This window comes from Aythya ferina (assembly GCF_964211825.1).
Source record: "Aythya ferina genome assembly, chromosome: 2".
NCBI lineage: Eukaryota > Metazoa > Chordata > Aves > Anseriformes > Anatidae > Aythya > Aythya ferina.
In genome coordinates, this window is record NC_140297.1 from 69,154,548 (window position 1) to 69,294,661 (window position 140,114).

Here is a 140,114-nt window from a genome sequence, read left to right on the forward strand (position 1 = left end):
GACTTGGCAACTACAAGAGGCTTTTAACTAACACTCTGTTCCTGGAAAATTATTTCAAACGAACAAGAAGTGGGAGCCTGGCCCAGATCAGCCTCTGAATTCCAGTTAGGGCAATAAAAGGAAACATATTATCCTCATTTTATGTGAAAATGCTAGAATTTTATCCTCATAAAACTATTACTTCTTTTTCCCCCTTCAGGTTTGAGAAAGTATTTATGTATTTCTGAAAGATGCATTTTATTTCTCCTTGGAGCAGATTCAATAAAACCATAGGAGCAGGATGAAAGAAAGTCTAAGGTCTCAGCTGGTGCTGATGGTGGCAAAGAGGATCCAGCCTAAAACCTGCTCCTACCAACATACAGGCTGAGGAGGTCTTCAGGCAGTTACATGTTCATGCAGTGCTTCAAGCTATATTCAGAGAAAGCAGGCTTTTTGCATTTGATCTCTTTGCAGCCCTTACATAGATCTTTTTCTCCGCCCATGCACAGACTTTCTTGTGCTACGTTTACATGCAATTTCCAAACCACACTTTACCAGCTGAAGATGAAGCTTGCTGGGCATGCTCACACAGTAGTGTGTTTGGACCACCACAAGGGAATGGCAGAGGAGGAGCACTTCATACAGCCCAACAGGCAAGCCACACACCTGTTCAGTCCGGAAAAGAGGAGGCTAGTGGCTTACCACTCTCTACAGGTACCTTAAAGGAGGTTGTAGTGAGGTGGGGATTGGTCTATTCTCTCATGTGCCTGGTGACAGCCAAGGGGAAATGGGCTAAAGTTGCGCCATGGGAGGTTTAGGTTGGATATTAGGAAGAACTTCTTTACTGAAAGGGTTGTTAGGCATTGGAATGGGCTGCCCAGGGAAATGGTTGAGTCACCATCCCTGGAGGTCTTTAAAAGACATTTAGATGTAGAGCTTAGTGATATGGTTCAGTGGAGGACTTGTTAGTGTTAGGTCAGAGGTTGGACTAGGTGGTCTTGGAGGTCTCTTCCAACCTAGATGATTCTGTGATTCTGTAACAGAAACAAATGAACAAAAGCATTGTTTTACCATGGTCATCTTCTAGCAATACCCCAAATGCAAGGGCCATTCCAATCACCTTTTCTAACGTCCTTCCAGTGCATTACCTTTCCTCTGGGTAGATAGTGCAAGAACTTCATGCTGCTGGCAGCTCCTCTCCTATAACCAGGAAAGGCCTAAAGACTTGGATACACGAGTCACTTGGTTAGGCATCAGCATTAGCCACACAAACATCAAGGACTGGCATGGAAGACCAGATATTGTACACCAAGGTTCCCTGCAGCACTTCTTACAAGTTGCTGGTGATCTCCATAGCAGGTTGCTGCTAGTATTTTCCTAAAGGTCATTGATGCTCAAGTGAAGGCTGAAGCAGCCAAATAACTTAAAAGCATTTTTCAAGTTTATTTATTATGAGGTAAAAATATTAAAAAATAAATATTTCTGCCACTGAAGTTAGCCACACGTTATGATTGCTACTTCAGGCCAGGCAGGCAGCTAGCAGTTTTGTAGGGACTACAATATCAGAAACCAAGGCAGAAGGATGACTGCCCCACAGTGGAGTAGACTCCTCTGCAAGGAGTTATGCTGATTACAAAGCAGGACTGTTCTCCAAAAAGCCACCACACTTTTGGGGACTTACATTCATCTAGCTACCCTCCTTCTGGCCAACATACACTTTCATACTGAGATTCAATGCCCATGGAAATGCCACACACATTGTCTCTTCTGATGTAATTTTAAACAGACCTATTGAGCCAGTTAGCACATTTTTCTAACCCAGATGGTACTGTAGCTGGGAGCCTCCTAGATCTCCATAGACAGCTCTCTAGTGCCCGCAGAAACTTATCTTTTAAAGAAAGCTAATATTTGAATAAGTTGTTTGTTCAAAGCTCATACTTGTTCACTAGGTCATCCTTTGATTCTCAAAGTTGTTCCTTCATTGCCTCTTATCTCAGTTTTCCTCCATTAGGTCCCAGATGAACTCAGTTACAAAAAATATCATTTATTTCAGATGAAAAGAACAGACAAGAGATAGACCAACACTTGGCCTGCTGTTTCAGGCTCGCTACAGGGTACATGCAGAAGGAAAGGAAAGCAAAGTAGAGGAAAGAAAGCTATCGAGTTTGATTTGCTGCTTTGGGACAGTAGTAGCCTCCCAGGAAGCACAGAGGAAGGAATGAGCTTTAAGAAGGTCCTTCCAGGAACTGGAATTACAGGACAAAAATCAGGCTGCTGATGTATGCCAAGGCTCAGCTTTGTTGGGCTTTTCTCACCATCTGGCTCTAAGTAGCGCTTTCTTCTCAGCAATTGCTCATTACAAACAAAAACCACCCTATAAATATATGTATAATATATGACCAAGAAAGGCTCTATCGCTTCATTCAGTTTCAGTATACACTAACTCTCAGCTGTTCCTGGAAGCACATTCATTTTCCAGCACACCACTCCCATAGAAACAGTCATGCCACTTCCAGGAGCAGGACATGTCCCAGCACACAGCTAGCCCCAGCAGCACACTTTGCTGAGGGCAGGGCAGGCTGACCCTGGGCCAGGACAAGCAAAAATACACAGGTCCCTGGTCACTCGGCCTTCTTCCAGCCCCAGAGGGCACCTCCTTTGCTGGTGTCTTGTGGCTTTCATGCAGGCTTGCCACTGGGTGACAGGAGACCTTGGACAGATCACTGCATTGATACAGAACATGCAGGTAAACAAGTTCTTGGCAGAGCACCGTACCCCAAAAGAGATATGGTATAGAGATACCAGGGCCTATAACAGGGTTTATTATTAAACTGGTTAATTGAAGTGGTTAAGAGATAACTGCTTCATGCTTTTTTTTTTTTATCCTCTACACACACTTCCTATTTCCCACTTCTTTTTCTGGGTACCGATGCCTTCATGTGTCTTCACAGCACCCACATCATGTTTGTTGGTGATGCTCAGACAACAAGATGAAAACTGAGCTCTATCTACTTACACAAAAACAAAAAAGAAATTAAAAGAAGCAACTGGCTAAGGAATACTTAAAAGAAAGTCAGTTAGATGATGAAAAGCATCAGATGATGAAAAGCATCAGGGAGCAAGGAGACCTGCTCAGGAAAAAAGACAAGGTGAGCAAACTGACCTCCAAAAGGAAACATTAGGATAACTCACACAAGGCCATTTTGCCAACACAGTATCTGCAGAAACTGAGTGGACTTAAGACTTCAGGGGATTTCACCTCAAACCTGCCAAACAGCATGGGAAACTGTATGAGATGGGCTGTCCAAGGATAGAAAAACTAAGTCCTGCTCCAGAGGTTGTCTCTACATGCATCTGTTGCTCACTACAGACAAAGACCATTAGGAAAAGACATAACTTCCAGCATGTCCTCCCACCTGGGACAGTTTACAGGTTGCTGAGCTTCTCAACTGGTAAAACATTTTATACACAGGAATACAAAAAAAACGCAGGGCAAACAGACATCTGAGCCGTGCAGCAGCTCTTCCCCTTCCCCTAACAATAAAAGGGTTTTTTAGTGTTGAGACTTATCCAATAAATCTGTTAAAAACAAGTGTGAATGCATACAACAATAGTAACTTCTAATAAGGGAGAGATCCTGATTTTCCAAGCCCTCTGAAGTGTTCAACGCATCTTCCAAGCTTCTTACTAACAGATTAGACAAGGATTCAATAATGAGACACTATGCTTGTTTTGTTCCTCTAAATGCCCTAGTAAAAATACTTACACATGAAAAACATCTCTATGTATTCCTTCAAGTCATGGTAGAATGCTCTTTTTGCATCTCCTATCACACACAGTGGGGAAACATAGCAAAACAGGACTCACAGCAGAAAGAGCTATCATGTTTCACACTGTTCCTGTTCCAAAACTTCCTTTGGGCAATAACCCTGTTGTAGATGCAGGCAAGCAAGCCTAAACCAGCCCAGCCAAGGCAACGTCTGTCCTAAAGGAGATGACACATGCCCCAAGGACGCAGGTTACAAGTGGAGATTCAGTGAACTTGCACAATTCAGATCCTGACTCACACCAATCCCAGCCAGGAATACTTAAGCTAAAGGCACGAGCACAATCTCCAGCAAACAATGCCGTGACAGCAGCTACGGATGCTCAGTGTTCTCCACTCAGGCACTATCCTGCACAATCTTCGGAAGACAATAGGTTCAGCTCCCCAGAAGGTATTTAGCAGTGAAACGAACCCTGACAAAGCCGGGCTTCTGCTGTGAAAGTATGCTGTGTGCAGGGACGATTCCTTCAACTCTGACCCACCCAGTAATCTGAAGTCTGTTCTACAAGATAAGTAGGGAGACAGAGCTTGGAAACATGCCGCATTCCCACACATTCATTATGATGCACAAGCACATGTGAAGTTTGCCACAGCATTAAAAGCAACCGTAATTTATCAAATTCAGTTGAAATAGAGGATGTTAAATAGCACAGCTTAGCTCCTGCTTGTTGTCGAGACTTTTGATGCTACTTATCTATCCTAACATTGTACTCTGTACTTTGCACTCTCCTAGAAGCCAATAGTCCCTGGTTTTAAAAAAAATTCTTCAGCTTCTCATGTTTTTTTCTCTGCAATGCTCCAGGTTTCTTACCCTCCACAGTCCCCAGTGTGCCATCAGGCATCCGGCCAACATCTAGTGATCCCTCTGGGCTTTCATCTCTGCAAACAAGAATCAAGTGGCTCTGGTTTCAAGCCAGTAGTTCCCACAGTGCTGCATGCAGGTGAGAAAGGCTACCCTTCAAACACTCCACAAAGGTTACACAGGACTCTAGAAAGTGCCTTTCAACAGGCATGCATAGCGCATCGATTCAGGAATGAGAAGTTGGTTCTCTTATGCAAAGAATGTTTTACTTAGAATCAAAGTACTTTTACATTTGATAAGGGTATTAACAGAATACTCAGAGATAGCCAATACATATCAGGCTGTTGGATAAACCATGATATTATTTAGTTCTTTTTCTATTTCTTTGGTATTTAGTGGACCTGTCTTGCATTTTTCAGAAAATCTTGATGTTACTGACACAGGAGTCAAAGCCGGAACCTTCAAGCAGTCTACATTAATACTGAGATTTGTGTGTGTGAAAAAAATGTTGTTTGCCATTCCCTCCCCCCGCCATTTTTCTTTCCACTTAAAGTAGATTAACATATCCTTCACATGACCATCTTTTCTGTGTGGTTTTCTGTGTGGCATAAGATGCTTAAACATGAAGAGCTCTTGTGAATCCAGAGGTTGCTAGTCAGAAGGAACAATGAACATGTTTTCTGCCGCCTTCTTCATTGGGTGTTCATACTGTAAAGAAAAAATAGGCAATGAAGTTTGAATAAGCTTTTATGTTGCATTAGACAATAAAATGCAGAGAGGTGAAGAGAATGTTTAACTTCAGCTTTTAACTCCCAAATACCTAGCCTGGAACAAGGCACTGCAGGATGAGCATCTCCCATGATGTGACTGCTCCTTTCTCAGCCCTGCTGCTCTGTGAGGGACCCTTCACCAGGAGCAGTTGTAGTAAGGAAATGCCTGCACCCTGAGCAGCTTAGGGCTTGTAATAGAAACTTATCCTTAAAGAGCTACACAGGCCACTGATTACACTAAAGCCAACCCACAGATAATGGAATCCCTCAGATAAGAACCCAGGAGAAGTATTACTACATGATGGTTCCTGTCACAGTCACACGCCTAGAATGGTTTGGGCACAGCACCTACTGTGGTGTTCTGGATCCTGGATTGTACTGGCAAAGCTCCAGGTTTCCTCACCCAGGGCTGAGTCAGCAGACTGAATTCTGGAAGAAAAAGTAAGCTTGTATAGTTAATCTGTGATGAAACTTAGTGATATTTACCAATAAGAGTGAACCTTGGGATTCCCCTTTTGCAGCTTCTTGCTGAGCACTTGTACCAACAGCATTTTATTTTCTTTTTTAAATACAGAAAAGGATCACCTCCTCTGACCCCTATTATACACAGACATGACCTGAGGGTTCATCCCTTTCCAGAGCCTGGTACAAGTCTCTTGAGGTATGAGCCCACCCTACACAGCTTCCCATGCAGGGAGTCCCCTACTGAGCCCTAGTCCCAGTTCACAGACCTCACAAGACTGCAAAGGCTCCATCAGCAAACAGAGCAGAGGTGCCATACCAGCTTCAGGCTACTCCTTTTAAGTAGCTACTTCTTTAACTTGAAGCCATCACAGGACTTGTGAGCAGGCACAACTGACAGCAGATGCGTACCTTTGATTCCGCTGGTTGAAGAGAGAATTCATTTTGAGTAACTGGGTGTTCCAGAAGTCCTAAGAAGAGCCCCAAAGAAACCCCAAATTACTTTGGAAGGGGCACCCCTGCAGGCTGGCACAAGAGGAGTCATACACACCATAGCATCCTTCTCCATGTTTGACAAGATTTGTGTTTCCTTCTCAAGGCTGGCAAGCTCCTCAACAACAGTCTTCTGGAAGGTGTCCAGCTTATTCAGTCTGACAAATCAGAGACAAGTTTTCAGGGATCAGCAGCACAAGGTGACTGAAATCCCCACTCTCTGCTTTGGACATCAGACCTGCCTTTAGGCAGAGGCACGTGTCCTTGCTGGGCTTGACAGGGAAGTCTTGTTCTCAGGGCACACAAATAGCTTTACCACGCCAAATCAAAGGTGTAGGTTGGCCAAACAACCTTCCTCAGGTAGCAGCACAGAGGCTGTATGCTCTGAGGCTCAGTACACAGCATACAATAAGTTTCCTCACGCAATTATTAAATAAAGACTATGATTATATAAAGACTATTATTTAATAAAGACTATTTTGTACCCTACTTCATCTAAATCCTGCAAACAACATGTACAGAGGCCAGATAGATTTGCATATGTCAAGTTATGCCTGTATTTTGCCAATGACAAATCCATAATGGTTGCACCTGATTTTGAATACATCTCCAATCTGATAAATCTGACAAGCCAGAAAGCAAAAGGACCTGTTGAAAGCCCCATCAGGTGAATACACATGAAGTCCACTGGCTGACATTTGTTTCATGCACAGAGACAATCTACTGAAATGGGTCTATAACAAAGCTGGAATAAGTAACCCCTTACTTTTATTCTCACCCAGTTCACTAACAAAGTTAGCCGGGCTTGTTTGTTCACTCTCTTAAAAACACAGCAACAAAAGCTATTAAGTGTAACAAGAGGATTTTTAACAGATTTGCAAACAATGATGACAGCAAACAGCACTCTCTGGCTGTCTACATCAGCCACTCCTAAGTCAAGCTTTCTTTGTATTGACTAATCCATCCTCTCTGCCCTGAGAAGCAGGACAAACCACCAGAACTATACATCTGAAACTCCACTTACAGAACAGTTAGAGGCACACAACCTTTTCTGCCTTAAAAGCTGTGAAGATCAGGCTCTGCTACAAAGAGGCATTTCAATTTCATACCAATCAGAATTCACGTGGGGCCAAAGCTGTTTTCAGCCAGCAGCAGACAGCTCACCTGCGCTCGTGTATCTGGTTCAGCAGGACAGACATGGTCTCCTCAGAAGTCTTCAGTGCGTTCTGGGCACGCATCTCCATCCTTTTGTACCTGGACTAACCACAGGATGCACCATCAGGGATGGGCAACAGCCCAACCCCAAACCTAAAAATCCGGTTTGCAAAGCACTTCCCTGGAGCACACGCTGCCCCATGGGGCGTGCTCAGCTGAAACCATCCTAAGTCAGATTTAAACTAGAGGGAGATAGCAAGCAGCACTTTAAACTAAAGGGAGATAGCAACACAGGCAAAATGGTGTGAGCATGAACTGGATTTGTTCAGCCACACTACTCACACCAACAGATCTGTGTAACCCATGTGATTTCAGGTCAGGATCCTGCTATCCAGCCAGCAAAAAAGTGAAGTTCACTAAACTCTGACACACTTAGCAGCTGCACAAAGCCAGGTCTTTGTTAGCACCACTTCAGATCAGCATGAATACAAACCATGTGTATTTTCATCATAACCGACTTTTAAGCGCAGCCACATTCAGCCTCAACTCAGCAGCTAGTGCCAGAAATTAGGTGTTAGAACCTAATGCCAACTCAAAAAAAAAAAATCACTGTTACAGAGTGTCAACCCACTATAAGGCTGCTCTGACACATCTGGTTTGTTTAAGGCTTTTAAAATACACAAGATTCATGATGGGCCAGACATTGTCCTCTCATGTTAAGCTTGGTTTAATGCTGACATGTTACAGCTCAATCAACAGTAACGATTAGTTACACACACTGCATGTCAGGTACGTCTAGACTGTGGAGCAAACCAACAAGAATCACCAATACATCTGACTGTGAAACCACCACCACCAAACCACTGCACTGGAGGGAACCAGCATGTCCTTATGGATCCACACGTTGTACTCAATCAGTGCATCCTGCATTGCTTTCTGTTTTCCATTATGAAAAACCTCTGTAGGTTATTCTGAGCTAATGAACTCTGTGATCCAAAATTAAGTTTTCCTATGCCTGATATTTGCCCCTTGAGAACAAATACCAATGGCTACAATTTAAGTGTGCTGCCACTCTGCTGGGTTGGTCTTCAGAAAAATCCATTCTTTCTGATGAAATAATTTTAAACACCTAAACAAGTATTACATTCCAACACAAAAATTAGAAAAAAGGAAGAACCTAATTAAAACCTCCCTTACGAGTCACTCCTTGCCCTTCCTCTAGGGCTTCTGAGAGCACAGGGGCTGTGCAAAACACTTAGAATAGCTCCAGGCTAACAGCTACTGCAGCCAAAACTCTTGGACATGAAATATAGATTGAATATTTGCACCAATTGTTGAAAGGCAGTTGTGTTTACTATGAGAACATTTCACCCATGTTGTACATGTTAAGAGAGCACACATTACCCAGAACAGTTTCTTTCGTTGGCTGATGAAGCTTTCAAATGCAGTAATCATCCCTGAAGCAACAGTATCTTCATGATTTATCTCAGAATAAAATACATCATCCTCATCTTCCATTTCCTGACCTACAAGAAAGTGTATGCTTGGTAAGTACTTTGCTGGGGGTCTTAGTGGAAAACACACACACACGCTACCACAGGGAGATATAAAAATTAATATTCATTAGAGTGGAGACTTGAGGATTGCTCCTCTGGAGCTCACAAACAGGAAGGAAAACAGCTTAAAACACAGTTGGAAAGTGGGAAAGACTTGTTAGCAAGCAGTGTTGAATAAGAGGTGTGATACTAACCTACTACAGAGAGCAGCACATTTACAAGTAACTATGCAAGATGATGCCAATAGAGGTCAGTTATCCAATAATCAAAGTTAGTTTGTCCATTATCTCTGTGCTTTCTATGTTTTTAAATAGCTCTGGTCAAACAATAGTCAAAAATACTAGAAAGCACTACCACTACCAGGCAGCTTCCTGAGTGCATGGTGGTTAGGAACACCAAATTTCAGTATTCACTCCTCTAAATGTGTGGCATCCAGTAAGTGCATCACAAGATGTGCCTTCTGCTACATTTTGCCTTTTGGAGAGGATACCCTCCCTCCGTATACCTCTCTGCAAGCTTCTGCACAACTGATTTCTACCACCAAAAAAGAACAGCTGGAAACACTTAAACACTTCACCTTAGAAAACAACCTTGCTTTACCTAATTGGATCTCTTCTTTCTTCTCATCTGAATCAAAAAGTTTCTTTGGTGTACAGGGAGCATCAGAGAACAAGTGTTTTGTTTCCTGACTGTAAAGCTTGGGCTTCTTCCCAACAGTGCCACTTAATACATCTAAAGAGAGAAGAGGTTTCAGTACAGACCGGTTCTTTTGCAGAAGACATGTAGCAGTATCTACCAGGTACATAAGCAAAAACCACCACTAGAATTACCAATGCTGAACAAGCAATTTTGTTTTAGGGTCTAGCATCAAACTTACACATGACAGAACACAAGACTTCACCAGCAAGTCTTTTCCCCTTGCAAAAGCAGTCAGCCAGACCATCTAGTGCCATGCAGGCAACCGGAAAACTAACATGTCCATCTCAAAGATGATTTAGTTTCCCACTTGTCCCACTACTCTAGCCAGAAAAAACAAAACAAAACAAAAAAAAAAAAACTCTTACCCATCTTCTACCCCTTCTCTCTTCCAGCCCAAGCCCACAATCTGTTTATACTCATTTGTTCTTAACCTAGTTTTAGCTGTTGCTTTAAAAGAAAAACATAAGTATGGAGAGAGATAAACTAATTGCACCCATTATAACTGAATTCCAGATCTTCAAAGCCTTACCACATGATTGCTTGTAGCCCAGGAACAACCTTGTTAACACAGAGCTGGATATGGCAGCATGTATTTTAAGTAAAACATAAAACAACAGAATATCCCTCCTTAGTCTGACTGTCCATTTCTCTGAGCTCATTTATGTGTCTATGGTTAAACAATCACCTCTCTGGATTCTCCACTGGGCAGAAAACAGGAAAGTGGTCAAGCCCAGGACAAGGGGTCAGTGAGGCCATGAGGAGCATGCTGCTGCAGCAGCAGATAAAGTTAGTACATGGAGTAAGTGTTCATGTGCAATCACAGATCACACCTGACATTTCTGAACATATCCCTACTTCTTGCCTTTGCATAGCATCCATTTTTCTCCAACTATAAGACTGCAGTAAATGGTGGTTAAAAAAAAAATCGCCAGCACTTATTTTCCCCCAAATTAAGCAGAGGTATTGATGGGGTGAGGGTATATTCTGCAAGTGCTGAACAAGTTGTGCACATATTGGGGAAGCCAGCCTATGAGAAAGAATGCCTTTTTCCAAAATGGAGGTTTCAGTGACTCAGTTTGTTGTCCCAATGTTAACTGTGAAGTCTACAGTCTCTCAGAGCTACATCAGCCTCATAAGAAATAGGATGACAAGTCTGTTGTTGCTTAACTTCCATGAAGTTCAGTAGTTCCAAACACAAAGACACTCTGCTGCAGTTTTGAGCAAGGCTGTGCAAGTTCAGTCTCAATAAAAGAATTAGTAAATACCAACATTACCTAAAAACCTTACAGCTGTCATAAGCATCAGTACAAATCACCATTTACCAAGAGCTTCATACCTAAGAATACAGACATATACCACTATTGTAAAGAAAGTCTATAACCTCCTGGGATTTTTATTTTATTTTTTTTTATCATTATTCTTCAAATTGAGGTTGTACTGCATCTCCAAGTCATTAAAAGTAAATTTGGGATTTATTCTTCCACTTATTTCACATATTTACTCTCAGGCAACTAGTTTGTAAATCCCCATGCTCTTACCAGCTGTGCTAGTAGGTCTCCTGTGAGCAAAGGCAGGATTTAAGAGTTAGCAATCAGTTCAGGAATTTACACAAAACATCCCACCATAGTCCATATCACAATATGGACAACAGAAATGGAAGGTGTTTCTTGTGCACAAAGCATCCCTCAGATACATAAAACCTCAGTGCCTTCACGTCTTTGAAAGAAAAGAACCATCAGCACCCCTTCTACTTTTTAACCAGTTCTTCTATATTACTGAGACTAACGTACCTGAGTCCTTCCGCTTAAAGTTTTCTTCTTCTTTTATATTATTGTCAGATGCATTTTGAAACTTCTAAGAAGAAGAAGATAATCAGAAGGTGCCCAGTGCTGCAGGCAAGCAGTCGGGTTTGCAAAGCAAAGAAGCAAAATGAACCGATACACTGCCTACAGGCCAGAAGTAGGCCAAGAGCAGATCAGGAAGAGCTCAAGCACTGCATACAGCACCTGTGTTGCCTTCTCCTCCACATCAGAGAGGCCCTCAGCAGATGTATCCAGGGACAGTGGTGCCACTTCAGGCTCCTCTGAGAGCACGTCACCTGTGAAAGAGTGCAGCCAAGCAACAGAGGCAGGAGAGGTTGAGTCCTGTGTTGTCTAGACACCTGAATTTAACAACAAATATAGAAAAAAATACAGCCATCCTTCTCCTCTGCCTATCCACACATGCACAGGGAGCAACATCTCAAACTCGGTCCAAAGTTCGCCTTGTTTCTGGCTGCCATCACATTCCCTTCCTTCACCTCATGTTGCTGCTGGGTTGTTCAGGTTTACAGAGCAACACCTAATGCTGTTGCCCGGTCCAGCAAGAGCACTGGTGTTATGGTTTAACCAGGCTGGCAGCTCAGCACCACATGGCAGTTCGCTCACCCTTCACCCTTCCCCCTCTAGGGTGGGGGAAGAGAATTAAAAAGAAATGAAAGCCTGTGGGTTGAAATAAAGACAGCTTAATAGGACAGGAAAAAAATGAAAATAATAATGGTAAAGTAACTACTACTACTACTGTGTCCAAAAAAGTGATGCACAATGCAATTGCTCACCACCTGCCCCGATGCCCCCTCTGTCCTTGAGCAGATGGTCCGCCAACCCTGGCTAGCCACCCCTATATATTGTTCAGCATAATGCCATTGGGTATGGAACACCCCTTTGGCCTGTTTGGGTCAGCTGTCCTGGCTCTGTCCCCTCCCAGCTCCTTCTGCATCCCCAGCCTACCCACTAGCAGGATAGGGCAAGAAGCTGAAAAGTCCTTGGCTTCATGTAAGCACTGCTCTGCAGCAACTAGAACTGTTACCGATGTTACTCTCATCATAAATCCTAAACACAGCACCATACCAGCTACTAGTGGAAAAATCAACTCTATCCTAGCCAAAACCAGGACAGCTGGCAGGAGGAAGAAACTGAGGCAGGGAAAGTGGGATAGTGTAATGTCAGTAGTATGATATCCAGGAAGTCCAAAGCAAAAATTAAAACAAATAAAAAAAAGCAAAACCCCACAGAATCAAAACCCCCACATTGCAGCATGAAGATAGGCTGCTTAACTTTTCAGTAGAAAAAGTTTCGGGCATCACTAGTTTTCCATAACCACTTTATGGAGCAGTCTAAATTCAACCCAGTGGCTGATGTACCATCAGGTGCAGAGACACACTGCACTGGGTAACACCACCTAAAGGGTTTTTGTAGCTCCAGACTGTCCACAGAAATGAATAGTAGTGTAAACACTGTACGTGTCTTTACTCCCAATGAAGCCTCAGACCTACCATAGAAAAAGTGACCATCAGCACTGCAGAACAGAGAGGAGAGATCTTCCAACCAAGTTTGTGCAGAGCTGACATATAAGCCATGGTCTGTATCTGCACTCAGTAGTTGCTTTACGACATAAATGAAAAAAATACCAGTTCATAGGCACACTATATATTAGTATCTACAGATTATTTATTTCAGACCTTAGAAGATAATGCTTGAGCAGAACATTTTTTGTTTGCTTCTGGGAAACAAAACCTGGACATTTAAGTAGAGGTAACAGATTAGCCTGGACAGGGTAAAGTAGAACAAATGCAGTGCATTCTTCCTCCAGAAACAACACAATTTAGGTGCCAGGTAACACAGCCCTTGTGCCCTACTTTCATAATATGTTGAACAACACTAGAAAAAGAAATACCAGCAAGATCCACTGTAGGTAAGTCATCTCCTTTGGAGGTGGACATGCTTTTTTTCTTTAGCATTTCCTTTTGATCTCTTCGGCTTTCTTTTAGCTGGGAGCAGAAAGACAAGTCTTAACATATATTTCCTTTAAACAATACAAGTAATTTAAATTTATTTTGGTGTGGTTTGATTTTTTTTTTGTCATGGAGTTTTGTTTGTTTCTACACTAGGAGTGGAAACTTTAAGTTAGATATAACACATAATGACACCTCTCTCCAACTCTGAAGGAGATCTGTATCTTGAAGTCAGCTGCATGCCAAAGTTTTGCATTTAGCCAGTAGAGCCTAATTTGCTTAGGGATCATGCACAGCTGTTTTTATGAAGTTTCCCATGTTTTCCTACAACCTCCTTGTTTCCCCAGTCTCTGGTGACCAACACAATACCAGCAACATTTAGGCAGCAAATTGGTCCATTAGAACACTTGAGAAGATGGCACCAGCTTATTTGATTCCCACTGTTTGTGTGTTTTGCATACATACTGTTTTTAAATATGAGACACATGAGCATGACAGCTCCTCACCTCCTGGGTCTGGTAGTCACTGCCACTACTTGCGGAAGACACTGGAAGCACTGCAAGGAGAAAGGTTTACCTGGGTACCAACAACATAACAGGGAGCTAGAACTTGTTCCCAGAAGGGCACCCAAAAGGGGAGGATTCCTCCTTCACAAGCCATCACTAGCCACTTCCTCACCTGCAGTTTTATGCATTCACTGTGCATGACACAGACCAAGCTTACCTTTTAATTTTCTCCTCACCCTACGCCTTTTTCGGGTATAGTCAAGAGATTTTGGCAATGGCTGTTTCTGAGAGTCAAGGATCCAGCTCTTTTCACTCTGACTGTTACTTGTTTTTTCATGGTTGCTTCCAGAAAAAAGATGCTTCCTGTAACTAAAGACACTACCAGGAGTCAGTCCTGCTCAGCCAGCTCCCTCTGCCCACCCAGGAAGCTCCATAGCCATTCCCCTTCCTCTCCACCAGCAAATTGTCCCATTTCTTGCTCCCCACAGTAAAACACCCAATGCATTTTAAGCTGCATAAAAACACTGAGAAGCAAACACTTGCCCTTTTCCAGTACCGTTTAGAGCATCGTCATGCTTCATCACCCCCCTTCCCCTCCTGTGTCTAGAGGGGAGCACAGCTCTTGGCAGAGGAAAACCCCCAAATTAGAAAGCATGGATGACCAACTGGCCTTCTCTCAAGCTTGCTCACATCCCCATTTCATCACTCCTGCCAAGTAACCCACACAGACACAAGTCAGACAATTAGGTGCTGTGACAGTGTAACACAGGGGTGCAGAAGGGCACAACCAAACAGTGCTACTGAACAGGCCAGCAGGACGGCCAGATTATTCATGCTCAGCACTATTAGTTAGTTTATCAAATTAAATTACAAAAATCATAAGTTAAATATATTAATAATTAGACTTTGGCATTATTATTGACAAAGAAGTTTCCCTTCTTTGGCTGGCTTCTGAAGCTAACAATTTTGGAATACCAGAACTTTAGCACCTTTCAACAAAATTAGGCTATGTGCTTCAAGGCATCTAACCCCTGGCTGCTTGCTGTAACTAGAATTGGCCAATAAAAAGCAGAGTGCTTAAATATTTTTCAGGAGGTAAACCAGTTGTTTAGGTGCATGACTAGGGAAGGGGACTGCTTAAGAGCTCAATTCATAATATTGTTAAATTAGGCAGAAGTCATTCTTCCCTCTAGTAACTCTGATATTCTCAGATCCTGTTTAAACGTTAGTACCAGTAACATCCATAGAAGCTGTGACAGCCAGGCAAGGAACTATTTCATTGGGACCATCACACAGCTTTCCTGATCCTAACTTAAACTGCTTTAACTGAGGTAGCAAACTTTTCCACTGAGCAAGAAATTGATGGATTGTGCATGTATGATCCTGTACCTCAAATTCTGTGAAGAAGTTTTCTGGCCAAGAAGTTTTCCTTTGGCTTCAGCAACCTAGAAAGAGAGGGGGGATGAAAAAAGTAAAAGTCACGTGTCTTGAAGTTCAGTTACCATGTGAAATAATCTGAAATTAAACTGTATCTACCCAGGCAGATTTTGGAGGGAGTTGTTGGGACACTGGGCAGTATACCACAAAGCACTGTTTCATGCTGACACCCAGTGGCAGTAGTGAGAAGCAGACGGTGTCCAGTTTTATCAGACATTTGGTGTGTCTCATTCAGCATCCCTGAATTAACAGGAAGCTGCAACAGCACATGTGAAGAGGCTGAGAGCCAAAGGGCTTGTGTATGGGAGAGCCACCTCGATGGAAACTATTAGGAGCAAGTTTTTTTTTTTTTTTTTTTTTGCTTCCTGGGAAGACCTGCTCTGGTCAGATGCAAAGCAGGCAGAGTGACTCATTTTTGCTGGATTTTCTAACAGCCTGCAGATGTAAACCAAGCAGAATGTCCAACCAAAGCTTCACAAGGACTAAGTTTAAGCTGGGATTCCCAATGTGCAAAGCATGCCTCAATAAAACAAGAACAGAGGCCAGCCTTTGATCACAAAGATATCCCCCAGCCTCATTCAAGCACCAGCTCAAATTCCTATCGCAAACAGTTGTAACATCACAGTTTCCACCCCAGAACTCATGAAGGTACTGAAGCATTCTCCCCACCTAAATACATATATTATGTATGACACCACAAAGAAGTGCAAGAACCTCAGATTCCCAGTTGCCTCTAACAGCATGTCCACCCTTGCTGCATGCCTGAACCCAAAGTCACTGCTCCCTGGTAGCTGCTGAGCAAAGCTCAGCCCCTAACAACTTCTTCCCTATAGCATTACCTTTTCATGGCTTGCAGAGTCTGAGCTTTCAAAGCCATAGGAGTCCTTCCTGGAAGACAAAGCAACGTATGCATGGCAGCGATACACAACCATGAACAGTCACCCAACTGCACTGCGGGAGGGGGAAATAACATTTAATTTTGGGCTCTATTAATAGCAAACAATTAAATAGTTCATATGCCTAAAAATACTATTTCCTCAGCTTTTAAAAGTAGCTTGTTCCTTTCCTACCTAGTCTCTATTATTGTTTTAATTAATTCTCACACTATTTCTTTCAATTGTAAGTTTTTAATTTTAAAAGAAACATTTATAAAAACAAGTCTGTACATGTTTATGTAATCAATATCTTGTTCCCAGAAGTTACTAATACTAGCACATAGTAGGACAGTCATGAATGACATGAAAGAATTTCAGAAATATTTAAGAGGAAAAAAGCGTAATTCCCTTTTGAAGGTTGTAACTTAACATTTGTTTCCTAATCACTTCTCTGCATGCATCTAAATTTTGTTCTCATACCCTTAATTATCTGAAGTACATTTTTCTTTCTCTAAATGGCAGCTATTTAAGAAATCCTACAATTAGTTCTCAGCATACAGTACACCCTTCCTTTCTCATGAACATAAGAATAGGGAACTGCGCCCTTCTTGGTAAAGCTTTCTAGCAGAAAGAAGCAATGTTCATTTCCAGATGAGGCACTACAGGGAGCAGAATGACCAAACCAAGACTTCTCTATCCCTACCTTCTATTATGTTACTCCTGCATCAGATTTTTCATTCTTACCTACAATCAATCAAAAAATTCATTTATGCATGTCTTCAGGCTAAGAATCCCTAGGCTAAACAAGGATACAAGAAAACACTGGAGCCAAACACTTGGACAGCCAAACCCACAGCAGGGAGAAAGAGCCCATCCTAAAACTCCAGAGCATGTGATACCAAAGACCTAGGGCAATATCAGGAAGGTTTGGGTACTTGTGAAAAAGGTTGCCACTCATAACACAACCCACCAGAGGGTAAGAGGATTATGGCTAGGTAAAGAAAAATGGAAATGCCAACTCGGCATTGTGTCATAGAGGGAAGGGCACTTTTGGCAGACTGGAGTTAGCTTCAGGAACTCTGTTCACTTCAGGAACACACAGGTTCCCAGTGGGACAAGTAAGGTCCTTTTGTCATCTCCTGCTTGTTTTGGTGCCTCCTTTGTTCAGAAAGCCCACCCCATCAGTGCTCCCTCTGCCCCACCCCATTACTGCTAGAAGGGGTCTAAAATCACCTGGGACACCAAACCCCACATGCACTTCTGTGCCATACCTGTCTTCAATCATCTGTTTGGCCAAGCCTTTTTTTCCATTTCTCCTTTCCCTGGTATTGTCCTTCTAAAAAGGAAAAAAGAGTTGCAGGATCTCGAACCACAATATGCAGCCACCTACTAATCCTACAGCCTGCTAGAAACAGGGATAAGGAATGTCAGGAAACATCAACATTTGCACCACTGCAAGCCTATTGTAACAGTCCAGATATAAACCATTTCCTGTAGTTAGTTCACACGAGAAAGTGTGGGAGCCCTGGAGCTGAGGCCAGGGAGACAGTGAGTTGAGGATAAAGAAATAGTTTAAAAGCTCTGAATTCTTATGCAGAGGGAAAGCATTACAAAAACCTTTGAGTAGTGAAGTACAAATGTGTGTATTTTATAGAAACGTAAACCCCAGGACAAATCTAAAATCTGATTTCTCACATAAGCTCAGTACCAACTTCAAAGCAAAATTAGTCTTTTGGGAATTTCATTTCTTTCCTGTATGGCATGGATTTGTTTTATTATTATTTAATACCTCAGCAGAAGTTCTCAAGTGCTCAAGTTGCCTAAAGACATGCAGCCACAGATAGCTCTTATTTACCTGTTTTTCTCTAGCTTGCAAGCTCCCATACCAAGAATATGGAGACAGATCTGTCCTGGGATCATCATTAGAGCTCAAATACAAAGCGTCTTTGTAAACTTCCAGACGCATCTTCCCTTCAGGAAGCAAATCTTTGCTCTTGTAGACCATGTGTAAGGCTTGCAACACGTGAATTTCTCCCATGGAGGACCAGGCTAGCTGCCTATACACCCTGCTCCTGGGCCTGCACACAGCATACCACTGCCATGGTATATACTAAGTAAGCTCAGCTGAGCCCAAATTGCTTGCTTGGGCCACACCATAGTAAGGTTGACAGGCATTGCCTTCTCAGCTCACTCCTGGTGCTAAAAGGCACATTACATCTAGTGTGACATTACATGGGCTCAGGACTGGCTCAGCCAACCCTAGGTGGCTTTAGCTGTGCCACTAGAGCATTTCCTCCCTTACCCCACGTCTTCACTGAGGTGTTCCCCAAGGCAAACATACCTTCGGTGTTGACTCCTCCATGGGTGGTTCTTCTAGGGCCTTCTCACTGGGGAGAAAAGGACATGTGAGGAAACATGGTGCTGGGGGACTACCCATTTAAAGCTCAGATCATCAGTTTATGAAGTACTAAGAAAAAGAACTGGCATCAGTAAGTCTACCAGCCTCAAAGCAGTGCTTTAAAAGCGAAGAAAGCTAACCAGTAGCTCTACAGAGTCTGCCTACTTAACTATAAGAAATGCTGTCCTTCATGGCTCTGAGAAAAGGTATCACTAATGCCAAGGTGGCCTCAAATTCACATGATCTTTCACAAAGATCATGGTCTTTATTATGAATTGCTATGTATCTGATGAGCTGAATATACAGCAGAAGAACTGTAATACAGATGTATGCATACTACATTTGGATTAGATTAATGATGAAACTAAGATGCATCCAAGCCAGGACCTAAATGCTACCCTTTAACCAGTAACTATTCTGAAGTGTTGTAACTATTGGCAAGCCACCTTGATAGCCAAGGTGGCTAAGATTTGATTTTTTTCATTTAGTAACTGACATAGATCTCAAAAATCTCATGCGTTAAAGCCCCAGAGGAAGGAAAACACACCAAAGAAGAGTCCTAGACAGATAAGAAAGAAAAAATAAACACCTTGCAACTTCTGGTCTGCAAGGCGCTTACCTGGTCTTAACTTTTGTCCTTGGAGATAGAGTTTTGGATTTTTTTGCTGAAGGAGGCAAGGAAACTACAGCTTCACCCTCAGGAGCTAAAAGTAAACAATTTACCTGCTTTTGCTGGGAGGCCCACAAAAGCAGAGTCTTACCAGGTCACCCGGGTGATATTTTACTGGGTCAGACTTAAGGAACTGAAGGGAGCCATGCCTGACCTGAGCCTTGGTGAGCATTGTCCATGTCAGTCTGCTGGCCCACTGAAACCATGGTGATACCAGAGTTAACTATTTTCTGTTTAGAGACCTGAAACCATGAAGAGAGCATGCACAGAATAAGAAAAACAGGTGGTCCCTTGTTTGTTCATGTGTGTGGCTTGGTGGTTGGCAACTTTTTTTAGGAAAAGATTTTCAGTGCTAGCCTGTGGCAGCAGCTGGGTGACATGATCCTTGTTAACCACAAAAGTATTTTTGGTTATAGTTCAGTAATACTATGAGCAACTCACTAAGAGCATCCCACCATCTCCTTACAAGGCAGAAAAACTTTTTTTCCCCCCTTTTTAAAACAGTTTTTACCAACACTGCAGCTCTGCAGGCAAGTGTTTAGGCTGACTTCCCACTGATGTGAAAAAGAGGAAGTTTGAAAACATATCAGGTACCAGCAGGTTTTCTTTGAAAGAACATTTTAACCACACCTATGAAAAAGCAGAATTGAAGAGGTGATAAAGGGGGGCACAAGGACTGTTTCATCATACACCAAACACTTACTGCTACACTGCCTACTAACGGCTGGTTGTGTTGAGAAAATAAGTCTTCTGAGGGGGAGCCTGCATTTTCAGAGACTGAAAGATCTTCCCTCTTCTGTGGATCACTAGATTGAGGTGTCACTGCAGAACAACAATCAGGATGAGATTATCTTCTTAGTACTTTAAACACAGATGTATGTGCATACATATACCCCTCACTTTTACACACATGCATAAAGGCATAACAGTACCAAATTATTAGGCACAAACCTCTCAAGATCATGTTTAGTAAAACAAAACCAAACACCTCCAAATCGCCCCCTGTGGAACCAAAATGCTAAAGATCCTCTTGAGCCTACCCCACAGAGCACATGAAGATGAATAAGTTTATCATCCTATTGCTACCTCGACTCTTAGCTCTGCAAGACATGGCACAACACTTTTTGTCTGACTGAAGCACCAGACCAAATCTCCCACCATCCATTTCCCTGTGCTGAACCTCCACCAAGTGCTGCAAACTTGACTGCAGATAAACCACGTGCTACCCTTTGCATTCCTAGATTGCTCCAAGTAGCACTGCCCACCATATACCTCTGTGTCCTCACAATGTACATTGATGAAAGACCTTCACCCCTCTGATATGCCTCCCAGATCTGGAGGACTTCCATTAGAGTTCATTTTGGGCTGTAACCAGAGAGGAAGGACTACTAAAGAAGTTACTGTGAAGGCTGCTTTTTTTTTTCCCCCTCCAATATGCCTAATTGGAAGCTGTGGATTGTGAGAGAAGGTACTCGCTTTAAAATTGAGCAACTTAAATCCCATAAACTGAAAATAAAAAGTCACCTGCTTCAGTCTGACCAGCTTTATTCCCGCTATGGATAGTGTCCTCTTCAGCCACATCTGTCTGTGAGGGTGAATGAATCTTTTGTCAAATGACCTTAAAGAAGCAGACTCCTTTATCTAAGGAAGCTGGCTACTTAATAAGACAATAACCACCAAGAAGTCATTGCATGCTAGCTGAATTAACCATCTGGAAGCTTCTCCTCTTCTACAAGGAGGAATGACAGCCACTGTATGACTATTTACTCTCATGTAGCTTTTTTCCTGCTAATTTTGTGGTCTGTGGCTGAATCACAAGGATTAAAAATGTTTATTGCATGTATGTATATTTAAATTAACAAGAAAAATCACTCCCATGTTCTCCCATTACAAAAAACTTGAGGACTTTTGCTTTTTGGAAGTACTCTGCTTTTACTCTAAGAAGTAGTATGTACACAGGCAGTTTAAGACTTCTCTTGTAGTACTCCTTTTCTTTTCTCCAGGTTCTAATACCACAATTAACTTAACCTGTGCAATGAAATAGTTTGAGTTAATGCAAGAGTGTTTACATTTCAAGCTAGGCAATTAAATACAATAAGCTTTATTATATACTTCAAGAATTCCACAAAAAGTCATCACATCACATTGACTGAATTAATTAACAAAACAGTTTAACACTTCCAGCTTCTAAACCACAAATGAGTCCTTTGAAACCTTCCCCCCCCCCCCCCCCGAAGTGTCTAACACCTCTTGTGGTGGTTTTATCATGCTAGGCAGCTAAACCCCACAACCGCTCTCTCACTCCCCCTCCTTAGATGAGGGGGGTAAGAAGTAAAGTAAAGAACAACTCACAGGTTGAGATAAGGATAATTTAATTTAAAAAGTTATTATTAAGGAAAGATTATTATTAACTAAACAATTTAACTAAAGGAAAAAAAAAGGGGAAAAGGGAGGGTGGGAGGGAAAAAATCAAAACAACACAAATAAAGGCTATATGGAAGTGCAGAGGAAAGAAATTACTCTCTACTTTCCACAAATGAGCAATGCTTGACCACATCCTTGAAGCAGGGCCTCAACACACATAGCCAGTGTTCAGGAGGAGGACCAATGTTTTCACAGCGAGAGCCCACCCCTCCCCTCTTCTTCATTTTTCCACCTTTTTATTGTTGAGTGTGACACCATATGGTATGGAATATCCCTTTGGTTGGTTTAGATCAACTGCCCTGGTGATGTTACTTTTCTCACTTTTTTGTCCACCCTCTAGGAGGGTTAAAGAGAGTCCTGATGCTGTGCCAGCACGGCTCAGCAGCAGACACAACGCTGGCGTGATACCACTACTGTTCTAGCTACAAGTGCAGAGCACAGCACTGTGTGGTCTGCTGCAGGGAAAGTTAACATCCCAGCCAGACCCAGTACACCTCTTTCAGGCCAACAATAAGTGTCCACATGGAGGGTCACAAACCCTCAAGAGGAAGAAAAATATATAATGAACAGACAGGGGAAAAACAGAAGCACAATGTTTTTGCCAAGTGTATATCAATAAAAAAAATTTAGGGCAGAAAAAAGGCAAACCATAATAAGAGCTTACCATCATTTTTTCTTCTCCAAGGACTTTTTTAAGTATATTTAAAATTTCATACTCAGCACTGAAACATATTTTGATTTTTGTTGCTTCTGTCTTGTTAAGAGTAGCAGGAATCTTCATGTGAATTATAACAATCTTTTCTCCACCACCCTCTGTGTAAAAAAAAAAAAAAGAGAACAACTACATCTGTTTTAGAGCAATGCATTCACTCTGTTACTCCAAAAACATTTGAATAAGTGTTTTTGTTCTTCAGTTTTAAGGCAGTTTCTTTCACACCTTCCCCATGCATTTCCAGTTACACCATTGACACATTTATTTCTCATTGGATCTAGATGATTATGCATACAGTACTCTCATACCTCTACCACCACCCTAAGCACCCCCCCCCCAACATGTCTGACTGGGAGAAGAGGCCTTAGGACTGCAACCTCCTACCCCACCACCTTGGCAGGTTACAGAGCCACCAGTACAGCTATGCTGCTGTCTGTGCCAAGCAGATCCTTTGTCCTTTCCACAAGGCATAAATACCTTTCCTCTTCACGTTTCTACCTACTGCCGTTACAGGACACACAATGAAGAGTCATTTACATGCACAGCATCCTGGTGACACCTGGAGTAGCTCTTATTGTTTCCCCAGCCCTGGGTACATTCAATCACTGTTTCAGTCCAGCTCTTAATGGCAGCATAGCCATTTCCCAGGCACCATCCAGAAAATGAGCTTCTGTAGGGCCTGAAGCAGCTAGCATAGATCTTCCCTTACACTAATCTCACAGGCTGAGCCAGCCTAGCCAAGGGGCTCTTCCCTCCTCCCCTTCTCCTTCCACTTCCCTCCTCTGCTCCCAGGGGCATAAGTCCCTCTCCTGCCTTCCTCTTCCACTGTAGTTGCTGCCAGACCTGACTGAGATGCTCCAACTCTTTTTTGGGGTGGGCCAGAGGGGGCAGGCAAGATCAGGTTATTGTGCTAAATGGGCCCACAGATGGTCCAACGAGCAGAGCTGGTGCAAGGTGACAGAGTACATGGCATGGAGAAGGGAAGGCATGGGAACTCTTTGGTGATGCTGAGATTTTACATTGGCTCCCTATGTCTTATGAGCCCACAGCCAAGCAAGGGCTAATGCCGGTTGCAAAAATCTTACCCTTCAGACTGTAACTGCTGACTGCATCTTTCAACAGCCTCACGGAGTCCCAGAGAGCACCCTTTAAAACCAAAACCGCCACATCAGCAAGGCTGAAGGAGCATCCACCTGGTATATTAGGCTAACCCAAGGCCACCTGGGCTTTACTATTACCTCAGTACTGTCTATGTAAAAAGTCACACTCTGGCTGCCAGTGTTGAAGTCAATCCAGAACTCCTCCAGCTTCTCATCTGATGGCTTTTTCACCTGGGAAAGCATGAGAGCTGTGTTGCTGTTTCTTCTAATACATTATTCTCAGTTTTATTTACTGCAATGAAACTGGAGAAAGTTGCTCCACATATACACACCTTCCAGAAATTAAAGTCGTGATCAACATGTAAGGTGCTGGCCAGTTCACAATAGCTAGTTAACCCAGCCCCCAGCCATGCCCACCAAGTCAAAATGAGGCTGTACATCAGCTAAATGAAAGGAAATACCTCAGGCAAACGCCTGCATGTTTGCACCAGGGAACACTGAAGCTTTCTGTATATCTGAGCACTTGAGATAAGCTGACGCAGTGGGACCAGCTTCAAACAAACCTCTTCATTGACTTGGTTTTGATTTGGTACAACTGTCAAGAACACTTGTCAACGCTTGAACAAATGTCAGGAACATTTACTTAAAGACCTGGAAAGCAATCTGCACAATTTATAACCATGACTATGACCTCTTCTATACATGGGCATCATTCTGATCTTGTTTTCTGGCAGTCTAGGAGCAGCTCTGCCAGAGGAATCAGAGTCCTCCTGTTCTCCTGCTTCTTTTCAGAAGGTCTCTCTTCAGTCATCACCATGAAGAGAAGTGCTGGCTCTGCCATTTGGCTGACACACAAGCAGAGTCAGCAGCAGTAGATTAGGAGCTGGGTGACAAACAAGCAAACTTTTGAACTAGAATGGAAAGTTACACTAAGTTCTGGAAAATTAAGTTATTTAATGAAAAACAGAAGGGGGGTGGAAAGACAACATATACTGCACCAACTACCTATTTTAACTGTGGCAGCACTGTAGATAATGTGATCCAGTATTAAGATCTTTTACCTGGTTCATGTCAGCAAAAGCAGATATGCAAGGAAACGAATAGACTCTGGAAGAAAAGCAGACTTCATATGAACATCAATCAGAACCTGACTTTCTGAAAGCTAAAGATTGGCTGCCAATCTTCATGACTCATTGTTCAAAATGACTTGTAACTTCCAAGAAGTTAGAAAAAACACATTGTCTTCAGTAGTTTTAACTTTCAAAAGGACCACTATTAGAATAAAATCTTTTTCTTAGTAACTTCATTAACCATGGATGTGATGTACATTTTTTACAGAACACAAGTTAGTGTACAATCCTACTTTTTCCCCCCCTCTGATTTTAAATGAATTGAAGGAACATCAGTTTAGTTTCTCAGTTCACAGATTACCTTCTGTCATCCCCAAGTCTTTCATTTAGCTGGTTAAGAAATTTCCTGCAGTCCTTCAAGACAAATAATATCTTATTAAAAAAATAGTCCAGCTATGTCTTCTTTACAAAGCATTACATTATTGGAGATTTATAACCTTTACTCCAGTTATAAGTTGTTTGTTTGTTTTTTTTTAAACTCAGTGAGACACCAAAGGCCAAGAATAAACACCCAAGTTGCTACAAATGGTTGAACTCAACTTATAACCAGCAAGCCTTCAAACATAAACCATACAAGCGAACATATTTGTAAAGAACAACTCAGAGATAAGGGCTTTTCTAATGATACATGATTTTGTATCTGCCAGGTTAAAAAGAAGCACATTCACAAATAAATAACTTAGTGTATCTACAAAAATCAGTTCTGTAAGAACTTATTGCAAGGACATCCTGAATGAACTAGAACAAAACCAGCCCCTGTACAGACTTGCCAAACACATTGTTTTCAAAATAAGGACCCTCACCGTCTCAAATTCTCTATCCTTGATCTCTTTGAAAGCTTCAGCAAGATAGTTATCTTCAAACCAGTGGTGAACAAGGTCATCTCTCCATTTTTTTGTCATTAGCCTACAAAGTGCTTCTGAAAGTGCAACCTGAAGGTCATAATCTACATGGCAAACATAAGCACAGGATAAATACCCCCCTGGCAAAAAAGGGTTAGCATCACTGCTCTTAACACTAATATATTTTGCAGCCTTGTTCCTCAGGGTGAACCCAAAGGGTGCCAGGGAACAGCACTCCCAGGCAGCAGAGGACAGCAGCCAAATGCCAGCTGTCGGCATCACCTGCTGCCTGTGCTCAGGGTGTGCAGGGCACTGCACACAGCCCTGTCAGGAGAGGCCCTTGGGCATCAGGGAGGGGATGAGAGGGAAGCCTCCTCGCTAAAGCACTACAATTAAGTGACATTGCATGCTCCACACTAACTCCCCAGAAAAACATTTTGGCTAGGAAAAAAAAAAAAAAAAAAAATCACACTAGGCTAGGAATGGCTAGGAAGATCACACTCAAGATGTAGTAAAACCTTGCTAGATGCAGTTTGCCCACATTACAGCTCAGTGTTATTTTAAGAGTAAATGTGCAAACATACTTTGTAATACAAACAAATTACCTTCTTAGGTACATAAGTTTAGCTTTTTTATTAGTTAATAAGAGTTATGAACTAGAAAGATCTAATACACATTGCATTGAACGACTTTTGATAAAGATTTTCTGAAAGTACCATCCGATTGTTCACCCCCCAAGAATCAACTACCTATAAGGAAGTAAATTGAATTAATTCATCTGTATTAAATAAGCAGATGAAGTAAAGCCAAACAAACCCTAGCTTCATAAGAATATCCACTCAGTATTTCTTACCACCAACCTCCAGTATCGTTTTTGCCAGGTCATTCCTGAAACGACATAATTCAATATGTTAAAGTGGAAATAAAACCCTAATGTAAGCCTAACGTAACACTTCTTAATACACTATCAACTGATGCCAACAATCACATGTAAAGTACAAGGGAGAGCCCTGTAACTCTGTGCCCAAACAAACAGCAAACGCTGCTCAACTGAGCAAGTACTACAGCCCCAGAGCTGGGAAGCCAGTTGCCCCCAGCAAATAAGCACTTCTTTCCCTGAGACAGGGATTGCTGGAGAAAACACTTACGTAAGGGAGCAAATCTCTTCAGACAAGGGGAACTTCTTCCTCTCCTCACGCGGGACACTGTCTAGTATAGAGTTGAGAGTCCTCAAAGCCTTTCCCCCCAAGAAAAGGAGGATGGCAGAACAGGGAGGAAAGAAGCCAACTTAATATACTTCACCTTATTTACTCACACACCCTTGTGTGTGGGCACATCTACATTTTCTTCCCTGAGCATGAGCCTTACCTCCAGCCGCAGAGCGCAGCAAATGCTTCCTTCTGTCACAAGATGTCCTAGCTCAGGCAGAAATAAATTCACCAGTTGTTTCTTCCCTATGAAATGAGCTTGCAAGGTTACTACTAGCAATGAGCAGATCTCTGGATAAAAGATAAGTGAAACAACTAGACTTCGTAGTGTTGAAGGAGTAAAAACATCCCAGCTGTGCACTCAGCTGTAAACAAGACTTGCAATCACCTAGTCACAGAAGGGTCCTGGTGACTTCTCTGCAAAAATAACTCCAGGTATTTTAACTGCAGACCTGGGTAGCTATTTAAATAGATATAGAAGGGAGAAGCTACTTACTAACCACAACAAATAAAACAAGCAATACTCAGATTTTTAAAGAAGCCAACAGTGCAAACTGCAATTGTGTTAGCCAGAACACTCCAGTGCCCGTTCTACTTCCACTCAAACATGGGACAAGGATGAATAAGCTCAAGCTACCTGGTGCACAGTGCACAGCTTCTTTCTCATCTGACTTGTGAAGCCAGGTCCCTGGGCACACAGATCTTGCTCTCTGGCAGTACCTGCTCCCTTAGCATAAGGGAAAAGCAGCTGTGGCCGTAACATCTTGGCTCCAAAATGAAGGCAGGAGAGGCATCCCCTCTAACAAAGGGGCTATCATCTCAGCCACAAAGAGCACACAGGACTGTAGCAGCACTTAGCCTATTTCTCAGCTACAAGGCAGCAGCACCCTGAACAATGGCAGCAGCAGCTTGCTTCAGCACATGCCTGCAGACCCCATGCTGCACACCTCTAGGGAAGCAATGGGCTGAAGTCCTCTGCTCTTGGGTGGACTTCAGGGTGTCCAGCTATCATGCTGGCCTGTGGAGGTGGGCACCTTCAGAAAAGAAATGGCACCTGAAGGCACTACAAGGAGACATGCAGGAGCTGCTTGACCAGGCTGACATCCTTTCAGTAGCTCTGCTTATTCTGACCAATTGTAATACTTGATGCTAACAAGTATATTTGAACAAGATACCACAGCTAGCTTTTTTTTTTTTAAGCATATGAAAAATAAAGATAAATAGTAAGGTGTTTTGTTCTATAATGCAAATGTTAAGGAAAATGAACTGGAGGGGAAACTTATCAGGAGGCTTTAAAGAAAATATTGCAGGGAGGAGAGAAGAGAGGGGATAGAGTTCAGGCAGAATTAAGAAGTGTACTCCCAAGACTGAAATTCAGGAGGCTTAGGAACAGAAAAACAAAATAATAATACTGACCTTCATTACTGCACTTGCATATCACCTAATGGAAAAAGGATGTCTTTGTTAACATACAACAACCCAAGAACAGCAACAAAGTGCTTAGGTGTTTATGGCCCTACTGCCACAGCATTCAGGGGCTAAAATAACCTAAAACATTACAGCACCCACATCCAGAAAAGCAGCGCCACCTGAGACAGGTATCATACACTGTCATCGTGCAACATACATGCTGACACTACACAGGCAGCACAAAGGAGAGGCACCCGTTTCCCACAGGTATTTCAGCAGCACCCTCAGATTTCCTGCAAAGCCCACACCCAGGCACCTGCCTGCTGCTTTTGGTGCATACAGGGGCCTGTGCAAACAGTTTGTGTTCACATGCTACTGTAAAAGTGTTGTAACAGGAGAGATTTGGAGAGCAGTCAAGTCCCTTGAGAATAATACAACAATCACCTCATCATCCACAGTGAAAGCTTACAGAAGTTGTTAGTAGGACAAAAGAATCAAACTCTGACAAATAAATAATTTATGGAGTCTTTCTGATAATTTCAATGCAGTTAGAGGAGCAAGAAAACCTGATCTTGCTCAAAATCTTTTATAGTGTCCTAAAAAGTAGACTGCAATCATGAACTGTCAATGTGTCATAAGCATTCTAACACTCAAAGTACACACAGTTCAAGTAAGAGCACACACATCCAGTTGGACATGTAATTGCACTCACCCCCAGAAAACTTTATAGCACTATAGGCAACAAAAACAGGGGAACAGCTTGTGGAAAGGTGCTAAAAGCATTCTTCCAATCACAGCATTCACATTCCTAGGCCTCTGATAACTTTCTAGTTAAAAACATTGACAATAAATAGATAAGTGATAACAGCAAGTAGCTCTGATTAGCCTTTAAAATTAAGTCAGTCATTTCAAAGACTGCAGGCACAAATAGCCAGGGCCATCTTGTAAAAGCATTTGCACCTGAGGTACAGCTCAGTGCCAGTAACTCATGCTTTCAAAGAAGGGCTTCAATTCAAGTTTTGAGAAATGCATCTGAATTTCTTCCCACTTTTCCTGCAAAAAGAAGCAGTTAGCTGAATCCTAGAATGCAAGGCCCATATAATTATTTTTTGAATAGAAAATTATTTGTGAATGATGGCTAGCTTATGTAACAACAGCAGTCCTTCTACCCCCCCACCCCATTCATGTACATACCAATGCAGAATCAAAGAAGTCTTCAAGAAGTGCCATCAAAAAATGATTTTCATTTGGATCAATGATGATCACAAACCCTCTTGTTCTTTCAAACCAAGATACCAAGTAAAAGAAAAAAAAAAAAAAGTTAAAATCTCACAAGAGGTAATAAGACTTAAATAAGATGCATCTGCAGCAAGCCTCACACACATGGGAATGTTTTCAATCGCTGCACTTCACAGGCCCCATACTGTGTTAAAAGCCACATGGCACGAAGGAGTTTGAATTTTGCTAGCAGGCCATGCCAGCTGCTGCCCTTGCAGCATTCATTCTCCCCCCTTCCCTCCCCAGTCCCATTTTTTTTTTTCCCCCTTTCTGGTCTCAAGGCACCCATCCTTGGTGCCCAGGACCTCCTTGTCATGACACATTGTAGCTACCATGAACTGACCTCCTCCTGAAGTTTCCAAAGTGAAATAATGCTTAAAATATTTCCCAAACTTTTGCAGTGTTACTATATGAATGCACACTATTCAACATACTACATAGCACCACACACCTATGGCTACCTACAGATCTATACCTGGGGTGCAGAGCTTAGATAGGCAAGACTTCATTAATAATGTTTCCAGAAAGGAATTTTGATCACCCATATCCCTGTAAAGCATCATTACAACACATTGGGCTGAGGACTCCTTGACACACAAGAGAGCAAGTGCAAACTCTTCTCTCCAAACCACATCAGATGCAGGCATTATTCAGCTTAGACACAAGTGCATTACTACAACTAATGCCAGCTGAAATCAGTATTGTGCTGATTAGAAGACAAAATACAATTGCAGATTAAATGCACCTGTTGCACTATATCTGAAAGGGGACCTACTTAAAGTGTATGTTAGCTTTTATGATTTTAAAAGCTGAAATTGCTCAACAATTCTACTACTACAAACATTTTGCTACTTAAAATGAATTTATACTGTATTTATGTTGTTTGACAAAAAACACTCATCTAAACTCCTCATCCTCTGCCTCCCTCATCAGCTTAAAAACATAGGTGCAGCAATGATGTTAGCTTCTGTACTGAAAGCAGTGCAAAGAAAGCAACTCACCCTCCCACACCTGCTCAGCTCAAGAAATATATTTAAAAAGAGTAAAATTTACTTTTACAAGCCATACTCTAGTACTCACTTCCTTCAGGGTCTTTCCCTGATGCAAGCAACCCTAAGTCACATTAGTAATTTATATAGGCATTATACTCATCTTGTCCACCAGTCCTTGCTCGATGAGCAAACTCATCCCCTGCTGAAGATCGCTTTTCAAGTAGAGCTGCACACACTTCAACAGCAGGGAGACATTGTGGAATTCGTTCTTGTCCAACTCCTGAAGAAAGACATAGTGCCACACTTGGCTGGCCTGATGCCATGGGTGACAAAGGCAGGCACCAGGACATTTAAGATCAGTTAGGGTACTCACCTTTCGCAGTGCTTTGTCCAGCTGGACAAAGAGAGACTCGCTGTATTTCTGGAGAGGCTCCATTCCTCTCCCTTGAAGCAGATCACTTATTTTCTGAAATCCCTTCCCCTTGAAAGCATCAGTGAGAAGCGATTCAAGCTGCAGAGGGAGGGGAAGCAAACACCACAGAGGCTAAAATAGGCATGCGTTTGAATCATCACGGTGCTGATTACAAGAAAACACTCACCATGCTACTCTAAAAGCTTGGGGGGTTAATAGCTTCATCTATACTTACTTGACTGTTTCCCTACTTCCATTTCACTCTTACACCTCAAGGTGAAACAGTTATCTCAATCTCCAAAAGAGACAGAGGATTGCAGGAGCTTCGCTACTGAGTTATTTTAAAGGATTCCGAGGAAGGGAGCGAGCAACTCCTTTGGCACAGGCAGCAGTAAGCTGCTCTTATCCCATCCCACTGCTCCCACAGTAATTTTTACATGTTTGCTAAGAAAAAGGCAGTGGTCTTGGCTTCACTTGCAAAGTTACATTAAACGACTAGAAATCCTAGGTCCTGCTACATGCATTTAAGAACGCACCTTTAAATAAATAAATATATATATTATAGGCATATATATTTGGGTCCCTTCCAACTTGGATGTTCTCTGGAATTTGTAAAACAGAGGTAGGGATGTATTTAAAAGGTATTTACATAGTCTTCTGCTCTAGCTGCCATATTGTCATCCATTTCTTTACTCCATTTTTGGCTTTCTTCTTCCTTTAAAAGAGAAAATGTAATATAAGAAAATCACTTTTTCTGCTCAAAATTTGAGGATGTTCTACTTACCCTCCCTCTCCCAAGTTTTCTTCTGTCATCTCCCAAACAAAGTTTCACAATCACCCCATGCTTCCAAAGCAGTCCCCCAGCCCCGGTGCAAGGGGCTCCATGGTGCCCCCCACCTACCCACCCAGGGGCTGCCTGGCATCAGTAGGATGAAAAGGAAGGAGAAAAACCCTTGAGGCCAAAGGATTGCAGGTACACACAGCATTCTAAGTCTCTAGCATCACATCACGAACTCTTTTCTATTCCTGGGAGCTGAAAACAAACTTTTTGGGAAAATCCCCAAAACCAGAAGGCACGTCAACTACTACCCCCCCCCCCCCCCCCCCCCCCCGAAAAAACACCTTCAGCAGGTGCAGCACAGCCTGAACTGGTCTAAGCATACCGGGGGGTGCAGAGCAGGCAGCCCTCACCTGGTGCAGCAGCTGGGAGCCCCCCTCCCTACGGTAGTCCCCTCCAGGGCCAGCCCCCTGCCGCTCAAGCGGGGCCAGGCAGGGACGCCCCGGGGGCATAAAAACGGGAGCTGCCGCCTCCCGCTGCCCCCTCTTCCAGCATGAAGCTTACCTGGGACATCAACGACCCCAAACTGCCGCAGGTACCTGGTAGAGGGAGAGGGGGATATGGGGGGAAGGGGGCACTGGCACTAGCACGAGAAATCAGCAGGAAACTGGGGAACCTCCCTGTGACGGGGTCAGAATGCTGTTGGGGTTTTCCCCCAGGGCCTGAAGCCCTCCGGGATGACTTTGTCCTCCCAAGGAGCTGTGCTTTACAGCCTATTTAATTTCCCCACATCAGGAGCCTCAACATTGCTTCCTACCAAGCTCACCTCTTACCTTGCAAAATCTTTCCCAGTGCAGTTACAGGGTTCTTAAGGGACTCTGCTGATGGCCGGAAATAAAGGCAGGGATTTAATGCAAAACCTCGGGCAGCTGTGTACAAACTCTTAAAGCAGTCCTTACTGTTAGACCAGCTTCCTTCTCCCTCATTCCCCCATTTGCATGCTAAAGGAAGCTCGGTTTGGCCTTTTTCCATTATAATTTAAATCATTTAAATATTGCATCTGTCTGCTGATGTGTCTGATTAAGCAGATTTGTCAATGAACATTCACTTTTTTTTCTCGGTTTGTGAGCTCCAAATGCATTTTTAACCCAAGCAGTTTTCATCTCACAATATATTGCACATCTCATGCAATTACAGAAATGATTAACTCTGTAAATTCTGGATGCAAATGCTCTGTAAATCCCTGAATTCCCTGGGATTGCTCACATGTGGTGTATATGTATGTTAAATGGGCATTGTGGGAATTCTATTTGCATTGTAAAATAATTGGAGTTTAAAATCTCAGTCGTTCTTTCATTGCTCTGTTAATCGCATTTTGATAAGGAATGCTGGAAAGCCAGTGACATCCCTAATGGAAATGGTCTTTCTCTGGACCACCACGCATCTACTGCAATGTACAGAGTTGCACGTTTTTGCAATGTTTTCTTTTTCTGTTTGTTTTGCAAGAGCCTTGTTCATCTTGTGTTAGATGCACTGCAAGCAACAGTTGCTTAGCTAAAACTTCTAGTTTCCAGCCTGCAGGTGCATAGCCCTGTGGTGAGAAGAACTTAATAGTAAGCAGAAACAGGGCAGCCCCCGTCCTGCCTGGGCACAAGTGTGGTGGGGCAGCCCATAGGTGCTCGTGGTGAGGCTGATTTCCTACAGCTGGGCCACCTTACAGGAAAGAGGCATTGGTGACAACAGACCTTCTTATTACCAATGGTGATCCCAAAGGGGAAGGAGACCTGATTTTCTTTCGTGACATGGAAGCCCAGGTTGCCTTTCTCCTTTCACAGGCTGTTTCTGAATAAGCTGTTCTTCCAAAAACATTTTCTGCTGCTTCTGGCTTTTGCTGCATGAGAGGTCACAGAAGGAGCCCTCCCTCTCCTATTGTATGTTTTGCAATGGGATGACAACCTTGTGTTGCGATACCCCATCCTTATGCTCTCCCTGCTGTAGGAGCCCAAGCACTTCGATGCCTTCCAGGAGTGGCCGGATGGCTACGTGCGCCTCATCTACTCCAGTGAGGAGAAGAATGCGCAGAGGCACCTCAGCGGCTGGGCCATGCGCAACACCAACAACCACAACTGCCAGATCCTCAAGAAGTCCTGCCTGGGGGTGGTGGTGTGTGCCAGGAGCTGTGCCCTGCCCAGCGGTGCCAGGCTGCAGCTGCGCCCCGCCATATGTGACAAGGCTCGACAGAAGCAGCAAAGTGAGGGGGGCTTGGGGTGGGACAGGGCACCTGGGGACCGTCAGCTGGGGCCGGCTGACTTCTAAGCAGAGGCCAGGTTGTTTTCTGGCATGCAGACTAAGGTGGTGTTGCAAGCAGTGTGAGCAAGTTAGTCCCAAATTCTGTCAACATCTGCTTGCAAATAGCTACAGGCAAATGGACCCACCGTCCTTTCATTCATTAGCTTATATCACCCGTGCAGCTCTAGTCTGCACTATTCAATTCTGCTCGGTAGACTGCATCCCATTTACTGGAATATCATATCTCAATCTGAATTTCAGTGAAGGACTTGTCCTATTGCTCTTGTGCTCCATTCACTCTCTGATTGCACCCTCGCCTTGAACAAGTGTTTTTCAAAAGTTTTTCAATCTGTTTTTGCAGGGAAAGCCTGTCCAAACTGCAACGCGGCCCTTGAGCTCATTCCTTGCCGAGGGCACAGTGGCTATCCGGTCACTAACTTCTGGAGGCTGGATGGCAAAGCAATATTTTTCCAGGTAAAAGCATGTATATGCATGTGCACAGACATGCACATACATGATATCCATATCCAGAAAGATCTCCTTTTTTCTTTTTTTTTTTTTTTTTTTTTCCTCTTTTTGTGTGTGTGTGTGTGTACCACCGAGCATGGTGAGTACAGTAGAGTTTGGACTCATGCCTGGATTCATCTGTATTATGAACCTGGCCATAACACATAAAGCAGTAACACTTGCCTGTCTTTTAAAAAAGCAGTACTTGAGGGCTAACTTTTTTCCATCTTAGCTATAACATCATTATAGAGGTCTAAAGTTCTCTTGTTTATAGTAAACAGATATGAACAAAGCTTGTCCTGCACCTTAGCACGTCTGCTGACTGAATCTCACCAAGGACCAAAGATTTATTTCCTACTAAGATAAGTAAATGGGGAAATGAAAGCATCATTTAAACTGCATAATTTCAAACAAAAATTCTGCTACATATGGAAAAAAAAAAACAAAACAAAAACAACTTTGAATTCTAAAAGGTTTTAAAAGTTCACCAGAAAAAGGGTATTTAGAAGGTGATTTTGAAACTTTATGATGTTTCTGTGTGTTTGTTGTTGTTGTTGTTTTTTAGCAGTACTAGGACAAAAATTTCACCAAACCCTTCTGTTTTGAGCTTACATTCTCTGCTGGATTTGGGGCTTTTTTTCTTCCCCAGACTCCAGTGAACTCCATTTTTTCCTATCAGTAAATGGAATCAAATGGGCCACATTCCCTAATTCTCACCTGTTATTTATAATTGTTATTATTCAGACATTGCATCATAAAAATGCAAAAACTGAAAAGATTTTGATAAAAATTGTTGATAAATTCTCACTTGGAATTTGCATTTGATAGAGGACATTTTTAAAATAGTTTTAAGTTTTCTAGTTTGTATTAGGGACTACCTGAAAGTCCGTGTTGGAAAGTGTAATGGGTAAGTACATGTAGCATACGTTGTTTTGTCATATGTGAATACAGTTTTGTATACATAAGTCTGTGTATCCACAGCAGCTTCAATAGCAGACCATCTCTGGATGGCTTTCCTGGGTATAGATTTCCAAAATGTGGTTATCATTTTCAAAGTAAGTAATACTTGTCATCCATTAGCATGAAACCTCTTTCAAGCATGTTGTTGCCATTTTAGTGGTGGATGTTATAATGCAGAACTAGGATCCTGGAGTCAACCAATTAAACTAAATTTATAATGCATCCCCCCACTCCCCTGGTTCTGATCAGCTGTTCCTGAATGTCGTAGACATGGGTAGCAGCTTTGCTTTTTCATCACCCAGTCTTGCAGGTCTGCAGTCATCTCTGATTTCTCCTCCCTCACTTCTTACTTCTGTCTACCTGCAAGGCACAGCTGGCACAGCTGGGCTTTATTCATTTTTAAAATGTAATCCCCCCTTGTTCTTTAGATTCTTCTCTGTGCTCTCTTGTGCCAGGCCACAGGTTATGCACGCTCTCTCACTCTCTCTCTCGTTCTACTACTGCATTTTCTTTTCTCTTACCTCCTTCCAGTTTGCATCTAGTTCTTTGATTATCCTTATTTAGGCTAAAGGAGTTCACGACCACCCTAGGCCAGAGAGTAAATTGGAGGCAGAGGCAAGGCGAAGTGCAATTAAGAAGCAAATATCCTCTTCTCACCATTCCCAGAAAAAGAGACCTCTAAACTCAGAGGTAAGTCAAGATTTTCAGTCAATTAGAGAGGTGTCAGAGATGCATACTGGGAAGCCCAAGGCAAAACAAAGCTTTATACCATGCTACAGCTGTTTGCTTGGGACTGAAATGAGCAATAGTGCAACTGTCAGGATGTGTATGTGGGTGGTATCCATTCCCAAATCTCAAAGATCTCATCCTTTCCAGGTGGGAAAATACCATGATAGCAGTGGTTACGTCAATAACATGCAGAATCTGCCCTGCATGGATGGCCCAGAAAGAGTCAGCATCATCACAGACACCAGTTTTTCAATTCCAACTCAGTCTTACCCCTGGCCACAAAACGCTGACCTCTACAAAGCGCCTTATGACTCAGCCAGCTTCCAAGAGGATCAGCTATCACCATACCAGAAGTGCCCCAATCCAAGGATCTATGTGCCTAGAGCGTGCAGCTATGAGTTTGGAGTTCCTACTTTTATAAGCTCCACTGCTTACCCATCATTATACAAAGATCTAACAAATCCTCCCACTGATGCTGACCCCATCAATTTGAATGGATCTCACTATAGTTCTTTGGCCAGCAATGACAAGAGCTTTGATAATACTGGTAGGCATTACGGATTGAAACCAGTCTGGGGGAAAACTGCCAGCAGAGAAAGGAGCGACTATGGTCAGATGCAAACAAGGGCTAACCACCCTTATTACGGTGGTGAGTACCCCAGCAGGTATGGTACCAGCCCCTCTCCCATAGCCCCACCGTTACAAACTGTCATCACGACTACCACAAAAGTGTCCTACCGGGCCTACAAGCCATCTGCGCTGAAATGCAGCAACAACCTCTGCGATATGAACAACCTTCAGAGCTATACCCACGTGGCTGAAAACGTCTCAGGCGCTATCTATTCAGGGATGAAGAATCAGGAAGATTTTGGGATGATCAAGTCAGCGTTGCTCTACCAGCATGATGCAATCCCTGCAAAGGCCGAACCAGCCGAGAACGTGGAGACCTATCGGTATGGGCTACCACTGGGGAACAGCTACGCTGAGCATGAAGGACAGGACTTAAGGTTTGAAAGTGCTGAATATTGGCTAAACACTGCATAAATGACAGCAGAATGATTAACTCAAACTGGGAAATAAATGCGTGACTGCACTGACCGTATACATGACTTGGGAATTGAGGAGAAGTGAGGAAGCAGTGTGTTACAACAACTTATCCCCCAGATAAGTTGTTTCTTGCCTTTCTGGCACTGAGCGAAGCATATTGCCCACAAAATTTCAATATTAGTAAATAGTATGAGATGTCCAGCCCCAAGCAGGAGAAGGTTGTGCAGGGGCACAGCACCTGTGGAAGCAAATGGCCTCTGCTGGAGGCTGCGATCTGCTTACAGCCACCAGCCCTGCCAAAGGCTGCGGGCTTGGAGGGGGACGGCAGTAAAGAAAATGGTTCCCAGGGAATGGGAAAAGATGAGGAAGGAGGTGTAGACTGCGGTCAATGGAAAGAAGAGACAGTAAGGCAACTTGCAGGATAATCCACCTGAGTGATCCATTCACCTGCCACAATCCTGATGAATAGAAGAACTAATTGTCTTTTTCTGAAAAAAGAAATGATAAACCTTCATGGAAACTGCTATTTTGTTTGACGGCAGCAGGCCAGTGTGAATGCACCTTCCTGGTTACTGTTCTTCTCTCTGCTTCACCATTAAGTCTTTCTTTCCTCCAAGGGATTTCTCCTAGCACTTTTTTTTCCTCTCTGCAATCAACCTCCCATGACAGCGGTGGTCTACTGGGAATGAAGCAACTGACAAAATGAGAGGCCAAAAAACAATTTCCAGAGACCCTGAGCTAAACAGAAAAGGTTGCATCCCCAGGTTCTCAGATAATTGAATTAATTCTCCAATGGGCACAAAATAAATACTGCTGGTTTAAATGTTATGTATTTTGGAAGCTGTATAGTGCTGTGTAACAAAAACCATACCTAAACAGTGTATGCCTAGCAAGAAAGCTATGTAGGCTGGGGTTTGGTCAGGGTGACAGCATTTATTATTAATATTAGTTACCAAGTATTTTAACTTTTTGGATGCTCAAATATTTTGGAAAAATCTGTTTTTATTACGTGTTGGCTATGTTTTATGTAACAGCCTGCTACTGTGTGCTTTTAATAAATATGCGTTTAAAAACAAGATAACATAAACTAACATGAGCAGCTGGTTAGTTGGCTTCGACACGCAGAACCTTGTAGTGCTGTCATAAATCAGTAACTAAATCTTATTTGTAAAACATGGTGTACAAACTCTTGGGTTTTTAAAAAAGTCATACATCTTTCGAGGTCCCTTCCAACCCCTTCAATTCTGTGATTATGAGTATTTCTTTCTTTAAGTTTGTACTTTTATGAAAAAAATATATGCACAGCATCCTGTTCCAGTAGTGGGTGGTTGTTCAGCATTTTGAAAACTCAGGCCTCTTGCAACTGGAATTTATCAAAAGACTAAATTATCGTATCTGTCAAACTTGCATTGACTTGTAATATATTTGCTGTCTACCTCACTGGGCTCATTTAAAATTTTATGTCCATTCTTCCAGGGGCTTTAGATTACAGAAAAGAACCGATTCAGGTGAGCAATGTCAGTTTGGTAATTAGCCCACATACTAAGCTAAGAAAATAACAAGTAACCACCCAGAAAGGCTGAGCCAAAATTTGAGCTTGTAAGTATATAATGCTATCCCTGTACACAGAACTGAGATTTTTCTTCTGTACTCCAAAATATATTGAGTCATTTGGGCTGTAGAATAAAAAATAAGATATAAAGCCTTCTAAACTTAAAAGGAGAAAAAAAAATAAAGTGAGGCAAATTGACTAAAAAAGCTGAGATAAGATTCACAGCAGATCCCAAACTTCATGAAAATCTTAAACAAAGATGTAAACTGCTCCATTTTGTATTGATTTTAGAGAAATTAGACCGCTGCAACTTACACTTTGAATGTGTTAAAATGCTAGGATAGGCTGTGGGGATTTTGTGCTGTTAATATGCTGGTATCAAGTTTGTTGCTGTACCCATATGCTTAAATTGTTACGCTATGCTCTTGAAATGCTTCCTTTTAAGCAGAACTTGGCTGCATTTTCTCAACTGATGTACCACCTGTGTTAGGATGCTACTTTTTAGGTGTGGACTCCTGTCTAATAAATGCAACAGCTGTTTAACACGGTACAAAGATATGGTAGCAATTACCTCACCACATCCACTCGAGCAAATAAAAAATCCCTGAAGGTTATTGCAGCCTTTCTCTACACTGACACCAGTGCCTTTTGTGCACAAGCATCTGCAACAACCTGTCTGTTCAATAACCTTTGTGGTTAAAATATCAGATGGATACAATCTAGTGCAGCACATAGTTTTCTCTCCAAAATATAGCAATTTAAAAGCAATGTTAGCTTCTGTGCTCACACAAAAAAAGCTGAAATCAAATGTCTCTGCTGTTTTATATAGCTGCAGAATTATCTTTAAAAGCGTGCTTCCCAGGCAAAGCAGCATCCTTGAAGAAAGATGTGCTCCTTTCAGTCCTTGAGTAGCTGTTTTTCCATTCATCGTACCATTCAGATGTGGTTTCTGGCCCTTCCTCGAGCACATGAGAGGAGTGCAGGGGCCACCCGCATCCTGTGCCATGGCAGGCATCCTCACCTAGCAAATTCCAGTTGTCACAGCAAAGCTGAGGAGTGGAAAAAATGTGCTTTCAGAGCTCAGCCACCTGTGGCTCCGGCTTCGTATGGACAACAAGGGCCCTACTGAGGCGGAGCACCAGCTGTCCCCAGGCTGAGGATGCCCTTTATACTCAAAAAAGCAGCCTTTCAATGGCAAGGTTTAAAAGCAGAAGTGTGTTGAATGGATCCCTTCCAGAGACAAGAGGCTTCTCGATGATGTTTCTCAACATGTGTACCTGCCAGGTGTGGCCATGTGTCACAGACCCGATGTGGGCACCTGTATGTGGGCAATGCCACCTGGTCCCCTCTGCTGCTACCCCCTGCCCTCAGTAGCAGGTCCTGCTAAGGGGACAGACCCTGGGAGCCCAGCATTTTGGGTCTGCTGAGCTCACTGGTGTCTCTACTCCTCTGGGGAGGTCTTCATGATCTTTGTGGACAGAGGCAAGTGTTCCTCTGAGCTCTATGGATGGGAAACAGTCTGGAGACAGTGATGATACAGCAGAGCAGAATATGATTTCTAAGCCTACTTTTTACTTTTTTTTTTTTTTTTTTTTGGGGGGGGGGGAGGGAGGTGGAGGGAGGTGTCTGGATTTTTTTTTTTTTTCATGTTATTTGTTTGTTTTGCTCTGTTTTTTAGTCTTTTTGAGTTATCTAATCCACCTGAGCTACTCCTATTCACAAAGATGGATAACACCTCTTAAGACAGACTATTTAGCAGGAGACACGGTGCACTTCTGGAGGTGCAGGAGGCCTTCTAAAAAGATGAATCACGGGTTTTGTGCCACTCCTACTGTGCTCAGTGTCAGTCACATGCAGAAAAAGCGGAGAACTGTGACCTTCAGCGTTGTGTAGTTCCTCCTAAGACACAGGGTGAAAAGTCAGTCCAGGTGTGTTAAAACCCATCTGCCTGAGAACTGACAAGAGCAGAGAATGGTGTTGTCCCGTGTCTGGACAACTGCCTGAGGTCTTCTAGACACATAAAGTAAGTATCTGCCCATCGCTCTCGAACAAAGGAAGGGCAGATCAGTTGCTGTTTATGTAGTGCTATGGTTAGGATTGTGCAAAATAGAGAGCACATTTCAACATGACACCTCCACAAGCTTGCAGGAGCCCGCATGCAAGACAGAGATCAGGGGGATGATACAGGTGTGAAAAAACATCACAAAGAAATGTTGCTCATTTGGATCAAACTCATTCAAAGCAACAGCAACCAAATAAAGTTCACACAACCCCTATTAACTTCTACATACCTGCTGTCACTTGTTGTACTGCCAGTTGTGAGGAGCTGGTTTCAGGTGCTTATGCTGGCATTTTAGCAAAGCACTGATACCTTTATGGGCCGCAGCCAAAGAGGGTTCTTTCAACAGAAAATTAGTAGAGGGTCTGCTAATCTTGTTGTGTAAAATGAGCAGGCAAGCAGGTGCACCAGGATCTTCTCAGAGGTCCTTCTGCAGGACTCGCAAACACCCCTGCCGTTCCAGCCTGATGGCTTTCCTTCGTTTTCGTGCTTCACAGAAAGAGCAAAGCCCAGCACTTCTCTTAATGCCTTTGTGACAAAATGAGGGGTTAAGTGACTGGGCTGCAGTGCTTGCCATATAGCTCTGAAGCATGTTGCAGTTTGTCATAACTACAGTGCAGTCTTCCCACCTCCATGCATCAGGGAGCATTACAGAAACCACTGGCAATCAGCAGGTGCAGGACAGCACTAACAGAATTTAGACTCAATTGCTGCACCTCTGCAAAACTAGTATTGAAATTATTTATATATCAGTCTTGACTTTTGGTTGCTTCCCAGCACTCACCACTCCCATCCTCTGTGTCCCACTATTTGGAGTTTATTTCAAGCAGAGGAAAAAACACACTCATGTTTCTTATTTTGAGAGGCTTTTTTTTTTTTTTTTTTTCCCCATAATGCAGAAGCAAACGGAAGAGCAGCTTTCTGAAACAGCAGGTAATTCCTGGTATGAGATCAAACTCAGAAAATTAGCTATGCCCATGCGCTTATGTCCCCGCAGAGAAGTGACAACACTTTGCAAAACACAGCTGATGTCACTGAACCATGGCCCAAGTTTTGCCTGTGGGGTGACGCTGCTTTCACACTCCTCATGTCCAGGTCTCATCTTTGCACTTCATTGTACTCAGGAGGCACCTCTGATGTTTTTACTTCAGTAAAGGAAAGGGACATATTCTGTTTCTGGAAAAAAGAAAAAAAAAAAATATATATATATATATATATTAATCCTTGTGCTGTCATTTCAACAAACTGTTCGAGTTGCTGAGTCCTCTAGGCTCCAAAGTGCTGCTTCCCACAGCCTCCTGTTCTGCACAGCTGACTAAAGGCAGAAGCAATTCATCTGTCAGCAGTGCTTGACCTCATCACCACCCTGGCCATTGACAAACAGGAGAAAAAAAGTGTAACTGGGACAGCTTCCCCTTTTTGCTGACAGCCTGGTGAAGCTGAGCAAATCTGAACTTCTACACCATTTCTCTGCCTCTCCCTCCAAAGTATCTCTTGTAGTTACCATGTTGTCTCTTCTTCTTGGCCCTTGACCTCAAAAAGCATTTAAAGAATAGGAAGCTTTGAGCTTTAAAGCTTCAGGCGAGACCTCACTCTCAAAACTACCCATTGGCTCAGACACTAAATACACATATTTTTTTAATCGTGTCTTCTGTACACGGAAAATTATGGAAATTTATGGAAATTTATGTTATAAAGGACTACTAAGAAACGGCATGGAGAAACACTCTTTACTTAGGTAAATGATAGGACAAGGTGGAATAGTCTTAAACTAAAAGAGGATAGATTTAGATTAGACATTAGGAGGAAATTCTTCCCTGTAAGGTTAGCAAGGCACTGAAACACGTCGCTCAGAGAAGCTGTGGATCACAGAATCACAGAATCATCTAGGTTGGAAGAGATCTCCAAGACCACCTAGTCCAACCTCTGACCTAACACTAACAAATCCTCCACTAAACCATATCACTAAGCTCTACATCTAAACGTCTTTTAAAGACCTCCAGGGATGGTGACTCAACCACTTCCCCAGGCAGCCCATTCCAATGCCTCACAACCCTTTCAGTAAAGAAGTTCTTCCTAATATCCAACCTAAACCTCCCATGGTACAACTTTAGCCCATTTCCCCTCGTCCTGTCACCAGGCACATGGGAGAATAGACCAATCCCCACCTCACTAAAACCTCCTGTAAGGTACCTGTAGAGAGCGATAAGGTCACCCCTGAGCCTCTGCTTCACCAGGCTGAACAACCCCAGCTCCCTCAGATGCTCCTTGTAAGACTTGTTCTCCAGACCCCTCACCAGCTTCGCTGCCATTCTCTGGTGTCGTGGTTTAACCCGGCCAGCAGCTAAACACCACGCAGCCGTTCGCTCACCCTCCCCCTCCCTCTCTGGGACGGGGGAGAGAAATGGAAAGTGAAGCCTGTGAGTTGAGATAAAGACAGTTTAATAAGACAGGAAAATAATAATAACAATAATAATAATAATAATAATAATAATACAATGGTGATAATAGTACTACTACTAATAATATGTACAAACAAGTGATGCACAATGCAATTGCTCACCACCTGCTGACCGATGCCCAGCCTAACCCCGAGCAGTCCGGCCCCCTCCCCCGGCTAGCCACCCCTATATATTGTTTAGCATGACATCAGATGGTATGGAATACCCCTTTGGCTAGTTTGGGTCACCTGTCCTGGGTCTGTCCCCTCCCAGCTCTTACTGCACCCCCAGCCTGCCTGTTGGCAGGACAGAGCAAAAGGCTGAGATGTCCTTGGCTTGGTATAAGCACTGCTCTGCAACAATTAAAACATCGGGGTGTTATCAGCACTCTTCTCATCCCAAGCCAAAACACAGCATTCCACCAGCTACTAGGAAGAAAATTCTGTTCTAACTGAAACCAGGACATCTGGACATGGTCGAGCACCTCGATGCCCTTCTTGTAGTGAGGGGCCCAAACCTGAACACAGTACTCTTGGTGCAGCCTCACCAGAGCCGAGTACAGGGGGACAAGGGGACAATCACTTCCCTAGACCTGCTGGCCACACTGTTTCTTATACAAGCCAGGATGCTGTTGGCCTTCTTGGCCACCTGAGCACACTGCTGGCTCATATTCAGCCGACTATCAACCAATACTCCCAGGTCCTTCTCTGCCAGGCAGCTTTCCAACCACTCCTCTCCCAGCCTGTAGCTCTGCTTGGGGTTGTTGTGCCCCAGCACAGGACCCGTCACTTGGCCTTGTTGAACTTCATGCAGTTGGCCTCAGCCCATTGGTCCAGCCTATCCAGATCCTCCTGAGGAGCCTTCCTTCCCTCGTGCAGATCGACACACATGCTTAACTTGGGGTTGTCTGCAAACTTACTGAGGATGCACTCGATCGTGCAATGAGGAAGGCCAAGGCCTGGTTAGAATGAAATTTAGCAACAGACATCAAGGACAACAGGAAGGGCTTCTTCAAATACATCAGCAGCAAAAGGAAATCTTAAGAAAATATGGGTGCACTGCTAAATGAGGTGAGTGCCTTGGTTATAGCAGATACAGAGAAGGCAGAGTTACTGAATGCCTTCTTACGTTCATTCTTCACTGCTAAGGCTAGCCCTCATGCAGTACTGAGCCCAGAAACAAGAGAGAAAATGTGGAGAGAGGAAGACTTTCCCCTGGTTGAAGAGGACTGGGGTAGAGGTTATTTAGGGAAGCTAGACACCCACAGGTCTATGGGCCCAGATGGGATGCACCCAAGTGTGCTGAGGGAGCTGGTGAATGTGATTGCTGGGCCACTTTCCATCATCTATCAGCAGAACGGTCCTGGATGACTGGAGACTTGCTAATATGATGCCCATCTCTAAGAAGGGTCATAAGAAGGAACTGGGCAACTACAAGCCTAATCTCGGTGCCAGGAAAAGGGATGGAACAGGTCGTCTTGAATGCAATCACGCAATGTATACAGGAGCACTGGGGGATCAGGCCCAGCCAGCATGGGTTCATGAAAGGCAAGTTCTGCCTGACCAACCTCATCTCCTTTTATGACTGGGTGACCCGCCTGGTGGATGAGGGAAAGGCTGTTGATGTAGTCTACTTAGACTTCAACAAAGCCTTTGATACAGTCACAGTCTCTCACAGTGTTCTGGAGAAGCTGGAGACCCATGGCTTGGACAGGTACACTCTGCTGGCTTAAAAGCTGGCTGGACAGCTGGGCCCAGAGAGTGGTGGTGAATGGAGTGAAATCCACAGCGTCCTGGCTTGTATCAGGAATAGTGTAGCCAGCAGGACCAGAGAGGTGATCGTCCCCTTGTATTCTGCTCTGGTGAGGCCGCACCTCGAGCATTGTGTAAAGTTTTGGGCCCCTCACTACATGAAGGACATCGTGGCCCTGAAGCATGTCAAGTGAAGGACTAGGAATATGGTGAAGGGCCTGGAGCTCAAGTCATGTGAGGAGCAGCTGAGGGAACTGGGGTTGTTCAGTCTGGAGAAGTGGAAGCTCAGGGGAGACCTTGTTGCTCTCTACAACTACCTGAAAGGAAGGTGCAGGGAGCTGGTGGTCGGCCTCTTCTCACAGGTAACTAGTGATAGGACTAGAGGGAACGGCCTCAAATTGCACCGGGGGAGGTTCAGGTTGGTAATGAGGAGACATTTCTGCTCAGAAAGAGCAGTCAGGCATTGGGACGGGTTGCCCAGGGAGGTGGTGGGGTCACCGTCCCTGGGGGTGTTCAAGGAAAGGCTGGACCTGGTCATTAGGGACATGATTTAGTGGGTGATAGTGTCGGCAGGGCGATACTTGGGCCAGATGACCTCGGAGAACTCTCCCACCACTAACAACCCTTCCCCTCCATGCCCCTGCAGCCACGCAGGCGCGCTGCCCGCTCTCCCTCCTGTCCCCTCCCCGGAGCGGGCAGGTCCCGCCCAGCGCCGCGGCGTCGCCCCGGCGACGCGTTAGCGCGGCCCGGCGGCTGCTGGCTGCTGCGGCTCCCGGGCGCAGGTGGGTGGCACTGCCCCTGGCGCACTCGCCCCGCCGCCGCGGTGGGCCGCGTCCCGTGCGCTGCTTTTGTTGCGGGTTTGGCCTTTCTGAGTTTCTTCGTTAGTTTTTGTAGCCGGCTGTGCGCGCAGCTCAGAGGTGCTCGCTAACGCGTAATTCAGGTACAGCAGAAGCCCTGGAAACGCAGAGAGCGGTGCAACTTTCCAGGACTCGTTTTGGAGAATTAGGAAGCGGGTGTTCCTTATTAACAGCGCTGGGTAAGCGGGGGATGATTCCGCCCAGCGCGTACACCTGATCGAGACAACGAGGACGTATCTGTGGTACGGTGATAGACATACCCACGCGTTTTGCCGAGACAGGGCAGGATTTATGTTACTGGTTTCTGAGGCCAGCTATCGTAGCGTCCCTCCTCCTTTCGCCTGCGCACTGCCCTCTGGCGGTGGCACTTTGGGGCCTTTCCGATGAAGGTTTGTAGCCTCCTTCCCCTGGGACTTCGCTCCTTTCCCCGTTGCGCGTGCTCTGTGGTTGTTTAGCACTTCGGCAGCTTTGCTTTTTTCCAGCTCAGCCAACTCAGTTGTCTGAGTTCTACTTTGGGGCACCGTGTGCCTTCTTCAGGCTTGATTTTGTGGCTAGAGCTGAGCCTTGTTGCGTAAGGCTGATAACAACAGTTGAACAGTTTGAGCAATCCCTTCGGCTTGCTGTGTTAAATATTTTGCATTTTATACTTGTTGTTTCACCCTGATACTTTGCCATTATTAATTACCTTTGAAAATGGAATATCTACATTCATTTAAGGTTAGTGCTGTTGCATAAAGTAATAAAACACCAGAAATACAGGAAAAGTAAAAATGAGCTTAGAATATTGAGTAGTTCTACATTTACACAAATGACCAGATTCTGTGGCTCTGCTGCATCTGTCCTCTGTTTGTCCCCTGCTTTCATCCCTCTTTAATCCCATGTGAGGAGCTTATGGACAGTGTGTCAGTAAGGGTGTAAAACAATAGGATTTCTGTTGTCAGTTTGGTAGAAGAGACCATTATAACAATTTTACATTTTAGAGCTTCAGGCGAGTGAGGAAATGATACCACATAAGTGTTGAAATACCAAAGGACATGTCAGAGGCCTGCAGTACCAAGTAAAGATAGATTGGGTCTTCCCCGGGCTGGTACAAAAGAGAAGAGCCTGGAGTCAAGTGTGATACACTTGGCTGGCTTTTTTCCACTGCGTTTGGTTAGTTTTCAGTTGGTGATGTCTCACTGTGAGTTGCCTCCTTTCCATCTTTTTGTTGACTGAAAGTACTCGAGGAAACTTGTTCACAAGAGTCATTTGTGAGGTGGCCTGGTCTGCATCTGTGGTGTTGAGTGTGTGTGGCATGTATGACAGTACATACATTCATACAAGATACATAAGGAAAGGAATAAGGCAATAAAGTATTTGCCAGATCAGACAAAATGCATGCTTATTATGCCTGAGATGTGTTACATTACGTAGGAATTTTGGAGGGAAGAAGTGATTTATGTGCTGCTGTTCCCAGTGCACATGCTGAAACAATAGGAAGAATTGGCCGAACAGAGTAATTGTAAAAGCAAGTGATTAATTTATAAACCTAAATAGTTTTGGAACGCAGGCAGGATTTAGGCACCAAAATCAGAGGACTTAAAGGTCAAAACCTGAGGTGTGTATCTAGATCTGGGTCTTTGTTTTTTACAAATGCAGAGTTTTCTTTCTTAGTATTTAGTTCACTTTGTTAGAGAGCAGAAAGTTGGGCATGAAATGTAGATACATATGTGAGTTCTAATGTATACAGCTCCAGGCTAGGGCCATCTTTGACAGATACTGTGGAATTCCCCCTGAAAACCATGTCCTAAGGAGCCACAGTTAGGTTTGTTTTAACAGAGAAGTGCAGTTACATTTAACTCCTACATTTAACTTCACTACAATACATGGTTGCTTTAGAGGCTGATACTGTTTTAAAATGTGTATTAGAATATCTTAAGGAAGTTTGTGTGTGTGTGTGTATACAACCTTACAATCAGAAAATAGCAAGAGATGACGAGCTAGTATGTGTCAGCTTGATCATCTGCTTTTTACTGCAGCCAACAAATGGTCTCCTTGAAGAAATAGCACTCAAGGTATTAGAGTGCATGTAGGAACTTTGGGGAATAAGACAAAAAGCTGAATTGTGAGAAACACAGTAGGCAGAAAATATATGTCTGCATTTTAAGTTGGATTAATATGAAGACGTAATTTTAATTGTCTATGATTGTAAGTTTCTGTTTGTGTATGTGTGTTTTTTGTTTTTTGTTTGTTTGTGTTTTGTTGTTGTTGTTTTGTTTGTTTTTGTTTTACTTTGCTATAGAATATACTCTTAACCAGTGACCTCACTTTATGGTAGAAATGGCTTTTTTTCTGGGATGGATACAAATTTTTTTTATATTTCTTACTGCCAAACTGGTTGTTGTCTGGTGCAAAGATTATAAACTGAGGTTGTCCACAGGGCCATTCATTACTGGCATCACAACAGCTAGTGCAAGATTCCTTCCCAGTAACAGAAGCACCAGCAAGTAACGAGGTGCATGTTACGACTTCTCTGGTTAAGCAGCATTTCAGGTAACAACAGCTCAGAAACATCAGTGCACAGTCCACACAGATGCTTCTTTTATGCAGCAGACTTCTGCTCTAGCATGCTGTGTTCACACTCCTAAGGGACCAGTTTCATTGTTGCATTTTGCCAGACCTGTAAATCTCAAGCCTGAGATTTGTTACTGGCTGAATTTGAGCTCCTTAATCTGTTTGGACAGCCTTACCAGCCTGTAGCTAATTCTGGCATAAGCATAAGGACTACAAAGCTGCATGCTGAATTCTGCATCTCCTACAGAGGTAGGTTGTCAGTGAATGTCAGCTGATTCGAGTGTTTTTTCGAATTTTCAGACAGCAGAGGCAAAAGATAGAGCTAATGCTGGAATTTGTTTAGCAGCAGGTGGTTTGTTTGCATTTAAGCATTTGTGTTACAGAGAATGAAAGCTGCAGTGAGCAGTTGTTAGATTTTCCTAGGACTATGTAAATAAATTAATGATTGCTGGGCGTTTGTCTAAATGCCTCAGTATTGGCTTTAAGGATTATGTCTTGGAGGCAGCCAGAGCTGAGGTTAGAGTTAGGATTTGTGAATAGGACCCACGGGAACATTCCTAACTCTTAAACACTGGTGACATAGTATTGTGTATCACGAAAGCTAGAGTTATGATTCAAGTTTGGACTGGGGTTCAAATTAAGATTTACATAAATTTGAAGAATCAGCATTGTTTGATGTGCTTTCTTTTCCAAATGAAAATTCAGATCAAGTCTTACATACCAATGCATGTGAGCTCTATACTTACTTATGCAGGCCTTGTGAAATTGAAGAATAAATTTAGATCTTCAACCATTACTGTGCCGAACCCTAGCTGTGGGTCCAAGAATTCTGTGAATTTAAGAGTGAGATATTCGAGTAAATTTAGAAGAACTCAATTTACCTTGGCAACAAATGCTGTGTTTATCTTGCTTTCTCATGTCCTTTCCTCACTAACTTTAAGCGAGCCTGCTTGCACTTCCCATCCATAATGCGGCATTCAGACCAGCAAGCACCAGTCCTGGATTTACCGTAGCACCCTGTGCAAGATTTGGGTTCTGTTGCCTGTGTTCCCAAACGTCAGTCCTGCCGTTGCTGCAGATTAGGAACCTACCTCTGCTTGCAAATTAGGGAGATCCATCAGAGGACGCCAGCCTTAAACATGCTTCTGTGGTTCTAGGGGATTATGGCAGTAATCTCCACTCTTCACTGCTTACTCTAACCCTAATCCTAGACTAGGCACCTCCTGTGGCTTGAAGGATTGAAAAGAACTACTTATATTGAAGCGTTCTATTTAAGGAACGCATAAAGGTATGGAGTTATTATTCTTAGATACAAATTGTACAATGACTTTGCCTAAAATACTGTGAAATTATATATTTATCTATTCTCTCTCTCTTTTTTTTTTTTTTTTTTTTTTTTTTTTTGAAGTATCAGTTGAGAATGGCCATGCTCTTCTCTCTCTCAAACTTTATATCTGCATCTCAAAATTTGGAGGAGACTAGTGACTATCCTGCACAGTTATGAGAAGACATCCAGCAACCTAAAGCAGCCTGGAAGAGGAGTTCTCTAAGAAAACCAAAAAGCACAAAATCCTTTAAGACATCCTTTAAAACATTTAGAATTTTATAAGCTTTTGGCTACCCTGGTCTTCAAAAAATAATTAAAAAATATGAACCGTTACACAATCATGAAGCAACTAGGTGATGGCACCTATGGCAGTGTGTTGATGGGAAAGAGCAACGAGTCAGGAGAACTTGTGGCTATCAAACGGTATGTAACATCTAAATTCAGTAGATACTTGCACAAGCTGAACATTTTCACTCCTGCTGACTTTGCTGTCTGCTGTGTACAATAAAAAAGAACGTCTCTTTTTATGGAAATGAACATAAAATCTATTTTATTTATGTAATTCAGATGCCTAATTGAGAGTGGGTCAGGCTCCTAAGCTGGTGTGTCAACAGTGAGACACATCAGTTTGTATAACTTGGCATATTGGCATATGAAATTACATGCTGCCTTTATTCAGTTAGTATGTGCTTCCTTGTAAAGTGTTGCTAGGTTTTTGTTTTGTTTTTACACCAAGGGAAAAAACAAACAATGTGCAGGGGGTTGTTTAGGGAGTTCTTATATTTATATGAATTGTAAAAATTGGCAACAACCTTCTTAATGGGTAGATGTGAAATACCTCTCCACTCCCCAAATCTTTTTACATACTACATAAGTGTCAGATACTACTACAGCGATAAATAGCAGGTAATAGTCTGGTCAGATAAATATAAGGTATCTCCTTGGAGCTAACAAAGTTGTGTTATGCGTATCCATCAGCATTGCTATACTTCTTTAAAAAGATTATCGCAAAACAACAAAAATCACATTAGAGGAGTGAGAATGCTCCCTACAGAATTACAAGCAAGATCCAAGACATACGTACTAAAAACTGTAGATTGCTGAGATTTTTTTTCCTCCTTTTATGGATTTATCTTATGTCCTTTTATGGAGATATCTTTCTGAAAAGATAATTTTAAAGAGTTATCTGCAAAGTAAAAGCTGCAGAAGGGTAATTGGAATGTAATTGATTCTTTTTTGTTGTTTGTTTTGAGAATTTCTGAGAGTGTTAGCTTTCTCCATATTCTGCTAGTACTGTTGCCTGTTTGTAATATGAATCTATACCCAAAGGAAAATCTCTGATTTGATTATTTTTGTGATTTTATTATTATTATTATTGTTGTTGTTGTTGTTGTTGTTATTGTTGTTATTATTGTTTAGAAACAAAACCAACCATTTTCACTATTTCGAGACTTGGAATTTTTTTGTGTGACTGTCAAGTTTGGGATTTGGGGAAGGAACAGTTTTGGTTGAAAATTCATTTATTTTAAATGAAATCTTAGTTTTATATAGTTTCACTCTAGGAGCTGGAACTTTACAAAAACACAATAAACAATATGACATTAACAACTCAGTGCCAAAATCTGAGCAACACTTAATTATCCTTATTTGTATCTAAGACTTCTGAATAAATGTATTATACAACTATATGTAGTGGTTAGTTTAGAGATTATTGTATTTATGTATGGGTATTGCTTGGAAAAAATGAAACAATTTCTATTCACTATTTAGTATTTTTGAACAGGCTTGTAAAAAAGACTGATCAAGTCAGATGGCTAATTATAATTTTAGGCAGTTAAGATACTTCACAGATTTCAAAAGTATCATTTACTTATTTTCCTAGAATGTGCAAGGTAGGCACGAGGAAGTGATTTTTCTTGTTTTAAAATCCATGCTTTATGTGCTGTGTCTCTGTTGCTTTCCTCTTTATTAAGGGCACAATTCAAATGATACAACAGGAATCTGTGTCCCTGATGCTTTTAGAAATACCTTTGTAGTATCGTGGTCTCTGGTTATCTACTCTGCTAGACATGTTTGCAGTGATTAATCATCAAGCACGTTAATTTCTAGTACATGTAAGACTTGAGTTTACTTTGATGTTGCTGAAGAGTAGTATAAAATGTTTTAAATTTGGTTCAAAATACAGCTAGTGCTATATTCAGGAAAAAAAGAAAAAAACAACATCCTGGTTTGCTCTAAAAGTATTCTGTGCTACTCACTGAAGATACTTTTTCTCTGACCTTATTTCAGAATGAAAAGAAAGTTCTACTCATGGGATGAATGCATGAATTTGAGAGAAGTCAAGGTAAAATGGCAGACATACCACATTTAAAAATGTTTGGTTAGGTTTTCCTGAAAGAGAAGGGCATCTACCATGTCCTAATAAGGCCAAACTTAGTGAACTCTTTAAATGGGGTGACAGGTTCCACAAAGCCACGAACTGATGGCACTCCGAGAGCTGCTTCTGCTTTGCAGAATATCCTGCCATTCTCAAGCTGTAGCCATGTCTTGTAGCCAAGCCTCTTGTCTTTGAGAAAAGATGATGGATTTGATTTGCTTTTGTGGGTGTGTTTTAGCAGTCTGCTCTTGCACTTTATTGATGGATTTCCAGTCCATCCAGTATATCTAGTCCTCATATCTTTTCTTTGGGGCATCTGTAGAAAGCACCAGGAGTTTTGGCTAGCCAAGTGATAGAATAAAGCCTGGCACATGAAAACCTGGGCTAAAATTTCAAGTCACCCCATGTTTCAAGCATCTAATTTTTTGTAAATATGAAACTCCCTAACAGAGGAATTAGGTATCTATAAATTAGGTTTCACTAGATTTATAATTTAGGTACTGGAAATTGCATATATCTCCAAAAAGAAAACCTATAAGGGAGTATACTTGTTCATGAAATTTTCATTAAAAAATGCTGGGTTGTCTTACTGAGTTCTGTAAGCAAAAGCTGTTACATGTTCAGAACTATCTTTCAGCGTAGGCATTTAGGTTTTTTTATTCTTCATCTCAGTTATGATATCCCTAGAAATGGAAGTTTTAAACTGCTACTAATATGCTGTTTTTGTTTTGAAATTACTGTAAAATGCTGTTTCCTTGTTCTTAGACACAAAGAGAGTTTACAAGATAAATACAGGCTTCCAGACAGACTTGTTTTGTAAATTCCTTCCAATAAACTTTTACATATTACAGGCTTAGCTCAGATAAGGAATCAAAGCCACTGTCAAGTTATCTGAAACCGTTTTGGCTCTTTTACAGTCTCTGAAGAAGCTAAATCATGCCAATGTAATAAAACTGAAAGAAGTCATACGAGAAAATGACCACCTTTACTTTGTGTTTGAATACATGAAGGAAAATCTTTATCAGTTAATGAAGGACAGGTATGTGCCTTTTAGGGAACAACTACTTTGCTATCATGCTTTCTGTAATGATTTTTATGCTATCGTGTAGAACGTGCTGCAATTCCCTCTTGCAGCCCCACTGATGTGAATAGGAGCTGCTGCACCTACTTGTGCAAGGGTAGAATTCTGCATTGCTCAGCATTGCACATTTCAATGCCTCTGGGAGAAAGTCTTTGCTCAGTTGTTAATGAGATAACTTGCATGTCTTCAGTATGTATTGAGCCAATGGAGAAATTCAAAATCCTTTCTTTTTTCTTAGTTAGCCTTCTTTAATGTATGAAGGATTGTACAAACATCATTAATTCTGCATTAATTACAGATTTGGCTTGGGGTGGTGGGGGTAGTCATCTGTGCATACACACATGCATGTTTATGAGAAAACCTTGATATGGATTGTGTGATGTTACAATCTTGGACAAACAGTATGTAGCACTATTTGTCATCACTTTCAAGGTGAACTTTAGAGTAGGACCTGCCATTTCAGTAACCGTTTTCTTTGCTGAATTCTTCCAAGTTTAATGTTTCCTTCATGCACATTTATCTCCTTATGCACAAAGCCCTTAGTTAGCTGTTAGCAAAGTTAGCACGCTGTTACCCTACAGCTGAGAAGCACTGTCCTTGGTCAGGGTTCCCTTAACGGTGCCACTGGGTAGCACACCTACTACATTGCTACATAGGGCAGTCTCTTGTTCATTCCTATACTGTGTGTGCCACATCATCTATATGGTCAGTCATGCTACAGGCCAGCCAGATTCATCTACAGGTCTGTTTTCATCTGTTCAGGACATATTGTGCAAAATGAGGAAGCATGTATATTTTGTCTTACAAAAAATACAGTGTTGTTTGTTTTTTTAATTATACAAAGTTTTTAATCTTTCTTCACAGAAACAAGTTGTTCCCTGAGTCAGTCATCAGAAACATGATGTATCAGATATTACAAGGGCTAGCTTTTATCCACAAACACGGTAGGTTTGATACTGGAGTTTAAGTATATAGTACTCTTCTAAGAAAAGAAGATAGTGCACAGTAATAGCATAAATAAAAAATATATAGCAAAGGCTATCAATTATCTCTAATAAAATTATTCCTATATGCTTCAAGTATGGTGCATTTTTAAAACAATATCTGAAGTTACGTTTTATTTTTCTATAAGCAGATGTTCTTCCTTTTTGAAAGCACTAGGTATTGTTCATACACTGTTTAGTATCAGTAGATGCCAGATGAATAAATAAGCTAAAGAAGCCTGTATGCTGTGCGTTTCTGTTTCCTCGGAGAGATCTATCCAAGAAACAATAATACCTTATAGATGGCAGTTTCTCTCATCTTCAGGCATCATAACTAATATGGTGCCCTAAGCCATAATAAATAAATAAATAACTTGCTCACTATAGAAATCCAGTCTCCTCATCAAATACAATTTGGATGTAAATATTTTGAGCTGAGACTCTTCTAGCAATTACAAGCACATTCTAAAAATGAGGTGCTGTGTGCTAGCAACAAAAACAAAAAGCTTCACAACACTTACAGATTATCATGTTTAATGTGTCTGCAACCTGCATTCTGAACTACTGGCATTAAGCTCCTTTGCATTTCAAAGGATAGTATCTTTTGCTTAACTTGCTTAACTCTCTTTAGTACTTGTCCATCACATCATATTCCTATCCCTAAAACTTTCCAAAGAGAGTAAAAAGCTCATTTAGAGTGAATTAAGCAGCAATGTTCCCAGTGATCTATGATTAGCTTTCATGTACCCTGATAAGGCCTGTTGATGGGTTGGAGAATTTTTAATTTTTTTTTAATTTACTCCATTTAGTATTATAAAATACACAAAAGTTGCTGGTTTTGTATCTTTCTGATCAAGGTCATGTATTGTTTTCTGATTTTTAGCATCCTCTTTCCCTTCCTCCTTTCTACATGTAATAAATGAGAACATTAAAATATATTAAAAACTGACACTTCTAAGTTACAGTATTAATATTTTGTTTTGAACATAAATATTTGGGAATAACAGGTATGATAAATATGAACATTTACATTTCACTGTAATAATTTCAGCCAATTATTTACAGTGGTTGCCAGTTTCTGCAGGCAGAAATTGAATGCTTTACTGTAGTAAGTGAATTTCAATCAAATTGATTTATAACATATTGTGAGCTTCAGTTAACCAGCAGAACTGATTTGCTCAGCTGCTTAGCTCCTCTGCAGGTATATAGCTGCTTAAACCACCACTAACCATTAAAGAAACTTTATGTGCCTGCTTTACTAATATTAACATTTCTGAGCAGAATTTGGATACATTTTAAATATCTATGCCTGCAAATTGTTGTCACAATGATAAATAAAATAATGAAAAATTGTTTAATTAATTCCATAAATGAAGCAAGTATCAGATGGTCAATTTGACAAAACAGTTCTGTTCTTGTTTTTCAAAAGATTTAATTCTAAATTGGTTGTTATTTGATACTGCTGCAATAGCCAATTCATATTCTACAGCATGTTAATGAATGTTTACATTTGTTAATTTAAGAATCCTTCATGTAATAATCACTGGAGGGAAAATATGTGTGTTGGGGGTGGGGTTGCTGTTAATTTATTTTTAATTTTTAAAGGGATTTTTTTTTCCAAAATAATCTTAAAGTAAAATTTGGATGTCTGTTTAAGAAATGGCTCTTGCTGTTTAAGAAATGATGACACAATTCTTCACCATTTTTTTTCTGTCTGTTTTTGTATAGGATTTTTTCATAGAGACATGAAGCCTGAAAACCTCCTTTGTATTGGTCCAGAACTTGTAAAAATAGCTGATTTTGGTTTGGCTAGAGAGCTAAGATCTCAGCCACCATATACAGATTATGTTTCTACCAGGTGGTAAGTATATCATGAAGTTAATCATTGTCTTAATTACCTTTCTCTGCTTACCATTTTAATTTATCTATTGCTTCTTTCCATCCTCATAGGTACCGTGCTCCTGAAGTTTTGCTGAGATCATCTGTTTATAGCTCACCTATTGATATGTGGGCAGTAGGCAGCATCATGGCTGAACTATACACACTAAGACCTCTTTTCCCAGGCACAAGTGAAGTAGATGAAATCTTCAAAATTTGCCAAGTATTAGGGACTCCAAAGAAGGTAAGACTTTTAGAAGAACTCATGCAATAGTATTAAAAAAAAAAAAAAAAAACACAAAAGTGAAATAAAATTATTATAAAACGTTATGTTACCTCACGTCCAGAACATACATATCAGTAGCTGTTTTAGTAAATTTCCCATGGAGTTAAGACTTTCTCAACTGTATGTCTTTCTAGACATCCATTAAGACATAGAATGCTGGACTTTTGTTGCATATTAGCATCTGTTTTATATCCTACTATTATGTGTAATCCTGCTCTACTCTATGATGAAAGCTAAATAAAATTGTTTTGTTTGGTTATTTAAAGCCATGCATGTCAAGAGAATTTAAAAATATATATATTAATTCAGTCTCTTAAGGCTTCATTTAGTTTTGCTTCAGCTGATTTGTTTTCCTTTCCTGAAACCTTAATTGTTATAGGCTGGTGCCCAGATTTTGGAGCTTGTGGAATTTATCCTGAATAAGATGAATTATGCTTTTTGTGTTTTTGAAGCATAAAAGAAACACGATCTCAAACACAAACCTGTCATATAGTATTCTTAGCAATAAGAAGTTATGGAGGGAAATGTTTTTCAATTATTTTCTGAGAGGGCTAAACAGTTTAAAATCTACAATTAGGTAATGCATGTACAAATTTATGCAATTATACTTACTTCAGTTAAAAAGTTTTTATGAAGTGGATATGTGAATGTAAAAGAACATGTCTTAAATAACCAATACTTCCGACAAGTAAGCATCAAGGTGTGTTGTTGTTCTCTATAATGACTAATATGCTTGATCCTTTGAATTACAAGTGTTATGAGTTCTTAATTTAATTGAATTAAGATGTTAGAGACATACAGAAACACAGATTAAAATGCTTCATGAAAAGGAGAGTTTGAAAGAGAAGGTAACGGATGTTTAAAAGAAAATGAATTCCTAGGAAGTGGCTCAAAACAAGTGCAAAACTAGAACATGAGAAAAACAGCACCACAGCATGGAAAAAAAGTCAAGCAAGGACTAGAAAGGAAGCCTTGAAACTAAGGTGTCTGATGAAGCTGTGAAGAGATGTCAGAATTGAATGGAGTAAAAGAGGGGAAAGAAGTTTTCCGTTAGAATATTGAGTAAGCTGGAAAAAAAAAAAAAAGAAGACAAAATAATAGAGATATATTTTGGGGAAGCAAATTGTGATAGCTAATGTAAGAGATGACAGAAGTATATCAGCACTTTGCCCATGGGAGTAAGCAGATCTTTGTGAAATAACTGACTGAACAGTCTCTAGAACTGGAGAATCATTGGTGTTTTACCAATAAAATATAAAGCATAACATTTCCTCTCCTCTACAAGGACTATCAGTGGAGAAGTGAGGAACAACAACAACAAAAAAAATAGAGTAGGTGTAGCTAGGGACATACAGAGCTTGAAGTGGTGGGAAAACATCAAAGAGAACATACTGAGAGACAGGTGCGAGTTCATGACAGAGCAGAGTGTGAAAGACCAAAGGTGGAGAGTTATATACAACATTTTGCGGAAGTTAAAATTGAGTCTAGAGGATTAAGTGCAAATTGTTAGGTGTAAAACAGTGCTCACTATGACAATTGTGCATCAGAAATAATGTGTGATAGGTAGGAGTACTTTAAGACTTGAGTTTTCAATCCAAGATACTAACTTAATTTTCTTAAGCATCTCACAAGTCTAGGATAGTAAGAATAAAGTTTTGATGTGTAGCCAGTGTAACTGCGCAAGAGAACAACACGCTAGCTTCTGGAACGTTTTCAGTGTTTTCAGCACAAACAAGTTCTTGGCATGCACAGGAGGTTTCCACGATGTGCAGCAGAGCAGCGTTGGGGTCACTGGTGTGGTTCTGTAACTTTACCAGTAGCTGAACAGAAGCATATCATGGCTGGTTGCTTGGGGAAGCAGGGAGCATTACCAGCTGAGTATTTCAGAGGAAACTGTAGCCTCTTTTAAAGACCCTAAGGGTTAGAGATGCTGTAAATCAGCCCTCTAGAATCAGGAGGCTGTAATTTAAAGCTTTGTGCCCCTCTCATCTGTTGGGCAGACTTGGGAATTTTATCTTCTTATGACAACGTTACGGTATTCTTCAGGGACATCACTGTGTAAGACGAGCATTTAAATATTATGAATTATCACAAGAAACAATGTTTTGTTAATGCTGAAGTGTTTTTCCGCATTCTGAAAAACACAAGGAGTTACTTTTATAGTATGTTTTTATAGATAAAGTTTCATAAACAGTTGTGTTTTTTTTCCAGGTATACGTTTTAATTTCTTCCATTAACCTGCAATAAGGAATTACAGGAATTATGCCCAGAAATGGTCTAATTTCAAATTGCCTTCCTTTTATTGGTTTAAATCCATAATACAATGCTTATGACTTCTGTTGGTTGGTTGGTTTGCTTGTTTTAATACTGACAGGTAACTACTTTGCTCTGTTCTATAACCCTTGGATAACATTACTACAGATACAGTTCTGTTACCTAATTCACGTATTGGTTGTGATGGTGCTCTAAGAATATCCTCTTCTAATGCAAATGTAATGACAACCTGAAAAGAAGATGAATGAAATGCATTTTCATAAGTTGAAGGTGGCAATGGCACTTTAATTCCAAATTCATTTTTTTTGAGAAATTGAAATGTTTTCTTCATTTTTCCATTGTACCATTTTCACTCTTGGTACTTCACCAGTTCAACATTTAGCCCTTGCTACTCAGTTGTAAATTGTTCCTTTTTCAGTGGGATGTCACCAGCTACAATAAAGCAGAGGTGCAGAGGAGGAGGAAATAGTTTACCTTTGTTCATTTAAATCAGCAGATAATTTTGTGACGGAATAGAATGTCACTTGAAGTCTTGAGACTTATTTTAACCAGATTTGGCTTATAATTACATTTGAGTTCTTTGATTACTGTAGACTGATAAAAGAACTAAAAAAATGTTGTTGGTCTGTGCTACAAGATTAGCAATAGCTAACAAGGTATCTTAAGACCAAACTGTCAAATCAATCTAATTTACGGTTTTAGCAGTGTAGCAAGCTTTGTGGATAGAAGAGAAGCAATAATATCATACATTGTCATCAGTAAGGCTTTTGATGCTGTTCCTTATAACATTATTAGCGGCATATTTAGACAAACAGCTATACCTATATACTGTATAGTATATGCCTATATTCTGTATATACTATATATTACATATATACCTATATACTGTAGGTATATTTGTAGGCATATACTGTAGATATATATGTACCTATATACCTGAATACCTATTTGGAAGACCTTACTCAGAGAGTAACTTTTAATGGTTCACACTCAAAATGATAGGTAGATTAAATAGGACTCTGAGTGGTTCTGCGTATAATTAAAAAAAAAATCTACTAAGTGCCTTCTGATAGAATAGGTTTTCCTTATTAAGCTGGCAGGTAGCAGGCTAGGAAGTCTGTTAGATTAGAATTCAGAATTCCTTATAAAATTAGAGATGCAGCTTAGAAAATATTCTTTAACTATGTTTAGAGTGGTATACTTGGTCAAGCATAATCACAGCTGCATAAATATCTGTGGATAACTATCCAGCTAACAATTCTGCAGAAGAGGATGTAGGAGATGTATACTGCATTATACATCAACAGCTTTTTGTTGCAGCAAAGACAAATACCATACCATGTACAAAGAAAGGAGTACAGTCCATGGATATATGAACTATTCTTTTCATTTCACTTGCAGTGTGGTGCCCAGTTGTAAGTTTTGCCTTTCAAGGAAGAAAATCAGAGTCCGGATAAGAGGAAAAACTTCAGAAGTCAAGACCAGAAGTTCAATTGTTTGGGCTTCTTCAGCCTACACAAAGGAAGACTGGAAAAAAAGGACAAGAAATACAGCTCCTGATATATAAAAAGGCTGTTCTAGATAGACAAACAGGATTCTTTCTTGGTATCTCTGAATACCAAGAGCATGTTCAGTTATGGTCTTGTATTGCTTCCAGAGAAACGTACATTCTTCTAATCATGAGGAGATCCAACTACGAGAGACACTGTCTAGAACAGCTGTTTTTTTACCAGGAACTGGAAGCTTTTTTTGAGGCTAAACTGCCAGAAAGGGACAAGGGCATGATGATTTGATGATCTCTTTTGAGATCTTTGATGATCTCTTGAGATCTTTGATAATCCTACAATTCTGTATTCAAATAATGCAATTTTCATGCAACTAAGGACTTCAGGTTTTAATTTTTGAAAGCACAACACTTAAAAAGAAAACTTTTTTTTTTAATCTAGTGGTCATGATTTTTCCTTTTGCAATACTGTCTAGCTGTAATTTAATCAACTGTTTTAATGGTGGAAGCAGGTACGTTGCATAGGCTGCATTGTGGCTGCACAGCCATGGTCTGCTGGTGCAAGGGTTTCACCTCTAGTATGAAGAGAAATGCATTGAAATCAGCTGTTAGAGCTTATTTCTGTAATAGTTGGGATGTGCATTACTGCTCCTGTTAGTGCTGCAATCTCTTCTCCTTCCAAGAGAGTATGTCCAAGTGAGACCATACTGCAGAAAAGTTGATTTGATCGAACACCTCAAGTATGCATAGTCTTCATCCTTTTATTTATTTATTTATACTGTTTTTCTTTCCTTTTAAACAGAGTGACTGGCCAGAAGGATACCACCTTGCTTCTACTATGAATTTCCGTTTCCCACAGTGTGTCCCTATAAGCCTAAAAACTCTTATCCCAAATGCAAGCAATGAAGCCATACAGCTTATGACTGATATGCTGAACTGGAATCCAAAGAAGAGACCTACAGCAAGTCAGGTCTGAGCTTCCTGAATTGTAATTATAAGTCAATTCCCCCACTTGATTTTCATCACTTGTCTGTATGGAGGGGAATAGTAAAAGTAAAGCTTTGATTTTGTAAGGCTGCAGATGGAATGCAATATGGAAGAGCTAGGGATTGCTTTTCACTAGGAGATGGGACATAAACTGTATGAAGTGATAAAGAAAGAACTTTGAAAAGAACATACCAGTAGGTCACAGAGGTCACAGGTTTTCTTTAAGTTAACTAAAAAAAAAAAAAGTATACAATTTTCAAAGATGTGTACATTCTACTGATTTTTGAGTATTTATACCTAATGCAATACTATTTAGAAGGTACAAAAGGGCAATGTGGAGAATTTTGTCGGGAAACAAACATAATGCAAGGTATAGGTGGATGTAATGTAAGTGATTCAGAAGTGGTTAAGCAGATGGTGCAAAGCAGAGCAACCATATCTGTCCACTTTATGTAGCATTTCTATTGTTACAGTCACTGAGATCTAACTGTAGTCTGATGCTATACATCTGTACTCAGAATTCTTGCATGGCACTTTATGAAAGCAAATAACCAGGTTTTACCCAAGTGAGTTGTCAAGGAAGCAGCTGCAGTAGTTGTGTAATCCACAGGCAAAAGGGAGAGTTTAATGCACATTCGCAAAAATGTGTACAAACACAGCAATTCTCAAGTGTAGCTGAGGCAAAACATCGCTGAGAACTAACAATCCAAAGCAGGCAATGAGAGCATATTGAGAGCTGGTGTGTTAATAAGGTATGAAAGATAGTTAGCAGGGAAGCATGCAATAAAGCAGTGAGGGTTTTGTACTGTGGTGGAAACTACCTGTTTTTAAAATTGAAATTTGTTGCTGCGCGAATGTAGAATGGAGTTGAATGTAAAATGCACCTCAAAACTCAGACTCCAAAAAATCTAGAAATAAAAGAATTTAGAAAAGGACATGACTGCTATAACATGTCCAAGTGGATCCATCTTGTTAAGTTAAACGGTGGGAAGCGCTTAAAATGCTGAACTGAGAGCTAGCTATACATAAGATCTAATTACACATCCATCTTGCCTTGGTGCTGAAGAGATTGCTTGAATGCTTCAGAAACATAATTAGATTCTTGATGAAATTACCAAAGTCAATTTTATTAAGTATAATTAGTAAGTTATATCTTCTTCTCCAGGCTCTGAAGTATCCTTACTTTCAAGTTGGCCAAATGTTAGGACCTCCTCCACAATACCTGGAGAAGCAGACTCCTATTAAGCCAGTGCAGCCAACAGAACCAAAGCCAACTTTACCCAAACTGGAAGCAGTATCCAAGCCAGAACCTCTGTCTTCACCTGATGTACCTGACCAAATGCAGCCACAGCCCCTCTCAAAGGTTAACCACCAGCCACTTCAGCAAATTCAGTTACCTCAGAATACAGCTAACCAGCAAGTACCAAAACAGCAGCAGCCACAGGCACAACCATTTTTTCCGACTATCAGTAAAAACTCATCACCAGTAAGTTGCCTTCAGTAAATACCTAACTTAGACAGGTGATTTTATTGCAGGATTTTACTGTATTCAACCTGGTCATTCTCTGAAAGTAGCTGTACTTTTTATTACAGAAAATACAAGTTGATAATTCAGGACTAACTAGGGATATAGCTAATTACTTATTAAAATTTTACAGCAAATTGGGAAAATACATTAATTACAACAACAATGTAAGTTCTCTTACAATAGCCTTTCCTGACATGCTTCTGCAGTAATGTAGTTACAACAGCTATCATTATTGACCTTTGAGAAACAACTCACAAAAATATTGTTGGTATACGAAAAAGAAATAGGAAATGAGAACTGTGGTTGTCTCAAGCAGGAAAGTACCTGAGCGAGTATGCTAAAAATTACAAGTATTCCAGAAAATAGTGGACGGCAAACTACAGTCGCATGAAAAGATAGCTTTATAAAGTAGTAATTCTTTGGTAGATAATGTTAAGGGAAAACCTGACTCTAATTTCTGAAAATTGCATTTGCTCTGGCGTTATGGAAATCGGTACTCCGAACCCTGAGCATGATTGCTGTGAATGATTTGCACCCCTGTGCCCTGCTTCTGACAGTTGTTCTACTGCCAGCGAGAGACTTCAGCAAGATGCCAGCAACAGAGGCTAAGCGCTGAACTGGCCTGCATACAGAACATTAACCTAACTACTTCAACTAGACTTAAGCCATTGAAAGGTGACAGTCTAAAAGAGCTACGCACAAAATACCTGCCAACTTTGTTACATGTTTTGTGCTTAAAATCTTTCTTAACATTGTGACCAAAACAGGCACAACACAATGGGGAAAAATTCTTCAATGTTCTTAAGTAGTAGTCTGAAGTAAACTAGATGTAAAAATATTAAGTTTTAGAATTTATTTAAAGCTTTTTTTTTTTTTTTTTTTTTTTTTTTTTTTTTCAAAACAGAAACAAGCAGCTAGTGGCCCTCAGAATGGCACAGTAGGTCCTAAAAGCTGCAGGAGGCGATGGGGTCAGACTTTGGTAAAGGCTATGGATAGTTTGGATGACTTGGACAATGCTGAATTTGGAATGTCGTGTTCAAAAAAACCTAGCATTGCACTGTTAAAAGAAAATAAAAACAAGGAATGCCTTTTTAGGTAAGTCCTTTAATTATATAATCACTTTTTTTTTTTTTTTTTATGTACACAATAACCAGTAGATTTATAGGTTGGTTAAAACAGATCTGCTAAAATTTAAGTCACTCAAGCTCTGCAAGAATGCAAAGAGCTGTATGAACAGGCCAGCTTTGGGTGTGGTATCTATGTGACACCAGTAATATCCATATTTATGTTTAAGCACTGTACATTTCATATGTTCATCCTGTTTCTATGAAACTGCATTTTACTGTAATCATATAAACTAGATTTACTTCATTTCCTTTATCAGTTGAGCTAGGGAAAGTTCTGCAAGTTACCCACAGTTGCTTTTTATTCTGTAGTATTGGATACACTTTTTTTTTTCCTCCATATTCTCATCTAAAACTCTCATGAGGTTTGAGACTTGACTGTTACTTTCTGTAGGACCAAAGTCTAATGATGAAATCAGGCTAAGAGAAGAGCAGTGTATTCTTCAAGCTAGCATCAGCTTGTGCTGTTCTGAGGTGGAGTCGCTGGCCACATAGTTTGAATGTTTTGATTTTTCAGCATTCCAGAACCAAATGCTGCATGCTGCATCCAGCCAGGAGGGGAAAATAAGGTTTTGATGAGAAACGATTCTGGAAGATCAAATACATCAGCAAAACAGTACTATCTAAGACAATCAAGATATCTACCTGGTAAGGGGAAAAGCCAACACAATATGGAAAACATAAGCAGTGAACAACATTTTTACAGTACATTTAAACTTTAGATTTTGCACTGGATAATTTTGCTTTTCATACCCAGGCTAAATTTTCAAATTTTGGGCTGAATGCCTTTCCAAGAACATATCTCACCACAACTGATGCAGAAGGTCCTGGCTATGTAAAAGTGGAAGGGAGCTCAACCAACTCTGCTTGTACATCATAAACATTCACAGGCCCTCTTATAGTCAGTAGCATAGGAAACCCTCAGTAATATGAATTCAATATCTCTTGGATGCCTAGGAATACATCCTGATTGACCATAAGCAAGTGTACCCAAGGAGTGAAGAAACTATCCATCTGTAGTGCATATGCACCTTCCTCAGTTTTGCAATACAAGGAGGTTTTGTTTCTTTTGAACTTCCAATTCTGTTAAGTGCAGTTACCCTTGATAGGAGGTACTAAAAAATACCAGCCACTTGCATGGGTAGGAATTCACACCTGGTGACTTCCCTTCCTAAGGCACTTATTCTCCGTAAGATAACATTGATAATTAATAGACAATTCCAGTAAGTGTATCATGACATCTACGGTAATCCACAGTGAGCATTTAGTTGGCTCCTGATTGCCAGGCAAGTTGTTTTATTATAGTGTATCCCCAGTTTCTCAGGAATTCATTAGTCCAGCTAATGTATGTCCAGTCCTTCTAAATATGAAATCACTTCTTTAATGCTAAATAGGATTCCCTAGGACTCAAGAGTTTGTTCAAATGGAGGGGGAAAAAAAGCTTCCTTGTCTAGAGGTAACAAATGGAAAATGAATCTATATTCCTTATATTTTTAAGTATGCTTCCAATACATCTGTTTTTATTAGTTTTCAATTAGAAAGGCATTGTTTAAAAAAAAAAATAATATATGTATGTAGTAATTCCAGCACTTAAGAGAATAATAACTCCAAGGAGCATATTTGGTATTTATCCGTATTACTTTAGTTCTATCACCACTAGCTCTGGGAGCTGCTTTCCTACTGCGTAATCCCATTAACTCCCGTAAAGCTCATAACATGGTGAAGTAGCAAGAACCTCTTTGTCCTACTTTTAAACTTATTCTTTGAAGATATAGTTTTTCAGCCTTGAGAACTCAAATTTTCAATAATTTACTTAATTTCTGTTAATTGTTTGAGAGTCAAAAATATCAATAACGAGCTTATGATTTTATAGGAACCAAATAACTGTAGTAAAACATCTCTGAAAGCATGAAAAGAATTATTTGATCGGCACCTCCAATTTTCATAGTAGAGGAATATAAACTAATCAATGGACATTGTTCTTTGACTTACATTTATGGTGTTTACATTATGCTACAAATAATTTAGTGTTGTTTCATGGTTCTAGAAATGACTGTTTTTCATTGGTTGAATTATGTTTTAAATTAATAAAATTTGCCGTGATTTGTTTTCTAAGGTGTAAACCCTAAGAACATCTCTTTAGTAACAGTCAATAAAGAAGGATCTCATGGAACCTGGAACAACCAGTTATTTTCTAAACCACTGGCACATTTTGGAGAAGGAATGTCTTTCAACAGAAATAATACAGGTAATGTGTAATAAAAATGGTCGTGTTGTATTTCATCATACTTCATTTAATTAATTTACTTAAGACCTTCTAGTTTAACTTCTGTTGTCAGGCTTAGGTTTTAGGCTTTTTTCTTTTTTCTTATTTAAACACAGACTCTTAAAAACTTTTTCATACATAAGTGATTTATTTTGATTTCATAGCACAAAGGGAGTATAGACTAGCTCCTAGAATAAAGTTCTGTCAAGACAAATTTTTTTCTGTAATCCTCTTAGACCAATTATTGTACTGTGCTAACTCAAGCAAGTAGTTTGACCTCATTACTGCCTGGTCAGTGTCATGTGGAACACTATAAAACAGCAGTCTCGTATATAAAAAGAAACTAGGTGATGAATGGTAAGCTCGTATAATAAAAATGATGTCTAATATTCTAACCAAGTTATTCAGTAATCTACCAGCTTTGTAGCTGCATGAAAAGTCTCTTCTTTCAGGAAGGCACTTGTAGAAAGGTGCCTTTTGTGCTACATTTTTTAAAAATCACTGCTATCAGTGTTTTAAAGTGTGAAGACTAACACTTACAAGTTAAATGACTTACCTAAGATTTCATTGACTTGAGACTAAAACCTATCTTCTGACCACCAAGCCATACACACCATCTATGTACTCCCACCACCCTGTGATTGGAGGTAACTTTTAACAGCTTTGAAGCCACTGTCACTCCCAACTTCACTGATGCCAATAAACCACCTAACCTAACGTGCTTATACAAGAACTTCAGAAAGCTTCTTTACATGCAGATGCTACACCCCAGCTCTTTTTTAACAGAACTTTAGTAGCCATCTTGCAGTGTCATCAGAACTGATCCTCCCTCTGGAAGTCAGGTGAGGTATAAATCATTCATCTGAAATTATGTGAAAGACAGGAAATGGAAAAATAACAGCATCCCCTGGATTAGAAGAGACTTTTTTTTTTTTCCAAGCAATTATGATATGTACCTTTTTATTTTCAGAAACATTGTGTCAGGGTGCCTTAGAATTAATTAGTTTATTCATAAAATGCTCTTGCATTTGAAAGAGGCACAAAAAGGTCAAGAGCTGTTTCTGAAACAATGTATCAGAAAGCTAGACAGCTACCTACTGAATTAGAACATAGCATTCATCTAAGTTAATTTAATGGTAAAAATCCCCCTGTTGTCTTACTGGGTTACTTTGAGTATCTACCAAAAATAATAATAATTAAAAAAAATTTAAAAAAAAAATCTAAAACTGATAATTTCATGTGTTTGAAAATTCTTAGTATTATTTCCATCAACATCTTAAATAATAGTATATTTCGTATACCCAGGAAGCAACGTTAAAGATAGACACACAGAAAACAAGAATAGTTGGAGCACAGATCAGGGTAATATAGCACTTCAATCATGTTTGTTTGTTTTATAATGACAGGATTGAATACTGACACTGCTGTGTAGTATGCTAGTAACTAAATTTAGTTTATTTAAGTGTTTTATTTTTCTTACCCATGACATTTCCCTAGGGTGAAATAAGATGAAAGCAAATGGTTACAAATGCTTTGTGAAGAATGGTAAAGTTATGATCAGTCAGCTTTGCAAATATGCCTGAATGCTTAAACTAGGAATTTATGTATTTATGTGATTGGCATATGACTGCATTGTTGGTAAACTACATTTTCATTCCATTATTAGAATGGCCCTTATAAAATAACTAGACAGAGTAACATTTCCTGCTTGTAAAAACATAGAAGTGAAATGAGAAAAATGTCAGATGTTTATTTTCTTGCTTTGCTCTTCCTCATTTCTTTGATATCATCTAGCCAGATTCTTTCTATACTTTTTCTAAAGTTCTGTCTTTCCATCTTTTTCTTCCTTTTCATTTTCTTCTCTACAGAAGAGAACTTAATTATACCAATTGAAAAACTATCATGCAAAGAAAGGTTGAATGAAAAGTTAGAGGATCCAAAAGGTAATTTATAGCAACTATAGCCTGGTTCTTTGCACATTTCATATTTGTTTTATGTTTTCTTCTAAAAATTGCACTTGCAGTGCAGATTCCAAATAATCACATACTTCATTTTCAGTTGTAATCTATTTTGTCAAACTTTGCCCTGTTCATTATGTCTGCTTTAGACCAAGCCTCTCTAGGCTGAGGGAGTTAAGGCAGAGGCTATACTTACCAATGAGCTATGTTTTAACAACTCTTGCTGTGACACACAGAAGCAGGTAAACAGCAGAGGTCAATCTCATTTACCATAATGTAACATAGCGTGGAAAATCGCTGCTACTGTGAATTTTACTCTTTGGAGTAGTCAGATGAACTCAAGTAAAACACATACATGTATTTAAGATCCCTCTGTTCTTGGGTGTTTTTGTTTTGTTTTTGTTTTTAATACTGACAGAATTGTTTCACCTTTTGTATTTGCTTTGAAACCAAATTAAGTGCGTGCTGTTATACCTGAGTAGGATAAGTGATTTCCCCCTACGTGCAGCCCAACCTGAATTGCATCAGCACACTCTTTGAAATGTGAAAGAATAAACTGACTGTATATACTTACTGAAGTCTTTTATATAACATCTGAATGTTCCAGTAAGTGACTTCCTAACTTTTCTTCTGGATTCTCAGCACTTTAAAAGATAAAGTAAATTTTATTACCATAATTGTAATGCATAGCATGCAACTGCACTGTTGCTGGATAATGGCAAAGAACCAATCCCACTAACTGCATTCCAATTTTCTATCTATTACACTGATTTTACAGTACTGTGATTGCATAGATTTTGTTGGAGTTAACCTCAGTGTAAGAGAGTAGAAACAGGTTTCCAAACAGCCTAGTTTGTGCCTAAACACACTCTCCACTGCAAGCAGTGTTAAGCTGGAATGTTTCACCTCTCCCTCAGTTTCTGGCACCTCAGGTGTGTACCTTTGTGGTACATCTCATTGCAATGATTCATAGCTCTTCTTTTTCCTTCAACTCACTACCCAGCTCAGATGATTCGGTGGCTTTATTCTTTGTGAAGAACCAGGTATGTGTTGAGGTAGGGTATACTGCCCAGGCCACGCTTGCACTTGTCATCATGGCCTCCTGCATGTCTGAAGGATGAATAGCAAGAACTCCTTTTGTACAGCAGTGGTCAGAGGTAAGGAACAATTTAGTATGTGCTTTTAAGATTTTTTTAAAAATATTTGTAGTTACTCCTCTGTATTGAACTTCTACTTTTCTTCCTTTGTTCTCATCCAAAAAGATCGTACCTCCAGACCTCTCAGTTTCACTGAGACTCTTCTTCTGGGCTGCCCTCTACTATTTTCTGAAGAAGGGCTCATAAAGTACATCAGGCATTAAGAGGTAAGGGGAAGTGAAAAAATGGTTCAGCAGTTTGTTTGTTTTTTAGTTTACAGATATGCAACTTTGCTGAGCTGTAGATAAGAAACAGGCAGGAATAGTCTTTTTGAGGTCTGAGCCCTGCCATGATCTTACTTTTAGATTTCAGAATTTTAAGAAGTGCTTAGACAGGTGAATGTAATCCTAAAACTGCATTGCTTTGTTTTTCAGGCAAATTCCTGAAAAGGAAGAACAACTTAAAACGGCAAGAAAGTCATATTTTAATTGAGTACTTTATTAAAGTTTTATTTTTCACCAGGACTCTTGTGTCATTCTTTACTGCACTGGAGACTGGCATGAACTATACACAGGGAAGTCCCATAGAGACCCAACTATTCACAGGACTTACAGAACAGACAGCTTGGGGAGACTGGCGAAATCAAGTCAGCTGAATGCTTTTTGTTAGTGTTCTTAAACAGGAAGGTACACAATGACACAACACAGCTGTAATTAGCTGAGGATACTTTGGGGGTTGGTAGATGACCAATTTTGCAGTTTATAAGTCTGCTGCACTGAGCTCTGATATTAACACAGAGAGCTGGGGGTGTTTTTGTGAAGAGGAGCATTTTGCAAGCACACGGGCCAGAGACAGGAAAACTTTGTCAACTCACACATTGTGTATTTTTCCAGAACTATGGTTGAAACCAACCTAAATGTTAATAAAAGTGTTCACACTTGATAAAGGTCAAAACTACTATCATCTAGTAATTCATAAAATGTAATACTACCCAATATGGAACCTCAACACCAGAGAAAGCACACTTCTTCAGATGTTGTGCCAGCACAGTCTTTAAGTCTGTCCCTATAATGATACAGTTGGAGAAGGTGAGAAATTTGCTTGGAGCACAGTGTTAAGTTATAACAGAATCCAAAGCTATTGTACAATAACACAGTACTAATTTTGTGTGCAGATGAATGACGTTTCTCAGCTTCCAAAAGAAGATGATTATGTCAATCTTTTCAAGGTAGCACTGCTTTAAAAAAGATCTGGACCAAAACCAGGCCCAATAAAATTCCAGCCAGAGTCCAAAGGCAAGGGGAACTGGGTCAAGATTTTTGAACCTGGCTAAGTCACCTTCATACGGGGTACTACTTACCACAAGAGGATTTTGTTTCTATTTTGGATAGACTTAAGCCAAATATGTTGAGTGCAAGACTACTGTTGAGCACCGATTTTCAAATATGGAAATACTTAAACTAGCTTCCAGTAAATTAATTAACTGTAAGTAAAAGGTAAGATCTCATCTTCTCTAAGCTCGGTATAAAGCTTTGCTGTGCGATCGAAGTTTAATGAAAGTACTAATGAAATGTTCGTACTGTTTTTCTGTCTTTAGTCCTACTGCGTCACAGGATCAGACATACTAGAGTATACGCAAATGTAGTTTGTTAGGCACCTTAAGGGGTCCAACTACAATACAAAGAAAAGAATAAGTACTTTTGCCAATAGGCAAGCACTAGGGAGTTCTTAAAGAACTCTCACACTCGTTATTTGTGTTAATGCAAAGGTGTTTTGAAGTGTCTATAAAAAGCAGGCAAGGTTTTCTGCATGTAACTGAAAATATTAAAACTCTGATGTCAACAGGAAATCCTGACTTTGTAGGAGGTGCTGCTTACAACCCATTAGGAGGATACATCCCTTCCTTTCATAAAAAAGAAGTTGGATCAGCTGGACAACGGATACAGCTAGCTCCTCTTGGTCCATCTGTATCAGGTAAGAAACATCCTTTTAACATATATATCTAAGGAAACGATAAATGTTAATTTTGTGTGCTTCCTAAAATGTTTATTATCCTTTAATAAGTCTTCCCTCAAGTTTTGTAAGTAAAATTATTAGGCATATTTTTCTTAAATGATTTGAATGCAGGTATCTAGAGGGAATCATGATATAATACCCGAAGAAACAACTGCTATTAGATGTTAGGTAAAAGTAAACAAATGCGCAACCCTTTTGTTATTCCAGTTGTGGAAAAGTTGCTAAACTACTTTTTATTAGACATTCAGGCTAAATAAAATTGCTAAAAAAAAAAAAAAAAAAAAAAAAAAAAGTAACTCCACAACTCAATAGTAAGTGGTCATGTAGACTGGATATAAATATAACTGCATGATTTATGTAGCTATTAGGAAACATTAGTCACCAACCAGTAAGTATGAAAAATAGATAAATGCAAGTTAAAAACAAAAAATATAAAACAAACAACAACACTCCTATTTAACGATTTGCAGGATTTTTTCGTGACGGTGACTTTAATGTAGCATGTGGCTGTCTTGAAATACCCATGTATTTCATCAGTATAATGTAATTGACGATCCTGATCCATGCTTATAATGGCCTCAACTATTTGGAAAAAAAAAAAAAGCAAAGACCTTCCTCAGGTGACTTAATAAATAATAAATTCACAAATAATGTCCCAGATACAGTACAAGCACTAAATTAAAATTAATTGCTCTTTTATTTACTAGCCCTTTCTGGTTGGTCAGCAGCTTCTGTGGTGGTGATTTAAGACAGGTTTTCACTGTGTCTTCATCTTCACTATGTTAGCTATGCAAGTCTGAGTGTCATCTCAGTAGGTGACACTGTTCTTATACCCTTGAAATATCACAGGAGTGCTTTCTGGAGTGAAAATCTCAACGCTGGTACATTATACAAGGTAAAAGCCAAACAAGAATGCAGTGACCAGTTCTGAATAGTTATGATATACTAGTGATCTAGCTGTACATTACCTTAAACACATTAAAAGATAGATTTCATATTGTTTTTAACTGAATGGAGGAAACTATCCTGAATATAACAGTTACCTTGTATATTCTATGGTATGGATGATGTTTCTTTGTTGATATGTTCCTGATTCAGAGAAGACAAACAGAAGTGCTCAGGAAAAATTGGTTTGTGAGTAGAAAACTTAGCGCCATTGTCCAAACCCAACAGAATACTTCTCTAGTTACTTCAGATGAAATAATAAGGCCCTAAACTGACAGTGAATTGTTTAATTGAAGGGCCTATGATAGACCAATCTGATATGGTCCTACCTAAGCATGCTGTCTGTTTTGCTGACTTGCTCTTTTGAGCTACTTGTTCCCACCTAGGAACTGGCAAACAACTTCTGAGGAGAGACGGAGGGAAGAAAGGAGATGGCATGCAGATATAAAATACACTTAACTAAATTAATGTTCTGAGCCTGGGTTGATCAGGAATCCACCAGGGAAGACTAAAACTGCACTTCATTATCTGAAATTTACCAGTGCAAGTTTTGATTCGTCACTGTGTGGACCAGGAAGTTCACAGGAGGACAAAATCCACAGCTACTTCTAGATTGCTGAGAACAGTGAGAATGAAAAGAAATTACTTAAGTGATCCAAAGGGAAATAAATTCAGTGTTAATCTGTAATTAGAAATGGAAATGTAGTAAAAGTCAGAAAGGCTGGCAGACAGAGGTCAGTTAAAAAAAGTCTTCCATGTCCTGGAGAAAGAGCAAGAATTCTGTTGCTTAAACTAATCATGTTTAGCCTAAAATCCACAGGCCTGCATGGGAAGAGAGGTAAAGGTGAAGCAAACAGCAGTTTCTCTCTCCTATAGTTGAACATTAACATTTTTGTTGACCCTTTGCTTTCTATTATCCAAACTGAAATAAACTGGGCTCTCAGTTGCTTTTGCTCCCTTTGTTCAGAGATTTATAATGCAATAAGTTAAATATATTAAATAGAAAATATAGCATTTTGTTCAGAAAACTTATGCAAGACGCAAGAAAAGTGACCTTCCTTGCCAACAGAGAGGATATGCCAGAATCATACTGATGAAAGATAGGGAATACCAGCTTATAATAAAAAAGAACATTAGAGAAGGTGTTTGTTTTCAAAGAGATGGGGATGACCTGACCCTCAGTTTCAGATTCTTGAGGTTCCCCCTTTCTTAAATGCCTTGATTCTCACCTGTACTTTAACAAGTTTAACCCAGTGTTGAAAAATACCATACATGCTTTTCCACAAGAAACAGAATATGCAAGCACAAAAACAATCATTTATTTTTATTCATAACACTTTAACTAAAACAAAACAAAATCTATCAGTAATAACTAACAAGACTGAACTATGAAAGTAGGAAAAGAATGGCAGGACATACGTTAGGAATGCTAAGGAAACAATGGTAGTGTACAGCAAAAGTTTGCATAAGAGAGATTCTGAATAACTAGCTTTAGAAGCTTGGGAAAATAGCAGAATCGGTGATGAACATGAATAAAACATGGGTTATCAGCCCCTGCAACAGGGCAATCACTTTAGTAAGCTTGAGGCAGCAGTGTCTATTTGAAATGCAGAAAAGGAGAGTCTGAGGAGGAAGGCCAGGAATGTGGTAGTGTGCTACTACCAGTGCGGGAGACCCGATGGATGCCAATATAAGGGGGGGGGGGCAGGGAGAGGGAGGGAAGAGCATTTAGAATAGAACCTATTAAATCAAAAGAGAAATGGAAATTACCAGCAGATACACCAGCAGTCCTTAGCTAAGCAGGAAGGAAATAAAATGCATAAAATCTCAGAACAAGAGGGTCTTCAGAATCTGTGCTTTAGTACAGGCTGTTTGAGATGTAATGAGTTTATTGAAGTTGTTATTATATGCTTTTTCAAATATTTGAGATAAAGAGGGAAAAAAAAACACATTTCCTTTCTGTAGCAGCTTTATGACAGGAGATAGAATTGTAGGCGTAATCATGAGGTTTCACTGAATTTCCGTCTTGGTGTTTTCTACAGGGATTGTTGTAGAAGAGGTAGGTATCCAGTAGAAGAGAATTACTAGTAAGATACAAAAATGCTAGGAAACTTTAGCCTTATCAGAAAACAAGCATAGATAGCATGTCAGAGACTAAACCATCCTTCTGTGGTTTGTGAGTAGAAAACTTAGCGCCATTGTCCAAACCCAACAGAATACTTCTCTAGTTACTTCAGATGAAATAATAAGGCCCTAAACTGACAGTGAATTGTTTAATTGAAGGGCCTATGATAGACCAATCTGATATGGTCCTACCTAAGCATGCTGTCTGTTTTGCTGACTTGCTCTTTTGAGCTACTTGTTCCCACCTAGGAACTGGCAAACAACTTCTGAGGAGAGAGGGAGGGAAGGAAGTAGATGGCATGTTAGCTTTCAGCTCTCATTCAAATCTGTAGTGAAAGTAGTGAAACGCTTTTTTGATTCTGACTTCTGGTTCCTTTCAGACTATTCCTGGAAAAACAAAGCTGCCCATGCATTACCAGGTCCTACTTACAATTCAGCAGCAAAAACCATGAATATTTTAACTCGTGCACCAACAGTTCAGCCAGTACATGGAAGAACAGACTGGGTGGCCAAATATGGAGGACACAGATAGAAAATGCCATCCTCTGCAGGTATCGTGTGAGCTCTGTTCAGTTCTCCTGCACTGGAAACATGAATTGCATATTTGCTCCAACTTTTCTTAAGACTGTTCAATAGTAAAGAAGGAAAAAAAGACCTTGGGTTCTGTTACCTGTGGAAGAAAAATAATTTACAAAATATTATGTAAAATATTGTCTATGTAGTAGGACGTCATGAAGCATTGTGTAACATCTTGCCAAATCTGAGTATTTTAAGCTAATGAGGAGTAGATTTCACCTGACATTTCTCTATAGATCCACTTCCTGACAGAATACTCTTAGAGGAGCATACTCTTGGTCCAATGTCTACCACTGACATACACTGTTTTCACATACACAAGCAGCTAGAAGCAGGGCTAAATCTGAGCAGCACCAGGCTTCCAGGTGAAATGCTTGTTCCTTACTAGGAAGATGAGAGTGAAAGTACAGAGTGGGCTTGGAAGAACACAGTGTCATACAAGGATTTCAGAACTCACCTAAGAGGTACTTATGGTCTGTGACATCTAAATGTTTATAGTAGCAATGACAACTCTGTATAGTTGGATATAAGTTATCCACTGACAAGTACTATACAAGGTCTGAAAACCTGGCCCAGGATGATACAGCAAGACTGGAAAATAGCTAAACTACTATCAAATGCTACACTTGTTGAGCTGTAGTGAAGCTTAAAATTAGACTCTACTGTTAAAATTAAATTATGATTGTTTTCAGTTGAAGATCTGTGGAGATTTACATCTCCCCTGTCAAAGGTGTGTCACAGTGATGTTTAAAGGAGCATGAATCACTGCAGTCTCACCAGCTCTTTTAATGTTGAATTAGCCAAAAAGGCTTAAGTGATCCATAAACTCCTGTTTTTACATCTTACAGACTTCCCCTTATTTTAAAGAAGTTGAATCAGACTGTTCTTCAAAGAGGTTACTTTCTGCTTTAGCTCTCAAAGGCTAACTTAAGTCCCTGAAAACACACACAAACTTTACTAATGCAATACCTCAATGTATATGCTCATGCCATACCTTCCCTGGCTTCTATGGTAAGTTTTACAGTAACATCCTGCAAAAGACCTTGCAGTGTACAATAATTTTTTTCACATGTTGACCTAGGCTAATTCTGTTAACGGTTGCATTCAGAATAGATGCTTTGGACTGTCATTACATAATTAGTAATTACATAAACCCTGCCAATTTCAAGTGCAAAATTAGTATGTTCTTTAAAGATGTACAGCTGTTAATGATTACTTTAGGCATTGTAAAAAGAGAAGTATTTGTATGATTTTTATAACTACATATAAAATTTCAATTTCTACTGTTGACCTAATGTGCCATAATATATGAGCTACGTAACTAAATGTATGTCAATTTAATCTTAAGCTGTTGTACCAAAAAATTATATGGTTTGTTATAAAAGCAGCACCTAAACAAAACACTAATACTGGAAGAAATGTACAGGGATAGGAGTATCTAGTTAGTAACACACTAGAAACTTTAATTCATTTGCCATGGGTCTACTCTCAAGTATTTGTTATTCCCTTACTGCTAGCAGGCGTTCATATGCTATTTAAATGTACCTTCATTTATCTGTAGAAGTGCTGTTTTATAAATGCACTGGTTTTACAATTAAAAACAAGAGAAATCCATCACTCATCTCTAGTACAAGATGCCAGTGAGTTAGTTACAGTCACAGTCTAGGCAAGCAACTAATTATGTGGCCATAGCTCACTAATATTTACATAGAACAGAAAAATGTAGTACTTATTGTATTAAATATGGCTAGAAGAAGCTCACCATCCTTACCATATACTAATGGACATTGAAACTATTTTGACATAACCACAACGGTCTTGACTTGTCCGTAATCAAAGCATGACAAGTGTTAAGTTTTTCTTGCAACCAGTAGGAGACTAATAAGGCTCTCTACAGCCACCTTAACCCTGATCCACTGACAAACCCTTTCAGTGCAGAAATGCCAGTTACTGCTTAAGAAGTTTAGTATACACTCAAAGGGGATGAAAAGTACACAACTGCCAAACTCTGATCCTCTCTTGGTTTGGCTTACTGTTTCTCCTGACTGTGAGAAGTAGAAACAAAGAGTTCCAGCAGCAGTTCTCAATTCAGGCTACTGCTTTCCACAGCACATGAAACAGCAGCGAGGCATAAACTCTTTGGTCTAAGTCCCTGCTTTTCATTGCCTTGTTGTCCATTAAAGGACAACTGCTGCCTAGACTTGCAAGTTACCTGATTTGAGACCAGCATTACACAATTAGAAAACTGCTGATCTCTGCCTGTGCTCAAGGCCAGCTGTAACCCAAGCTGTGTGGCCCAAGACAAGGCTGCTGGCAGCTGCGCTCTGTAGTAGCAGTGATCACAACCCTTGGTCCTTCGGGGAGCTGTGCTGCAGCTATGCCCATGCCCAGCCATGTCCCTACTGACTGCAACCCCATCCACTGATTTCCTGGCCTCCCCGACCTTGCCTCATTGCTGCAACCTGCTAGACAAATCCCCGTACTTGTGGTAGACCCCAGACACTGCCACTGGATGCGATCTCATGACCTGCTCAGGTAGCAGGGGCCATGCCATCCTCAGGGAGGTCACTGCCCTGCCTGTTTTGCTGAAACTCTCACCTCTTCCTATGGGAAGAGACTTCCCACTTCCGCTGCTCCCATCCATGTCCAGAGCATAAAATTATCCAACAAGGAAGGAAAAAGGGAAGAAAAAAATATGTACGTTGTCATCCTCCTGCTGAGGTACTGGCTCAGTATTTAGGGAACTCTGAACAAATGAGGCCCTACAAGCTATCTAACCTAATAGATCAATCCCACCACTTCCATTGCTCGCAGTACCATACACCAAAGAAGAGAGGTTGTGAACGCCAAGTTCAGGCCCTGTGCAGAAAGGGACATAAGGCAGATAGTACCAGGAAGGGATATATTACCATCCACACATAGCTCCCAGCTGCACTACAAGTTTATATTTAGAATGATTTCAGGCAACAGAGTACTTGTGAGGGAATCATCTGAGCCCTTTAGTCTTTAAATAAACTTTCACTGAGAGTTTTTTCCAATCTGAAATAGATTATTTTCTCTCAGGAAAAAAAAAAAAAAACAAAAAAAAAAACAACAACAATTAAATACTTGTATGAATATATAAAGCAGATGCTTTTTTGCTCTGGCTATACCCCTCCACCCCAACCAGTTCAGGAAACTTAAAAGTCCCTATATTCAGGGAATGGAACAAGGATAACTTCTACAATTCACATTCACAAATACATGTAGATACCCTACATAAGAGGTACCAATTTGCATCAATCCAGATGAATGATTAAAGAAAACCGTTGCAGAGAAGTTTGTAATCATAATTTCTTCATTTATTTAGAATAACATTTTAATTCTCATGAAATGCAAGTGCTATGACTACAATTCAGCATTATCTAATGAAGCACATTTTTTATTTCTCTTACCAGTGATAGTATGTAAAAGTGAAATGAATGACATTAAGCGGGGCACTTTTCCTCATAAAAAACTAAGTAAGGAATTTACTTTCATTGTATCACAATAGCAACTTGACAGCCTGCTCCATGATTGTTTTGTGGGCTCTAACGGCCCTAGCAGAAAAAAGGCCCTGACTGACAAACGTGATGAGCAGATAAGCTGTCAGGGAAGTGGGAGGGGAAAGGTGACAGAACAAACACATTTGTTATTGGCAGTATTAGCAACAAGTTGGCAACTTGTCTCCTATTGTTTCAGAAGTACAAAGGATTTCAGATTTTAAGTCCACATGTATATTTAAGCTTCATTCCTATCAGCACACAAAAGCACCAAGAGGCCTCTTTCTACAGTCATCTGCAGAACAAGCATCTGAACTAATACTACACTCTTATTTTCTTGCTTCATAATTTAGATACTGAGATAAGTGCCAGTTTGGAAGACAACACAGGTTCTCAGTTTATGTCCTTTAAAGACAGACCCATGTGCGTTAGGATATGAAAAATACAGTGCACAGTCAGCAATGCCTTTTCTTTTTTGCGTGGTACATTCAGGCAGTTGCATTTTCAGGCTTCTTAATGATCTGCGTCAAGTCACTCGAAGATAGACTTATGGCTTAAGAGGTTTTTCCATCATCTGCAATCCAAGCCGTCCAACCATCAGTATACTGTTGAACAGAATATTTGTTAAAAAAAAAAAAAAGCAAGGGTAGCAAAAAATCTTAAAAAACAACATGAAAACTTGATATGATTTAATTTAGCTGAACTCCAACATAAGATTTCATTTTTCACAGGACTCACCATGTAATATTTTTGTTTAAAGGCATGTATATGTTAAATAAAATGCTTATTCAAAATGTGGATGAGAACAGAAAACAGGTGACTACCTGGCCCCAGCAATCAGCCCAGGCATTGCTTTTCTGGAGTTGTAAAATCTCATTCCCATAACAGCAGACAAGGTTCCAGATGCCACTGATAAAAGAGAAGCGCAGTCAGGACTACGTGAGGGAAGCAGGTCTGAAGCACCAGCACAGCACTGTCAGGGCAATTGACAGTGCCAAGCAGGCACAAATACACAGGCAGGAATGCCTCCCTCCTCCCCACAGAAGTAAACATTTTCCTTGTTTCTGTTAAGTAGCAGAGCAGCTGAAAGCTTTACAGCAGTTTGGTAAGCATACTCTGCTGCTCATTAGAGATGAGTAGTTCTAATGAGTTAAGACCACTGCCTAAACACCGAAAAACTCTGATCCCCTGTGCAAATTACTAGCTCCCCTTCAATTTCTCCTTATTTGTGCAAGGGGAATGATTACGTCCTTGAATACAGATATCCTCAAAATGGCCAAAAAGGTGGGACAGTGACAAAGATCACTATGGGGGAGCCAAATATTATTACACTGCCCCTTTCTTGGTGACCTTCGGAACTGAAAGGTGGAACTAAATTAATAGTTGCCTTTTGACATTAGATTTGAATGCCACATTCCTACATACATTCATGCAATAGAAGTTAGCTTTGAACTAGATTAAGAGTCGACAGTAAGTATGAGCTACAGTACATTTAATTTTTTTAATGGCTTCACAACAATAACTTGAGACATAAAACCCCACTTGAAATACGAATTAGCAAATAACAACAAGCCAAAGGATCAACCTGAAAGAGCAACTAATGTTTTAAACATGATTCCTAATTATTTGAGTTAACAATTATTAACAAATTGATTAACAATATTGGAATTATTAACAATGATTAACAATATTGGAACAAATCCAATCAATACATAAAAAGTTACAGGGCTGCCATTTCTTTGAAGAATAAAGGCAGGTGTTATAAAAGCTTCACATTAGTTTCTATCAGACAGGGTAAAGTATATCCTCAAGGTACATTTCTCCTCTAAAAAGGAAGTTCTTTTCTCAGAGATTTACTTATGAGGTAGTGTGACCAATCTAAGCTCAGCTGGAGCCACACCTGCAGCCTTTTGTTTCACCTGAGGGGTTTACTACCAGCTAAACCCACAACTTCTCCTACCATCTGTTGTAAACAAGGAGAGTACATCACCGTTCCCTCCTTCCCTTTGGAGGCTTCAGGCTTTCTCCCCTAGCGTGGGACACACTGAAGCACATGCTGTACAGAGATGCCTGTGCACCCCTCTGCAGCCACGGCTCATGTGCATTCCGTGCACCTGCATCAGTCTAACGTGGCATCAAGTCTGGCAGCAGAGAGAGGTGTTTCTCACTGAATTTCCAGCTTCGAGGGGTTTCAGAGCCTACAAACCTTACACAGACACCTCCTGCTATGGGCAGGAGGCCCTGCCGCCATTTACAACACCTGCACAAATAAAGATACCTGCTAGAAAAAGCGCTGCCACTCGCACCGCTACCAGGCACGCCTGGTACAGAAACACAGAGCACACCTACCGAGAGAAAGCCAGATATTCTTTGGATCTTGGGCCTGCTGGTAGGCCCCCAACCCTGCTAAACCACCGAAGAGGAGCCCGGCGGCCAGAGACGGGACGCTGCCTTGGGTGAAGGAAGGAGAAAGCCGTTAGCGGGCGCGCACACGCCAAGCGAGCCGCCCCCGCCCCCCGAATACACGCATAAATAAACAACCAAATGTACAAATACAACTCCCCCGAGGCGCCGTGTGGCCCCCGGCCCGCCCCCACCTGCCCGGGCGTAGCCGATGATGCCCCCCGAGGCCACCAGCGCGGCGTAGCCGAGGCCGACCCAGTCGTAGGCCATCGGCGGGCCCGCGGCTACCCCCGGCCGGGCGGGCGGAGCGGAGCGGAGCGCAGGGCACGGAACGGCCGCTGGGCAGGGCCCCGCCGACCTTGCCGCCGGGCCGGGCGGCGCCTTCCCGGCGTTCCCGCCCCTGGGGGCGGGCGGGAGGGGACGGGTGACTGTCAGAGAGGTGTTTCTGAGGGCTCCCGAGCTTCGGTGAAGGGGCTTGTGAGGATGCCCGATGTTCAATAAAGCGGTGCGTGAGGGTGCCCCGAAACAGCGTGGAAGCCACGCGTTAGGCACAACAGGCAGCACGGTACCTGCAGCCACGCACATGGCGTAGGGCTGAAGGTGCGGCTCCGGCCAGCACGGGCTGGCCCCGGGGGTGTGCTGCCGTCAGGTTACCCTGCCTGGGGTAACTGCTCGCCATCGCACACCCAGTGCTGCTGCCTTGTGCCAGGCCGTGCGAGCTAATAACGCCACAGCTCCGCTGTTAAGGCCACGGTGCTGCATTGCGGGGTGGGAAGCGAGACCCTGACAGTGCCTACGGGGACTGGAGAAATGCTGTCTCTTAGCAAGGTGAAAGCCTGGGAAGGAACTCTTAGTTCTCACATCAAAGAGGTACTTCAGAACCCTGTAGGAGAAAATTCCACAAGAAGCAGCCCTGTCAGCTCATACATCCCATTGCAGGACTGACTATGGTGCTGTACAACTGTGCACCAGAGCGCTCCAAGTCTTGCACCACCACCTACCTGCATTAACAGACTAGTTCAACAAACCCTGGCGATGAGTCCAAGATTTGTCCTAGACTAAGATGACAGCAAGCACGGCGTGATGCAGTGGTGATATCTCTTCCCTACCTCTCTGATAGAGCATGCCATCAGCTCCTCCAAACCTCCTCGCTTCCTCTCCTTCCTAGTTCATGTATTGAGTGACCAAAAAAAAAAAAAAAAAAAAAAAAAAAAAAAAAGGAATGCATGCTGCTTCTCTCTCTTTTTTTTTTTTTTTTTTTTAATTGACCGGACATCTGAGATGCTAGGGAATGAAGAAAGAATGATGCAGTATCTAGAAAAAGCACAGAATTTTGTGTGGGAATGAAGCAGCTCATACAGCATCGATACAGGCCCAGTCAGCTTTTGAGGGGGGAAACAGCATGGAAAACTTTGCTCTGTTGTTCATACTGATTCAGAAAGGCAGTCAAAAGTAGTATTTGAAAGAATTTTTTGTTTGTTTGCTTTTTATCACTGTATCTGTAGAAAAAAAAAAGGGGGCAATGTCTGTTATTGATATTCAATAGCACTGCTAATACTGTCAGGTCACACTGATTTAGATGTATTTATTGAGGTCAGCTGTCAGAACCTTTTATTTTAGAATCATAGAATCACAGAATGGCTCGGTTTGGAAGCGACCTCAAAGCCCAGCCAGTTCCACTCCCCCGCCATAGACAGGGACACTTCCCACCAGACGAGGTTGCCCAAGGCCCCATCCAGCCTGGCCTTGAACACTTCCAGGGATGGGGCATCCACAGCTTCTCTGGGTAACCTGTTCCAGCGCCTCAATGCCCTCTGAATGAAGAATTTCTTCCTAATGTCTAATCTAAACTTACCCTCTCTTAGTTTAAACCATTCCCATTTGTCCTATCCCTACCCTCCGTAACAAAGAGTCTCTCCCCAACTTTCCTGTAGGCCCCCTTTAGGTATTGGAAGGCCACTGTAAGGTCTCACTGGAGCCTTCTCTTCTCCAGGAGGAACAACACCAACTCCCTCAGCCTGTCTTCATTTAAAAAGAAAAGAAGCTGATGATTTGCATCCAAAAATCAGTCACACAATGAAAACAAAATGATTTATTTCAAGAAAAACATGACAAAGAGTAGCATTCATTTAAAAACAACAATAACAAACTTGAAATCAAGGTCTCTCAGTAGACTAACCACCTTTGATTTTTTTCTGGGTTCTTTCTATAACCAGTACTACAACACAGTCGTAAAATATCTATATTTGCTCAGGCTTGGAGCCTTTGATATCTGTGGCTTCAAACTGCCAAACTTATTGCTTCTGCTACTGGGAGATATTTTGCCATTTGCCTGTATTTTCTTGAGTCTGAACAATGAAATGTAATTGAAATGTAACCTTGTCTGTACTCTGTGCTACTTTAAATAGTCACGTTAAACTGTGAAATTGTCTTTTATTTGGAACATTTCAATTTGGGGTTATTCAGCTAGACAGAACAACCTGGGGGCGGGGGGAGGATTTTGGCTCCAGAACTCTTAGTTGGGCACTTTAAAACTCTTTCTTTAACAGACTTGTCTCTTCAGCTGCCACCATGGTAGCAAGTTCCCTCCACAAGAAAGCGAGTAGGATTTCCACCAAAACTCTGCTGTGGAGATAAACTCTTGATGCCTTTCTGCAGAAATCTGCATTATTAAGTGTTGACAGCTATAAACACAGAACAAGCTGACTGAAGCAGATCCAGCCCTTTCAGACCCATGCCTGGGGGTTACCAACCATGCTTCAGGACATCTGAATATGATGTGTTGTCATTTCTGAACTTCTGCCGTTTGCAATCCAGTTTGTTAAAACCGAAATTAGCAATGGTTTAATAAAGTTGGATGCTAAACTGCTGCTATTCAAGACCTCCTCTTTGAGCCACCTTCGCTTGTTCAGGAGAGCAGCACATTCACTCCCAATTTGTACTACCCCAGTGCTGCTGACTTGGGTCATTCAACAGTGCAGCTAAAATACCACATAAACTCCACCAGTCATCACTACAGGAAGAAGCATTCAGAGTTTTGCTTCCCTGCTTTGTTTTTTTTAGGACACAGTGACTGATACCTGTAACTTTTGCCTTCTGTAGGCCATACTAAAATATTCCTGAATGCAGATTTTTCTCTACAGCATGCCTAGTCTGTTTAAACTGTGCGTGGAAGAGCATTAGGTAGACTTGGAAAGGAACATGTTTGATTGCCTCCCTCTAGTGGCTGAATAAAGGGGAATAAAAATAGGGCTGGGATGAAGTGAACCCTAATGTTAAGTATGTGTATTAGCCACTAGTTTAAGATCAAAGGAAGTAAACTTGGGAAGAATACTCAGGCTATATCAAAACATGACACAGAATTACTGAGTTATTGCCAAAGCACAGTTACCCTCTTCCAGTCCTGAAAATATGTGTCTTGCCACTGTCTTCCTTACTTTGTGTCCTACATGGGATGATCTAAGGACACAGGTGAGCCAAAATCTGTGTATAGAGACTAGTTTAGTTTAGTTTAGTTTAGTTTAGTTTAGTTTATTTTTTTCCAGCTCTATTGGTTGGCCTTCTAAAACAAATATGTAAGCCCTTGTTTTTCAGACATGAAGAAGGGCTTCTGCACCTGCCTATGAAATTTTTCAAGCCATATTCATTAACCTAGCAAACGATGCTGTTTTCTTTCACAAACCTTGTCCCAATAGATATTTAAAGAACAGGTGAGATCTGGACAGTGCAGCATCTTTATTCCATTTCCAGTACTTTCTTGACGGTTCTATGCACTAGATTTTGTCTTTGACAAAACAGCATCTATATGTATGACCACCAACTGTATTCCTGTTTTTTACTGAGGTACGAGAAATCCCAAGGATGCATGATTCTCTATACATTTTATAGAAATAGGTAGCAATGTCACTATAGCTAGACAAAAGTTATGGCTGGAAAAAATTCCATTAAAAATGGCAAAAATGCAGACAGGCCAGCTGCAAGAGGGGTTGTGCCTTAGTGCTTCCTTTTGGATCTCTCACACTTTGGCCTCAGGGTGTTCAATCAAAGGTTAGATTTGCAGACTGAGTGAGACAAGCTGAACTGAGCTGTATCTACCACACATCCTAAAGAAACCTGGTGGATGAATTTGTGTTACCAGCACAGCAGAAATTAGACATTTGCTGCTATTCTCCCAATCACTTTCATTGATGTAGTCTGATTTTTTTTTTGCTAGCTAGAAATACCAATTTGGTTCCACCTGAACCTCACTCTGGGACAAGGTTCTCTTTCGATGTCTCAGCTCCAAGCACTCCACAGTCAGTGGGTATGTTCTGAGCTCAAACTTATTTGCAAACATACAGGTGGAGTTAAAAAGCCATTTGAGGTCACCTGTTCCATACACACAAATGCCTCTGACATAATGGCCTGCCAAAAAAAAAAAAAAAAAAAAAAGAAAGAAATGTCAGAACCCAGGTTTATTTCCACAGGCATGATCAAGGATCCAAAACTTTATTTTGGTAACTTTTATCTGCAAAGCCACTATCAGTAATCTCTTACACAACAAACACGCTAAAATACCTTATAAATGTAAATAAAATGAATGAAATGAAGAAAGTTACTTGAAAGTAAACAACAAGTAAAATTCCTGAATAAGGAGATAGATCAGAAAAGTGTTATTAGTTAAGACTTTCTATGATGAGACTGACACATAGCAAAGGGGAGAATTTTCTTCTGTCAGTGAAGAGGAACTTACGCTTTTACTTATACAAGATTTTCAACTACATAATTCTTGTTGGCACTGGTTCAGTGTCACTTATTTCAGTGTATTCATGCTGATGTGAAACTGATGCAATTTAAGCTGACTGAAATTCTCAAAATTTTTCTCCTCAGCACAAAAAACTATATGAGATGGATCAAAAATTCTTGAAATAAAATTTGTATTCTCTTTTTCTCCCACTTTTTTATGTCAGAAGTACAAAACAGTAAGCAAAAAATGAAGTGTGCCATAGAGGTTATATCTTGTTAAGGTCATATCATGAAAACTGTTCCAGCTTTCTCACTGCTTGTCATATGTAGCTATTATCATTCACTACCTAATGACTACGGAAGAGCTGACTCCTTTTAAATGCCTTATCTGCCACCTGAAGACTGACTCACATTACAGTTAGAGGCCATAGGACTACAGGAAAAATAGGCAAGTGTTTTTCACTAGATGAACAGAAAGAATAAAGGATGAAAAATGTATACATTACCATGACAACCTCCATGGCTCTCTTCCATATCAATCCACTTCACTGCTTTCAGGTCTCCTTCCCATGATGCGTTGGGCATGGAGCCTGGGACACCTGGTAATTAGGTAACAAAAAATAAAATAATTAGTCCTTTTAACAAGTATATGCTCAGTTTTCTGTCTGTTTGCTAGGACCCTTCTCACAAAACTAGGATAAAATACTCTGTAGTATGTGTCAACCAATGCCTGGATGCTAACTTTGTTGTAAAGCTTTTTCACTGAAAGCAGCTTTCATTCTGTGAACAAGTTGACAGCCCAAGAGACCTAAATAATTTTACCTGAAAAACAAAGTCTCACTGCGATACTGCATGCAGTATACTGCATTCACATCACCTTCATAACCAGTATGGCCCTCCCAGTGCTATTTGCACACCAGGCCACTGACACATCACATCTTCAGTAGTGTTAAATACTTCATTTTTTCTTACAGTTTCCTTCTCTCTCTCTCTCTCTTAAAATATATATATATATATTTGAGAAAACAAAAAGGAAAAGAGACCACCAGAACAAGTTCAAGTGTTATATCAGTGGATGGAGTTCTTGAAACTGAACTATATAGCTTATGAAAGTACACAATAGTATGTTAATGTCTAGACATATCACAGGACCTATCTAGACATAAACTGGTAAATGATGAACACCTGCTATAACATCCATTTTAAGTACTTAAGGGAATAATGCTGAGCACTCAGTGTTTAGTATTTCATGAAGAGTAAACAAGCAACATATATGCAATGTGTTGGCAGCTGCTTAAGTCAAGAGAACTTCAGTATTTTCAACTCTAGGCAGCAACAAAGACCCATTGCCATGAGATGAGGCGTTCGGTTTTGAAGGTAGGAGCTGACCAGGTAGGTACAGCTAGGAAACCCTCTATGCCTGATCTGTATGGCTATAAGTGTCCAGTGATAGGACCCGCGGGAATGGTGTCAATCTGCGGCAGGAGAGGTTCAGGCTGGACATCAGGAAGAGGTTCTTCACTGAGAGGGTTATCGTGCACTGGAACAGGCTCCCCAGGGAAGTAGTCACTGCACCGAGCCTGTTGGAGTTCAAGCGTTTGGACTGTGCACTTAGTCACATGGTCTGAATTTTTGGGTTGACCTGTGTGGTGCTGGGAGTTGGGCTTGATGATCCGTGTGGGTCCCTTCCAATTCGGGATATTCTATAATTCTATAGCGCGCTCAGTATAGTGAAAGATGTTTATTGAAGCCCTTCTTAACACAGTCTTCAAAATACAGTAGAAAAAAGTAAAGGCATGTTATGTAAAATCATAAAAGCTTTCTACGAACTCATCCCTTTCTGTAAATTTTATCTTTCTTACTGGCTAATTTGTTGCTTGAGAGCTAAGCAGACTGTAACTGCCACCCCATACACACTAAGAAAACTGGAAAAACACCAACTTCTCACTGTAGCACAAACACTTGTAAATAATTTATTTGCCTGCTTGGAAAAAAAAAAAAATCAACATATTTTGTTTTTTTCCTGCCCAGCAATGTAGTGTTGTGCCTGAGTTATTGTATGGCAGAACAGGAAACGTTTGGGGAGCCAAACACATGCAGGTACAAAAATGCAGACATTATTTCTGCTTTCTCCTCATGAAGCTACAAACAGAGGAAAAGACTAACTTGCTCAAATGCAAGCATTAATTTACCACCGTGGAGTACCTGCAACTCAATCTTTTTAACAGCTGCAGCAGAAGCAACAGGGTGTGACTGGGGTGGCAGTGGCAGGCAGCAGCAAGCTGCAGCTCCCTCTTCTGAGAGTCCCCCCATCACAGATGACAATTGTCATAAATTAGACCACGCCAATTTTTGGTCTATCAAAAATTTATTAATTGAGTAAGCGGATGCAAGGAAAACAGCGCTGGGCGGCCGGGGAGTCTGCGCTCCACCAACGGCGCGCGCCCCCCTTCTCCAGTCTCCTCTTCTTATAGTCTAATAGTTCCGGTTGTTTGTCTGCTACACTGCCACATCCTGGCATATCTGCGGCTGCGCGCGCTGTTGCTAGGGGGTCGTCTTCAGTTTTTGGTGGTCGTGAAGATGAAGGCCATAGTCTTCCTCTACGAATCAGTCCCCTCTTATCTCCTTATAAGGGTCCCTACAAGACCCAGAGCTTAACACCTAAGAATATTGCAAAATCTGTCTAACAGCTTAGGAAGTAGATAATAATCTTTGCCCAGTCAAGAAGCTGCACCTGTCTAGCAACTTAAGAAAAACAACAAGTAGATTACAATCTTTGTTCTATCAGGAAGCTGCTGCGGTTCTTTGTTCTACAGGATACAGCTATTCTGCAAAGCTTTTACCCTGCTCTTTAGCAAAGTCTTTCTTATTTCACAATGAACAAACTTTATTATTCCATCACAACAATGATATTAATAATGTCATTAACTAATAACCCCAGGTCATAGTTGAACTGTAATTAAAGCAAAAGTTAAACTGCTTGAACAGATAAACATATCCAAATCTTTTTCTTCCAGATTTTTAATAGGGCTATTTAAAGTCTTTTATTCCTATGTCCTCTTGTTTGCTTTTCAAAAGAAACTATCTGAGTGGCAGGGAGGGAACCATGCAGCTTTTTATTGAAACATCCTCATAATTTTTGCATTATTATCCATCATTTGTACTGACTCTCAGTACTAAAAACACAGCAATTTTCCTCGATTTACAGTAAGATTTTTAGAGCTTGAACAAAATGCAGAATAGTGTTGGTTTGCCGTTGCAGGACCTGTGCCCAGTATGATTTTAAGTAAAATAAAACAGACATTTTAATCCCCACTTCTGACCTCTTTCTTTAAGAGCAATTAGCCCACTTTCTGATTTTCATAATGTCATTTAAAATGTGTATTAATACAAACTATTTATTTTGCTATTTAACTACACTCCTAAAAGGGGTTATTTGACAGCAGTTCTGTAAAACAGAACAGAAAGCTAGTGCTTGCAGAACACAAAGAAGCCATCAGCAGTGTTCAAATGGTAACTGAAATAGTGTCATCACCTCAACTTTGGTGTTTTCTGAAATTTAAAGCTGAAAGCAAAGGGAGATTTTGCTACTATTCTATTTTGTTTGTTTGTTTGTTCGTTTGCTTGTCTTCTGTTCCCTTCTGGATGGCAGTCATCACAGTATCTTCACAATTACTCTAGCCTAACAACTACTTTGCTTGTGAGCTTGAAGAGAAGTACAGCAAAGGTCAAAAGAGATCCTAAAGGCACTGAGTAATATCAAAGGCATGGGAGTGGGTATTTTGGTTTGTTTTGAGGAAATTTGATGGGAGGAAGGTTAAGCAGTTTTTTGGCTTTGTTTTTGATTTCAGATTGCTTGCTTGGTTTGGTGTATTTAAATACAGCATGTTCCTTGCAACTAAAAAAGGTTGTTTGCAAATATTGAGTTGTGACTTTTATGTCAGATGCAGAAAGACTGCTTGATCTGCCAGCAGAACCACTGCAGCAGTTTGCTATAGAGATACCTGGCAGCAATAACTGGAACGTCACAATCTTATTCTGCCCCCCCTTTGTATATTAGGCTTTTGTCAAACAAAAGAACATGCCAAAAAGCATGATTTTGTCCTGGGGAAAATTCTGAAAATGTTATTCCTTTGCAGAAAGCATCCAACTAAAGATAACACTTCATAAAAGAAAAAAAAAAAAAAAGAGGCAGTGATGACAGGCTATATGCACCTCAAATGGCCTGGGATATATGTTATTCCTCCAAATTAAAAACCTGTTCACAAGAGCTGGCAGTAAATGTGGTGTGAGGAAAATCTTGGAAAATGCTGACACTGTGGGAAAGCAAAAAAGATGACTGACAAAACAGGAAAGACCTCAGGATATCCACAAAAACAATGGGAGCACTGCCTTCTAGGAATACAAAATTACCGACTTCACATTATTCACTAGCTCTCAAATTAAGTAAACTAGGCATTTTTGTAAGTTAATTGAAGAGTAAGGAATAATGTAGTTCAGCACTAAAAAAAAATAGATTTATCACATTCTCCATTATATATTTGTTTGGTCCTTATCAATTGTTTTCCTATTCAGAAACTGTTCTTGGGACCTCTTTTGATAAATACTTTGTCTGAAAAGTTATGCTGATGTTAAATATGAATATAAACTCAGGTGTGAGTTGCTAACCTCTACTTTTGTTCAGCTCTTATCTCCCCCTCCATGGGGCTAAAAGGAGTTTTGTCCCTAAAACACAGGCAGCAGAAATGAAGGCTGCTCTGTAAACTACAACAGGGATGAACATATTCCCTGCTCCTTCTCATTTAGCACAAGTGGGGAAGCATGATCAATATCTCCACATTTTCCTGTCCACCTTTTAAGTGTACTTGGTTGCTGGAGGGAAAGTAAGGGGAAAGGGGGAAGTGCGATGTTTCTGCTCTATCCAACATGAGAATCATGCAGCTCAAATCCCCCTCAAATCCTGTATTGTGACAGTTTATTTTTCAGGAACTTGAAGGTGCCCCCAGCAAAGGAAGTGTTTTTCAAGTACACGCTAAGGGAAGAAATGAAATTAAAGGCATCAGAGAGCTGGACTGTCTTTCCAGTCAGTCATGGTCGTCTTCATACCTGACCTGTGCAGTTTTGTTGGCTGCAAACCACTACTTGGCAAGCAAAGCACACTCTTTCTGTGAGCAGCACCTCCTGTGGGCACAACACCATGCTGAGCACCCTTCCTTTTCAGACAGAGGTTTGGAGGCAGGAAAAATACACTTTGGTTCAGAACATGGACCTCATCCACAGGACACAACACGTTTCTCAGCTAAGCTCTTCCTTTTTTTTTTTTTTTACTTCTTTTTACCATTGAAATACAATGAGAGTTGATTTGCATGTGTTGGCACTAAGACAGAGGCAACTCCATTTCCTTCTTGCATCTCTACCAGGTATTATCAAGAAAGACATCCATATGTTACATAAAATGAGCCACCGTACTTGCATTTCTGCAACGCATGCATAAACTGACATTCAGAAGGAAATGCTACAGCATAAATGGCTGCCCAATTTGCTCTGAACTTCCAAGCCCTGTACCTGTAATTCCGGAACCAAACCAACGCATCAGTTAAAGCCAAGCTGACAAGCAGCTAGTCCTCTCTGGTCTTCTGAAGCAGCAGTGTGTGCTTCCTCATTTGCAGCTGTATAGGGAAGGGAATGAGCTTACACATCTATACCACCAGCTCATCCAAGATTTTCTCCTGCACTTTGTAAGCTGGTACACAGAAAAAAAATCCATGCCCTCACCTGGCACATGAGGGCTAGGGCATACTTCCTAAATCTGCTCCAAACGGTGCATGCTTGGGGTAGAGAGGGACTATTATTCTAAGAGACCTTTTGAAATCAGTGATAACTTTGGCTGGACTTTAGGATCAGATATTTACGTTCCTGAAAAACGTTGGTATTGGAGTGGGATATGCATAGGTGGGCGAACTCCATTAGGGTTAATGCCACAGAGGTGAGACTCGTGGTGACCACCACAATCAGCTGACACCATGCCATGGCCAGTTATTCCTACTGTACTATTTTAGCAATAATTAGTACTAAAACCTTCTCCTCACCTGTCCCAAGGTGCTGGATGCCAGGACATGGACCTCAAAGCTTACCTGGGATCCTGTTGAGCGTCACCCAGAAGTGCTCGTCGGGGCTGTAGGTGTCCTGGGACCATGCCAGCAAGTCGATGGCACGCCGGTCCCTCAGCACGAATTTCACAAAGGGCCGGGTGACTGCAATGTATGCGGAGCCGAAGTAGATGGTCAGGTTGTGTGGTGGGGGAGCCTTGTGCACCTTGGGGGTGACCAGCCCCGAAATGTTGCTTCCCTCCCACTCTTGGTGCATGAATCGCGTTCGTGCAGTGACATGGGGTGGCGGCAGCACCCCAGGGGTGACATTCTTTCCCCTGAAGCCCTTCAGCTGCCGGACAATCTCCCGGTTGGTCTTCAAGGGGAAGTCCTGTCCGCAGACGTTCAGCAGGTACCGCCAGGGCACGGCGGAGGCCAGCAGGTCCTGCATGCAGTGCAGGTCGGCCCGCAGGCGGGATGCGCCGCCATAGACCACCCGCTCGGTGTGGGAGGCAAGGAAGGCGTTGGGGAAGCAGCCCACCAGCTGCCACACTGCCTGCCGCAAGGCAGCCGGCGCCTTACCGTCCACGTGGACGCAGTAGACATTTTGGGGCATGTAGACCGCCCTGAAGAGCCGCTCGAAGGTCTCAAACTCCTTATGCAGGGTGATGATGTAGGCAAGGGGGAAGGCGGCCTCCTCGGAGGACAGGGCACGGGTGATATACCGGCTGTGGAACACGTATGTGCTGCAGGATGAGCCCCTGGTCGCGGGCCGCAGCCCACCGCCCTGCATGCCAGGGGCCTGCCCAGCCAGCAGCGCCCCACACACGCGCTCCAGCACCATGCCCTCAGCTGAGCCACTGCCTGGCCCTGCCGTCCGCCACCCGCCACGGCCCAGCAGCACGGCGGCACCCAGCAGCACCACGGTCACCAGCACTGCCACTGCCCGTCGCTGCCGCATGGCCATGCAGGGCCGGAGAGGCAGCACTGGTAATGCTGTTACCGGCTGCCTTTCACGGGGTTGGGAATCCGTCCGTCTTAGTGCTCTCCAGGTTCTGGAACTGTGGATTAGATTGGTTTGGAGGGGGAGGATGGGGGAGGGAGGGTGTTCTCTCTTTGGGTTTGTGTTTGTTTTTCTTTTGTTGCTTTTTTTCCAGCCTCTGTCATTTTACAGAAGTGCCTAGGGAGAAGTCCAAACCACAAGCTGCCAGTGCCAGGAAGAGCGAGGGAGACCAAGCAGCCACAAGTAGGATAGAAGTGGTCACCTCCAAATGGAAATGGTTGCTGGGTTCTTGAGGTGACACGCAGGAAGGATTTGCGCTGAAATCCTGGTTTAGTTGTTGTCCAGCTTGTCCTTCAAGACAAGCTCTCCCAGCTGTCCTTCAGGGAGGTGACTGGTAAAGGTACCAGGAGGTCTTTAAAAGAAAAACTCTTCTTTTAAAAGAAGAAAAGGGGAAAAAAATATTGCAAGAAAAGCTCTTCTTGCAAGATTAGATTGAAATAACAGGAAAAAAACAAAAACAACAAAAAACCACCACTTCCCCTTAAAAATGTACAAGTGCTCAGTTTTGAATCTTGTTGCCATAAATGTCCATTTCAGTGGGGGTTACGGATGTAAAAGCAGTGTGTGTGGCAGGGGTGGGAGTTAAATTAACACAAGATTGACAAGCTTTAAAGCAGACCTCTGAACCTGTAGAGTAGGAAATAGAACTCGAGGGGGGGGGGAGCTTGTTTGAAACTGCTTCTTTCAAGACAGTGGTTTGAATTAAGGCAATGCATGCTCTCTGCTTGAGCAGTTAGGCTGTTGACAATGGTAGGAGAGCTAACCTGCACCTCTTGTTTTGATTAATCTGATGGATAATAAGGAAATGGTCTCAGTTCTAGTAACCAGCTTCATTTGACAATATGTTTTGAAGGAGGTTTTTCTAAGCTTTTTATTCACCCATAAACCAATGTGAGCATCTTCAGCAGGGTCGTGGTTTTGACTCAGAGGAGCTGGCTGATCTCTACAGGGCTGCTCAGGACTTGCCCGCTTTGCCAGCACCCTGTCAGGAATGGCTCTGCTGACTTCTACATCGGCTGCCCAGACAGGCTTCTGGCAACAGGGCTTGTCTCACAACACGTGTAACACAGCTTTCAGTGCAGTCAGATGAGTTTATGTGTAGATGAAAGCAGAAGACAGGTTCAGGATGCCTGACTGTGCCTTCCTAATGAAAACAAGGGGTTGTAAGCAGCTCAGCATCTCATGGGAACACTATATTCAAAAAGAGGCGCTGTTACTGCAGCTGGACTGAAGTTTGTTTAGTCACATGCAATAATTTTGATAGATATTACCTGATGGTAAAATTCAAAAAAAAATACATGCTTTCTTAAGATGCTGTCATCTGATTCTGCTCTTCAAGGAGTTGTGCTGTTTGAAGCCCATTATGCCAATGTGTGATAGATACAAAGATACTGGAGAGTCAAGCAAAGGAGTGCAAGTCCATTTATTAGTTGTGCCTTTTCAGAAAGCCTTCCTTAAGGCATATCCTTCCTTATCCTGTCATCACTAGGCAGCTTTAGTGCAAAACAAACAACTGGTTGTGAAGCAACATTTGACTTCAATAGCAGCAAAATCAAATTGATCAAACTGAAAGCAGTACTTAAGTTCCAATGACTGCAGATTGCATAAAGACTAAACCATATTTTAATTCACATTTTTTCAGATGAACTTTGGTATCTGAATGGTGAATAGAGGACAAGAGTAATTTTTCTGGAAATTCTACCATAAAGCAGATGTATTTGTGATTACTGCCATTGTGTTGCAACACCTCGCCCTAAGTAGGTTTGGCAAAAGAGAAAGGTTTTAATTATGAGATTGCAACAGCTTTGTGGACATAAGACTCAATAACGATCACAAAAGATTCCCTGGCCTTTTTATACCTTCTTACTACAAGAAATTCTTGCTCGATCAGGAAGTCTCATTAAAATAATGTGGAATAGGAACAAGATAACAAGTATTAGTTATATAAGTAATGCTGCAGATATAGGTACAACATACTTCCTTCTAGAATATTGCTTGTTCAACTAGCATTGCTATCTGGAATCATATTAAAAAGCATCTGCCTCTCTGTCTACCTGTCATTTGAAGTGTGGGCACTAACTTAAGGAAAATGAACCATTGTGGCAGACAAAAGCCAACCCAAATGGTGAATGTTAGTATGGTGCATGCATTGCTGAGAAGGTCATTCTAAGAGTCTGTATAGAAACTATGGAGAGGTACCAAAGTAGTTTTAAATTATTTAGTTGCTGTAGAAGGAACCTTCATGCAGCCTAAATTGCTGGGGGGAGCAGGTCTGTTAAAATTTCACTGCAGTTTATTTGAGGCAATAGTTTCAGAGACAAATAAAAGCTGATAGCTCTCAAGGAAAATCTCATCCACTTCCTTTCGTGGTGGTTGTGAGAGAAGAATACCAGAAAATTCAGGGTATCACTGATAGCACATTAATCAATCACATTAGGCAATTCCTAATTTTAAAATTTTTATGTGTCTGTTTGCTTGTACAAAAAGAACTTCTGTCTGCCCTGAGAGTGCACTTAGCTTGACTCACAGCACTGCCTCCCACATGCCTGCCATTCCCTGAGGCATACTGTATGACAACTGCCCTTCTTATTTTGCTGTCTACTATTGAAATCCCAGCTGAGGGCTTGCCATCAGGATGGTGCAGATATACTTTTGAAGTTTGGGTGTGATTTAAGACACCACTTGCTAACAAAACTATCCACCCTTTTCGTTCTTTCTCAGCCATTGTTGAAACGAATGAGTCAGTTAGCAACCTTTATCCTGTTCAGAGAAAGGTGAGATGAGACTGGTTCTTTCCACTTAGGTACACACGATATGCAATTGTATCCAAAAAAAAAAAAAAACCAAACTTTGTGATAGGCACACAGCTGGATGAATACTTGGAAAATCAAGCACAGAGTAGAATGCAAAGTCATCTTCCACGGCTTTCCTATTTCTATGTTGAATTAGCAGTAACAGGAGAAAGGACCTCACCCAAAGATAGCGGGTTGAGGTTGCTGATGTCCCCAGGTGCTTGTTCTCGAAGGGAAGCTGCCTAGAGGTTCAGTGATCTGACTGCTCAAATCAAGGGTGGTCTGGGCATGCAAGACAGGACACTGTGAACCACCCCTTCTGTTAATCAACTACCTTGTGTTCACACTAACCCAAAAGTTTGTCACATTTTACAGCAAGCAGTGATGGTATGCTGTGTAACCAGTGTTCTTCCCAGGCTGGCGCATCAGCAGAAGTGACATGGTACTCCAATCTTTATTTCTTCCCCTCTGGGACACACAATCCACAGCTGCAGGCTTCTTGCAGAACCAGGAATAAAAGCAATTCTGCCCTAGCGCTTTCCCTGCAAACCCCCAGCTTCCCTTATACCAAGTGACCATCACCCCTGTGGAGGCATGTGCGTGACCAAGGGAGGTCCCAGTAGCGGGACCTCCAGGTCAGAATCATAGAATTATAGAGTCATAGAATCATTAAGGTTGGAAAAGACTTTCAAGATCATCTGGTCCAAACATCCCCCTACCACCACTGTCACCCACGAAACCATGTCCCTAAGCACTACGTCCAGCCTTTTCTCGAACACCCCCAGGGACAGTGGATCCACTACCTCTCTGGGCAACCCATTCCAATGCCTGACTGCTCTTTCTGAGAAGAAATGTCTCCTGATTTCCAATCTAAACCTTCCCTGGTGCAACCTGAGGCCATTCTCTCTAGTCCTATCACTAGTTATCTGTGAGAAGAGGCTGACCCCCAGCTCCCCACACCTTATGTGTACTCTCACATAAAGCTGAAGAGAAGTGAAAGAACAGAGTTGTGCTGTGTGTGAGGGGGCACACTGAATCCCATACCACATGCACAGGTGGCATTGTAGAAGATAGCTTGAACCAGGCTAATGATTCACTGTCCCTGAAAGAGGAAGGTCTGACTTCTCTTCCTCCTGATTTCCCTCTCCTTCTTACCCACATCTGCCTGTTTCCCCCTGCTTTTCTTTGTGCTGACTTCAGTGCTGGCTGGATTCTTCACTGAGTCAGTTCAACTCACCCACTCAGAAACAGTACATTGTTTTACTTCAGGGCTAATTAATTGAACTGGCAACCCTCCTGGCACAGAAGGGAGGAAAGGATGAGCAGGATGCAGGAGGAAAAGAAAGTATTGGTCTTTGTTGCATGGCTGTGGGTAATAAGCGTGCTATTTTAAGATATGGGGACCAAACAGTCTTTTGTATTATCTGAATGAGATTGTCATGGCTGTCTGAAACTACAAATACCTGTTTTGTTTAGTTCTTTCATGATACGGTGTGTGTCGAAACTGATCTGCAGATGATCTCTCTTCCTGCATGAAGGCCTCCAACTATTTGTTCTAATAGCTGGACCACTGCCTGATGCTATTATCTTCAAGAGTCACATCAAGCATTGGATCCAACTCGCATATGCTTGGGACAGTCTGACACCTCCTGCTACACTTAGGAGATAGGCTTCAAAATCCTGGATGACAGCAGCCCTTGAGTACATCTGTCAAAGCTATATGGCTACTTTTGTCACTCTAGTAATGGCAGGGAAAACATGGAAGAGGAAGGAGCATTTCTCATGTGGAAACTGCTCCTTGTTTTCATCCTCTGCAAGTTAGAGGATGAAAAAGAAAAAGACAGGAGAATAAACCTATCCTTGCTTCCATTGCTTGTGTTCCTGCTTTGGGCTGCTATGAAACTCTAGGAAGTTAGGAGCAGTAAAATCCTACCTGGTGTTTCTAAAAGCAGTGTGCATGCATGGGGGAGAAGTCCTGTGCACTTTCCAACCCTTCCTCAGACAAGGTAAAACTAATTATAAATACATAAGGTAAAAGTGAAAGTACTGGTTCTAATTCTGTTCCTCTTAACCAATCCTTGAGCCTGTATGTTGGAATTTAGGCAGTACCTATGAGCACCTGCTTTTTGCAGCTGTTACGGGAGAGCTGATATCTTTGTACCCACAGAAGGGCACATGAAGACTAGAAGCAAATTATAGGCTGAATTCAGATTTTTGCTCTGGAGTAATAGATAGAGAAAAAGAAATTGGCTTCTATTCATGGAAAAATAAAGTCCTTCCACAAAATGTGGATATCTTGTAGTAAACCTTCACTTCCATAGCTTATTCTTTATTCTGTGCCTTTTCTTCATCTTGATTTCTACCAGTAAAATGATTGAATCAGCAGAGATTTCCAAAGGTTTGAATTGGAACTTAGATCCTCTGGGCTTTTGGTCAGATACAAAGAAAGTAATGCACACCACACAGAACAGTGATCTAAGTGGCCAATAAGCTTATTTCATAGCTCATCCTTTTGTACGAATTGTAATCTGATTACATTTTTCATCTCGGTTTTGCCAAAGTCAGCCTGAGGTATGTGAATGTGTATGGTGTGTGCACACCTACGCGTGCATCTTCAGGAAAAAAAAAATAAAGAAAGAAAGAAGGTGTCCTTACCTGGGATCCTGTTGAGAGTCACCCAGAAGTGCTCATCAGGGCTGTAGGTGTCCTGGGACCATGCCAGCAAGTCGATGGCACGCCGGTCCTGCAGCACGAACTTCACAAAGGGCCGGGTGACTGCAATGTATGCAGAGCCGAAGTAGATGGTCAGGTTGTGTGGTGGGGGAGCCTTGTGCACAAACGTCCGCAGCATGAAAGAAAAGAAAGGGTATAGTTGCTCCCGGTGCACATACTTGGTGCGAGCGATGACGTGGGGTGGCGGCAGCACCCCAGGGGTGACATTCTTTCCCCTGAAGCCCTTCAGCTGCCGGACAATCTCCCGGTTGGTCTTCAAGGGGAAGTCCTGTCCGCAGACGTTCAGCAGGTACTGCCAGGGCACGGCGGAGGCCAGCAGGTCCTGCATGCAGTGCAGGTCGGCTCGCAGGCGGGATGCGCCGCCATAGACCACCCGCTCGGTGTGGGAGGCAAGGAAGGCGTTGGGGAAGCAGCCCACCAGCTGCCACACTGCCTGCCGCAAGGCAGCCGGCGCCTTACCGTCCACGTGGACGCAGTAGACATTTTGGGGCATGTAGACCGCCCTGAAGAGCCGCTCGAAGGTCTCAAACTCCTTATGCAAGGTGATGATGTAGGCAAGGGGGAAGGCGGCCTCCTCGGAGGACAGGGCACGGGTGATGTAGTGGTTCCATGTGATGTACTCTGTGCAGTTGGATTTTCTGAAGGATGTTTTTAAAGCAGTTTCCTTCAGAAAGGGCGCCTTATCTTCAATAAGTGCTTTACAGGCTTCTGCTAAAGTTGAGCTCACTGGGAAGTTGAGCCTCCTTAGAGATTTTTGCACATGGAAATTAATGGCATAGAAAACAAATAGAAGGGAAACACTGAGAATCAAGATGGTAAAGAAGCAATATCTGAGTGTATTCATTGCTGCTTGGAAAAAGAGTCTCACTTGAAATATTACAAGGAGGTCAGATCAAACATCCGAAACACCTCATTTCACTGGCTGTGCTTGCTTCCTTATGGAGAATGCCTGTGTCAGGCTGATGCATAATACGCAGCTGATGTCCTTACTTTTCATATATGTTTGTAGTCGTTCTTTACGTGGAACGAACATGAGTAGTGAACAAACTGTAGAGGGAAGCTGCTTCACAGCATCCTAAAGATTGAACAGACACATTGTGTAATTGCTAATTTAACAAGAACATCCACCACCACATACTTCAGTGTCTTTGAATACAGTTTGTGGGTTTTCTCTTAATTGCTCCCTCCCACTCTTCCTGCACGAATTCCAGTGCCATGAAACTTTGTAGGTGTATACTGTGACAGAAAACACTCATATGTACCTCTTGTATAATTCTTTTATTATTATTATTATTTATAGGGACTTTTTTTTTTTTCTGACCCATCCAAGATTATCAGTCATTGCTACTTGAGAATTACAAATGGTTTGTACACTGTATTACCATGTAAGGCCACCAACAGTCATTTATAAAAAGCAGAAAAGGGTTTTTGGCCTCTGTGTAGAGTTATATCAGAACAATATTGCAACAATCACAGAATCACAGAATCACAGAATTTTCTAGGTTGGAAGAGACCTCAAGGTCATCGAGTCCAACCTCCAACCTAACGCTAACAGCCCTCCACTAAACCATATCCCTAAGCTCTACATCTAAGCGTCTTTTGAAGACTTCCAGGGATGGTGACTCCACCACTTCCCTGGGCAGCCTGTTCCAATGCCTCACAACCCTTTCTGTAAAGAAGTTCTTCCTAACATCTAACCTAAAACTCCCCTGGCTCATATTTGCTTGTTGTAAATTTGGAAGCTGTAAAATTGTTTCTGCTAAGTGTTGTGGATGAGTTGTGATGAGCTCCTGGCTTACAGTCATCACAAGGAACCAAGTTCACAAAATCTACTAGTTAAACTATTTAAGTTAACCTTATGCTTTCTAACAAGGCATTCTTGTTTCTAAGAGCCATGCATGCATTAGGTACAACATCATGCTTATGCAGTGAGAGGTTTTGGCATGGCTCTGTCTAAAGTGGAACACTTGGTAATTCTCTCTTTTCCAACTGCGAGTCTGTTACTGTGGATATGCTGCCATGAGACAGCATATTTGCAGGATGTAAGCATTTTCCATACTCATAATACTTTGATCCAACATGAAATAATGTTGAGGCAATGTCAGATGATCTGAGATTGCACCAATAAATGCTTTGATCAGGCAATCCAGCATGCTACAAGGCAAAGGTGGAAATACCATCACCTGCCTTCCAACACATGCAGACAGGCTACCTCAGGCACAGACAGGTTCCTCCTGATGCCCTTTGGGTCTCTTTCCTCCCATCCTGGCCCCATGCACTCAGTTAATAAAAGACTGAAGACTGCAGGTGGTAGCTTCAGCCCTACCAGGTACAGTCATGAGCTGTTCTGAAAGGAGCTCTGAAGCTGCTTTGTAAGGATTCGTGGCCAGAATGAACCCTAGGCAGGCACTGATGCAGGACGCAGGAGTCAAGCTTACACAGTGATGATAAGCAGCACACTCTTCAAAAACAACACCTCATTGGGGAGCTAGCAAGAATAGGTAGGGGTAGCCATGGTCATGCTGGGCTTCCAGTGCAGTCATCTTCACCAACGCCACTGCCTTTGGTTGGAGGCAGGAAGACTGCTCTGGTGGAGCCGAAGGACTGGAACAGGGTTGTTCAAAGTCACAGGGAGTAAAGGAGACTTGCCAGACACCACTAAGAGGTCATCTGGAAAATGGCACCACAGCCCAACAGTACAGCTTGTTAAAAGAGGATTCAGAGAGATGAGCAAACACTGAGCTGAGACCACTGTCGAAGTCAACAAAGGAATATGGAGCAAACACCAGTTCACTGGTCCCAGCTCAGTGACTGGTGAATGCTGTCCCACGGGTGCACAGACCTGCCCACAACACCTCAAACCACTGCTACTTCCTAATTGGATCGTTATAGTGAATCTCATTCAGGCGTGAACCCTGCCAGACACCTCAGTAACACAAAATGCTGTGATCTCAGGTCATAAAGCCAGCAGCCTCTGTGCTCCCCTCTGTGCTCCATGGACCATCGAGTTCAGTGTGTTCCCATTGGGACTAGCTGCCCTCAACCAACTGCAAGACCATTTCTTTCCCTGCACCATGGTCTTACAGGAGAGCTCCAACCATCTGGAATGAGGAAAATGTGGAAGGAGGAAAACTGGGAGCAGGTGCCAGTTTTCCTGCGGGAGCATGATTTCCTTGGGGAAGTCTCAGTTTGGGGCAGAGAGCACAGGTAATATTTCCAAAGTATTAAATGCTGAGATCCTCCAAAGCATTTGAATAACTTTGAAACTGCTCAGGTGCTTCTAAAACTCTATTTTAGGTACTGTGTAACTTGTTAGACAGCTAGGAAGACTTAAAAACTTTATATACTTATAAATGAATATATGTCCAAGGAGACTGTTTACTCTTAGCTGTCGAAGTTTGCATTACTTGTATGATCCATAGCAAACAGATAAGCTACATTCAGAAAATGAGAGAAAGAGACCTGCTCATCATAGGACTGGAATGCAAATGCAAGCCTTAACTTTTTTTTTTTTTTTTTCTTGCACAGACACTGCTGCAACACCCTTTCAGCAAACCAGACTAGCCACAATCCTTTGGTACTACTAGCCTTTGGGGGAACGAAGGCTGCATGCTTGGTGGTACTTCTTAATCCTGGTGCATTGATGCTTCAGCACTGTTATTATTTAAAATTCTGAAAACATGCATGCAAATAATTACTGTAGAAATCCAAGCTGTCGAAAATTTTTTGATCATTTGGTGGGTTGGTTTTGTTTTTGTTTTTAACTAGTTCTAACTTGTGGTGATTTCTATGAAATAACGCCCATGCCTTGGATTATAGGCAGAAATCACATACACACACAGAGAGCAAGGAAGCAAACAGAGTATAAAGCCACATAGAAAGTCTCTTTCTGAGGTCTTGGTGCAAAGTTCATACACAAGGAACAGCCAAATCTACATGTAAATCTGAATTATATTATGGCAAAAATCAGTGAAGGAGCAGCCGGGTGCCAGGAGACCTCATGATACCTATGGCTTCTCTTGATGTGGGTTGTACTGGACCTTGGCATGCATTTTGGGTACAAAACCAGTTACTGGGCAAAATAGAAGATCAAATTTAACATGTTCTTCAACAGGAGCTGTGTAATAGAGGTCTGTGCTTGTAGAACTAAATCTGTTGCTGAATGAGACTTGCAGTGCAGCTCCTTTTTATTGCTCCCTGGGCCTTCATTGTGGCAATTCTCATTTTTGCTTTAGAGGAGGTTTTGGTACAGCTCACGCAGTAGAAACACACTCCCCAGTAAGATTAGCAATTGAAATGTCTTCCCTGGGGATGAATGGGAACAGACCTTCCCAGTCAGGAAGGATATTTTCTTAGGCATATAGTTAGCACTCAGTAAACTGCTCCTGACCTTCATCAATATAGGTAATTGGTTTCAACTAATTTACTAGCAAATTAAAAAGCAAAATTCATGGGCTTTGCACGTTGTGGATTTAAGTTGCAATTTGGCCTTGGTCAGTAGTGACAGACATCATGTATTTCACATCTATTAGGAATTACTTAGACCTTTATATTCTGTTGTTGGGACAGATCTGTCAGTATCACGGCATTCCTTTTCATGACCCTCATACGCAAAGCTGGCAGTTTGAATCGGCATTGTCAGAATCACAGCAAGGCCTCAGCAAGCAAGCAATTTCTCCTCAGTGTGTTTTTTTTTGTTTCAGAAATGCAGGTAGTCACAGATTTCTGCTTTGTGCCCATAAAAAGGAGCCCCCATCCCTCTGTCCTTGCACCAAGATGAAACTGTCTCAGTCTCACGCTGCTCTTGGATGCTGCATGGCCTCCACAAAACTCTTTCCTTGGAACAGTCCTACCTGGCAGTGATCTTCTCTATCACATGCATAACGTGTCCCACCTGAGCTAGAAAGCATGTATGCACAGTGTAACATGAGAAAAGAGAAAGCAGAGTTGAGCACAGGAGCAGTTAAAGTTTATTCCTCTCTATTTTTCTTGCAGTCCCTGGCATTGCTGCACTTGCCAGCTGGAAATAAACTGGCTGTCCAAAGAGACAAAAACACAAACCTACCTGAAAAAGGAGCTCCCAGGCAGGTACACAGGCTGACACCGGACCGTCACATCGCAGCAGCGCTCGCAGCAAGTGGGAGGAGAGATAAAGTGACACATCAAGGAAAACGCTCGCTCAGCTCACATGGTTCAGTGGAATCATCAAGTAATCTAATCATGCACCATCAGTGAGCACATCCGTCTGCACAAACAGCAAAGGCCAGACAGTACACCATCTCATCTGATTTTGTCTTGCTGTGCTCATAGAGCTTCTCACATTGTGGTAACTTCACTTTTTGTCTGATTTCATGGAAGACTTTTCAATACAAAGAAGGCAGGAATATGTAAAGCTCTCTAGTCTCCAGCAGAGCACATTTTGCAACTCAAACATACTACTGCTCCAAAGCAGAGCACTCCACTGCTCACTCTTCCAATTAATTTCCAGCAGGGACACTTACCTGTGTGAAAACAACTCACCAGCTGCTGTGTGAGGGGATGGTGACCTAATGATTGTAGTTGTGGTGTTTTGTCCATCACGGAATAGCTCGTCCTTAAGCACACAACACTGGGGTGTAGGTTTCTGAGCGTGTATGCAGGGTGTTATAAGTGAGACCACGCAAATTTTCTGGTCTATCAAAAGTGTTTTATTAATTAATTAATTGAGTAAGCAGGCACAAGCAAAACAGCGCTGGGCAGCTGGGGAGTCTCCACTCCACCACGACATGCAACTTCCCTTTTCCAGTGTCGCTGTTTTATAGCATTCAAGTTCCGACTTGTCGAGACTTGTCGACTTGGCAACTTGTCGAGACTTGGCGACTTGTCGACTTGTCGAGACTTGGAAACTTGTCGACTTGTTCTGAGGCTGCGCAGTCTGTTGTTGGGGGTCGTTATTCTTCCTCTGGTGATCATGCGTTGTGCTTGTGTTCAGGTAGGGGAAGTGAAGCGGCAAAACAGTATGTAACAAGGATGTTTACCCAACCCCCCTTCCCCATTTGTCCCCATGTCACAATGCCGTGAGTTGTGAAACCTTATCTCCTCAGTAGATTCTTTAAATTCTCAAGGACAATGAACAAACCCCTACTAATTTATCACACAGGGTAAAGAGAAAGACAGAAGGGGAACCAACCAAGTTCTTGGGTCAATGTTGGCAGAACGGTTGCACCACTGATAAAACTCTGCAGTTTGGCTCGTGCCCACAACCTTGGCAGTTGGACAGGTTGGCCAAAGGACAAAAAGGAAGATGATGGAGGATTGAAGTAGCGACACCCGTGGGGCCAGTGCAGCCCCAACTCCAACAGTGCGCATCCACATTTGTAGGTATGCTTATACAACACCTAGGAGGAGCCTGGCATCCCTTGTGACACGTTTGCCCCACCTGTCAGAACAGCTGCTGGGCAGGAGGGGATAAAATCGTGACTCTCCTGAAGGAGAAGCAGACACACTACAGAGGCCAATGTTGCCTCAACGGGGTCGTCTGTTTGAGCAGTGTGCCTGCATTATTTTATAGGTGATCCCTGGGAGGATTATTAATATAGCTTAATTAATTTTTGGCTAGCTTTAGGATATTTAGCGCTAATGCGACAAGCGTATTTATCACTGGCAATTCCAGATCTGTTATACCTGTCACCTCAATAAAATCATCTAGTTTTGACTTTGTAAAACTGTCTCAGTGAAAGTCCTTGGAGGGGCTCTGTCAAGCAAACGTCAAATCCATAGGCTTTATGTAATAGTAATTTCTCCTCCTGTGCAGAGAAAGCAAGCCATAATTAAACATTCTAATAGAGGACAGGCTAGCTGCAATGGAGAACTTTATTTTTTTATTTTTTTTTTAATATGACTGGATTTTATAGGTGATACTGATATAACATCATATATAGTGTAATATCAAGGCATGGAGAGAGCACTGTTTTCTTAATGCAGCTTAACATACGTATTAATTAGCATGCAGAACTGCATGTATTCATGCAGGTATTATCTGCACTGGAAGAATGTCCAAAGGTAGCTCTCAATGGATTTTGCAAACACTTAGGCACTTGCTAACTTTATGAACATGAGCCTCAGGAAGTGCAGTGGGTGTCAAGCCTGACCACCATCAGCAGAGCTTTCAGATTTTGTCTTCTCCTGATAATTGTCAGTTAAGGATACTCTTAGTCACAGGTCTAGGTTAATGGGGGGAAAGTAATTCCCCAATATGTGATGCCAAACCTCATCTGTCTGCACAAATTGGGAAACTGCCCCCTGCTGCAGGTGCCTCAGCAGCTACAGGAGTAACATAACTCCATCTGGTTGTGAGCAACCCGCTCTGCCAAGCGCAGCTACCCACAGCCTTGCTGGCTGCCGCAGGTGTCCAGCTGCTCTTTATTCTGTGATTTGTTTAAACGTGATTTGTTGCTGAGTATGAAATGAGCAGTAGGTGTCTGGAAAACATCCATGAGTAATGACCTAAAAAAAAAAAAAAAAAAAAGGTTATTCTGACAAAAAAGAAGAAGAAGAAGGAAAGAAGGAAAGAAGGAAAGAGAGAAAGAGAGAAAGAGAGAAAGAGAGAAAGAGAGAAAGAGAGAAAGAGAGAAAGAGAGAAAGAGAGAAAGAGAGAAAGGAAGGAAGGAAGGAAGGAAGGAAGGAAGGAAGGAAGGAAGGAAGGAAGGAAGGAAGGAAGGAAGGAAGGAAGGAAGGAAGGAAGGAAGGAAGGAAGGAAGAATAAAAGAGAAAATTAAAAAAGAAAGTAAAGAGGGAAGGGAAGGGAAGGGAAGGGAAGGGAAGGGAAGGGAAGGGAAGGGAAGGGAAGGGAAGGGAAGGGAAGGGAAGGGAAGGGAAGGGAAGGGAAGGGAAGGGAAGGGAAGGGAAATTCAAAATTTCTAGAAAGTCTATGAATATGTTAAAAAAATAAATGAAGTGAAGTCTGATGCAAATATGTAAGGGAGCAGCTGATTCTTCATGTTCTCTGTGGACAGGAAAAGAACTGATCAGCTTAGATAGCATCAGGAGAGTTGAAGATCAGACTTTAGGGAAGCTTTGTAGTGATAAACAGGTAAATGTAGACTAGATGGTCTGGAAAGACTGGAATTCTCCCCCTTGATGGTGTTGAAGAGCCGGTTAGGCATAGCTTTGTCAGCTACTTTGCAGACCATACTGGTCCAGCCCTGGTGATTTTCTAGGTCTTTTCCTGCTCAGTTTCTTCTGATTGTCTATATTACAGTATCATCTAGCTTGGCTGTAGCTGGGTTAGCGATCCTACTACACCTAGGAACTGTACGAAAACATTAACCAAAGGACTTTGTCATCATTTAGGAATATGTTTGTCATCCTTGCTAATTACCATTAAATAGCAGTTTTGGTAAGCTTGAGATAGTCCTAGAGCACTCTGGAAGGAAAAAGCATTTGTATGATACTTTTGTGTTTTACCCTAAATGCAAAGAAAGATCATTTCTCAGTAGCTGTTCACCTATTAACATGTTTCACCTCACAATTTTTCATGTCATAACACAAATCAGTTTAATGTCTGCTCCACCTCTTTGCATAGCTTTCTTTCAGTGAATTATCAGGAGCCTCTTTCAGAGGTCCATGGTAGGCATCTGTTGTCCTTAGAGAGCCTTTCTGACTGGGACAGACCTTTTACTAAGTTGAGGTAGAACCAAACAAGGACTTGTCTTTAAAAAGTTCCTGAATGAGCCCTTATGTCTCTGTATCTCTCTGTTTCAGAAGTGGCAAATTTGCTGTAGCTAAAGTATATGGTGTTTTTGTTGTTGTTGTTGTTTTGGAGGTATTCCTTGGGTTTCTCTATAGTTCAGATTCTCCCATTTTGTTTCTTCTCTGTGCAAGAAACATCCACGGCTGCTCTAGCCCCTCAGATTCTTACTGAGTAGCGATGAGCCACTAGTAAATATATCTGCAGGTGTCAAACTGTGGAGGAAGTTGGCCAATGGTAGCTTCTGTTTATTTTCCCAGCTAGGGAGGCTAGTGCTCATGGTTTGGTCCCCTGTCCTGCTGCTAACACAATCATTTTGATGGCCATCTGATGGGAAGGGCAAGGCTGCAATCACCAGTTCCCATGAGGTCCAGGGCAGACTCTGATGGTATTACAGAAGCTGGGACAATCTAGGCTGACTGGATTGTGTCACTGGGAGGTTATAAAAGGGATAGAAAACTACTGGAAACCTCCACTCTTGCACAACATCACATTCCTAACTACTGCATCCAGCTTCCTCTTGTCTGGTCCCTTCCTACTAAAATACCTCTCCCAGACCAGGATTTTCTTACTGGATTTCCCACTTAAACATACCTGGCAGCTGGTACCCAATATGCTTTTTTTTTTTTTTCTTTTTTTTTTTTCTTTTTTTTTTTCTTTTTTTCTGTAATTTCTTGGATATTCCTTTTTCAGCATGCCTGAATCCTGTCTTAAAATTTAATTCCGCTCTGCAGTCTCAAAATGCTCCAAGTGTCTTTGCTTCTTTTGTCCACTTTGGCTCAGTTTCTCTTGCTGACTACTTCCAGTTTCTATGCTGTTGCTCACATTGTGAATGCTCCTTGGCCTGAACCTCTAGCCCATACTTGGGTTAGTTTTATGCTCTAATCCTTTTTATTTGCAAAGAAAGTGCAGAAAGGGCTGGGCGTTATGACCCAGGACAGCCGACTGCTGCTTTTCTCACTCTCCAGTCCTTTTCCACATCCATGCATATGCCTCGGGAGAGTTGCACATGCCCTGTCCCAGGCTGCAGGTACCAGCGGATACTGAGGTTTCTGCATGTCAGGTCTTGCTCGGGACATTGCACACAGCATCTCAGATGGTGGCTTCTGCTGTTCTCATGATGACTAAACAGTGAGGGTGTTGGAGTTGCTGCCAGTGGTTAGCCTGAGCAGGACAAGGAGGCACATCAGCAGGAGGCTCTGAGCTTCCTTATGTGCCAAGCTCACCACTTCCAGCATGAGGCCGCCTTGTTCCCTCACCAGCTCAGCACTTGTGGAGTGTCTTGGCTTCTCTGTCAGAAAACAGAGGCTGGATCCAGCATTTAGACAGACCCACCTCAAAAATTTCAGCCAGGCCATCTCACAGTGGAAGTAAGACTTTTTCCAGGGGCCTTAGCTGTGGGATCTCTAGAGTTATAGCCCCATTAATCATGAATTCCCCAAGAAACTGCCCTACCCCATTAAGTACACTGGCATATTTTTTAATAAGGTCACCTGCCTTGTGTCGGCTGAGATGGAGTAATTCCCACTTTCATTACCAGTTTGATCAATTTAATATCCAGCCTGCTTGGGGACTGAGCTCTGGTGATGCCGCTGTGTGTGTACAGCACAAAATGTGTGGCGTTTTACATGCCATTTCCATCGGGCCTAACAGCACACCTCCTCTGTTAACGTCAGCCCTGCTGTCATCCCATTAATGTCTTTCAGAGGAAGACTCAGTGGCCAGTTGAGGAGCTGTGGCTGGAGACACTCTAGCTTCTCTTTCTACCGGGAGCTGGCTGCCTCCACGGGGACACCAGGTTTCATGCTGGTTGCAGTTGTATAGATACAGGTCATGCATCAGGTCTTCGTAGCAAAACCATCACAGGCCACCACGCTGTTCCCACACTGTCTTGGGTATTCACTGACCAGAACCTCCTGTCTTGCTGTGGGAATTTCATCTGTGGCAGCAAGACCTGCCTCATCATGCAGGGCCAGTGGCTCTTTGGGGGCTCACAAACTAACCCACATGCTGTCCCGTCTGCAGAAACCCAGCTTCAGCAGAAAGGAAAGGTCCTTTTCATTCCTTTTATGCAACCACTTCACCCCTGGCAGATTTTTTTCCCCGCTAATTGCCTTGAAAAATGACTCTTATTGGCTTATTTGGGCTAGGAGAGGGACCCAGATAATTCAGATGATCAGACAAGAATGTGTGATCACTGAATGTGTGATCATAAGAATGTGTGAACACTGTGGCCAAGGCATGAATAGCAGGTAGATAACAGATATGTTCCAAAGCCTAGAACTTAAAAGTTTTCTAGAAAGGAAAATCTATGTTTTTGTATATTTTTCTCCAATAGTTTTGGATCACTTGAGGTTCTTAAGAGCATCCTGACTAGCAGCATCTCAGGAAAAAAAAAAAAAAAAAAAAAAAAAAAGATGAATGAATTAGAGACCTTTTATATTGCAACTTAGTCACCCTAATCTGTAAAGCGATAATAAAACAAGCTTCTGCCTACTAAAGCACCATGGAGTTATCCCAGGAAAACCAACCAACCAAAAGCACACCCTCCCCATAAAAGCAGGATTTAGGATCCTCTGGCAGCCACCCTCTAGATGGGCTGGGTACCAGCACAGCACCTCGTGCTTAGGTGACACGCTCACCATCTTTTTTTCCCCACGGCACCCCGATTAACAGCCACAGCTTGCAAGCTGCCAGTAAAGAGGTGCAGCCGTCCAAATTTAGTCTAAACCGTGCAGGGGCGATCTGCTGCAGTTCACCCCCACACCTTCAAGCCGGCGCTGTCTCTCCGCTGTCATTTATCTCCTGTGCCACTGGATGGCAATGTTGGCCAAAACATGCACCGGGTTTTGCTGCTGTTGGGAGAAGTGGGAGCGACAAGAGGAGGCCGGCAGCGGGGCCGAGCGCACCAGGGCCGGGGCTGCCGTGGCCTCGAGCCGGCGGGAGGCGCATCCCCTCGCAGCGTGGTGATTTCTCAGGACCACCCTCTCCCCTCGATCACGGAAATATTAGTATTTATATTGTACTTTAAACGTAGCAAAAGTTACCGGCTGAAGTGAGTAAGAATCACATTGTCACGGCTTGCTAGAAATTGCCCAATTTTATACTTAAAACTATACTTAAACTGTGTGAAAACGACTTTGTAAGCATGGCATTGCCGGGCTCAATGACTATTCAGTGCACTCATTTGAATGTGCATAAACAGGGCTTGCTTGAACTGCTGCATCAAAGAGAAATGCTGAAATGAGTCATTTGTGAATCACGGCTTATTTTCTGTTGTTAGCTCATCTGGAATCCCATGGTGATCAAACAGCCTTTTAAAATGTGTTAACACATTGCTACTCTGTGTGTTTAGCAACAGCCCAGTCCCAATAAATTGTAGCTAGTCACCGGTTCTAAAGAGGTGGTATTTTCTGCTCTGCGTCAAGTGGCAAGGACAAAGCCTGGAGACAAAAATGTGGTAAAGTCCTGCTGTTCCAGGTTCTCTTTTCCACGCTGCTTCCACCCTGATTTCATAGTGTTTTCTGTCTCCTTGCTTGTAGGGCACAGTCCAGCAGAAGAGCCTGCCTTGTCTTCCAGGAGAGCTGGGACAGCCGCTCCTGCAGGACCAGAGCTGCTTTCGAGGTGCAGGAGTGGAAAGTAGCACAAGAAACCCAGCCTCATCAGCAATGTAAGGTAGGGCCCTGATTTCCAAGTGGATTGCTCGCCTCAGCAGTGCTGGCTGTCCCCATGTCCTTTAGCTCCATGGGCTGTGTAGCTTGTGTAGACTGTCACCACATTCAGGAATTGATCTGCTTGGGGAAGTTCACACTTTTTTTTTTTTATATATATATATATACCCCCCCACACACACACACAGACAAAGTGAATCCATCCAGCAGGTCTGGGAGGAAAAAAAAAAAAAAAGTGTTGGCATGAGGCTGGAGAAGAGGGTGTGAATCCCTTAAGGCTGCTATTGTCATTGAACTCTCTGGTGCAAAACCACAGCCTGAGGTTCGGAGCTTCACCCCAGAGCGATTGAGACTCAGGATCCGATTTCCTTCTGCCAACTCTTTATTGGAGTGAGCAGCTCAAGATGGAAACATCTTCAACCAACACAGCAAGCTTTACCACAACCCTCCTGTCAGTGCCCAAAGCCCTGTCTACGAGTTACATGGCCATAAAGGACAAATACTCTGCCATCAGACGCTTCTTCTGTCACACATAATTGTAGCTTAAAGATACTAAATAATCACGTTCATGTTGGGCCTGATCCAGCCCCCAATAATAAGCCTAATAACACTGCTCTTATCCAACCACATGGATTCCTTTCAGTCCCCAGTGAGGGCTCTGTCACACTAATTCAGTAGAGGAGTCCATTCACTATGGGGCTAATTTAGTATAAAATGTGGACATTTATGGGACAATTTTTCAATCCTGTTCTAAATTCTTGTGCTCAATCAGCAGCCTGTAAGCCAGGTCAAACCAATCACTCATTAATGTAGGCAGTTGGGGCTTACAGCCTCTTGGAGTTGTTTGTGCTGTGCTCCCAAACAAGTGGGATAGATCCCCTACATAAGAAGAAAAGTAGAAACCTTTTTCCAATACTGGAAATAAATTTCACTGGGCTGAGTATGACCTCACACTTGCAATCAACTCTTGCCTTCTGAAAGGAAACAAACGTCAGTTTCCTGCTGTGAAGGAGGAGTGCTAGTTGGAGGTAAGCAGAAGATGTCCACCCTGCCGAGATGGACACCTTTCTCCCACCGGCTGTGCCACCAGGACTGACCAAGAAAGGGAGCTCCCAAGCACAAAGGGAGCTGTGGTCCTCCCAGGGAGGCTTATGGCTAGCACAAGACTGTTAATGAAGCTCAGGTTCCTCCATGAGTCTAGAATAGGATTAAGCAGTGGCTTGCTCACAATTTTTGAAACACAGTACATTGCGGGAGGAGACAGGGTTAAGACATGCCCGTATCCATACCCAGCAGTGAAGTGGGCAGTAAGACAAACACCCTGGATCCTTGCTCTGAGAACCCAAAGCTAGGCAAGTCCCCTGATTTCAGGGATGCCCCCTCCATTTTCTCTCCAGGGCTATTTTTAAGCTGACTGATTCCAGCAACATGCCTTACAGAGGGGCAACACAACACTGCAAAAGGTGGAAGCAGAGCAGGAAGCAAGGGAGATGAGAAACACTTTTTCAGATGGTTTCTCCTTGTGTGGGCAGCTGTGGCCTTAGGGGCCAAATTTCCCTGTGACAAGGGAGGCTGTAGTGGAAGAGCTGGTGAAAGGAGCAATAAGCACTGCAGGTGGGAAACAAAGGTAGGGCAACCACCCACCAATAAATATAGGCAGGGCTACATTTTGTACAGCTGGGGCCATCTGCCTAATGGCAGGGAAGGGCAAGATAGGTGTCATGAGAGGGCCCGTTTCAGGTTAGCGAGGTTAAGTGCAAAGCAGGTGATGCTGACTCTGGGGCAAGTGATAGCCTGCCTGCATTTGCATGCCATATTTTTCCAATGACACTTTGCAGAGTGCCTGTGCTTTCTGAATAGCCCCAGATAAACACCGCACCCATCAGACGTGCACATCCCTTATATGTTTTGAAATAAGTACCGTCAGCTAGAAGACAGTGAAGGGGGCAAAGGGTTTAGAGACTTCGTGCTGCAGGGCCCACTTGTAGCAGGATCTACGGCAGGATAAATCTGACCAGAGTGCAGCCTGGCTTGGTTTCCTTCCTTTTTGTCCAGATGTCCTGCCTGTATCCATAGGCAATTCCCTTCATTCCTTTGTGTTCTGGTTATCTTCAAGATACAGGAGAGATAATGATAAATCTACCCTACAAAAAGTATTTATAATTAGGATTTTTTTTTTTTGAATTTCCTGTTTCTGCCTTTACTGTTTGAAGAACATGGGGGTTTATATTACAATTGCTGACACAGAGGTATAGATACGCATCTCCCACAACTACAGTATTATTGTCCAATATGCAAATCTGAACCCTCAGGAGACTAAGATACTTTTATTTTTCCTTCTTTCCTTTCAGGCTCTTTCAAAACTGTGCTTCACTGGTACCAGGAGAAACACGGATGAGGAGATGATGCTAAACGTCACAACTCCAGAAAGCAGTGCCTTAAAAACATGAATCGCTCTGCCATGAAGCTTTGGATGAAGTTGCAAGGGGGTAATGCTGGAGTCTGTAGGAGGTTGGGTAAGGGGTGGGAATCTGCACAGCTCAAGTAGGGGGCCAGCCGCTGCGCACTGCAGCCTGGGAAGCGCTACCCAGGCTGCCCCACAGGGGAGATCTCCAATACTCACGCACGAGGTAGAGGATTGTCCTGCTACCGAATTCTCCAAAAATGAGACACACAGGGGCGCCAAAGTCTCAGGAAAAGAAACCTTAGTGTGAGGCTTTTTGCTGCAGAGCTGCTTGTGGGCAGTCTGCTCCCCACAGGAGCAACAGCTCATCAGCCTTGGCCTGCTTTCATTTGCAGCCACACTGGGGCTTCACAGGCCCCTGAACTTGCCTGTGGTAAGCAGGATAGGTGGCTGCTTGCTGCTTTTAACCCTGCTCCTCTGGCTAGAAATTCCCAAAGGAGGGACAAGGTGTGACCGGGTGCAAGGGACGTCACTTCCTGGGCAGAGCCAGGCAGTGTTTTGTCCTTCTGCAACAAGCGAGGCCAGTGAAAGAGTGGTTCCACCAGCCCTGGGCTGCCATGAGATTATGCATATAGAGGACTGCTGTTCCTTCTGTTGCTCTTTGTGAAGATCACACTGCATCACTCAGAGCACAATCTGTGGTTTCTCTCACTTCAGCGGTTTTCTTCCACAGCAGTCAGGGACGCAGGCAACGTATGCCGGTATAAAACACCCCAGAAACACAACTGAGTCAAGCAAGCCAGACCCATGGTACAGGCTGCTGTGGAAAGACCATGCTGTTCACTGCTTCATTTTGCTTTGCTCTCTGCTGAGTGATATATCTTAGTGGCAAGTTGCTCTAGCCATGCAGCACTGCTTTTAATGCCATAAAGTGTCATGGGGTGTAGGCATGTGCTAGGACAATGGCTAGAGCTAATGTTAAAGGCTAAATGTATTGCAGCTGCATGCAAGCTGGTCTCGATTAAAGACTACAGCCTTGGAAGTTTCTTGTTAAAAAAGTCACTTGGAGGGGGTTGTTGTTTTTTTGTTTTTGTTTTTTAGTATATTAATATTGTTATGGACATCAGAGCCTCCAACAGTTATTTTCCAGTAATATGTCTTTTTGTAATTATTTGACACATTAAAATATATGCCTTGCAGACAGCAGTTCTAATGTTAGCTTAGATATATCAAAGTAGATTTTATTTAAACCCCACGATGGAGACTGCCAGGCTTTGTTTCATAAATACGTCTTGGAATTATTAGGGTGTTTTATTCAATGCACTGAAGAATGCGATTCCACTTCCAGTGTATCACATTGTGCCAGGGTGGATGCCATGCCCAAGTGTCGTTAGAGAGACAGCAAGAGTTCCAAATGTGGGTGCGGGTGCCCAGGTTTAGATACCAAAGAGCACAATTCGGCACCTGAATGGAAACAGCCTGTTGCAGAGAGGCCCCAAGCACGCACTGCTCCTTCCAATCTCTCTCTCCTGACAATGGGATGCAATGTCAGCAGCAGCAGGAGGAGCAGATACTGGTCTAGCGGATGGTTCTTGGTTTCCTTTCCTTGATCTTCACCAAACCAGCTGCAAGACCTTGGGGAAATTCCTTATCTTCCCCTTGCATCGATTCACTTATCTGTAAAGCAGATAAACTAATAACACTGCCTCTCTCAAGGGTTTGTTGAAGCTTATTATAGATTTTGAGAGGGAAGTCATTATAAAAATGACCGCATTAATATGACATGAATGTAACATGAAGGAGCCCCGTTCTGCTCCATGCCAGTTTGTGGAGCCCTGTTATTTGCTTTAGCAGAAGCAGGGATTTGGCCTGTACTTAAATAACTTTCATTTGTTTTTCTTGTAGCTAAGAGATAGCATTAAAAGGAAAGCTCACTCCTGCCTATGTGTAAATATTCAGCACCTGAATAGGTGTTCTTTTGCAGAGCACAGGTTCTGCTTCTTAACACTGTCCAAGGATGTTAGTACAGACTCTTTCTAAGCTGCTGCAGATCAGAAGATACCCCGAAATTAATGGCTCAAAATCCTTCCCAGATAAGCATACACATACAGAATTTATTTTACTGAGCAATTAAATATTTAATATAAATATCCCTGGGGGAGGAGGGTTGTGTGAGGTTTTATGGCATATCTTATTATGGGCTCAGTTTTGAAATCTTAATCCAAGCAAAACTCATCATGTAGAGACAGCACTGGAGTGTAACTTGGTGCTTCATCCTCAGGTCAGTGGATACTTGCAGTTGCATCAATGGTTTTTAGGGCAGGGGGCAGTGAAGATGGTGAAGCTTTACCCAAAGAAGAGCAGCCCTCTCCATAAACAATTAATCTGGTTTAGCAATAATGCTTTGTTCAGGCATGTCACATTGGAGGATACCGTTCTGTGAATTTCACCTAACAATTTTAGTGATGAAAAATTATAAAATAATAAATGTCAAATAACAATTTTGTAATTGTTTTTCAGTGGCATGGTCAATAAAACTGCAATCTGCTGCAGCTGAGATTGTTGGCAAAATAGTTTCCTGTATTTCAAATGCAAAAGTCTTTTTGGAGAATGTGTGAGCAGACAGAATCACACAGAAATCACTCACATTTTATATGCCCAAGCTGCAAGCGGAACTGTTTTCTTAAAACTATGTGTTTTTTTCCTGTTTAGCAAATTAAACGTACAATAAAAATAAATAAATAAATAAATAAATAAATAAAAAGTGACTATGGCAGAATAATCAAGTAATCAGATCTCAGCATGTTTATAGTAGCCAGATTTCTTCTCCTGAAGACAAAAGTGCTTGGTGGCTTTAGCATGGATTTATTGTGCTCTATAAAAGGGTCAAATTCCTTGCAAACATTTGCATTTGAGACCCTACAACTGTTCCCTGAGTGATCAAAAAAAGCTGAAGTGCAGAGTTTTACCTCATGGGTGCTCTATCATTAGGATGGATTTTTAGGACTTTGTTTTCTGGAGGTGGCAGTGTACTGAGCCCCAAAGGCCCTATGCTGGGAAAGGGGTGTCAGCTGTATTGGAATGTACCTGCTACATTTCCATACATCTATAGCGTGGGAATTTGCAGCGTGCGGTTGCTCACGCAGACACCAAGTCCTCAGCAGAGCTGTTGCATCCGTACAGCGCTGCATGCTCAGTTTTCCCTCTGGATTACTTCCTGGGTTTGCTCACTTAGTTGCTTTGGTGTAGTTGGGTTAGTCAATAAATATTAAATGGGCAGATGGGGACCCACATGTGAAGAAAAAAAAAAAAAGAGAGAGAAAGAATGAAAGAGAGAGAGAAGGAAAGAAGGAAAGAAGGAAAGAAAAAACACTTATCTTTTTTTTTTTTTTTTTTTTTTTTTTTTTTAAATTCTGGACCGCAAATGAGAGAGAGGTGTGCAGCATGCTCGGCTGCATCCCCATGTGTGGGTCCACAGGAAAGGCAGAAGCTACCCCAGCTGCCTGAATCTCTCTGCATCTCAGAGGAAAACTCTGCCAAAAGTGATGGGCAGGACAGGCGCAGGTGGAAGCGGCCCCACGCCCAATGAGGTTCCGCTCCTGCACCCCAAAACCTGTTCCATCCACCAGCTTGGTCTGCAGAGTGGTGTGTGGGGGCTGCTTCTTTCTCTTCTTATTTTTTCCTTTAAATATATATAAATATATATAAAATGTAAATATATAATATATAATGTAAATATATAATACATAATATATTTTAATATACTGCCAGGTTTTGCCTCTTTCCTTCTGCTCCTCTCTGCTCCTGGGAAGACCCCAGCGCAGCCTGGAAATCCTCTTTCATGGGGGATGCTGGTGGATATGACCCCCGGGAAGCCGAGGAGACCCACACCGACCTGAACCTCTCCTTTTTTCGCTGGAAACACCCCTGCCGGGAGTTTGTCTGGGGATGGGATGGGATGGGATGGGATGGGATGGGATGGGATGGGATGGGATGGGATGGGATGGGATGGGAGGGTAAGGGGCGGGCGGAGCGGTGCCCCCCTTCCTCGGCGGTACGGATCCTGCGGGCTGCCAAAAAATCGCCAAGTGCAACTTCTGTGACCACGAGCCAGTGGAAATCAGCCTGTAGCCTGTGCCCGGCACTGGGGAAGGGAGAAGGAGAAAGCAACATTGCGAGGAGCGCGCACAGGTGGTAGAGACCTTCCGCTGCCTTCTGAAATAGGTGGCAGAGGAAGGAGCTCCACGAGGACTGTCGGAGATTTACATTCCGAATTCACCGCCCAGCTGCAAAGCGGCCGGCGCGATGGAGGGGAAAGGGAATAAAATAAAATAAAATAAAATAAAATAAAATAAAATAAAATAAAATAAAATAAAATAAAATAAAATAAAATAAAATAAAATAAAATAAAATAAAATAAAATAAAATAAATGTAACCTCTGCGCTACACCTTCCCCCCAGGCTAAAAAAGAGTAGGATTGAGCCCGATGCCAGCCAGGGCTGCCTCGAGGTCCCCAAAACTGTGTTGCGGCCGCCTCCCGGCCAAGCGCACGGCTCCCGTCCGTGCGGGGCTGGAGGGGACAGGGGGCCGGGGGATGGGTGGAGGGGGCGATCCCGACGGCAGGATACGAAAAGAGTGGCAGCCAAGTTTACCGGGAACTTTTCGCCAAAGGCCAGCTTCAGACCGGATTAATTCCCCGCCTCTCCCTGGAAATATACATATGTATATATATATATATATATATATATATATGTATATATATATATAATGATAGAAAGTAACGTTTTAAGTAATTGTAAGAAGAAAATCGCTGCCCCCCCCGGGGCGGCTCAGAGGGGCAGGACGGCCGGGGAGCAGGCAGGGAAGCCCCAGAGCCGCGCAACTTTCGGGCTAGGCGAAGGGCCACCTTTCCTCGGGAGGTTCCCCGGACCCGGGGGGGGTGGGGGGAGAAGGGAGTGGGAAGGGGCAGGGCCGGGTAATTAAATTCCGGTGCCCGGCTAATTGCTGTAATTTGACGCTAACTGTACACCGCGGGCAGGCGCTGGTAGCAGCGGTGCGCAGCGCGCCTCTCACGGCCCATTGAGCGCGCTCAGCGCAGGAGCCCCCGGGATCCCCGGCTCTGTCCACCCCTCCTCGCCCCCAGACCCCTTCCCCTGCCCCTCCCCGGGGACTGAGCCAAGCCCAGGACCCCGTTTCCCGGCCAGACGCTGCTGTCCTCCCTCGGTGTCGCCCTGTCTTTTGGCAGGCCTAGGGGTGACCCGCAGACGGGACAAGGTGCGGCGTTGTCCCGGCTGCGAGATGCGAACAGCTTTTTCTCTGCGCCTTCAAAGTGCAGATGGATGGCAGTCCCCCCGACACCCCCCTCCTCGGGCTGGGAAATCAAAACTGCCCTAAAGCCGGGCCGCCTTCCCGAGGCATTTCGGCACTCGAAAATAGGGTCGGGGGCGGGGGGTAGGAGGGAGGAGGAAGTGGGGGAAGAAAACAGGGGTGGGAGGTTCGGGCACCGGGAGGCCCGAAGCCCCCAGGATGTCCCAGAGGGGTCGCAGCATCCCCGGGACCGCCCGGGATGGGGAACGGCGGCGGGCACCCCCCTTTACCCCCTCGTAGGGGGGCTGGGAAGATCTTCTGCGTCTCTCTTATTTCCTCCCAGCTCTCCCGGCAACTTGCAGCATCCCCGTTCCCCCCTCGGGCTAGTTCGGAAGCTCCAGCCCCGAGGCGCTTTGTATTTAGGGCTGCTATTGTAGGCCGGTTATTGTTGTTATTATTATTATTATCATCATCACTGTCGCAGTTAGGAATTCGCCCCCGAGGGACCCGCCGCCCCCCCCCGGGGAGGGGAGGAATAGAAGGGCAGGGGGCTCGCCCGTCCCCACCCCGGCCCGGGGCAGCCCCGGGGCTGCGCGGCGGCGGGGGGCAGCGCGCAGGCAGCGCGCAAGTAGCGCGCAGGCGCAGGCAGGGAGCACCCAGCTCTTTATGGCCAGGTGAGAGAGTCCCGGCGCAGGTAAGGGGAGGATTTACCCACAGGCGTCGCGGGTAAATCGCAGTCCATGACCAGCGGGGATCTGGGGATACGCAGCCCGCAGCCAGGATGTCCATCCTTGCCAAAATGGGGGACTGGCAGGTAACGCGAGCCTCCTTCGCTGTTGGATTTTTGTTGTTGTTGTTTTGGGGTGGTGTTGTTATTTTGGGAGGGGAGATAGGGCTGGAACGGGGAAAGGCGTCGGGCCCTGCGGCCGCTGGCTGCGGGGGAAGGAGAGGGCTAAATTGTGGGGTGCGCCTACCTGCGCCCCCCCAGCCCAATCCCACCGCTTGCTACCTGTTGCAGGGGGACAGCCACGCCGTGGGCTCCCCCGAGCCTATCCCATGGGGAAAAAAAAAAAAAAGCCCCCCGCGGTTCCTACCTGGCCGGAGAGGTGCCAGGAGCGGCCCCCGAGACGAGTTGAAATCGGGGAGGGTGGCTTGGGGGGTAGCAGCGTGGCCCCGACCCCATGGGGCCGTAGGGTCCCCCCACCCCACGAGGGAGCCGCCACGCGTGGAGTAACTGGGGTAGTTTTGAGAAATCCCACAGCCTCCGGAACGTGCGGCCGCGATTTGGGCAGTTAATAAAAAGCGGAGGCGAAGGGGGCAGTTAAAGCACTCATGTTTTTGCTGCCGAAAACGATTTACTTTTTCCCGGACAGTGCAGCGCAAGATGGGAGCCCATCTTTTCTGCTCCCAACTTTTCGATTCTCGCGACTAAGTCTTTCCTTGTGCTGCTTTCTTCTTCTTTCTTTCTTTCTTTGGGGGGGGGGGAGGGGGATTTAGGGGTTGGGGGGGATGTAGCAGTAAGTTTTCTGCGGGAAAACATGCAGTAAACAAAAATATCTCTTAAGTTATTTTCCAAGTTAGTCCGGGCGTTATTTTATCAGGTCGGCGCGCAGAAGTGATCAAAAAAGCATTTCATTATTATTATTATTATTATTATTAGTTTTCTCCTAAAAGCAACCCTTACACGATTCCACCTACAGGCTATCTGCCTTGAAATTCACTCCTGAGTTCGCCGTGTGCCCCTTCCCTCCTTTTCGCCAAGCCACCCCTGCGGCTTTGTTGGGCCGTGCGGAGCCGTGCCCGCAGCCTCGAGGGGCTGCCCCGGGTGGTCCCGGGCGGGGGGCTCCGCACTCCTCGGCCGTGCCCCGCCAGGCCGGCGCTAAGGCGCGGCGACCCCCTGGGTTCCCTCCTCCCCCGGCCCGCATTAGCCGGCCTTAATCTGCCAGCTCCATTTGAACCTCAATGGGAGTAAAACCAACAATTTACTCTCCTGCCATTTGCAGACAAAAGAGCTGGTGAGGGGAGAGGGGGAAAGAAAGAAGAGCATCGAGGGGTAGGGAATGGAGGGGGGGAGCGCTGCATTTTGGGGCTGGGGGCGCGCAGGGCAGCGTGTTTCGGCTCCCCCGTAGGCACCCATAGGGGTTCCCCGCGGCCTGAAGGGTTGCTCGCTCCCGCAGGCGGTGAATGCGGCCTCGGTGTCGGGCGGTGCCCCCTGGGGGGGTTTCCCAGGTCTGGAGGTCCCCTGCGCGCCCCGCTCCGCAGCGGGTCTGGGGGCCCGACCCGTTCGAGCCGTGCCAGGCCCGAGGCAGCGGCCGCAAGGAGGGGAAAAAAATGGGGAAATGGAGCAACAGAAAAGAAACATTTCGGCTGGGCATCGCGGGAAACAAACAAAAAAAAAAAAAGAGGAGGTTGGAAAAGAAGCCCTAGAGGAGGGCAGGAGGAGCGCTCAGTTAGCAGTGGATTGTTAGGCAAACGAAGCGCTCCACCTAAGAAACAACCCAAGTTTTATTATGGCCATTGTTCTGTCCCTCTGCCGAAGTGCTTGCAAAAGACTTTTTGGCTCCTGATGCGTTCGCGTTACCGCTCGCTCAATGCTGTCTGGGAGGTTACGTTGTTGGTTTTTGTTTGTTTGTTTGAAGAGCAATAGCCAACAGACCCGAGAGGAAGCAAATAGTTTGTAAAAGACAGAAGCTTAAAAAGTATCCACCAAAAAATATAATTTAAAAAAAATAAAAATCAAAGCCGGAGGGCGGCAGCAGCTTCCGCAGAGAGCAATCAGCCTGGACAGAGCGCGGCCCGGGTCTCGTTGCTCTCCTCTTGGGTGTTTTCAACCCGATGGAAAGAGGAGGAAAAACCCTAAAAAGGAACGAGAAGGGTGGCTTCTCGGCTAGTCCCAAACTCCAGGCAGGCGGAGGGAGCCGCGCACGGGTGGTCAAAGGCCTCTGTCCCCACGCGTGGCTCGGCAAAGCCCCGTGGCCCGTGGGTCCGTTGTACCTGTGTCCGCCGCTGCAGGTTGTTGTGCTGGAGAGCAATTGGGCTATTGTTGATATGCTAATGAGGCGATTAGGCTGTTGGTAAAGAGCTGGAAAAGGGAAAAGTTTCGACCATTAGAGGGAGATCTCAGAGCGCGCAGAGGAGCAGTGCACAGCCTCCGCCAGCCGCGCTCCGCATACCAGAGGCACCACTTTAGTGAAAGGCAGGGAGAAACAAATCCTCTCTCACGCCAATCCATGAAAATGCTTTGGAAACTGACGGATAATATCAAGTATGAGGAATGTGAGGTAAGCGCTTTCCCGGGCCGGGGCAGAGAGCCCCGGGCCCCTCAGCTGCGAGCAGGACCCCGCAGCATCCATCGATCTCTGAATTTCGTTTAGGAAAACTTCTGCTCCTTCGCCAGGCTTCCTCGCGGTCCTGCAGCTGGAGAGGGGCTGGGGTCCTTCCCCAGGAACTTCGGGGCTTGTGGAAACCCAGCTTTGTCGGCAGTGTGTGAGGGAAGACAAGCAGGACGGAGGATGCAGCAGCGGTCTTGTCTCTAGGTAGATCCTCTCTAGATAAGGCTCTGTAGGATGCTACTACGCTCATCCGTGTGGATGGATGGCTGGATGGACGGATGGCTGGATGAATGAAAGGGCAAGGAGACAAAGGGAAGAGAAAGAATCGCTCTCGCACACCAGGTGCCCGAGGCACCCCTATAGATCTACTCGGGACCGACGCCTAAAATCCTATATTTCGCTGGAGCCGCGGCTCGCTCGTTGCGAGCTGCGCGCCTTGCGGGGCCAGCTGTGGAGCCGCAATCCGGGGCTGCGGAGCGGCGCCCCAACGCCAGCCTCCGCCCCGCAGGGCCGCGCTCCCCTGGCTCTGGGCAAGGATTTTGGGTCCTCCTGGGAGTGCAGCGCCCACCTAACGAGGGCTGGGAGATGTTCAGCATAGCCCCGGGTGCGTGCGTGTGTGTATGGGTGTGCATCTGTCTCTTGAGAAAGAGGCGAGTGGCTTTTGACCTTCCAGAAAGGAGAAGACGAAGAAAAAGAAGAGCCGTGCCCGGAATGGTTTGCCTCGTCCCAAACCAACGAATACCCTTGTCATGCGTTTTGCAAAAGTTGCCTGTGCCGTGCACTCGAACCGCGCAATAAAGGACTGCACTGTGCAAATGAATGTATTTCTTTGGTGCTGAGCCGGGCGGGGAGGCAGCCTCAGCCTCGGCGGAGCCTCTGCCGGCATCCATGCCAAGGGAGCGGGGGGGCACGCTCCCGTCCTCCCCCGCCGCGGCTTTTGGTGATGCTGTAGCGTAGGAAAGGGATGGAGGACTCGCCGTGCTTGCCGGAGATTAAATTATTTGGTGCTCGGGTCCTGGATCAAGCCGTTGGGATGAAGCTGCTCTCCCGGCGTGGGAGCCGAGCACTTAGATCCACTTGCTGGCGGAAGCCTGATTTCTAGGAATGAAGTGTCAGGGCTATCTTTCTATTTTTTTTTTTTTCTTAAGTGCTTTCCCCTGGCTGGACTTGGGGAGCAAGCCGTACCTCTCCCCTTCTTCCCCCACCCAGGACATGGGATTTTTAGGCGTGGGATTTCGTCCTCACTGCCTTTTGTCGCCCCCGCGCTGAGGGGATGTGGCACCCCGCTGCCCCCGGCTGCGGGATGCCACTCCTGGGAAGGGGATGCGGGCTGCAAGGGGGTTTGCGGGGAAAGGGGGGAAAAAATGGGGGGGAGGGAGCTCCTGCCCAGTGAGGGGCAGGCTCTGGGGAAAGAAAACCTGGGGGAGAGCGGCGGGGCGCAGCCCGACCGTTCCCGTCGCCGTTGCGTGGCCGGGCGGCGGAAAGTGGAGCAGCGCCCGGCCGAGGGAGTAGCTGGGGAGTTGCGCAGCCAGTCCGACGGGTTGCGCCGGAGCCCCGGCTTGTCTGGGCCGGGAGAAGCTCTCGCCGTGCCTCTTTTCCCGTCTCCCTCTCCCCCCCGCCCTCCTTCCCTTCCCTTCCTTCCCCGCCCGCTGTCTTTTCCCCCCTTCTTTCTTTTCCCGGCTCCTCCGAGAGGGGGGCCGAGGGGAGCCCGGTGAATGCTCCCGGGGATCCCCAGCCCCCTACCCCGGGCTCGCCTCGGCCTCGAAGAGGAGGAGGAGGAAGAGGAGGACGGCGACGGGGAGGCGGAGGAGGGCTGAGACGGAGCAGGGGAGACACCCAAAAAAAAAAAAAAAAAAGACCAAAAAACTTTCCCAGCCGCTTTCCGGGACGCACGGAGGCGAGCCGGCTCGGCGGCGCTGGGAGCCCCCCGGCGGGGCGCCGTCGAGGCATGGACGGGGCGGCGGCGGCAGCAGCGGGGGGGGGCGGCCCCCCGGAGCCCACCCCGCGGAAAGGAGGCGGCGGGGGCTCCTCGGAGGGTAGCAAGAGCCAAGCGGGGAGCCAGCAGCCGCTCTTCGCCGTGGGCTTTGAGGCCGGCTTCGCCCAGCAGCCGCAGCCCGAGGTGCGCCCTCGCCGGCCCGCGGGAGCAGGGGAAGATGGACTGGTGGGAGGGAAGGGAAGGGGAAGGAAGCGAAGGGAAGGAAGGGGGGATCCCGCGCCCCCTCCCCTCTCTCTTTCTGCCCGTCCTCCCCCCCTTTTCGCCCCCCCCCCCCCGCTCCCGCCGCACGCCCTCCCGTCTCCCACCCTCTCCCTCTCTCCAGATCTCTTTCTCTTTCACTTTTGCATGCCCTGCAACCTTTTAAAATGTTGCCCCTTTCCTGTGATTCGTCAGACGCAGCAGCATGTCCCCCCTCTCGCTCTCCCTCTCTCTCCCTTTTTGTCTCTCTCTCTCTCTCTCTCTCCCTCTCTCTCTCTCTCTCCCTCTCCCCCATCTCTGATTAGATACACTGATTCTTCATTCAATGGACGTCATTTAGAACAGGCTCTGCCTTGAGTTGCCTTCTCGCTTCACGCTCGATTTCCAGCCATTCTTCCCTTATTAAGTATTCGTGTAATATTAATAGTCATGAATATCTGCTATTAGGAGTCTCCAGGAAGGCAGCAGATCTGTTATTAGGAGCTCAAGTGAACCAGCAGCTAAGTCAAAGGAGAAAAAAAAAAAAAAAAAGAGACAGAGGAGAAAAAAAAAAAAAAAAGGATTAAGAAACAAACACACACGCTAAAAAGCGGGAAAAAAAGGCAAAAAAAAAAAAAAGCGCAAAACCAAAAAAAAAAAAAAAAGCGACCAACTTTGACTCCTCACACCACGCCAGGATAGAGAGAGAGCTCGCCTTTGCAAGAGCCGATGAAGGGCAGCCGGGATCGGTGCAAGTTCTGATGGATTATCGTGGCGCACCCGCGGAGCAGCCCCGGCGCCCCGGTCCCCCCCGCGCCTAGCGCCGGGCTCCGGCCGCGCTCCCTCCGCGCCCGCGCAGGCTCCGCCGGGGGCTGTGCGCGCAGCTCCGGCCACTTTGCTCTGCTTTTTTGTTGTTGTTATTATCGTTATTTTTTTCTGCCCTGCCTCGTAACCCCCCGACTCTTCGCAGATGTTAGTGCACAGTTTTTCGGCTATGGTGAGTGGCTTCGCGGCTCTCTCGGAGGGGGATCGGGTGCTGGGTGTTGCTATTGTTGGTGGCGGTGGCAGCCGGGCTTTCGCATCCAGCGTGCTGGAGAGGGCTCTTTTTCCTTCCTGCATTTTTATTAAATCGGTGCTTTACCTTCCCTTCTCTCTCTCTGTCTTTTTTTTTTTTTTTTTTTTTTTTTCCTTCTCTCTCACTCTCGTGATTTTTTTTTTCTTCGTTTCGTTTTTTTTCTCCCCCTACGATTTTTATTTTATTTTATTTTGTTTTTATTTTATTTCGTTTTTAATTTATTTTGTTTTATTTTATTTATTTTTGGTTTGCGAACGGCAAAAGGCTTTGCTTGGACCCCGCCGCTCAGATTTCTCCCCCTTGCCACCTGCAAACGGGATATTTCCAGCTTTCCCGTTTCCTTTTTGCGGGCCCGTGGCCCTTTCCCTCCGACCCCCCCTTCCTCCTCCTTCTCCTCCTCTTCCTCCTCCTTCTCCTCCTCCGCGGAGGCCATGCCTTTTTCCCCGGACGTACCTGCGGGCTTTTTTGCCCGGCCTCAGAAGCCTCCAGAGCCGGGGATCCCGCATCCCCCCGCCGACCCCTATTTCCCTCGGGCAAACGGGGGGCTCGGTGCGGCTTTGCCCCCGGGTGGTCTGCGGAGGGGCCCCGCGGCAGTGCCTTCGCCCCGACACATTCCCCAAAGTTGCAAGGGGAACGGGTGGGTGGTCAGAGCCCATTTCGGCGTCTTCTGGTAACAAGATGGCAGTGGTCTTTGATTTCCCACGTTTTTCTTGGGATGCGTTAGCGGTAATCTCGGCGGCTGACTCCGTCTTAATTTTGCTCAGGGCCGGCAGGAGCGTTTTTTGGGTGGCAAGAGCGTTATTCTTATTATTATTTTCCTACGGCACGCTTAGAAATGATTCTTTCTATTTGCGGGAAATACCTGCTCCTGCAATGCCCGGGCGCGATCTGTTGTGAATCCACGCTGTGCCGCCGCAACATTTCATGAATTGTTGTGAGCAGTCCTGCTATGAGTAGTGCTATCGCCGCTGCTATCGTCGTTGTTATTGTTATTATTCGAGAAGCGAGAGTACCTCAGGATTTTGTTGAAAGGGCGGGGGGGGGGGCAGAAAAATCCTCAGCTCTGCCTCCGAGCAGGCGGATCGCCCGGCGGGTGAAATTTGGAAGCCGCTTTTGACGAGAAACAGTTTGATTTTATCTTTTGTTTTTCTTTTCTCCCCCCCTCCTTCTCCTCCCCGTGTCCTTCCCCCCTTCCCCCCCCTCCCCATTTTGACACCCCCACACCCTAGGAGCGCCACGACAGCACCAGCAACGGGACGGCCCGGCTGCCCCAGCTGGGGACCGTGGGTCAGTCCCCCTACACCAGCGCCCCGCCGCTCTCCCATACCCCCAACGCCGACTTCCAGCCTCCCTACTTCCCCCCCCCTTACCAGCCCATCTACCCCCAGTCTCAGGACCCCTACTCCCACGTGAACGATCCCTACAGCCTCAACCCCCTCCACGCCCAGCCGCAGCCCCAGCACCCTGGATGGCCGGGACAGAGGCAGAGCCAGGAAACGGGGCTCCTGCACACGCACCGGGGGCTCCCCCACCAGCTTTCGGGCTTGGACCCCCGGAGGGACTACCGGCGGCATGACGACCTGCTGCATGCCCCGCACGGGCTGGGCTCGGGGCTGGCTGACCTGCCCCTACACTCCATCCCTCACGCCATCGAGGACGTGCCGGTAAGCCCCGCTGCTCGGGCCCTTGCATCCCTCCGGCATCACTCCCCACATCCCTCGGGGGGGCAGAGGGCAAGGGGAAGGGGGTCTCCCCCCAGACCTTCTCCCCACTAAGCAAAAAAGGGAGGGGGGCAAGGAGACCCTGAGCCCCCCACACAGAACAATGGGTTCTCACGTTTCGTCCCTGCACGATGCCTCCCTGTTAGCGTGCCCGCTAAAATATAAATAAATCAAATTACTGTCATCGTTAACAATATCTTTCCTTCTCAATGACAATAAGCTGTTACGATTGGAAGAATGTATAATATCACCACAGGGCCGTGCATTTGGGGATTTCTCGCTGCCTTGGGAAAAGCATTAGTCTGAAATGCGAGATCTCATTAAATGTCCTCTCAGGCAAACGTAAAGGGAAAGAGGGGAAAGAAAAGGGGAAAAAAAATAAAAGTGGGTGAATGTGGTCTTAAAAGAAAAAAAAATGTTCCCCATGATTACAGAATTGGCATACAGGATAATGACATCTAAAGTTGTAAGAGGATACGGGCAGATCCTCTTCTCCAAAGGAATTAATTGACAAATCAGAGGAGAGGTATATTAAAATGCTGCCTTATTCTTTTAGCAGTAGTGCAGAGGGATGACCTCATAAATCATTAGCTATAGGTTATCAAATTCTAGCCAGACCTGCTACACCCTATATTAAATTAAATGTTTGGAGCCTATTGGGTGGTGCGTTATTTGGGGGATCTAATTTTGTTATCAATAAATACAGATTAAAAAATGATTCCTAATTAAGCATGACATTAGCACGAGGGCTATTTACAAAGTGAGCCGTGCTATTGTTCAGTTAGGAAAGTGGCCTTATGCAACGTGATAGGAATGACTGCTTGTGATCAAAGTTCATCTTTCTGGGTTTCTCCCTGAAAATAGAATTAGAACATGCCAATAAATTTATTAAAGCCCACAGAGCTTGTGCTAAGGGGCTGAAGCTGCTTTACTTTGCAACGAGGAAAGAGGAGGAGGGAATTGTGGTATCTGGATGTGATTTTTGCTGAAATGCCATCCCAAATTACAGGATCAAATATTACAACAATATATTCGCTGACAGTTTAATGAGTACAGTTTCGTGTTGCAAGGATAATGTTCAGATGAACTTACCTATTTTGGGGGGTCATTTTGAAATCTTTTGTAAATCATATTCGGGGAAAATAGTGAATTTATTACAGCCCTCATCTGGCTAAATTAGCCACAGAAAATTGCTGGTTATGTTTAGCAGTTTTGCAATAAACGCATATGTTTCCCAAAGTGGAGGATTTAGTAAGCAATTTGGATCCGTTAAAAACAGGTCGATTCTTTTAACCTGATATAAAATAACACGGAGGCAATAGTAAGAATAAACTAATTTGTTGACTGTGAGCCCCTGACTGCTGTAGGAACGTGACCTAAAATGTTCTCTTGAATTCCCCCTCACTGTGATTGTGCTTTGTTGCAGTGGGCTGGCTTGGGAAGCCTCTTGTGCAGATATTTTAAGTACAAATCATTTTATTTGCCTTTGTAAGATCTATGAATTAATAGCATTGCTATAGTTTATGAAAACCAAATGCCATCTGGTTTAAATCCTTAAACCAGCCCAGCCAATTTTATTTTACTCTCTGTAAAACTGAATCAGCAGGATGCATGAAGGAAGGCATAAAAATAAGATAATGTATCTTTTGGGAGCATTTATCTAGTTATGAAACAACAACAAAATCCTTTGCAGAAATTTGGGTCGTGGAAAGCGTGATTTTTCAAAATTTTCTGTTGCTGCAACAGCTAACCTTTAATAAAAGGGACCGCTAAATATTTAAGAAAATCAAGTAGACGGTGAAAATTATTTAATCATAAATATCTCTGTGGGATTTTAAACTTAACAGTCCTCCCTGTATGGAATATGTGTAGAAATAACACAAATAAAAGTATTATGCCACACTACATTTACTTTATGGGTTTAGGGTGCATGCATAAAGGGATCATATTTCCCCATATAGTTAAAACACAAGAACTGCAGCAGTAGTCATTTCTGAACATTTCTCAATTTAATTATACTTAAATCCAGAAGCACTTTAGGCAAGTTACAAATGAGAGCATTGAGTATAATAAAACCTGTAATAAAGCAACTTAGTACCATCCACCCGGAATCATTGAGATCAGGCACAATTAACAGGAGCATAAATCCAAGACAGAATGGAAAATGTTAGAATCAGTATTATTGTTGGACAAAGACTAGAGAAGGAAGTAATAGTTTTTTAAATGGTAATGCCTGTGTTTTGTAACGATTGCGAAATCTTCTATCTCAGCACCACTGGTGTTAATTTGTAAACACAGCCAGACATTATATCGCTTGTCATTTTTTTTGAATTAGAAAACATGATTTCATTTGACTTTCTAATCACGTTGCGGCGCGGGCGCGCAAAACCCCATCTGCAGCCTCCAGCGCGCAAAAGTGCGAGCGGACAATAGTGGGGACCCCGGGGCTGCAGGGGCTCGGCCCGGCTTGGCTCGGCTCGGCTCGCCCCGTCGGTGCGGTGCGGGCGCTTCTTTGTGCTCCCTTGCGGCGGGGAGAGGCCGGGCCGGGGAGGCAGAAAGGGAGGCTGGAGGCCGACCGGGCGTCGGGCTCGGCAGGACGAGTCCCGAGGGTGTGGGGTGGATCTTTGTTCTTTTTTGCTGTTGTTGTTGTTAGCATTATTATTTTTTCTCGTTTTTTGTGGAGAAGAGCGGGGAGGGAGGCAGGGTTCTTCCGTGCGAAGGAAGCGCCCCCGAACCCCGTCTCCTCTCCGCCCCCCCGTTGTCGCTTTCCCTCTGCCCGGTGCCCTCCGGGGCTCCCCTCCCACGCCCCGCTGCCTTTCGCCGGCGCCGCGCACTGACAGCCCGCCTCTCTCCCTTTCGTTGCAGCACGTAGAAGACCCCGGTATTAACATCCCGGATCAAACTGTAATTAAGAAAGGTGAGCTGCTTCCTCGTGCGTGGTGGCAGAGCCTGGGCGCCGCTGGCCAGGGGCTCAGAGGCAGAGCAGGGTAGCCGGGCTCAGCCCTGCCCTGGAAATGTCCAACAAAGCCGAGCCGGTGCTCTGGTGCCTCAGCAAGTGGCTCCCTTCCCAGCTCTGTGCAGAGCATCGGTATTTAATCGTTGTTACCAAACTGGGCTCTGGAGGAGAACAATCTCTTCCTTCCCCTTCGTGTTTTTGTGGCTAAAGTGCAGTGGAGAATAGCTGGGCTGCTGGAGAGCAAGGGGCTAGATGCTGGGAGATGAGTTGTGCTTAGCTTTGTGCTCTTTGCTTTGCTTGAGACTGAAATTGCTGGGAAGCTGAAACTGCTGGGAGGCCGGTCCCGGAGTGGTGTATGCGGGGCACTGTCGGCATGTCTCCGCTCGGACGTGCGCTCCCACCGTGCTCCGGATGGGAAGGCGGCACAGGGCGCTCTGCTCTCGGTGTGAAGGTGCAAAGCCACCCGGGGGTGCTGTGCCAAGCAAGGTGCCGGCTCACACCACTCTCCCCCCAAGCCCAGCCGCTGCGCTTAAAGTTTTGTCCCCTTCCCCTGCCCGCGAAGCCTTTGTCACGTCAAATTAGACGTGCAAGGGATAAATCTTAAGAGATGCTCTTTCCGAGCCGACATGATAATTGGCTCTTTTATTAGTAATCTCAAGAGTTCGTTTAACTCCTGGCGTATCTATTAGCCCTCCCAGAGCTATTAATGTCACAAGCCATCTATCCAAAACGGCGGGGGCCCCTTCGGGCCGGGGCTGGGGGGCACGGGCGAGGACGGAGCCCGAAGGCTCCCGCTGGGCCCCGGGAGAGGGAAAAGGGGCGCGGGTGTCCGCGGCCCCCCGGGAATCGCCTCCCTCGGCGTCCAGCGCTGGGCGCCCCGTTTGTTTTCCCTCTTCTGGTGGCGTTGTTCTGGTGTCGGGCAGCCGCTCCGCTCTCCCGCTGCGGACCAAGGGGTGCCTGCCCTCGCCTCACCCCCCCCCGGACCCCCCCTCCCGTAGCCCGGCGGCCGCCTCTCCTCCTCCTCCTCCTGCCCCTTCTCCCCGCCCGCTCCTCACCCTCACCGCCCTGCTCCTCCCTCCCTGCAGGCCCCGTGTCCCTCTCCAAGTCTAACAACAACGCCGTCTCCTCCATCCCCATCAACAAGGACGCGCTCTTCGGCGGGGTGGTCAACCCCAACGAGGTCTTCTGCTCGGTGCCGGGCCGCCTCTCGCTGCTCAGCTCCACCTCCAAGTACAAGGTCACGGTGGCGGAAGTGCAGCGACGCCTCTCGCCGCCCGAGTGCCTCAACGCCTCCCTGCTGGGCGGAGTGCTGCGGAGGTGAGGGGCGGCGGGATGGCGGCGGGCTCCGCTCCGTGTGTCTGTCTGTCTGTCTGTCTGTGCCCTAACGGGCGCCCGCGAGCTGAGAAGGGGGGGAATGGGAGGGGGGGGGCTCAGCGCGCACCCCCCCTGCCGCCAGGGGTCGGGGCAGAGCCGGCAGAAAGGGGGCGGGGGGCGCTCCAGCCACGGCGATGCTGCCTGGAGTGGGTGCCCCTCCGTCACGTCATGTACCCCAATAGCAGTGGCACCCCCAAACCCCTGGGCTGTGGAGACCACCACCCCCCCCCGCTGTAACGTAGTCCAGACAATTAAAGAGTGTTTGGGCAGGGAATAAACTCCAAGGGACAAAACGCAGGCAATAAACTCCAGGGTTAATTGACCAAAGTGGTCCGTCTCCTGTCCCCATCTCTGTCAGGAAGCTCATCTGTGGGGAGATGAACCCCTGTGCATTCGTCTCCCCGTTCATGTGTGGTGGTGTGGGCTCCTGACCTTCCCAGCTAGTGAAATAATGTACTGGCCCTCGCCAGAGAGCAGGCGGCCCCTTCAGGGACATGGCAGGTGAGGGTGTGAAGAGGGTTGTCACCTCACTGTGCAGCTCCTATCCACGCATTTAGCTCAGCTTTCAGCCCTTTCTCCCCCAAAACCTCCCCTCAACACCTCTTTGGTGGTGAATCTCCCCAAAAAAACTCTCCTTAACACCCCTTTGATAGCAAATCCCACCCCAAACCTCCCCTCAACGCCCCTTCTGTAGGAGCACGGTGTCCAGGGCCGAATCCTGTCCCTCTTTTCTAACCATCTTTCTGTCGTGGTGCAGGGCAAAGTCCAAAAATGGAGGGCGATCCCTCAGAGAGAAACTGGACAAAATAGGGCTAAACCTGCCAGCCGGGAGGCGCAAAGCTGCTAACGTCACCTTGCTCACTTCGCTGGTGGAGGGTAAGTGACTCCACGGGCCAGGAGGGTTGGTGGGATAAACCTTTCCCATTGGTTTTCCCCAGCAGGACGAGGCTTAGGTTTTTTTTTCTTTCTTTCTTTTTTTTCTTTTTTTTCTTTTTTTTTCTTTTTTCCCTGAGTCAGTGCTGAGGCATCGTTGTGTTTGGTCAGATAAAAACGTACGTCTCTGCCTTTTGTTTTAATGTGAAACAGGCTTGCATGAGTCCTGCAGACTCAGCAGTGTGTCCCACCGTTGGTTGATTTGCTTTGGACTAGATCTTTTCAGGGTCCTGTCCCACTCCCGTAGTCAGGCCAGTAATCCCTCCCCAGTGTAAACTGGTTTTGTTGGTGGCAGCAAGCGGGGGCTGCGGGCTTGGTCTTGCCAGTGCTGGATTAGAAGTTACAGGGAGCAGAGTCGCTGCCATCCTTCTTCCACCGGTGGACAACTAGGCGATCTTAAATGTCAAAAACTGCAGCCACGTTAGGATTCGCCTCCCTCCCGCCCCCAGCAACATAACAGTAAATCATTTGAGTTTTCCGACATCTGCATTTGAGAAATGCGTGACCATTACTTCCTGAATTAATTTGGGAATCCTTGACCTAAGCTATGAATTAATGGTGTCCTGAAAGCCTCAAAGTTGCACTCCCCCCTTTCCCTTTTGGTTCTCATTTTCAGAACATATGTTCCCTTCATTATATCATTCTCCTCTACTTTGCTCTGGCCAGAAAACGTGCGCTTACTTTTAACACCTTCAGATGTCCTATGCTTTCAGAACTTGGAGGTGGGAAGCTCAAGACTTTGCAATCATTTAGTTTTGAAACAGTTGCTTTGCCACCCTGGCTGGCACAAAGTAAACCCACGACCAGAAAATACATCCTCCTCCTTTCTCCTTACTTGTAGGTTTCACAACGTTTTGGACTGCTTCAGTCTGCAGAGTGCTTTTAACCTCAGCCCGGGCTGTGTAGGTTAGCTTAAGTTTGGTTGTGTAGGAGGGAATTTGTAGCTTTGTTTTGTTGTCACTTTGCGTTCTGCTAGAGATGTTTCATGTTCAAAGGGATGGGGAAAGAAGCACTGTGCCATGCCAGACTTCTTTTTTTTTTTTTTAAAAAAAAAATCAGATTAGTAGCTGTATTATATTTATACTGCGTGAAAATTACTGTGTCTTTATGTTTTTGAAAAGGCTTTGCAATTGCATCAACACACCGTACTAAAAAAAATCACGAGGGGAGAACTTGTAAAAAGTCTAGATTTGGTAGACACTTAACATTATTTGTGATGTTAATGAATATGGAAGATGTTTTATGGTAATCTATTGTTCTGCTTGGCTTTGGCATACAATGGCTTTAAAAGAATGATTTTATTTTTTTTTAATAAAAATAAAAAGCAAAACAGAGGCCTGATCTCCAGTTAGCTTAGTGGTGGTGGCTAATTTTGGGGGGATGATAGTATAAACATTGCTTGGGCTTTGAGTCCTGTAGCGATGAGGCAGTTTCTAGAGTACTGTTATTGTTTATGATCCGCTCCATTTTATGGAAACAAGCTCACTGGACTGAGGCTTTGAAGCTCTAATTGGCGCATGCGTTCTTCCGGAGCTAGAGCTAATGGCAGGAAGCCCTGCAGTAAAAACCAACTGGTTCAGGAAATTAAAACCAAAGATTTGAAAATCAACAAAACAGACAGACTCAGTGGAATGACCCTAAAATTCTCATGGTTAATCGTTTGGGGGTGAACATATAATTATATGCGATCAAGTTAAATTTTAAACACTTAGCTGTTTAATGCATTTTATTTAAAAGAGCTCTAGGAGTAATTATGATCAATATTAATCATTGATGCGTTGCAAAAGAATATAGAGACATGGCCGAGGCAAACAAATATTTCTGGAGTAAATAGCTTTGAATGAAATATGTATGAATGGCTGTTGTATACATGTGTATGTGTAAATGTAAGCGCACATTCTAGGTGCATGGAGCCGGTCTGTATAAAATCTGTTAGTCAATGGAAACTTTAAAAAGAAAAATCTAGTGTGAGATTTCACTTGTAATGGCTGGCATGAAAATACACATTTGCATTGCCCTAAACTGAAGCAAAGACAATTCCTACACGGTAAGACGTGATTAGCATTTCTTACCATACCTTTTTGTAAAGAAACAAGTCCAAGTCTTTTAGAAGAAACTGAGTAGAAGGTAGTACTTTATTTCCTAATGGATTTTTGCCTCTCTGCCATGTGTACTGATGAGCTGTGTGTTTTCCTCCCGCATCTCCCTTTGCAGGAGAAGCAGTGCATCTAGCTAGAGATTTTGGGTACGTTTGTGAGACAGAATTTCCTGCCAAAGCAGTAGCTGAATTTCTCAACCGACAACATTCCGATCCAAACGAGCAAGTCACAAGAAAAAACATGCTTCTAGCTACAAAGTAAGACATTTTACCTTTCTGGCATGTTGCTCAGTTGTGAGGGGAGGGCGAGAGACCCGGGTTTGGGGCCTTTGTGTGCAAGTGTTTGCCACGTAGTCAGTGGCTAATGGTTTTGCAAATTGTGAGGGAGTGTGTGCCCTCACGCTCTAGGACTGCTGCATAACCCAGCTTGATCTCCATCGAGTTGGTTTGTGTGAGGATTACCTTGAAAGTGAGTTGTGAAAATCGTGGGTGGATGTTTAGTTAAAGAAAAGGCAATAATTCTTCAAAGAAAAACATTTTCCAGGTCTTTTCACTTAGCTTATCACTTTAGGTGGAAGGGGAAGTTTTCCCATTGACAGTAAAATAAAACTGGCACATTAAACCAATTTCAGTTCATTAAAATCTGCAATGGTTCTTTCTTCCCTAGGAGCTCGGTTACTTAGTGAATATAGGGATATTAAAAATATATTTTAAATGCCAATCTGTACGCAGTTAAAATGCTAGTGGAGTTTATCGTTGGTGGGGCTGACTAGACTTCCAGGTGGTGTGTGAAAAGAAAATGATTGTTTTGATATGTTTGCTGGAAATTAAAAGGGCTGTTTAGTAGCCCTTAATTACCATTGGAGGTGTCACCAAAGGGCACAGTGCCAGAGGGCGCAGGCAGAAGATGGGAGCCAGTTTATGGCTGGAAGACATTAACGTGGGTTTTAGAACACAAACTATTTCAACACGCCTCTAAGCTCTTGCTATAAGGTGTGTTATTTCCCCAAACGTTTGTGCAGCGAGCAGGTGATACAGCCTCACTTCTGCACCGTGCCCTCGTATCCTCCCTTCCTGGCTCCCTGGAAGGAAATTTCCAGACTCCAGTTAGCGTCAGCCTTCCCCTCTGTGGCAACGTCCCTTCGGATTTCGAGATATAGATGTACATATATAAGTGCTTCAGAATACCCTAATTTAAAGCCTCTGTTCCCCTCTCTGCCCTCACTCTTTCTTCCTGACACGTGGGCATGTTTTAGCCTCATGCAGAAGGAGGCCCGAGGCTCTCTCCAGTTCCAAAACATGAATAAATCCCTGAAAAACTTTCTTTGGATATTACTCCCCATCTCTTCCGTTCCCTTTCGCTGGAGAACTTTAAACTGTGTTACAGTTCTGTTCCAAAACCCAGCTGGGAAGGGATGTGTGTTTGTAGGAAGTAGGTGAAGGGGTGCGATGCGGGGATTGCTGGGGTGGACAAAAGATGCTCGCGTGTGCGTGCTGCTTGTTGTTTGCCTGTGCATTGGCTGGGGCGTGAGGCATGTGCGCAATTGTGCGTGTATGCGAGGTGAGGGGAAGAGGTTTGTGCTTGCCTGCCAAGAGTGAGAATCGGGGGAAAGGTTGTGCAGAAGGACGGGTGGAGAGTGCGTGTGCATGTGTGCACTCGGGGGCAGCAGCCCCCTTGATCCAGGGCCTTGTGTAATCTAGCAGGGAGTACACACAGACTTTGCTGCTGACAGCGATGGTTCATTTCTCTCCCTCTCTCTTCCTCTCCCTCCTGCCCTCCCTCCCTCTCTCTGTCTCTCTGCTCCATTTGTGCTACAGACAGATCTGTAAAGAGTTCACCGACCTGCTGGCTCAGGACCGATCTCCCCTGGGGAACTCGCGGCCCAACCCCATTTTGGAGCCGGGCATCCAGAGCTGCCTGACCCACTTCAACCTCATCTCACACGGCTTCGGCAGCCCGGCGGTGTGCGCTGCTGTTACTGCCCTGCAGAACTATCTCACCGAGGCGCTCAAGGCCATGGACAAAATGTACCTCAGCAACAATCCCAACAGCCACACAGACAACAGCACCAAAAGCGGCGACAAAGAGGAGAAGCACCGAAAGTGAGGATCCCCCCCCCCCCCAACTCCTCTCCCTTCCCCCCTTACAGCCCATCAGTCCATTCGTCTCCCTCCTCCCTCTTCCCTGCACCCAGCACCCCAGGCTACAGCAACAGAATGAGCGTCCTTCTGCCAATCTTGTTCTCTGACTCTGCAGGACTGCTCTGCCCTCTCCCCGCACCCTTTCCCAGCATCCACATTTCCATTTTTTCCCTTTTCACTTGCCCCTCCTCTCCCCCGCTGCTACCATCGTTTTACCACTCCAGTTTGGAGCCTAAGAGAACAGAACAGGGGGACGGAGCCAGCAAAGAGAAAAAGTTCTGTCTTGAGTTTGTGGACATTTTTTTTTTAAATAAAACAAAAGGAGGAAAACAAAAACAAAACAAAAAGGACCTTTTTTTCTAAAAATATATTAAAAATAATAATAAAAAAAGAAATAAATAATACTAAAAAAAAATTCTATGAGCTTCACCGGACTGAATCACCACCTTCCCTTACATAAACTTCAGTTAAGATTGTAGCCATATTAAGAAAAAAGTGAAAAAAGTGCAACAGCAAACAAACAAAGAAAAGGCAAAAAGGACTGATGACATTTTATCAGTATTGTGAATAAACTTGAACACAAAACACAAGCAGTTCCATGTCATATCTTCAGTTATAGAACTTTTTCCTGTCAAAGGTAAAGCGACCAACTTGAACTTTCTATTGCAACACGGTTCACGGTTATTATATAAGGGAATCAGTGTTCATGTATGTATATATTTATTTATGTGTAATTTAATGGGAATTGTAAATATGGTGAGTCTGTTTTAAGCCTTTTTTTATTTATCTGGTGATCTCGTTTACCTCTTGTTTAGTGGGTTTTAAATCTTCCCCTCTTAGTTCATCATGTGGTTCATGGTACTTATTTAGATATCAGAGGTTTTTTGGGGGTTATTCTCTGGGATACATCATTTTTAGCCCTGTTGTAGCATGTTAAAGGCGACAATGAAGCAGCTGAACAAATAAAAAAAAAAACATGAATTTTTATATATAATTAGTATGACATTTAGTTTCTCATTGCAGAAAAAAATTAAGTGATGTTGGACCCTGGCAAGATTTTTAAACATGTTAGTGGTTTTACAACCTTTATGTGTTGTGGGAAATGAAAGAAGCTATTTTTATCCACTGTCCCTTTCCTGAAAGCACCATCAGAGCAATAAATTAATATTGTCTTTTAAAACAAGATTTAGCTTTTCTTTCCTTTTTTTTTTTTTTTTTTTTTTTCTTCCTCCCTTCTGTTTTTCTTTTTCTCCTTTTTTTTTTTTTTTTTTTTTCCAAAAAACTTCAAACATTTGGGACCACCTGGTATCCTGTAATTCCACTGGCCATATTGGAAGCAGTTATAGTTGTATTGTATTGAGTTGTGCCGGCAGTAGTTTCCATGCCTGTCAATGTATCATAGTCCTTTGTTGCCCAGATAAATAAATATTTGATACGCTTTATGTCGATTTTTTTATTCAGTGGCTGTCTTTACCCAGGCGTATTTTTGTTCTTGGCAGTATTTTTTATTCAGTATGGTTACAGTAATTGAGTTTAACTCTCCCTTGACAATTGCTCCTTGCAATAAGCAGCTGAACCCATTGTTTCCCTCAAGTATAATAAAAACTTACTTTCAACTTGGAGTTCAGAGCAGGGTATCATTTAGATATTCCACTGAGTCTGTATTCAGACAAATGACACAATAAAGCACAATGTATTCTTTTGGATAAAAAATTGTCTGTACTACTAACAAAATGACACACTATCTTTTCTTTAACCAATACATAATTTTATTTAAAAAATAAAGTTTTATTTTATTTATGTTGACCTCTAGGATTTTATTTATGTTTCTATATAGCATACAGAATTATAAGCCTATAAAATTTTGTACATGTAGTTGTCCTAAAGGAGAGCGGAGATAAACAAAAATCTATCTCAAGAAGGACGTTTTAAAAAGAATCATTGCTAAGCAAATACTGAAAATTAGGTGCTCTGAGGAAAAAACAAAACAAACAAAAAAAAATGGTGAATCAGACCTGAGTGCTCCCTCCTCCTCAAGAAAAAGAAAAGCTCCATAGTCGATGCCAACAACATCATCTCACGGTTGTGAACTTTAGTGAAATCTTGCAGGAGACAGATTATTTCTGATTGATGGTGTACGTTTTAGTGGAAGGCTCAGACTGACATTTTGAGATGGCTGTGTTAGGTTGTAAGGAACTGCAGTTTTTATCTTAAGTTTCTTCTTGTGGAAACCAGTTGTAAAATAGGGAAGTTTGCTTAAAAAAAAAAAAAAAAGAAAGAAATGAAGTGTACATCTTGTAGCTAGGCTGTAAAAATGTGAGAATTCAGACTTTGAATCTATTTTCTTTGGCCCAAGGGGTAGGTGAAGTTTGGATCATACTGGATTATATTATATCACAGGAAAAGGGGCTAATGCAGTTGAGATTGTAAAGGCATTTTAAAGAGATGGTCTCCTTTAAGTGGTGATGATATTTTGGAGGTGGTGGCTGATTTTTCTCTCTTTCTTGACTCTGCTTCTCTCTCTCTCTCTCTCTCTCTCTCTTTCTTTTTGCTCAGGCAGAAATTGAGGAGGTTAAGAGGGAGATGTTTACAATAAAGCTGCAAAGAGAATTAACATTTGCTCATATATTTTGACGTTTGGTAGGGCTGGTGAAGCAAAGCATTAGATAAAGCCCAAGATGTTTCATTTTGCTTTGGTAATCTACTTATGGAAGGCAGTGTAAAATCAATCTTGCCAAGCAGAAAGAGAGTTGGTGGAGTCTAAATTCTATTTCTGAGAGCCAGACAGTTTATAAAAATGGTGAATATTTTTTTCTTATAAATTGAAAGTGGTTCTTTTGAATGCAAAGCTGCAATTGTTTTAAAAACAGTTATTTATTATTTCCAAGAGAGACTGGTTAACTGTAAAGTAGATGTAACAAAATAATGAGGTGAATGAACCCTAACTGTACATATTCTTGACATAAATGAAATGCACAGTATTGTAGCAGGTGAAGTGAAGCATTGTCTATCAGGGCTGTTTTTCTTGGCTGCATCTCAGATTGTGTGTGGGATCCTAACCTCAGGCACAATAGCATTCATAAACAGCAATACATTGCTGCTCTTTCTACAGCAACACATAAATACTCATTTTTAAACGAAAACAATCTTATTAAATACCATTCATTCATATCTGGATTTACAGATGCTTGTTACTTTTTGAGACCTGTATCCAATATAATCGTTTTATACTGGGCAATGTATAAAGAGGTCTTATGCTAGAACATTATAAGGTCATAATAAATAATGTTTTAAAGATATAATTAGCTACTTTACGCTAGGAGAGTGCATTTTAAGTGTCCTTCTCCTGCATTAGCAAGCCACCAGAAAACAGAAATGAAATAACCTTGTGTAGATTTCTTTATTATTATATTATTATTTCTAAGGGAGGATTTTTCAGGCGATAATGGAAATCAGACCAGCTTCAGGTTCAGCCTCTTCCGCTGTGCCCAACGTGCAGTTACTAAAATGTGCTAATTACTTTAGTGTTCTTTGGATGCTTTTTTAACATTGTAATAAACCTGCAGCAGTACAATTCTAGGTTATGTTTTTATACACTAACAAAAATCTACTGTTATTTTCTTTCCCAGATAGGCTGAAATTAGGGTGAGTGGCTGCATATTAGACCGTTGCTGCGACACAATGCTGATTTCTGCATGTGAACCAAAACACAGCTCAGTGGTCTTGCACCGTAGATAAGGACAGCCCTTTCCTTTGTACTGTAATTTACCCCACCCTCCAAAAATCGAATATTAGTATAATTTGAGATTTAACTGGTGGAACAGCCATCAGGACAGCAATGCCCCACAGCTGAAATAATATTTAAAATAGAAGGGATTTGACATTTGAGAAGTCAGTGGCTTGAAATACCCAGTTGTACTTAGCTAATTCAGTCCTTAACCTCTGGTTTCAAATAAATCAATTACAGTCGATTCCACTTCAGTTCAGAAGTGCACGAGGTTTTTAGTTAATTGAATACATTTTATTCACTTGCCAGGAGTATTCATTTATTCAAACCCTTACATTTGAGGGTG

The 140,114-nt window shown here is 43.2% G+C and overlaps 6 protein-coding genes and 1 long non-coding RNA gene across 43 annotated transcripts; 4 read left to right on the forward strand and 3 right to left on the reverse strand.

Moving 5' to 3' along the window:
• Window positions 1–4,847: 4,847 nt before the first annotated feature.
• On the reverse strand, window positions 4,848–32,563 carry SYCP2L (synaptonemal complex protein 2 like). 8 transcript variants are annotated; one of them, XM_084511673.1, is made up of 35 exons: window positions 32,519–32,563; window positions 31,557–31,622; window positions 30,869–31,006; window positions 30,656–30,775; window positions 29,420–29,524; window positions 28,232–28,256; window positions 26,976–27,106; window positions 26,756–26,844; window positions 26,461–26,495; window positions 25,569–25,711; window positions 25,067–25,119; window positions 24,697–24,742; window positions 23,774–23,866; window positions 23,621–23,681; window positions 22,488–22,636; window positions 20,924–20,984; window positions 20,103–20,221; window positions 19,554–19,641; window positions 19,349–19,433; window positions 18,673–18,718; window positions 17,603–17,667; window positions 16,296–16,344; window positions 15,409–15,464; window positions 14,237–14,388; window positions 14,020–14,069; window positions 13,456–13,549; window positions 11,748–11,839; window positions 11,532–11,595; window positions 9,643–9,774; window positions 8,891–9,012; window positions 7,496–7,590; window positions 6,390–6,489; window positions 6,251–6,309; window positions 5,726–5,806; window positions 4,848–5,315 (listed from the first exon to the last, which is right to left on the reverse strand). In XM_084511673.1, exons 2-35 carry the CDS (start codon window positions 31,590–31,592, stop codon window positions 5,300–5,302), a joined length of 2,850 nt encoding a protein of 949 aa, XP_084367799.1. In that variant the 5' UTR covers window positions 31,593–31,622; window positions 32,519–32,563; the 3' UTR covers window positions 4,848–5,299. The 8 variants fall into 8 exon arrangements, with proteins under 8 accessions (XP_084367799.1, XP_084367804.1, XP_084367803.1 ...); XM_084511678.1 differs by lacking the exon at window positions 32,519–32,563 and adding an exon at window positions 32,250–32,444; XM_084511677.1 differs by lacking the exon at window positions 32,519–32,563 and adding an exon at window positions 32,250–32,380 and having other exon boundaries at window positions 26,976–27,022.
• GCM2 (glial cells missing transcription factor 2) lies at window positions 32,174–38,304 on the forward strand. Its single transcript, XM_084511679.1, has 5 exons — window positions 32,174–32,280; window positions 33,684–33,936; window positions 34,336–34,448; window positions 36,006–36,131; window positions 36,318–38,304. Exons 1-5 carry the CDS (start codon window positions 32,239–32,241, stop codon window positions 37,212–37,214), a joined length of 1,431 nt encoding a protein of 476 aa, XP_084367805.1. The 5' UTR covers window positions 32,174–32,238; the 3' UTR covers window positions 37,215–38,304.
• Window positions 38,305–41,691: 3,387 nt separating this feature from the next.
• GCNT2 (glucosaminyl (N-acetyl) transferase 2 (I blood group)) lies at window positions 41,692–103,283 on the reverse strand. 9 transcript variants are annotated; one of them, XM_084509422.1, is made up of 6 exons: window positions 91,584–93,706; window positions 85,956–86,048; window positions 61,320–61,357; window positions 59,975–60,062; window positions 58,799–58,865; window positions 56,258–56,338 (listed from the first exon to the last, which is right to left on the reverse strand). In XM_084509422.1, exons 1-5 carry the CDS (start codon window positions 92,503–92,505, stop codon window positions 58,828–58,830), a joined length of 1,179 nt encoding a protein of 392 aa, XP_084365548.1. In that variant the 5' UTR covers window positions 92,506–93,706; the 3' UTR covers window positions 56,258–56,338; window positions 58,799–58,827. The 9 variants fall into 9 exon arrangements, 8 of the variants coding, with proteins under 8 accessions (XP_084365549.1, XP_084365548.1, XP_084365545.1 ...); XM_084509419.1 differs by lacking the exons at window positions 56,258–56,338; window positions 59,975–60,062; window positions 91,584–93,706 and adding exons at window positions 98,049–99,201; window positions 103,192–103,283 and having other exon boundaries at window positions 56,409–58,865; XR_014689568.1 differs by lacking the exon at window positions 56,258–56,338 and having other exon boundaries at window positions 58,810–58,865; window positions 59,975–60,163.
• MAK (male germ cell associated kinase) lies at window positions 45,718–78,901 on the forward strand. Of its 19 annotated transcripts, XR_014689565.1 has the most exons (16): window positions 45,809–46,119; window positions 49,839–50,180; window positions 52,047–52,101; window positions 53,052–53,173; window positions 54,080–54,159; window positions 55,927–56,059; window positions 56,149–56,320; window positions 60,943–61,110; window positions 62,293–62,613; window positions 63,560–63,750; window positions 64,297–64,427; window positions 65,896–66,027; window positions 67,914–67,988; window positions 69,007–69,160; window positions 69,266–69,366; window positions 69,574–69,657. XR_014689565.1 is itself a non-coding variant. In XM_084509411.1 (15 exons), the coding sequence occupies exons 2-15, from the start codon at window positions 50,080–50,082 to the stop codon at window positions 74,754–74,756; spliced, it is 1,962 nt and encodes a 653-aa protein (XP_084365537.1). In that variant the 5' UTR covers window positions 45,718–45,802; window positions 49,839–50,079; the 3' UTR covers window positions 74,757–78,901. The 19 variants fall into 19 exon arrangements, 16 of the variants coding, with proteins under 16 accessions (XP_084365537.1, XP_084365530.1, XP_084365540.1 ...); XM_084509411.1 differs by lacking the exons at window positions 45,809–46,119; window positions 69,007–69,160; window positions 69,266–69,366; window positions 69,574–69,657 and adding exons at window positions 45,718–45,802; window positions 70,985–71,113; window positions 74,605–78,901; XM_084509414.1 differs by lacking the exons at window positions 45,809–46,119; window positions 69,007–69,160; window positions 69,266–69,366; window positions 69,574–69,657 and adding exons at window positions 45,776–45,802; window positions 70,985–71,113; window positions 74,605–78,901 and having other exon boundaries at window positions 49,845–50,180.
• LOC311431652 (transmembrane protein 14C-like) lies at window positions 78,117–81,324 on the reverse strand. Its single transcript, XM_084509426.1, has 4 exons — window positions 80,919–81,324; window positions 80,671–80,772; window positions 79,146–79,230; window positions 78,117–78,926 (listed from the first exon to the last, which is right to left on the reverse strand). Exons 1-4 carry the CDS (start codon window positions 81,307–81,309, stop codon window positions 78,869–78,871), a joined length of 636 nt encoding a protein of 211 aa, XP_084365552.1. The 5' UTR covers window positions 81,310–81,324; the 3' UTR covers window positions 78,117–78,868.
• Window positions 103,284–109,772: 6,489 nt separating the features above from the next.
• Window positions 109,773–113,971, forward strand: LOC311433083. The gene is made up of 3 exons (XR_014690556.1): window positions 109,773–109,909; window positions 110,397–110,529; window positions 112,877–113,971. It is a non-coding gene; the product is annotated as an uncharacterized lncRNA (long non-coding RNA).
• A 4,966-nt stretch (window positions 113,972–118,937) lies between these two features.
• On the forward strand, window positions 118,938–136,631 carry TFAP2A (transcription factor AP-2 alpha). 4 transcript variants are annotated; one of them, XM_084507538.1, is made up of 8 exons: window positions 121,326–121,518; window positions 124,713–124,739; window positions 126,047–126,481; window positions 129,404–129,455; window positions 130,580–130,811; window positions 131,626–131,744; window positions 134,016–134,157; window positions 135,718–136,631. In XM_084507538.1, the coding sequence occupies exons 1-8, from the start codon at window positions 121,468–121,470 to the stop codon at window positions 136,004–136,006; spliced, it is 1,347 nt and encodes a 448-aa protein (XP_084363664.1). In that variant the 5' UTR covers window positions 121,326–121,467; the 3' UTR covers window positions 136,007–136,631. The 4 variants fall into 4 exon arrangements, with proteins under 4 accessions (XP_084363662.1, XP_084363661.1, XP_084363664.1 ...); XM_084507536.1 differs by lacking the exons at window positions 121,326–121,518; window positions 124,713–124,739 and adding an exon at window positions 118,938–119,051; XM_084507535.1 differs by lacking the exon at window positions 124,713–124,739 and having other exon boundaries at window positions 120,982–121,518.
• Window positions 136,632–140,114: the final 3,483 nt, after the last annotated feature.

What these genes read in the sequence shown, in the direction of transcription:
- GCM2 (XM_084511679.1), top strand. Translation starts at nt 32,239, where the DNA reads ATGAAGCTTACCTGGGACATCAACGACCCCAAACTGCCGCAG. An exon ending in ACGACCCCAAACTGCCGCAG is followed by an intron (nt 32,281 to 33,683) that starts GTACCTGGTAGA and finishes TCCCTGCTGTAG; the next exon opens with GAGCCCAAGCACTTCGATGC. An exon ending in AGAGACCTCTAAACTCAGAG is followed by an intron (nt 36,132 to 36,317) that starts GTAAGTCAAGAT and finishes CATCCTTTCCAG; the next exon opens with GTGGGAAAATACCATGATAG.
- SYCP2L (XM_084511678.1), bottom strand. An exon ending in CAGCTAGAGCAGAAGACTAT is followed by an intron (nt 31,007 to 31,556) that starts GTAAATACCTTT and finishes CTCCCTCTGCAG; the next exon opens with CTTGAATCGCTTCTCACTGA. An exon ending in GAAGAGATTTGCTCCCTTAC is followed by an intron (nt 26,496 to 26,755) that starts GTAAGTGTTTTC and finishes ATGTCGTTTCAG; the next exon opens with GAATGACCTGGCAAAAACGA.
- MAK (XM_084509411.1), top strand. Translation starts at nt 50,080, where the DNA reads ATGAACCGTTACACAATCATGAAGCAACTAGGTGATGGCACCTATGGC. An exon ending in AGCTTTTATCCACAAACACG is followed by an intron (nt 54,160 to 55,926) that starts GTAGGTTTGATA and finishes GTTTTTGTATAG; the next exon opens with GATTTTTTCATAGAGACATG. An exon ending in ACAATCAAGATATCTACCTG is followed by an intron (nt 64,428 to 65,895) that starts GTAAGGGGAAAA and finishes TTGTTTTCTAAG; the next exon opens with GTGTAAACCCTAAGAACATC.
- LOC311431652 (XM_084509426.1), bottom strand. Translation starts at nt 81,309, where the DNA reads ATGTGCGTGGCTGCAGGTACCGTGCTGCCTGTTGTGCCTAACGCGTGG. An exon ending in CATCGGCTACGCCCGGGCAG is followed by an intron (nt 80,773 to 80,918) that starts GTGGGGGCGGGC and finishes CCTTCACCCAAG; the next exon opens with GCAGCGTCCCGTCTCTGGCC. An exon ending in GAATATCTGGCTTTCTCTCG is followed by an intron (nt 79,231 to 80,670) that starts GTAGGTGTGCTC and finishes CTCTTTTATCAG; the next exon opens with TGGCATCTGGAACCTTGTCT.
- GCNT2 (XM_084509419.1), bottom strand. Translation starts at nt 98,970, where the DNA reads ATGAATACACTCAGATATTGCTTCTTTACCATCTTGATTCTCAGTGTT. An exon ending in GAGCCATGGAGGTTGTCATG is followed by an intron (nt 61,358 to 85,955) that starts GTAATGTATACA and finishes TTTTTTTTTTAG; the next exon opens with TTAACTTAAAGAAAACCTGT. An exon ending in GTGACCTCTGTGACCTACTG is followed by an intron (nt 58,866 to 61,319) that starts GTATGTTCTTTT and finishes TCTTCTTTTCAG; the next exon opens with GTTGTCATTACATTTGCATT.
- TFAP2A (XM_084507538.1), top strand. Translation starts at nt 121,468, where the DNA reads ATGAAAATGCTTTGGAAACTGACGGATAATATCAAGTATGAGGAATGT. An exon ending in TGCACAGTTTTTCGGCTATG is followed by an intron (nt 124,740 to 126,046) that starts GTGAGTGGCTTC and finishes CCCACACCCTAG; the next exon opens with GAGCGCCACGACAGCACCAG. An exon ending in ACGCCATCGAGGACGTGCCG is followed by an intron (nt 126,482 to 129,403) that starts GTAAGCCCCGCT and finishes CTTTCGTTGCAG; the next exon opens with CACGTAGAAGACCCCGGTAT.